At 39.9% G+C, this 144,179-nt stretch overlaps 1 protein-coding gene and 1 long non-coding RNA gene across 6 annotated transcripts; one reads left to right on the top strand and one right to left on the bottom strand.

Annotated features, from left to right (window-relative positions):
* Positions 1 to 28,711: 28,711 nt before the first annotated feature.
* On the bottom strand, positions 28,712 to 32,565 carry LOC129629498 (uncharacterized). 3 transcript variants are annotated; one of them, XR_008703246.1, is made up of 4 exons: positions 32,117 to 32,561; positions 31,196 to 31,293; positions 30,259 to 30,459; positions 28,712 to 29,320 (listed from the first exon to the last, which is right to left on the bottom strand). It is a non-coding gene; the product is annotated as an uncharacterized LOC129629498 (long non-coding RNA). The 3 variants fall into 3 exon arrangements; XR_008703247.1 differs by lacking the exon at positions 28,712 to 29,320 and having other exon boundaries at positions 29,669 to 30,459; positions 32,022 to 32,565; XR_008703245.1 differs by lacking the exon at positions 28,712 to 29,320 and having other exon boundaries at positions 29,670 to 30,459.
* Positions 32,566 to 33,327: 762 nt separating this feature from the next.
* Positions 33,328 to 142,835, top strand: HHIP (hedgehog interacting protein). Of its 3 annotated transcripts, none has more exons than XM_055549425.1 (14): positions 33,328 to 33,610; positions 39,574 to 39,766; positions 46,502 to 46,658; positions 47,326 to 47,527; positions 99,138 to 99,289; positions 99,668 to 99,841; positions 100,410 to 100,553; positions 108,856 to 108,977; positions 111,984 to 112,107; positions 113,286 to 113,416; positions 116,687 to 116,768; positions 136,390 to 136,538; positions 140,394 to 140,522; positions 141,350 to 142,835. In XM_055549425.1, the coding sequence occupies exons 1-14, from the start codon at positions 33,329 to 33,331 to the stop codon at positions 141,358 to 141,360; spliced, it is 2,052 nt and encodes a 683-aa protein (XP_055405400.1). In that variant the 5' UTR covers position 33,328; the 3' UTR covers positions 141,361 to 142,835. The 3 variants fall into 3 exon arrangements, with proteins under 3 accessions (XP_055405400.1, XP_055405401.1, XP_055405399.1); XM_055549426.1 differs by having other exon boundaries at positions 140,394 to 140,518; positions 141,350 to 142,834; XM_055549424.1 differs by lacking the exon at positions 141,350 to 142,835 and having other exon boundaries at positions 140,394 to 141,322.
* Positions 142,836 to 144,179: the final 1,344 nt, after the last annotated feature.

Below are 144,179 nucleotides of genomic sequence, written 5' to 3'. Positions count from 1 at the left end.
TTGGGCCCGCTGGTGCAATAAACTGCACTCCACTATCTGCATTGTCCTTCTGAGTGAGTTTGTTTCCCAGAACGCGTGGCTACAACATTTGGTGCATTGGCCAGGAAACTCCTCACTTTGAGGAGACAAATCCCATTTGGGACTACTCCGAGGCCTTGCGGCTTGAATCTTCTAGAGGGGGAGGGAAGGCGCCTCTCCCTTCTGGAAGGATTCTGCTTTGACCGCCCGGACCTTTCATGTTAGCAGGAAGTGGATGGCAGCAGGAAAACTGAGCGCTCAGGTGAGGAGGAACCCACCCGGTAGGGTGGAAGAGAGGGCCTGATCACCCCCCTGGGAGGGACTAGAAGGAGCACAGACCCACAGAAGCCTGGAATAAGCAGGTGGCAACGATTGCTTGGTACACAAGCAATGTTGTGTGACGAGCATGTTAGGGCTTAGGAAGGAAATTTGTGAAGGTCATTTAGAGGGTGATGTCCATGCCATCTTGGGGAAAATTATTACCAGGCAATTGCCAGGGGATTTTTAGGAGAAGAAACTTGGTTTTTGTGTGCTTATATTCTGCCCTCCCCAAGGAGGTGTCCCATTTGCTATGAACTTCTTGACCCCCTCAGAATTTTCAGGCTAGAAGGAGGGGGATACATAAGTGAGTATGAATTGGCTTTTCTGGAGACGGCCTGGGACGTGGGATTTTTAACCCATCTGTATTTTCTTCTGCACCTGATCAAGCCCACTGAGGCAGAATGGACTTTAAAGGTTAAGGGAGAAACAGTCTTGAATCATATGGTGTTCTGGTTTGGCTGTACTGACTGGCAGGTGAAGACATGCCAATCCCCCTTCTCCCTCTGGGATCTGGCAGGTAAGGCTCTTCTCAAGTGTCATTGAGTGGAAATATCAGAAGTCCATAGGGTACTGAGAATTTTGTAGACAGAAGGAAAAGGAAAAGTAGAAGGTCCGAGAAGGTAAGCAAGATGGGGGGAAGTGAATCTAAGGCAACTGTATTGGAGTGCATGATTAAAAATTTAAAGAAGGGATTTGGGGGAGACTGTGGAGTGAAGATGAAGCCTAACCGCCTCCACATACTCTGTGAGGTCGAATGGCCCCCTGTGGGAGTAGGATGGCCACCAGAGAACACCATGGACTTAAAAATAGTGGAAGCAGTCTGTACAGTAGTCACAGGAGAGCCAGGACACCCGGATCAATATCCATATACTGACTCACGGCTGGGGTTAGCTCAAGATCCTCCTACTTGGACAAGGTTCTGTATCCAGAAGGGAAAGGGGACAATATTAATGGCACAAAAATTGACTGATGATAAAAAGGGAAATTCTACAGGATTTGGATGGGGATGACCTGACCCCTCCCCCATACTGGATAATGATGCGCCTGCCTCCCAGTGCTCCACCAGGACCGGAGGCCGCCTTACTGCCCAATCCAGGGCCAGGTGAAGTTCCTGCAGCAGCCCCTGCTCTTCCACCAGCTCTCCCAGAGTTTGTAGAGCCGCCGTTTTGGCAGGCTCCAATCCCAGCAATGGAGACCTCTGGTCAATGCCCCCAGAATTCCGCCTCAGCTGGACCTCCTAGATTGTATCCACCTCTCCCGGTGAGTACTGATGGGAAGGGGGAAGAAAACACAGCAATTAGACAGAGGCTGTGCTCCGCCAAGGAACAGGGGGAAAGAACCCCACTACAGATGCCCCTCAGAGAGCTACAATAGCCTCCAGTTCAGGACGCATGTGGGCACTACCGTCCACCCCCTGTAGCCTAGTATTACCAGCCATTTTCCTCTACGGATATATTAAACTGGCAGAGACACGCTCCACCGTACTCGGGGAAGCCACAAGCCATCATTAGGCTAATGGAGACTATTTTTCGAACCCACCGCCCTACATAGGATGACATAATCCAACCACTAGGCTCCCTTTTCAGCACTGAGGAAAGACACAGGATCCTGAGGCCAGAAAATGGTTAAGAGAAATGGCACCTGAGGGTACTGCAAACCCGCAGCGGTGGGCAGAACCAGCCACCCCTGATGAGAGGCTCAACTGGGACTGTAACACAGAGAAAGGGAGGGGCCACGTGGAGAGATACCGGGTGACTATTTTACAAGGTCTCAAGACGGGGGCCCGAAAAGCTATGAGTATCGCAAAACCCTCTGAAGTGATTCAAAGGGAAAGAGAATCACCCTGAGTTCTGCGAAAGACTGTGCGAGGCCTATAGACTTTAGATGCCAATAGACCCAGCCAGAGGCTGCTGGGTCTCAGATGGTGAAAAATGCAGCCTTTGTGTCTCTGCTGCTAAAAATGTCAGATGGGGGGACACCAAGTGACTCATGAGTTTTTGTACATCCCTGAATGCCCATTACCTTTATTAGGAAGAGACTTGCTGTCTAAATTGGGGGCACAAGTGACCTTTCCACCCACGAAAGACCCAGTGTTCGAGTGGGTTCAACAACCTATTTACTCTTTCTCTCAGCAACCCCTCAAGATGAATGGAGGTTGCCCGATCTCAGGGCAAGGAAACCGGACAGGCTAAACAGTCAAGAGAGAGAGTTAACTCAACAGTTCCCTGAGGTCTGGGCAGAAGACAACCCCCCACCCAGGCTTTCAAAACAAGTCCCACTGGTAATAGAACTCAAACCCGGCACAATGACGTCAGCACCCGCCTTGGGCCTGCCAGACCTTGCTAAGCCATTTACTCTTCACGTGACTGAAAAGGACAAGGTGGCTATGGGAGTGATGTCCCAGACTATGGGGACATGGGACAGGCCAGTGACTTATCTCTAATCAGCTGGACAATGTTGCCCCTGGGTGGCTGGGATGCTTACGGGCAGTTGCTGCAGTTCCCTTACTGGTCCAGGAGGCAACCAAGCTCACTTTGGGCCAAGATTTGTTTGTACAAGTCCCGCATGAGGTCAACACTCTACTGCGAGGGGACGCCCATAATGGCTGCTGACATCCCGGATTAGTCAATACCAGGGACTGTTATGTGGGAATCCCCATGTTACTACTGAGCCTTGTCAGGCCCTGAATCTGGCCACTCTCCTTCCTGTGGGAGAAGGTGGGCCCTCACATGATTGCAAGGAAATTCGCCAGCAGACCTGACTTGAGAGACCAGCCAATCCTGGACCCAGATTGGGCCCTGTACACCAAGGGCACCAGCCTGGTGAAACAAGGACAATGATGGTTGGGATATGCAGTCGTCATGGAAGAAGCCATCGTCGAGGCTCACTCTCTGCCATCACACTGGTCCGCTCAATGGGCCGAACTATACGCTCTAATCCAGGCTCTCCAGCTGTCCAAAGGTAAGAAGACAAACATTGACACAGACTCCAGGCATGCTTTGCCACACGACAGGGCTCTGTATAAGGAGAGAGGCCTCTGACAGCTAGTGAAAAAGATATTAAAAATAGGGAAGAAATTAAGACCCTATTAGATGCTGCCTGGGAACCAGAAAGCGTTGCAGTCATACACTGCTGAGGACGTCAAAAAGAGGATCCCCCCCCACCCCGGGCTCAGGGAACAGACTGGCAGATAAGACCGCTAAACAAGCAGCCGAGGGCTTGGGGATGACAAGTGAAGCCCCTATTAAAGCTCTCATATTGGCGGAGCGACCTGAGCTAACGCTAGACTCTCCAAAATACACTGAAGCCCAAAACCAACTAGCCAAAGCAGAAGGGGCCATCAAGACTGAAAAGGGATGGTGGGAATTGTCAAGTTGCAAATTATTGGTACTGGAGGAGCTGGCACCCACTCTGGTAAGCCAAACAAACCAAGCAACCCACCTGCTGCTGCTAAGTCACTTCAGTCGTGTCCAACTCTGTGCGACCCCATAGATGGCAGCCCATCAGGCTCCCCCGTCCCTGGGATTCTCCAGGCAAGAACACTGGAGTGGGTTGCCATTTCCTTCTCCAATGCATGAAAGTGAAAAGTGAAAGTGAAGTCACTCAGTCGAGTCCGACTCCTAGTGACCCCATGGACTGCAGCCTACCAGGCTCCTCCACCCATCTAGGCCATGATAAACTGGAAGAGCTAATTTGAAACTATTTCTTAGTGCCCCGCCTCTCTTCCCTAATGCAGGACAGAATCTCAGAACTGCACTGCCTGCTCACAGGTCAATACTGCCTCTTGGCACAGACAGAAACCTCCAGGATTCAGCTAAAAGGCGCTCTGCCCTTTGAACACCTGGAAGTGGACTTCACTGAAATGAAACCTAACCGACACTACCATTACCTGCTGGTTATTGTATGTACGTTCTCGGGATGTGTAGAAGCTTTTCCTACCCGGACTGAAAAAGCATCCAAAGTACCCTGGTGCCTGCTTAGGGAGATAGTTCCCAGATTTGGATTTCCTACCAGCATTGGATCGGACAATGGCCCGGCTTTCGTAGCTGATTTAGTGTAACAAGTAAGCAAAACTTTAAACATTAAGTGGAAATTACATATAGCATATAGGCCCCAGAGTTCTGGGATGGTGGAAGGAACCAACCAGACACTTAAAGAGACAGTCTCCAGGTGGATCTTAGAGACTGACTGTTCCTGGGCAGACTTGTTTCCAACGGCTCTGCTCAGACTCAGGATGACCCCACAGTCCCATGGCTCTTCTCCATACAAAATTGTGTATGGGAGGCCCCCTCCCACAATAAAACAGGTGTCAACAAATTTGCATCAGGTGAGGGGAGATGAGATTTCACAGCAGATGGAACAATTGGGTAAGGTAATAAATCAGGTAACTAAGTTTGTACAAGAAAGGGTGGCATTCCCCCTTGGGGAACAGATTCACGAATTTGTGCCCAAGGATCAGGTGTGGTCAAGGACTGGAAACACGACTCCTTGGCCCTACATTGGAAGGGTCCATATACTGTTGCTATAACCAGCCCCACTGCAGTTAAAGATGCAGGTGTCACTCCCTGGGTCCCCCACATGAGGGTGAAGATCAGATCAGATCAGATTAGTCACTCAGTCGTATCCGACTCTTTGTGACCCCATGAATTGCAGCACACCAGGCCTCCCTGTCCATCACCAACTCCTGGAGTTCACTCAGACTCACGTCCATCGAGTCAGTGATGCCATCCAGCCATCTCATCCTCTGTCGTCCCTTTCTCCTCTTGCCCCCAATCCCTCCCAGCATCAAAGTCTTTTCCAATGAGTCAACTCTTCACATGAGGTGGCCAAAGTACTTGAGTTTCAACTTTAGCATCATTCCTTCCAAAGAAATCCCAGGGCTGATCTCCTTCAGAATGGACTGCCTGGATCTCCTTGCAGTCCAAGGGACTCTCAAGAGTCTTCTCCAATACCACAGTTTAAAAGCGTCAATTCTTCAGCGCTCAGCCTTCCTCACAGTCCAACTCTCACATCCATACATGACCACAGGAAAAACCAGCATACCAAACCATGCAGACCCGGAGGACGCCAAGCGGACTACACAACGGGACCCCACTGATCTCTGTGAAACAAAGGTCATCTTAAAGATGAAACAGAGATGAAGCTCTACAATCAACTGCTGCTACAAGGACATGCTGGTATCATCTTGAGACTAACCATAGTTTCAGTACAAAGAGGGACCTGTGCTATAATTAAAGTTGAATGTTGGGTATGTATTCCTGATTTATCTGGCTGTATATCAGCCACCCTAGGTGATATGAAAGGCCAAGTAAAAGTTATGTCTGATGATAATCTTCCTTTTTGGACTTCAGTCCTATCTTGGGTGAAGGGTGACGGGTGGAAAACTATATTTACCATTCTTATAGTTGCCTTGATAGTTCTGCTTTGTGGACCCTTTATTTCACAATGTATTATGAACTTTGTAACCCAAAGGTTGATGACGTTCTCCCAAATTGGAGGTCGGAGAGTCAGGGTGCAATATGTCCCTATGAATGATGCTCATCCTATGAGTTAAGAGCATGAAGAAGGGGGAATGAAGGAGGAAACAGACAGAACAGGCTCCATCCTGAAAGCAGGACTGCATCTTGGGCCAGACTGTGGACTTTGAGCTATATGCCCAGGATCTATGGAAATGACATACGAGCTGGAAAACCAGCCCCGCACCCCTCCCCGGATGGAAGAGCCCCAGGGCTCGTACCTAGACTCTCTGTTGCCTCAAAGAATACCCTAATTATCTGTGTAACAGAATAGAATCATAAATTCTATTATGCTTATTGGGGTATGACCACAGGCCTATTGATAATTGTCCACTGTTAACTACCTAGGCTTAAGGCATATGAATCATGGGTTAACTTTGATTGTAACTTTCTTTTCCTTTGTTCAGACTAGTTTCAGGGAATTTGGGGAGGTGGGTTTGGCACGTACATTTAGGGTATATAAGATTTTCAGAAAAACTGGTCAGGGTCCTTAGCTAAGAGGAGACTCTGCCTTGGGCCCGCTGGTGTAATAAACTGCACTCCACTATCTGCATTGTCCTTCTGAGTGAGTTTGTTTCCCAGAATGCGTGGCTAAAGAGCCTCTTGATGAAAGTGAAAGAGGAGAGTGAAAAAGTTGGCTTAAATCTCAACATTCAGAAAACTAAGATCATGGCATCCGGTCCCATCACTTCATGGCAAATAGATGGGGAAACAGTGGCTGACTTTATTTTTCTGGGCTCCAAAATCACTGCAGATGGTGATTCTAGCCATGAAACTAAAAGATGCTTACTTCTTGGAAGGAAAGTTATGACCAACCTAGATGCAGTTGCTGCTGCTAAGTTGCTTCAGTCGTGTCCGACTCTGTGCAACCCCATAGACAGCAGCCCACCAGGCTCCCCCGTCCCTGGGATTCTCCAGGCAAGAATATTGGAGTGGGTTGCCATTTCCTTCTCCAATGCATGAAAGTGAAAAGTGAAAGTGAAGTCACTCAGTCATGTCTGACTCTAGCGACCCCATGCACTGCAGCCTACCAGGCTCCTTCGTCCATGGGATTTTCTAGGCAAAAGTACTGGAGTGGGGTGCCATTGCCTTCTCCGACCAACCTAGACAGCATAGTAAAAAGCAGAGACATTATTTTGCCAACAAAGGTCCGTCTAGTCAAGGCTATGGTTTTTCCAGTGGTCATGTATGGATGTGGGGCGAAGGCAATGGCAACCCACTCCAGTACTCTTGCCTGGAAAATCCCAAGGATGGAGGACCCTGATAGGCTGCTGTCCATGGGGTTGCTAAGAGTGGGACATGACTTAGTGACTTCACTTTCACTTTTCACTTTCATGCATTGGAGAAGGAAATGGCAACCCACTCCAGTGTTCTTGCCTGGAGAATCCCAGGGATGGGGGAGCCTGGTGGGCTGCCCTCTGTGGGGTCGCACAGAGTCGGACACGAATGAAGCAACTTAGCAGCAGCAGCAGCATGTATGGATGTGAGAGTTGGACTATAAAGAAAGCTGAGTGCAGGATTGATGCTTTTGAACTGCGGTGTTGGAGAAGACTCTTGAGAGCCCCTTGGGCTGCAAGGAGATCCAACCAGTCCAACCTAAAGGAGATCAGTCCTAGATGTTTATTGGAAGGGCTGATATTGAAGCTGAAACTCCAATACTTTGGCCACCTGATGCAAAGAGCTGACTCATTTGAAAAGACCATGATGCTGGGAAAGATTGAGGGCAGGAGGAGAAGGGGACGACAGACGATGAGATGGTTGGGTGGCATCATCGACTCAATGGACGTGGGTTTGGGTGGACTCTGGGAGTTGGTGATGGACAGGGAGGCCTGGCATGCTGCGGTTCATGGGGTTGCAAAGAGTTGGACACAACTGAGCGACTGAACTGAACTGAATGAACATTGGGTTGCAGGTATTTTGTTAGATTAGTATTTTCTCCAGATATATGTCCAGGAGTGGGGTTGTTGGATCATATGGTAACTGTGCTGTGCTGTGCTGTGCTTAGTCACTCAGTCATGTCCAACTCTTTGCGAGCCCAGGGACTGTAGCTCACCAGGCTCCTCTGTCCATGGGGATTCTCCAGGCAAGAATACTGGAGTGGGTTGCCATGCCCTCCGGGGGAATCTTCCCAACCCAAGGATTAAGCCCAGGTCTGCCACATTGCAGGTAGATTCTTTACCATCTGAGCCACCAGGGAAGGCAACGGTAACTCTACTTTTAGTTTTATAATGAGCCTCCATTGGAGAAGGAAATGGCAACCCACCCCAGTATTCTTGTCCCAGAAATCCAATGGACAGAGGAGCTTGGCGGGCTATAGTTCATGGGGTTGCAAAAGAGTGGGACACAACTTAGCAAGTAAGCAACAACAGTGAACCACATACTGTTCTCCATAGGGGCTGTACCAATTTACATTCCCACTAGCACTATAGGAGGGTTCCCTGGAAAAATAATATTTTAAGAAAAGACGGGTCAACTCTATTGAATGTTGCTAAGGAAAGACCATTGGTGAGATGAGAACTACCAAAAAGCAATGAAGTTGGCAGGCAGAATGAGGGTTGAAAAGCCAGTATAGGTAAGGTCAAAGTGACATCTAGTGTGTTCAGTTCTTTCAAGAAGTCAGGCTGTAAAAAGGAAGAGAAAGATAGGCCTGTGACTACACAGGGGAACATGGGGCTAAAGAATAGCTTAAACACTTGCATACTTAAATATTGATAAGAAGGAGCTGGTAAAGATGAATATGTTGAAACTACAAGTTAAAAGAGGGATGAAATTCAGGTGGAGGATATGACATTTCATAGGAGTCAAATGTTTCATCTGGTGACAGGGGAGGAAAGAAAGGAAAGGATGGACATAGATACAGGAAGATTTGTAAACTGGGTTGAAGTTGATAGAAATCCTGTATGATGGTTTCTCTTTTTATGTGTTTAATACAGGGGTTAAGTTCACATGCTGATAACAAAGAGGCGGAGGAGGAAGGGCTTGAAGATTTAAGGGCAGTGAAGAAAGTTTAGAACAGCTCTTGTGGGAAATAGGGAAGCAAATTGAGTGGGAAAACGTGGCAAGATTGCTGAGCACTGTGGAGAGCCAAGTGGAATGTGTGAGCATGAATTTACAGTTGTACCATTTGAGTTTAGATTCAGGGGAGAAACATCATGGGGCTTATCTAGAGTTGGAGGCTTTACAGGTAAATGCAGTCAATAGGCAAAGGGTCAAGGGATCAGGATATTAGCATGATAGTCATCGAAATATGGAAGCAAGGAATCTAAGCAGGACAGTGGGGGGTGTGAAAATAGCTGGAGACTGATGTATCAGGACAAAGAAAAGAGGTCAATGGCCTGGAGATCCAATGAACTGGAAGAACAGTCACGGCCCAGATAGGAGGTGACAGACATTGGGGCGGTCCCCAAGACGCCCACCTCTTGGCGTGCACATCTTCTAAGTGATTCTCTTCCCTGAGTGTAGGCAGGACTTGTGGCTGGCTCCCAAGCAGTAGAGTACAGCAAAGGTGGTGGGATGTACCTGATTGCATGCACATGATTACAATACACAAGACTGTAACGGTCATCTGGGGAGGACATTCTCTCTCCCTTGCTGGCTTTAAAGAAATGGCTGCCGTGTTGTGAGCTGACCTATGTCAAGGGCCATGTGATAAACAAACGAAAAGGACCTCTGGCCAGCAGTCAACAAGAAACTGAGGCTTTTGCTCCAATTGCCTGTAAGAAACTTAAAGTTGCCAGCAACTATATGTGCCAACCAGTCCATTCTGAAGGAGATCAGCCCTGGGATTTCTTTGGAAGGAATGATGCTAAAGCTGAAACTCCAGTACTTTGGCCATCTCATGCGAAGAGTTGACTCATTGGAAAAGACTCTGATGCTGGAAGGGATTGGGAGCAGGAGGAGAAGGGGATGACAGAGGATGAGATGGCTGGATGGCATCACTGACTCGATGGACATGAGTTTGAGTGAACTCCAGGAGTTGGTGATGGACAGGGAGGCCTGGCGTGCTGCGATTCATGGGGTCGCAAAGAGTTGGACACAACTGAGTGACTGATCTGATCTGATCTGATATGTGCCACAAAGTGGCTCCTTCCCCAGTTTTGCCTTAGTTGGGACTGGAGCCCTGGCCAACACACCTTGATATTGTGTCTCACACCTACCAGGCTCCCCTGTCCCTGGGATTCTCCAGGCAAGAACACTGGAGTGGGTTCCCTTCTCCAATGCATGAAAGTGAAAGTGGAAGTGAAGTTGCTTAGTCGTGTCTGAATCAGCGACCCCATGGACTGCAGCCTACCAGGCTCCTCCATCCATGGGATTTTCCAGGCAAGAGTACTGGAGTGGGGTGCCATTGCCTTCTCCGGGTCCATTCAATACACAGAACCCTGCCATGGCAAGTCAAGCACTCTCACTACCTGAAGCAGCTGGAAGCTGAAGGAATGTTCGGGCTTGCAGGGACAGATACTCTGGAGGCTTACCATGCGTGGGTAAGCTTCAGAGTCTCTCACACCACTGTGCTGAGACACTCTGAAGCTGAGCCTGTATTCCTAACTCATAGAAACCATAAAACACATAAGTGTGTTTTAAGCTGCCCAGTTTGTGATGATACTGTTACAAAGCATGTATAATTAATAGAGAAGATGTGGTGAGAGAACATCAAACCAGAAGTGATGACAAGCACAGGGAGTTATTTTAGGAGGAGGTGACAAGGGTGACCTGAGGAAGGGGTCAGTGGAAATAAGAACAATTTAGAGAAATGGGTTGTGTTTTCTCTTCCACAAGGACACATGTGTTGAACTTCAGACTTTAAAGAAACATGATAATAGTAGATACTGGGAACTCCCTGTTGCTGTTGTGTAGTCGCTAAGTCGTGTCCAACTCTTTTGCAATCCCATGCACTGTAGCCCACCAGACTCCTCTGTCCATGGGATTTTCCAGGCAAGAATACTGGAGTGGGTTGCCATTTCCTTCTCCAGGGGATCTTCCCGATCCTTCCCGTCTTGGGATCGAACCTGAGTCCCCTGCATTGGCAGGAGGGTTCTTTACCACTGAGCCACCAGCAAAACCCATTGAGAACTCTTAGCAGTGTATATACAGAAAGATTCAGTCTCAGAAGATGAGCATAGCACTCAGACATCCGCGTTTAAGATACGACAATCATCACAGCCCAGGTCTTCTGGAATCATCACAGTGAACTGAGCGAGCATCATCTTTGCATACATCTGTGTTTGGACCACAGCTCTGTGGTTGATCTTCTCCAAGGCCATGAGAAATTTTCTTTGCCTCACTGAGTTTTTGGTTTTTCACATGTAAAATGTATTCATTGTAGAGTTGCTAGGATGATGAAATGAGATGATAGATGCAAAACACGGGTCGTTGCCCCTAGCATATAGGGTGGGCTCAAATATAGCTCTTTCCTGTGTTTCACAGAAGAAACTTCCATTTCCCAAAAATAATTGATCAAATGGATTCAAAGACTGGAGAGAAATGTCACATAGGCAATCAAAGAGAGGAAGTTCTTAGAAGAATTTATACAAAAAAATAAAAATAGCCATTCATCTATATAATAAAAGAGCACCAAAGGGACTGAGAAATCCACTATGTTCCAGCAGAGATGAATAAAGAGGAAAATCCTAGTTTTAAAAGAAATGAGAGAAGGCTGAATTACAAACTTTTAGGACGTAACACTGAATTTCAGAAACATGATCTCATCCCTCCCAACTCCCTCCCCCAGGAGACACTGAATCAATGTCCATGCCTCACAAGATCAGTACGTTTTTGAAAGTTTCTTTTCCTAACTGTGAGTGAAGACTTTATTTTAGGACTATCATCCGGTGTCGTGCTGGCCTTTGGGTTGGTCTCACCCGCCGAGCCTCTCACTTTTTCTGGAGGAAAATAAGACATTCTTTCTCAGGTGCTTGCTTATTAATCATGTTAAGTCATTCTTTAAAAGCAATAAACAATGCACATGTGGTAATTAGGACAGAATTACTTTTCAAGGGAAAATAAAGTCTGGCTTAATATGTTTGGGATTCATGGTTCCAAGAATAAACCCACAATTCTCCGCCCCTTTACCAAAAAGGAAAAAAAAAAAAAAATCATCTGTTTTAAAGGATATGGAATCCTGACATTGGAGTTCATTTACACTGGTAACTACCCAGATATATTTCAAGAACTAGCTGATATTTGAGAATATACTTTTCAGATATTTTCAATAGAAAAATCATATTTTATTTAAGGTAAACAAACCAAAACAGCAAAGCTCTTTTGGAAACTAGAATCTTATGAAATACAAATAGATTTTAAAATTAGAAATCTTTGTCTTATATCCAACATTCTAAATTTATACATGTAAAAATATCTGTAATGTCTATAAATGCCCAGGTGTTTACAACTATTAATAAAGGAAAATGTTTGCAGAATTCCATGCCCTTGAGCAGGGCATAAAATTTAGATGTATTTCTAATAAAGAACTGAAGAATTTCCTTACAAGTAAGCCACCCATTTTGAAAATAAAAGGATACATGCAATTCATGGAATTTTGAATGCTGCAGAATTTGTGGTCTCAAACCACACCACACAAATAATTTTTTAACTATTTCACATTCTATCAAATCAGATATATCGTTGCCTTAGATGTAATGATTTCTTTGGCTGGCCCTAAAATTTAAATGCTAAGTTTTTGTTTTAGTCGGTCAGAACATTCTTTCACAAATATCAGTCCCCTTCCAGACCATAGAACTACTGCAAATTCACATTTTAAACTACACGATAAAGGTTTTATAATGTAGTATTTTCTCCAGGACAATTATTTATAAGATAAAGTTTCAAATGTTTATTTGAAAATGTTTAAATAATCATACATTTAGGCTTGATCTAACTAAACTCATATTGTTCTCATCTCTCACATTTTCAAAGAAATGTTTGCCAGATTGTAAAACTGCCAAAATTGTAAACAGCTTCGTATCTTTGAAGACTAATTCTGCATCTTGATTAAGGTAACCTGTTTTGAATAAATAAGTCCTTGTATTTTTACATTACTCAAATTAAGCACATTCAGAAACAGAGCGTGGTTTCATTCAATCATTAGTAAACATCCATTTGCATACGTTGTTTTGGTGGCTTAGTTGCCAAACATTCCGCTAAATGATAAATAGGTACTCACTGAGGAATTAAACTTCCCTACAGGGTGGTCCTGATTTGAGGCAAAGCCAGAAAATTAATTCTTAGTTTCCAAAACACCTAACACACACAAAAGTAATTAATTCTATAGCTGTGTGGGCTTTTCAATTCTGTGAATTTATAATGTCTTCCATATTTTATTAATTGTTTACATAGTTAAGGTATTATACTTTCTCACATCATTTATGTAGGGTTGATATACAAACAAGTTAATTTACTTGCTGTAATCATTAATTACTGCATCATCTCGGTTGTGATCATTCTGTTTATGAGGTAATTTCATGATGCAGACTGTTTTCCATTATTTTATAATTAAGCACCATTTCTGCACACCCTTTGGTCCCATTAGCTCACCCTTCCAATTCCATCGAAAGAAAATATATCTGCAAATTACACCATGGCAGCTGATTCAGGTATTAGAAGAAACTGACATTTACTAATGAAAAAAAACCTAGCATGAACTATAAGAATAACAGTTTAAGTCACCAACACTAAACAAGGCTATTTTTTAAGAATAATCTGAATTGATGAGATTCAATTTAATGGACAGAACCCCCAGCATCATGAGAAATGAACACGAGTGATTCCTGCTGCAGGCACCCTGGGGATATCCACCTCAGTTCAGCCCTCTCACTGACAGAGACTCCGGTCATCATGCAGACTGCAAATCAGTGTTGGGGATGCTCAATGTGCTCCGTGTGAGAGACGGGGCTGGCTAGGTGATGGTAGCTAGTCATAGCCCCTGCAACTGTGGCTGGCACAGTGAATGTTGGAGATAGAATCCATCTGATCCAGACATGATTCCATCACTCCATTTACGATTCAGATATGATTAAGGACCAGTTGCAGATATTTAGTAAAGACCAACTATCTGTATGGAAACTCATGTAAATGCCACCAGCTAAACTGACGCTGCTGCATTTAGGAAATTTCTATCTAGCAATAAAATTTGATTCAGTTGAATTGAATAAGTAAATATAAAAATGTAAAGTATAATGAATATGGTATAATTAAGATTTAGTCTTTAAAAGTTATTTTATAATGAATTACATTTAGCTAAATAATAATGAATTATGAATAAATCAAATATAAATAGAATAGAATTCCAAGTAATTATATTCATAAGAGGAATTGAAACCCCAAAAGGTTGCCTGAAAAGAGGAAATCAGAACAGGAAGTATGGGTGGAAGGGCTTTGTGTTCTTATTAGCCTTTCCATATTGCTTTATTTAAAAAGTTGTATGGATATTTCTTCTCTTTAAAAAATAAAATGTTTCAGTTAAGATGGTAGTAAATTTATTGGTGACTGCAGCCATGAAATTAAAAGATGCTTACTCCTTGAAAGGAAAGTTATGACCAACCTAGATGGCATATTGAAAAGCAGAGACATTACTTTGCCAACAAAGGTCCATCTAGTCAACGCTATGGTTTTTCCTGTGGTCATGTATGGATGTGAAAGTTGGACTGTGAAGAAGGCTGAGCGCCGAAGAATTGATGCTTTTGAAGTGTGGTGTTGGAGAAGACTCTTGAGAGTCCCTTGGACTGCAAGGAGATCCAACCAGTCCATTCTGAAGGAGATCAGCCCTGGGATTTCTTTGGAAGGAATGATGCTAAAGCTGAAACTCCAGTACTTTGGCCACCTCATGGGAAGAGTTGACTCATTGGAAAAGACTCTGATGCTCGGAGGGATTGGGGGAAAGAGGAGAAGAGGACGACAGAGGATGAGATGGCTGGATGGCATCAGTGACTTGATGGACGTGAGTCTGAGTGAACTCTGGGAGTTGGTGATGGACAGGGAGGCCTGGCGTGCTGCGATTCATGGGGTCACAGAGTCGGACACGACTGAGCGACTGATCTGATCTGATCTGAAGCTTATTAAGATGTTATAATATATATTTCTTGGTAGATTTTTATTAAACATGAACCTAAATAAAACATATAGATGAGAATAAAAAATTAATTATAAAATTATAATTCAATTTCATATGAGTTAATGAATTAAATCATAGCTATTTACATATATACAATAATTTGAAGAAAAATATTATGGGAAGGAAATTTGAAATGGCAACACAGCCAAGGCAAACAATATACTTGCTTGGCAAATTTATAAACAATACATTTTAAAATGTAACTTTTTTCACCATACCAAAAAAAAAGGGCCACAAAAAGGTAACTGATGAATGTGTTAACTTTATTGTAGCAATCACTTCACAGTGCATGTATATTAATATATACATGAAACTATCACGTCACACCTTGTACCTACAGAATTTTTGTTTAATTTCTACTTCAATACAGCTGGGGAAAAAAATGTAACTTTTCTGTCTTCCAAAAGTCACTGCCTCTTTATCCTATATTCCTTCCCTGGGTTTCTTGCCCTAAAGTCAGTACTCTTGGACATGGCCTTGAGATGCCACATTGCCATTGTTGATGTGGTCAAAGACACGGGGATTATTCTTTATTTATAAATAGTCTGCCAGTTTTATTGAGATATAATTGACAGAGAACACTGTATAAGTTTAAGGTATACAGTGTAACAATTTGATTTACATATATTGTGAAATGTTAAGATGTTCTGTTTCTTAAAAGCTTAGGTGCTATTACTATGAAAATAATCCTGCCATCTGCCTCTATATCAGCAGCTTGTCCCTCATTTCCCATAAGTGTTAAACCAACATCTTATAACTTTGTCTACCTCAAGATGAATTCTATTTTAGAAAGTTTCAAGCATTTATAAAGTGAAAGTGAAAGTCAGTCGTGTCTGACTCTTTGCAACCCTAAGGACTATACAGTCCATGGAATTCTCTAGGCCAGAATACTGGAGTGGGTAGCCTTTCTCTTCTCCAGGGGATCTTTCCAGTTCAGGGACTGAACCCAGGTCTCCTGCATTCCAAGTGGATTCTTCACCAGCTGAGCCAAAAAGGAAACCCAAGAATACTGGAGTTGGGTAGCCTATCACTTCTCCAGCAGATCTTCCCAACCCAGGAATTGAACCAGGGTCTCCTTCATTGCAGGTGGATTCTTCACCAACTGAGCTAAAATAGTAAATAACAGTCAGGTAAAGCAGGGACCAGATGATAAAGGTTCTTGTATATCTATGCTCTAAAATTTGGATTGTATTCTGAATTCACTAAGAATCCACTAAAGAATTTTAAGCAGAGAAATCACATAAAATGATTTGTGGTACACAAAAATCTATTTAGTGGTAGTGCATACAGAAGGGTCAAGTTAAGGGAAAAAAATTAAAGGTGTGGAAACCTTAAGAAGTTGCTGTAGTAAAGCTGGTAAGAAATATAAGTCCCTAATATTGGACCTAGGCAATGACTGTCAATAGCTCACTGACCATAAAAACCACTAGGTGAGAGGTTACAGGGATTTGTTAATGGATAATTTGTATTAAGACACTAAGCCACTGAAAAATCTTATCATTACAAAAAGAGAAACAATCATATATTGTATGTCCCCCAATATGGTAACATAGGAGCCATGTGGATCATTCTTACAAAGATTCTAATGAAGCTTCTAGATCTAAATGTGAGTTTAGGGAAGTTCTGTTTATCAAGGCAGGAGATACAGGTGGGTGGAAGAGATACAGAAGTGAAGAAGGCAAGTTTGGTTTGGAGTATACTGAGATAAAGGTGAATATCCACATGCAAATGTTCAATAGGTATAGTAAGCAGAGAAGAAGCTCAAGGATATAATCTGGAGTATAAAACCATGTAAAGTGACACAGAAAGTGAAGACTTAGGAGTAATATCCAGATAAATAAGGGAAAAAACAGTTGAGGCTGGAATAACTGAAACAAGAAAAGACACAGTGTCGGAAAAGGGATTGGTCAATAGTGTGAATTAAAGAATTAAATGTGGACTTCTCTGGTGGTCCAGTGGTTAAGAATTCACCTGCCAATGCAGAAGACACAGGCTTGATCCCTGGTCCGGGAAGATTCCACATGCTGCGGGGCAACTAAGCCCGCGTCTGCAACTACTGAAGCCTGCATGCCCTTGAGCCCACGCTCTGGAACAAGAGAAGCCATGGCAATGAGAAGCCCACACACTGACACTTGAGAGTTGCCCCCACTCTCTGCAACGAGAGAAAATCCATATGCAGCAACAAAGACCCAGCACAGCCAACAATAAGTAAATAAATAACATTAAAAAAAAAAATCCTGCAACCAATCCTTTGGTACCCCTGCCAAAAAAAAAAAAAAAAAAAAAAGAGAATTAAATATAAGATTTAGACAAAAAAATAATAATAATAATCTTTTTTTTGGATCCTATTAGAAGAAGAATATACCAATTTAAAGGGGAAGGGTAAACAGAGAGCAGTGAAAAGAACAGGAGGAAGTTTATCAATGAATGAACTCTTTCAACGCAGTTCTAGGGGGTGGAAAGTGAGAGGAGGAGTGGAGCTCAACAAATGAGCTAGGAAAAGACACAGCCCAGAATAAATATGGAGGGCCTGCAGCCAAAGAGGGAACCATTCTGCCTCTCAGTGGAGGGAGGGTTATAGACTCAGGATGACATGTGTGATAGGCAGTAGGGTACAACACAGGGCTGGAAACAGGAGCACTTATTAAAAGCCTGCTGCTGATTTCCCCATCCTTATACTCAGAATACACAGCAGCCAGGTGTTACCCTCTAGGCTAAAAAAAGTAGGAGAAAGGGTTTGCTGTGTGTTTTCTAAATAAATTTAGCACACTGTCTAGTGTAAACAAAAGAAGTAACTGTTGCTGTTGGAGTACAAGGAGAAAAACATTCTGAGAGTCAGGGTTCCCCAGAGTAATAGCAGAGGAGGGAAGAAGGCCTGGGTATGGCTCTCGAAACAGAAGGTGGTGGACAGAGCTGAAAGAGCTTGATATAAGAGGAAACACGAATGTAATTCATTAACATCACTACTCACAACGAAGGGCAAAGATGGAAAAAAACCCTGAAATAAACACCTGCCAGTTACTTTGTAAGGGTATAGATTACACAAAGCAGTGGGTCTAGGGAGGCAGAGCAACATGGTCACTGGCTGACCACAAGAAACTAAAAAGAAATAAAAACAGTCACCAAGTATAAGTTATATTTTAAAGAAATTGAATTGGTTATCAAAAATCTCACCAAAAAAAAAGATAAGACTTCTTCTATATTTTCTAACTAAGATGGAGTAGGAGAGACCATTTAGAACACCCTTCCTGAAACAACTAAACAGTTAATATTATATTACTATAACAATGAGGACCAAAAAAAATAGACAAAAGTTTTTAGGCACTGCATATCAACTTACTAAGCAGAGGACACTGGTCCCTGAGAGAGGGAAAACAAATAATATAAGCCCCATGACAGTTCCAGCTTACTGCCCAGACAGATTTTCCAGGCTGCGGTGCAAAGCAGAATCCAAACAAGCCAGGAGTAACCTTGAACTGAGGAAAGACACAGGGAGTCTGGAGAGGCCAGGAGCTGGAGTTCAAAAAGCAGAGTCCTGGGGAGAAGACAGCTGCACAGAGAAACAGCTATGAAGATCCACAGGGGATACCCCGCGAGTTTTCATATTTAGTAGCATATACCTATGGCGCAATTACCTGAGGAAAAGGAAAGAACCACTTAAAAGGAACTGATACTCAGAACTCAGACAGGTCCAAGAATAGTGCATGTTCCAAGCAGCCAGAGGGAAAACATCATAACTCAAGGAAAATCAGGCAGGGTATTTACAATCGTATTACCTCAGTAGTGGAAGAAATTAGCCTTAGATTAAAGGTGGTTCTAGTTTCACCTAACAAGATTTAACAGGAGGCTTGAAAAGACCAAACTGTTACCAAGTGACTTAACCAAACTTCAGAGCAAAGTTCAAGAATTTTTATAAGGATGTAGTACTAAGCATCTCAGTTCAGTTCAGTTCAGTCGCTCAGTCGTGTCTGACTCTTTGCAATCCCATGAATTGCAGTACGCCAGGCCTCCCTGTCCATCACCAACTCCTGGAGTTCACGCAGACTCACGTCCATTGAGTCAGTGATGCCATCCAGCCATCTCATCCTCTGTCATCCCCTTCTCCTCCTGCCCCCAATCCCTCCCAGCATCAGAGTCTTTTCCAATGAGTCAACACTTCGCATGAGGTGGCCAAACTACTGGAGTTTCAGCTTTAGCATCATTCCTTCCAAAGAAATCCCAGGGCTGATCTCCTTCAGAATGGACTGGTTGGATCTCCTTGCAGTCCAAGGGACTCTCAAGAGTCTTCTCCAACACCACAGTTCAAAAGCATCAATTCTTCGGCACTCAGCCTTCTTCACAGTCCAACTCTCACATCCATACATGACCATAGGAAAAACCATAGCCTTGACTAGACGGACTTTTGTTGGCAAAGTAATGTCTCTGCTTTTCAATGTGCTATCTAGGTTGGTCATAACTTTCCTTTCAAGGAGTAAGCATCTTTTAATTTCATGGCTGCAGTCACCATTTGCAATGATTCTGGAGCCCCCAAAAATAAAGTCTGACACTGTTTCCACTGTTTCCCCATCTATTTCCCATGAAGTGATGGTAAAAATCACAAGGTTTGGTATTTTACAACAACAACAAAAATTATCAGGCTTACAAAGAACTAGGATAATATAAGCCATAAGAAGGAGAAAAAACAATGAATAAACACAGTTCCAGAATTTGCATGGATGACAGAATTGTCAGATTAGGACATTAAAACAGTTACTATAATTATATTCCTTATGTTCAAGAATATAGGGGAAAGATTAAGAAAGTAAAGTGCAGATTTGAAAGATTTTTTTAAAGACCCAAATCAAACTTTTCAAGATGAAAAATGGGGTGATTGAATTAGAAAATTCCCAAGATAAGACAGCAGCAAGTTAGATACTGCAGAATTAAAGATTAGTGAACTTGAGGATGTAGAAACCAAAATGAAATATAGAGAAAGTAGTGACTAAAAAAAAAAAAAAAGAAGAAGAAGAAGAAAAGTTAAAAGAGTGTCAGTGGGCCAAGGGACATTTTCAAGATCCCTGATAAGATATATTTTTAGAGTCCCCAGAGGAGAGGAGATACTAAAGACCTAATGGCCGGCAATGTTTCACATTTGATGAAATCTGTAAACTCACAAATCCAAGAAGCTCAACAAGTCCCAAGAACAAGAAACATGAAGAAAATTATACAAAGGTGTAACAGTATTAAGAGGATTATACTCACTGATAAGGGGAAAATCAGAGAATTAAAATAGATTATAAACAAAAAAAAAAAACACAAAACAAAATAAGAATGATAACAAGTTCTCTTTGGAAAAATATAGTTAAGGCAATAGAACAATATCTTTAAAGGACTTAGGGAAAAAACAACAACCCTGTCAACTTAAAGTTCTATGCCCAGCACAAATGTCTCTGAAAAAAACAAAGGCAAAATAAAGACTTTGTCAGACCAAAGCTGAGTCACCATGTTCAGACTCTATGAGAACTGTCAACACATGTTCTTTGGTCAAAAGGAAAATCATAGCACAGAGAAACATGGATCTGTTCTAAGGGATGAAGAGCATCAGAAATTATAATTATGTGAGTAAACATGAAAGACTTTTATCCCTATTTTTAAATCTGAAAAAAAGAAATCTGTCTAAAAGCAATACGCACCAAGGTTTATAACATACGTGGAGAATATGTACAAAGTCTAGGAGAGGAAAGTACAAGTATACTGCTAAGGCTTTCATACTATCCATGACGTGGCATCATATTAACCAAAGATACGCTATGAGAAACGAAAAATACTCCAAACGCTAAAGTAACCATCGAAAAAAGTAAAAGGTGTAGCTAATAAGCCAATGACAGAGAAAAATGGAATAAATCAAAATATCCAATCCAAAAGAATTTTAAAAGAACCAAAAAATGGGACGAATAAAGAAACAGACGAGTGACAAATCTTAAACCCAACTGGGTGAGTAATCACATCAAATGGAAAGGGTCCAGACACCTCAATGAAAAGTCAAAGGCTATCACAGTGACAGACATAAACAAAACTCAGCTATACACTTCCTACAATAGATGCATTTCAAATATTAAGACAGAAATAAACCAAAAGTAAAAGGGTGGGAGGAAAGTCTGCTAACACTAATCAAAAAAGAGTGGCTATATTAATAACAAAGTAAATTTTGTAGTAAAGATTATCTTTTTTTTTAATTTTAAATTTTATTTTTAAACTTTACATAACTGTATTAGTTTTGCCAAATATCAAAATGAATCCGCCACAGGTATACATGTGTTCCCCATCCTGAACCCTCCTCCCTCCTCCCTCTCCATTCCATCCCTCTGGGTCGTCCCAGTGCACCAGCCCCAAGCATCCAGTATCGTGCATCGAACCTGGACTGGCAACTCGTTTCATACATGATATTTTACATGTTTCAATGCCATTCTCCCAAATCTTCCCACCCTCTCCCTCTCCCACAGAGTCCATAAGACTGTTCTACACATCAGTGTCTCTTTTGCTGTCTCGTACACGGGGTTATTGTTACCATCTTTCTAAATTCCATATATATGTGTTAGTATACTGTATTGGTGTTTTTCTTTCTGGCTTACTTCACTCTGTATAATTGGCTCCAGTTTCATCCACCTCATTAGAACTGATTCAAATGTATTCTTTTTAATGGCCGAATAATACTCCATTGTGTATATGTACCACTGCTTTCTTATCCATTCATCTGCTGATGGACATCTAGGTTGCTTCCATGTCCTGGCTATTATAAACAGTGCTGCGATGAACATTGGGGTACACGTGTCTCTTTCCCTTCTGGTTTCCTCAGTGTGTATGCCCAGCAGTGGGATTGCTGGATCATAAGGCAGGTCTATTTCCAGTTTTTTAAGGAATCTCCACACTGTTCTCCATAGTGGCTGAACTAGTTTGCATTCCCACCAACAGTGTAAGAGGGTTCCCTTTTCTCCACACCCTCTCCAGCATTTATTACTTGTAGACTTTTGGATCACAGCCATTCTGACTGGTGTGAAATGGTACCTCATAGTGGTTTTGATTTGCATTTCTCTGATAATGAGTGATGTTGAGCATCTTTTCATGTGTCTGTTAGCCATCTGTATGTCTTCTTTGGCGAAATGTCTATTTAGTTCTTTGGCCCATTTTTTGATTGGGTCATTTATTTTTCTGGAGTTGAGCTGTAGGAGTTGCTTGTATATTCTCGAGATTAGTTGTTTGTCGGTTGCTTCATTTGCTATTATCTTCTCCCATTCTGAAGGCTGTCTTTTCACCTTGCTAATAGTTTCCTTTGATGTGCAGAAGCTTTTAAGGTTAATTAGGTCCCATTTGTTTATTTTTGCTTTTATTTCCAATATTCTGGGAGGTGGGTCATAGAGGATCCTGCTGTGATGTATGTCGGAGAGTGTTTTGCCTATGTTCTCCTCTAGGAGTTTTATAGTTTCTGGTCTTACGTTGAGATCTTTAATCCATTTTGAGTTTATTTTTGTGTATGGTGTTAGAAAGTGTTCTAGTTTCATTCTTTTACAAGTGGTTGACCAGATTTCCCAGCACCACTTGTTAAAGAGATTGTCTTTAATCCATTGTATATTCTTGCCTCCTTTGTCAAAGATAAGGTGTCTGTATGTGCGTGGATTTATCTCTGGGCTTTCTATTTTGTTCCATTGATCTATATTTCTGTCTTTGTGCCAGTACCATACTGTCTTGATGACTGTGGCTTTGTAGTAGAGCCTGAAGTCAGGTAGGTTGATTCCTCCTGTTCCATTCTTCTTTCTCAAGATCGCTTTGGCTATTCGAGGTTTTTTGTATTTCCATACAAATTGTGAAATTATTTGTTCTAGCTCTGTGAAGAATGCTGTTGGTAGCTTGATAGGGATTGCATTGAATCTATAGATTGCTTTGGGTAGTATACTCATTTTCACTATATTGATTCTTCCAATCCATGAACATGGTATATTTCTCCATCTGTTAGTGTCCTCTTTGATTTCTTTCACCAGTGTTTTATAGTTTTCTATATATAGGTCTTTAGTTTCTTTAGGTCTATATATTCCTAAGTATTTTATTCTTTCCGTTGCAATGGTGAATGGAATTGTTTCCTTAATTTCTTTTTCTGTTTTCTCATTATTAGTGTATAGGAATGCAAGGGATTTCTGGGTGTTGATTTTATATCCTGCAACTTTACTATAGTCATTGATTAGTTCTAGTAATTTTCTGGTGGAGTCTTTAGGGTTTTCTATGTAGAGGATCATGTCATCTGCAAACAGTGAGAGCTTTACTTCTTCTTTTCCAATTTGGATTCCTTTTATTTCTTTTTCTGTTCTGATTGCTGTGGCCAAAACTCCCAAAACTATGTTGAATAGTAATGGTGAAAGTGGGCACCCTTGTCTTATTCCTGACTTTAGAGGAAATGCTTTCAATTTTTCACCATTGAGGATAATGTTTGCTGTGGGTTTGTCATGCATAGCTTTTATTATGTTGAGGTATGTTCCTTCTATTCCTGCTTTCTGGAGAGTTTTTATCATAAATGGATGTTGAATTTTGTCAAAGGCTTTCTCTGCATCTATTGAGATAATCATATGGTTTTTATTTTTCAATTTGTTAATGTGGTGTATTACATTGATTGATTTGCAGATATTGAAGAATCCTTGCATCCCTGGGATAAAGCCCACTTGGTCATGGTGTATGATCTTTTTAATGTGTTGTTGGATTCTGATTGCTAGAATTTTGTTAAGGATTTTTGCATCTATGTTTATCAGTGATATTGGCCTATAGTTTTCTTTTTTTGTGGGATCTTTGTCAGGTTTTGGTATTAGGGTGATGGTGGCCTCATAGAATGAGTTTGGAAGTTTACCATCCTCTGCAATCACCAAGGATAAAAGAAGATATTTCATGATGACAAGAGGAAAAATTCATGAGCAAAACATAACTGTCCTAAATGCATATATGCTCAGTTAACAGAATTTCAAAATGTGTGAAACAAAGACTGATGGAACTCCAGGAAGAAACAGAAAAATACCTGACACATTCAGAGCTATCTCAGTAGCTGGTAGCACAAGCGACAGAAAAATCAACCAAAAACAGAAAACTGAACGACACTAACAAAACAACTTAACACTTACAGAACACTCTGCCCCCAAACAGCAAAATATATATCTTCTTCCATTGTACACACAATGTGTATCAAGTTAGACCATTTTCCCATCCATAAAAAAGTCTCAAAAAGTTGTTAAAAGAATCCATTCATACAGATGATGCTCTCTGACTGCAATGGAACTGAATTCGAATCAATAACATAAAGGCTTAAAAAAAACACCCCACTCCAGTACTCTTGCCTGGAAAATCCCATGGACGGAGGAGCCTGGTAGGCTGCAGTCCATGGGGTCGCTAAGAGTCAGATACAACCGAGTGACTTCACTTTCACTTTTCAATTTCATGCATTGGAGAAGGAAATGGCAACCCACTCTAGTGTTCTTGCCTGGAGAATCCCAGGGATGGTGGAGCCTGATGGGCTGCTGTCTATGGGGTCGCACAGAGTTGGACACGACTGAAGCGACTTAGCAGCAGCAGCAGAAATAAACTACTGGTCAAGAAGAACTCAACAGAAAATCAGAAAGTACTTTGAACTGGATGAAATTAAAAGCATATTTCAAATCTGTGGGATGTGGCTAAAATCAGTACTATGGGGAAATGTATATAACTAATCGCATCCATTAGAAAAAGATGAAGGTCCCAAATTAATGACTTCTGGGTCCATCATAAGAAACTAGCTAAATCAGAGCAAAGTAAACCCAAAGTAAGCAAAAAAGAGTAAACAATAAAGATCAGAAGGGAAACCAACTAAATAATAATAATAAAAGAAAACAGAAAAACAATTGAGAAATTTAATGAAGGCAAGAACTAGTTCTTGGATAAAATTGATAAACCTCCAGCCACAGTGATCAAGAAAAAAGACAGATGACACAAATTGTCAATATTAGGAACGAGAGAAGTGCCACTATTACAGGTTCTATAGAATAAAAAAATAACAAGGCAATATTATGGACAACTGTATGCCAACAGATCAAATGGACAAATTCCTTGAAAAATGTGGGCTACTAGAGTTCACAGCTGCCCCCTCTCCAGAGCATTGTTATGGCAGAACGGCACCTATGTACCTGGGGGCTTATGTCCCAAGAGAAGGCAACCAGAAAATAATAACCAATACAAGGATTAAAAAAAATCATCCCACCTCACCCTTGCCTCAAGTTGAAATCAATTCTGTGGTGCAATTCACGCTTTAGTAGGATCAGAATGAAGCTAGGTTCCAGTTTACATCTTTAGCTTCATACTTACCTAGCTTTGTTCTCTTGCCTTATCCAGCTTCCCTCACTATCCTTTCCTAACAGTTCTCCTTCAGTAAATCACTTGCCATGGATCCGCATCTTGAGCTCTGTTTATTGGCAACCTGACCTAAGACAGGGCATGGGAGGGAGGCTGGAAGGCAAAATGACAAGAGAAGAGACTTGCTCCTTCCTCCTTCCTTGCTGTTCCTGTCTGGATCACCCCAGTGATGACCCCTCATCTTGGGTTAAGAATTAAATTGTGCACCCCCCCAAAGATGTTAAAGACCTAACCTTCAGTACCTCTGAAGTTGGCCTTAATTGAAAAGAAGGTGTTGGCAGGTGCATGAGTTAAGATGAAGTAGACTTTAATCCAACATGACTGGTGTCCTTATAAAAGGGGGAACTATGGACTCAGAGACAGACACGCTTGGAGGGAATATGATGTGAAGAAACAAGAAGAATGCCACCTACAAACCAAGCAAAGGCACGCCTGAGCCTTCCAGAACTAGGAGAGAGCCCCAGAACAGAAGGAACAAACTCTGCCCTCCCTCTGATTTCAGATTGTGAGCAAATACATTTCTGCATTGCTCTAAGCCACACAGATTGTGGTACTTTGCTATGGCAGCCTAGAAAAAGAATGTACCCTGTCAGTGGCAGTTATTTCCAGTCTTGCTTTTTCCAAGAATGCCCACAATCAATTTCATGTCCCCATCCTGGAGGTACCCACCCCGGGGTTCCTTTGTCTGCTTCCAGGTTTTGGTAATTCCAACTTCTCTTGTTCCCCAATCCCTAGGGATGGGAGGGGCTTCCTGCAGTCACTATTTACTTAAATAATCTTTTTTCAGTTTCCCAACATTCACTTAACTACTTCCTTATATTTAATTTGCTCTGTAATAGGAAATAGCTGTTATTTATTTAACAATAAATTAACGTATAGAGTTTATTTCCAAGACCACAGATTGATAACTGTCTCATTCGGAGGAAAAGCCAAAGTCTATAACACAGTTTGTAAAATCCTATGCAATGCAGGGCTCTGGGCTGCCCCATATTGCCTGCCCTCATTTCTTCTCATTTCCTCTGTCACCCACTCTGCTCCAGCTGCACTGGTCTCTCTGCTAATCCTTAAACATACCAAGCATGCTTGCTTTATGGCCTTTGACTTGCTGTTCCCTATACTTACAGACATCCGCATGCATGTAGCCCACTCTGCTCTAATATCTATTCCCCAGTCTCTGCCTGTACCTCAGGAGACACCTTTCCTGACAACATACAGTCACCCATGGTATCCCTAGGGGATTGGTTCTAGCACCTTGGCTATCAGAATCCACATGCTTGAGTCCCTTATACAAAATGGCATAGTATTTGCATATAATGTATATACATCCTCCCATATATATGTTAAATCATCTCTAGATGACTTATTATACAATGTAAACACTATGTAATAGCCATGTAAATAGTCATCAGTGCACGGCTAATTCAAGTTTTGCTTTTTGGAACTTTATGGAATCTTTTTTAGTATTTTCAATGGCAGTTAACTGAACCCCTAGATGCACAACTTGTGGATACAGAGGACTGATTGTAAACAGTAAGTCCCCTACATACGAACCTTCAAGTTGTGAAGTTTCAAAGATGTGAATGTGCATTCCATCAGCATCAGGTGTGAGTGAAACGGCAGCTTGCCCTTGACCACCTACTGCTGATGACCCTTCAGCTCTACCATCTCCCACCTCCTCTCCCTCCTCCAGGAACTCGTCTTGCCTGTTCACTCGATGCCAGCCCCTGTGTGACGGCCATTGTATTGTACTACCATACTTTCCAAGGTATTGTAAGATCAAAATGTTTTCTTAAGATCAAAGACCAAAAATGTTCTCTTATCTTTTGTGTTTTTTTTAATGTATTATTTGTGTGAAAAGTATTACACATCTATTATAGTACAGTACTACAAAGCCAATTGTGTTAGGTGGGTACCTAGGCTCACTTTGTTGGACTTAGATTGGAATTACGAATGCACTCTTGGAAGGGAAATCGTTCATATGTAGAGTCTTACTAAATAAAATTATTATTTTTCTCAGCCCCTGTACTCTTTTCCCATGACCCCCTTCCTCTACAGCACTCAGCATTTTCTGGCACATTCTGTAACTACTTGTTATCTGCCTCCCGCAATGGAACAGAGCACCATGAGAGGAGTTTTGCTCACTGCTTTGTCCCCAGTGTCCAGAGCAGGATCTGGCATGTGGCAGGTGCCAACTTATGAAAACAACTGAAAGACTATAGAAAACCCCCTACCAACAGCCCTGTCGGTGACTGTCATCAGTGTACTTGAACTATAATTGGTCTTTAACGTTTAAAGGATTTGTATTTATTCGCCATCCTTCCTCAGGGGACTCGCATTTTAGTGACAATGTCTCCTGAAATTCCTTGGCAAGGGTGCGCTTTAAGTTGTGTCTTTCCTCCTGTTTTAACAATTCAAAATTTTTATAATGCAAATATTTTCTCTATTTAAAACCTTTAAAAAGCATTGAGTCACACAAGATTGGACAATCAGCAGCATTTATGCAGAGGTCAGCACCCATCGTACTGTGAGCCTGTACAAGACTGTGCTGGAGTGATCAAGAAGGAAATGCAATTTCTGCCTTCATGGAGTTTACAGTCACATGGACATTCAATTCCCATGTATGAAAAACACCTCGGAGAAGTAACAGTGCACAAAAGAAAACAAACAAAGAAAATAAGTGCTGATTAGAGGAGAAGCAATGGCTGAAGTGCCGTTAGAAATAAAATTCCTAGAAAGAAAGTGGAAAGTGAAGTCACTCAGTCATGTCCCACTCTTTGAGACACCAAGTACTGTAACCTACCAGGTTCCTCCATCCATGGGACTTTCCAGGCAAGAATACTGGAGTCGGTTGCCATTTCCTTCTCCAGGAGATCTTCCCAACCCAGGGATTGAGCCTGGGTCTCCCGCATTGTAGGCAGATGCTTTACTCTCCGAGCCACCAGGGAAGTTGAGTGAAAAGCCAGAATTTAAAGCAAGAGCAAAAGTTCAACAAGGATAAGGTACTTGTAAAAGGAAATGACAAATGCATGAGTAACACTCCACTAGTTTTCTGGAGTCTATATGCTTTGAGTTTGGCCTGTAGCCTCTCCTATCTTAGCTGTCTACTTTATTTTGCTATTTATTCTGCTTTCCCTTAAATGTATCATATTCTACACTGAATTCAAAGGTTTTCTTTTTTTTCATTGAAATATAGTTGATTTACAATGTTTGCTGTGCTAGTTTCAGGAAAGTGACATAGCAAAGTGATTTAGTTATAATAAATATACACGTGTATATATATTTTCATATTCTTTTCCAATAGAGGTTATTACAAGATACTGAATATAGCTCAGGGGTGGGGTGCTTCCCAGGTGGCACTAGTGGTCAAGAGTCTGCCTGCAGTGAGGAGACGTAAGTGACACAGGTTCGATCCCTGGGTTGGGAATTTCCCTTGGAGGAGGGCATGGCAACCCATTCCAGTATTCATGCCTGGAGAATCCAATGGACAGAGGAACCAGGCGGGCTACAGTCCATAGGGTCACAAAGAGTCGGACACGACTGAAGCAACTTAGCATGCATGCACCTTGTGCTACACAGTAGGTCTTTGTTGTTTATTTCATATATAGAAGTGTGTATCTGTTAATCCCAAATTCCTAATTTATCCCTGCCCCCTTGTCCTCTTTGGTAACCATAAATTTGTCTTCTATGTTTGTGAGTCTATTTCTGTTTTGTAAACAAGTTCATTTGTATCATTTTTTAGATTCTACATATAAGTGATATGACATTTGTCTTTCTCTCTGACTTACTTCACTTAGTATGATAATCTCTAGATCCATTCAAGCTGCTGCAGATGGCAATGTTTCATTCTTTTTCCTGTACTTTAAATGGCATGGAGGACTCACTTCACACACTCCTTCCAATTCATCCTCGGGTCCCAGCTAAAATGTCGTTTTCACAGAAAGGCTCCTTCCAGCCACTTAATCTGAAATAAATGTGCCTTGTTATTCTCCATTTTAGCATTTCTTTCATAGCCTTTACTGTAATTATTTAATCACAAGTTTATTTGTGACCTTATCATTTCTCTTCCTTACTAGATTATTGGGGCTTCCGAGGTGGCGCGAGTAGAAAGGAACCCATCTGCCAATGCAGGAGACACAAGACATAGGTTCAATCTCTGGATCTAGATTATTAACTACTAGAAGCAGAATGTTTGTATTATTTTTCATTACTGGATACATATTGTTTAGTATAGTGCCTGGCACTTTATATTTGTTAAAATAGAATTAAATAGCACATATTTCTGTGAAGTCCAGAAATCCGTATATAAAACCGATTCAAATACCCCAAATAGTTTTATTTTAAACATTTACCCATTTAAACTGTGCTAACTTCTGATACATAGACAATGGTATCTACTTAACTGTATATACATACATGTATAAATATATACATAATTCCTATATATGGTAATATTTTGAGCTTCACCTATCAAATTAATTTCAATAAGGGTCAAACATTTCATCTTTCGCAAGACACCTAATTTGTTCATGAAAATCTTGAATCCATCTGAGGTAAGGAATAGAATCTCAGATAGGACTGGGGTATGGGATTGGGATGGTCAGACATGTCACTAGACCGTACAGGGTGCACTGGTGCAAATTAGAAAAAGAAGCCACATCATTTGGCCAGGCACCAATAAACTTGGCTTGGTGAATGGAGCAGGATTTCAGCTCCCAATCCCTGCCTCGGCGGGATGCCCTGCACTGGGTACAACCTACACGTAGGTGGCAGTCCTAGAGAGACAGCTCAGTGGTGGTGCAAGCAGATGGTGATCTGGCCACACTGTACAGCTCCATTCCTTGACAAACTGACTGAATTTGTCTGAAGCAGTTTGGTTGGGTAGGGGTCTTTTCTTCTCACCACTTCTGATGATTCAGCTGAAGAAGGAGATCACTCTGATGAAAAACAAGTCCATTTCTCAGGTTCAACTTCGCAGACGGTTGGGCAGCCTCCAGGAGGGCTTTAATGGTTTACTTTCAGAAAATAGCTCAATGTTGATGCTTGATTCTTAAAAAAAAAATATGCTGAAGATCTGGTTATAGATGAGTTTGCTATTTCCCTCTGCAAAAAATGAGTCAGAAGTTAGTTCACTTGTATAACACTGTTTGGTGACTATTTGGAAATTCTATCAGCGGCACTGAAAATAAATGCAACTAACTCATCAGTGACCCAAATTATGGATTGTCGTGACTAACAGCAGATGGGATCAATTCTAGCTCCCATGGATCAAGAAGGAACAACTGTGTCTCGTTTCAGTAATCATTTATAAACTATCTTTAACTTAGGGTCTCAGTTTATAATATCCGCACTATTTTCTTAAAACCTAAATTAATTTAACTTTAAATGTCCTTAGTCTTTAAACACAAACCGTAAGGCCTGTTCCAAAAATTCATCACTTGAGGTGGGAGCTCAAACCACTGAAACAGAATTTTTAAAGGATTTTTTATTTTGGAAAACCAACATAACACTGGTATTTGGGAATAAAACCTTAGATAGTGGAAAGCAACCTAGACTGGGTCTCTGGTTTTTAAACACCTAATTAGACGAGATTGTGCAAATGACTTAATCTCGACAGGATTCCTTTCCAGATTTGTTTATTAAATCAGAGTTTAAAGCCTTAAAGTCTTTATGGCTCTGTGATTTATTTTATATTAAAAAGTCTTCAACGGGGCAGGGAGAGTGTCAGATAAAGTAGTCTGTGGGATCACAAGGAGCATTTGGGATCACACGTATACAGAAGTCTTGTGTATACAACAGCCCCTGGGAGAAATGTTAAGTACGTCATAGGGGCACTTACAGTGAGCTCAGGACTGGATTCCACAACCCCACAGATTCTTCTCAGTTATTCTGTCACCTCTTTCGGGAAAAACCTAGTTCCACTAGCAAATCCAGGCCCTGGAAGAGAAAGGGGCAGAAGCCTTATCTAGCCACTGCGACCACTTTAACAATATTTAATCAGTTATCCACACCCATTGTCACGGAACTTTCACATTAGCTCGACCAAGTCTGTGTTGGAAAAGGGAAGCAAACCCAAATATGGCGAACGTTCCTCCATTGCCAAAATGAGAAAACTGCCTCATCTCCTCCTCAGAACCCCTGTACCAGAAAATGAGCTCCCCTTGTTAAACACTCAAGTGGACAGAAAGCACATTTTGTGATGCAACTTCGTAGAGATTCCTTCCGATGCCGACTTGGGGGGGATCCAGTTAATGTCACATCACCGCGCTCGGATAAGGCACAGATCACTTTAGACTTTGTCTAGCTGGGGGGAGGGAAGAGGCTCCTCTATTTAGGTACACTGGAAAAGTAGCGCATCCAGCCCCTTGATGCGCGCAAACCTACTACTAATTCTTTCTCCAGGGCCTCTGTGTTTACACCCTTGCGGGAATCTCCCCAGGATTTTGCGTTTTCTTTTCCATTTAAAACGAACGCTGATTCCAATGCCCGCTTCTCCTCCGCTCCTCTACCTGGGGTATTCCTCTGTTCTCCAGAAAGCGCCAGCGGGGCCCAGCTACGCTCCAGGGCACAGGTGGGGCCAGGGAAAGGGGCGTCCGGGCCCAGCCCGCCCAGGACCCAGGTGGGAGCAGTTCTCCCAAGAGGCGTCGACACCCCACCCCACGCACAGGCGCTTGTGCCACTTCAGGCGCGCGCAGGACTTAGGCATGGAGAGGTAAATCTTCTCGGCACAGTCTTCATCTGCACATTCTCAGCGACTTACAGCATCTGGGCTGTATCCCCGCCTCTCAATGTGACCCCAGGAAGATTTGTACCGGCGTGAGCTTCACACTGGAAATCGCCAGGGGATGGAGGAGTCGCGCGGGCCAGGGTGGTGGGGAAAGGGGCCGAAACGCTCCCCCACCACAACTCCAGCCCACTCGGCTCACCCTCCCTCCGGGGCAAGGGGCGGGTCGGAGCCGGGGTAGGGGAGGCCCTGGAAGGGTCCCCTCCCTTCTCACTTTCCGCAGCCTGCTCTTCCTCACTTTCTCTCGGCGCCTCCGCGCGGGGTCGTGCGGAGGGGCTGCGTGAGGAGCGAGGAACGGACGCAGAGCCACCGGGCCGCGCGCCCCGGTCCGAAGGGGGACGGGCTGGAGGGACCAGAGCCGTGCACGGCCCCCACCCCGCTCGAGCCGGGCGGCGCGGCCAGGCGGCGGCCGGACACCCGCGCCCTCGAGGCTGGCTCCGAGGGCTCCGCCGGGCCCTCCCCCTCCGCCCGCCGCCGCGGCCCCTCCCTGCCGCACCCTAGAGGCCGCCGGGGCCGGGGGACGCGCTCGCGCCGGGGCCGCCCCCTCCCCTCCCCCAGCCCGGGCGGGGGCGCGCGAGCAGCGGTGACGTCAAGGGGCGCGCGGTGGCAGCACCTCCCCGCGCGCTAGTTAAAAAGAAGAAGAAAAGAGGGAACGAAACATGAGAGGCTGTGTGAGAAGCTGCAGCCGCCGGCAGAGGAGACCTCAGCATCCTCTAGAGCCCAGCGCTGGCCCTGCCTCCGCCTGCCCCGCCGCCGCCGCCGCCGCCGCCGTGTCTGTTCCTGGTACTGTCTCACCTACACAACTCCCGTTACACGGACCAGTGAACATCTGTGGCCGTCTTCTCCTCCTCTTCTTCCTCCTCTTCCACCTCCTTCTCCTCCTCCCACTTCTCAGCCGCATCAGGAAGCCCCCCACCCGACTGACATTGGCACCACTGCAAACGGTGTCAACCTCACAACTTTATCTCGCTCCTCCGGCTCCCCTGAGGCATCGGGCCCATCGCCTTGTCTTTTATTTTTTGCAAAGTTGCATCGCTCTACACCCTCTCTCCCCCGCCACCTCTCTCTGCCTCCCGAGTGTCCTGCTGCCCCGCAGCCCCTTCCCGGAGCTGCGCCCGAGTGCCCCTGCTGGGCAGTGACCTTCCCCCCACTCCACCTCCCGCGCCCAGCCCCTGCCGCGCGGGGCAGATGATGCTGAAGATGCTGTCCTTTAAGCTGCTGCTGTTGGCCGTGGCTCTGGGCTTCTTTGAAGGAGATGCTAAGTTTGGGGAAAGAAGCGAAGGGAGCGGAGTGAGGAGGAGAAGGTGCCTGAATGGGAACCCCCCGAAGCGCCTGAAAAAGAAAGATAGGCGGATGATGTCCCAGCCGGAACTGCTGAGTGGGGGAGAGATGCTGTGTGGTGGCTTCTACCCTCGACTGTCCTGCTGCTTGCGGAGTGACAGCCCCGGGCTGGGGCGCCTGGACAGCAAGGTAGGCATGCACCCGCCTCGCAGCTGCGAGATTGGCATAGTGACTGGGTGGGGTTTCCTGAGGCTCCGGCGATGCTGGTGGCTGAAGAGGGGCCAGACTTGTCTGGGGGAGTCCTTCTTGATAACTTTCTAAAGCGCTAGCGTGATTCGTTTGTGTGTTCCTCTGGGGTGCGCAGGCACCTCTCCCGCCCCCAAGAGTCCGCGGGCGGGATGCTGTGCAAAACTGCTTGTCTCTGAAAAGAGAAGCCTCTGTGGTACCCGCATTCTGGGCTGGGTAAATATTTTAAAAGAATCGCGATGAACAGTGTGTTTTGGATCGAATCGGGCATTGGCTGCGGTGAAACTGTAAATGAAGGTGGCTGTGGTTTCCGGTTTTTCTAGGGTAAAAAGATTTGTGCAGTTTTCTCCACGTGCTCGGTTAGAGAGAGGATTGAATCGTCAAGGATGTTGAAGCATGGTTGGTGTAAGATCCCCAGCCCGGTCAGAAGGCGGGGGAGGTGTCCTGCGTTACAACAGTTAAACAGCTAAAAGGAACTCCTGGTAGTCCAGTTTAGAACCCCAGAATTGGAAAAAGATTTGGCTGGAGCGTGTTTATCGCAGAAAACCGTGGCGATTCTCCTCCTGTCATGTTTTGTAACGTTATAAAATCGGGCTTTCAGAGGTACTTGTGTAGGAACGTCTTCTCTAGGAACTTGTTTTGGGGGCAGTGGCATTTACAGTTTCCCAATGTTTATAAGTTTAAACAAATATGAATATAGTGTTGGCTGGGTGTTAAGACATGCTTATCTGAGTTTTGCCACTTCTTTCTTGCCCTGGGTTGCAGTAATGTGTGTTCTCTACTGTACTCCAAGGAAAGACTGAGGGGTTGGGTCATTAACAATCTCTGCCCGTGAAATAAACAATCAGGTGTCTTTGCTCCCCCTCCCTTTCCCCATTTTAGGTTTAATTAAGAATTCCTCAGTTAGAACACTGCAGTTGTCAAGGTCTGAGAGACTCTTGGAAAACTTGGGCTTCAGTCTTGCTGGCCCAGGCATTAAAAAAAAAAAAGTACCCAGGCTGAATCTAATTTTTATGCTCAGTTCACGGTAGATTTCACTCTATTCTCATGTAAACAGCTCCTACGAATCAACATATGTGTCTGGGTGGTATCTCTCACTTTGTTTTGTAACAAAAAGCCATATTGCATCATTTAATTTGCTCAAGTCATGCAAATGGGAAAAAATCAATAGGACAAAAAGGGGTCGACTTATCCTCCTCCCCACTAAAGTGCTGCCCACACACAGAGTCCTGTCGCTTATGGGGAAAGAATAACAACAACACCATTGTGTTTGTTAGTTGGTTCACTAATGGGTGAAACCAGAGAACATCATTCGCTTTCAGTCCCCAGCTCTGTCCAAATGTTCATGCCTTTTGAGGGAGCATTTGTCCAACTCCCTCTATTCCCAGCTGAGTGAGAACTGTCTTGCTGCAGGTTTTCAGCTCCAACTCTCTCTTTATTCTTACCATATGCAGCAGTAGTCTGAGATGCAGGGAACAGATATTGCAGCATTTTATTCAAAACAATGTCATTAAGCTCCTGGGTTTTAATTGAATTAAAGTACAAAAATCACTCCATTCACAGCCGCTCCAGGGTTTTTACCAGGAGCTGGACAGAACCAGGAGATTCAGATAAAGATTTAGAAATATTTGCCATGAAGCCTCCCCATGTGCGATATATGTATGAGTATACCAATGATCCGCAGACCCCTGCAATACTGAACTCAGCCAGGTACAGGAGGAATGACAACTTTTTCTTGGCTAAGTGTAATGGGGAGCTGGGGGAGGGATGGGGGGCTGGGCGTAGAGTTATAACCCTTAAGAGAAGTTATATAATTTTTTTTTTAAAGAAATCATTCTTTAGGAAGCAATCTGCCACGTTAGCGATCCACATTCCTTCTGTTTTACGTGCTTCCAATCTCCAACAAACCCCTACTCATGTGGAAAACGTGTCTGAATTAAAGTTGGTACACGAGACTTTGGCTGGTTCCATTACAAGTGGCTTATAAATCAACAATACTTAAATTGTTCAAATCAGAGATGTAACATGGTTCTGCATATGCATTCTCAAACCATGTTCGTTCTCAAGTTTTAATAGTTTTTAAAACATGTTATTTTATAATAAACTTCTGTGTTTCCCTTTTTTCCCCTAAGCCTTCCTGGCTTATAATGTATGTTAGGGTCTTATTTCATAATGTGTGTACAGGAGAGATGATGGCTATTTTAAAGGGCCCTTTTTTGTTTATGAAAAAAAAAAAAAAAAATTCCCCAAAAAGATTTCTGCAAATTTTCATGAAACTACAGGAGTAGCATTTTTCTAAAGGAAGAAACTTCATAGACAAATAGTAGCAAATTAGGTAGAGAATATTGATCATGCTTAGCTGGGCAATTAAGTCCAGTTTCCAGGCTAACCCATTTTCTTTAATATGTAAGGAACTATGGAATGTAATTGAGTTCAATTCTTAGCCACAGTATTATTCTCATCAGTTATTTTGTATTTTCCTTTCTTTGTATATTTTAGTAGTTTTGTGAACTGTAACGAGATGGTTAACTACTGTTACAAATAAGTACTGCCAAAATCTAGAAAGTTATGTTGTCTTAGCAATATTTTTGCAGCTTCTAAATACAAGATGCTAAAAAGATCTAATTCCCATTAGCCAAATTGAATCTGCAACCAACTGAAATACCCCCATTTCTAAAACTTAACTTGTAGCCACAGAGGCATAGAAGCTCTCTCTACCTTGGGTGGTTTCACAGCCTAAGCTGTCAAGGAATGGGTGAAAAGTAATTGTTTTCAAGTGTGCCCTTTTACAATCATTTGTTTGCTCTGGCTCTTTCAGGGACAAAGGCTATTGTTGAACACATCCAACTAAACAAATAACTCATCCTGGGGTCCCTTTAACAGCTGCCTTAGTACAATGATCTATTTACATATTAGCCTAAAATTGAAACTGAACTCTTTAATGACATAATCCAGCACTACAGTCCAGAGACGCATGTGTTCTATCCAACAGCTGAACAACCTTGTAGGCATATGATTTTTAGAAATAACTTTTTGTGTTCCAAGTGATCTTCAGGCATCATCTTAATATACTGTCCTGTATTTTCCCCTTTTGTCCCCTCATCGAACCCATGTGCGTGCCTTTTTATCCTCTTTGTTCAGTTACTTGATAAATAAAGAGAAATACAGAAGGTCTCTGTCACCCGCCTTACTATTTGTTGATAAGCTGTAGTTGTAGGCCAGGCTTCACTGTGTATTCCAGGATTTATCTTACCTTCCTTCTATGGATTTTTACTTTCATGTGGCTAAAGATTCAAGGATGACCTGCCAGATGTTATAAATTAGTCAGCAACAGCCACAGTCGTTACTAGGCACACTGTAATAATGTTTCGAAGTTTTACGTGATTTCCAAAGTATATTTAGTTTAAACCACTATAATTTGATGGTTTCATATATGGCTTTTAAAAATTGAAACAGGAAATTAGCTTAAATTTCTTCTTAAGATTGATGACACTGTCAGACATAAAGTTAAGGCCCTGTATAGACACAGACACACAGGCAAAAAAAAAGAAGAAGAAAAAGAAAAAAAGTACCCTACACACACCAGCACTCATCTGTCTAAAACAGCATTGCAGCTTGGGCTGAGTCAGTTTAATTGACTTCAGTAGGACTATTGGTTCATTGAAACCAAAGCCAGAATGATGGCTCTATCTATCTTCAAATAGGTATTTACACTGCAGACCCCACACAGAGCAAAATGTTCCCATCCTGCTGGGCCGGGACAGCGTGAAACTTTACAAAGAATAATATTATACTTGATTTCAGATAATTTATTGAATCCTATTTCTGAAACTTTTGATGAGAGACCTTGTGGCCAGGACACATTCCAAAAATTGTAAAAGACAAAATTCTTTAGGCACTAAAATCAAGCTCTTCCTGGATAGCAGCTGGGAGTGTGTATGGGGATCATTTTGTTTCAACTATGAAAAGTCTAAGCTTGCATATTCTCCATAAAACCAAAGGTAATTACATTCCAGTTTGTCAGCCAGCAAAAGAGGTGGCCTCAGCATCCTGCAGTTGTTTTGTTCTTACTGGACGGCCATGTGATAAACAAACAGAACAAAGTTGAACAGTATTAATATTGAATAGATCTGGTGAGGTCTGACAGAGTATGGACAATAAAAGACATTTAAAACATTCTTGGAATGCAAATTCTAAGTGTCTGTTCTATGTTTCCTTTTAGAAACCTTTAACCATTTAAGCAATTGTCATTTAAATAAAATGATACAAATGTAAGCATAATTGTAATTATTAATAAAGGTTCTGAATATTGTAGATAGTTACAACTCATCATATACATATATGTACACACATTTTTTTTTTTTTTTCTGAAACAGGGTAGCCTCTATTGGACTTTTAATTACTACATGCTAAAATTTCAGCATGCCTTGTGTGCAGCTTTTTTTTTTCCTTCTAGTTGCTTTGCTCTTTCAGATCCAAATTTTGTGATCACCTAGAATATCTTTATCCTAAAAAAACAGAAGCCATATGAGTCACTCAGTTTACCCAAATTAGAACCTCAACTTGAGATGAAATACTTGCTTTAAGCAGTGATCTAGAGTTTAAAATGTTGATTTCAGTTCATAGTTCTAAAGAAATAAGTGTAAACGTAGTTATATAAACTGGGAAAACTTGGGAAGTTTTTGTATGAAATTCTACCTCATTATGGCGTTTTTAATATGAAAAATCAATGCTTAATTTGACAGTACTATATTTCATGAATCAAATATTGTGCTAATATTCTGCTTTTTAGAGGAGGTCCTGAAATCAGTTTTTTAAAGTTAGTTCTAAACACTGAGATCTATTTTACCTACAAATTGCTAACCTCAGTGAATCAGTAGCTGTCAAATTAGTCTTATTGATATAAAAGACATAATAATATGCCCCTTTTTCATTAAAACTCATTAAATACTATACAAAAGCACTTTTACTGAAGTCTTGTGTTTATTCGTACATATACCTGAGGAGCTAGTTAGAAAATTTTTCCTGGCTAAGATATAAAAAATAATAAAAGTTGGTCTTAAACCTGTTTTACTCAGCTTCAGGTATTATTTTTGTAGAACATGAAAAGAAGATATTTCCCACGCTTTAGAAAACTTTCCCTAGGCAATCTGTAGATTGTAAATTAATTCAAATGAGAACAATATTGTTTAAATAACATCTTTGAGAATCTCATTAGGCATTCCAGGAATGAAAGAGATTTTTACCCAAGATACAAAAAAGCCACGTGTTAAAAAGTTGCTTTACATAGAGTTGGATAAAGATATTTGGAGTCTTCAAATTAAATGTCAGTCAGTATATACTTTAAGGCAGGGTGAGAAAAAGAGTTAAGGAGTCTTAAATATAATTGACATTTAACTTTTCACACCTGAAGGACAAACAGACTGATTTACAAGAGTAAGAAGCCCGTCTATGCTTCCTTACCCTTTGCCCTCCCATCCCAACCCAAGAGACTGCCTAAGTCACTTCAGTCGTGTCCAACTCTTTGCAACCCTGTGGACTGTAGCCCGCTGGGCTCCTCTGTCCAGGGGATTTTCCAGACAAGAATACTGGAGTGGGTTGCCATGCCCTCCTTCAGAGAATCTTCCTGACCCAGGAATCAAACCCGTTTCTCTTACCCGCATCTCTTACCTGCATTGGCAAGCAGGTTCTTTGCCACTAGAGCCACCTGGGAAGCCAAGAGACTGTGCTTGCGTCCTTATAAAGGTGTTCTGTATTGTGACTTGGTGATTCTTTGCAGAGCACAGCATTGGCTTAAATGAACTTTTCTCTTTCTATGATGACCCCCCCCCCCCAAAAAAAAAAACATAACTAAACCTAACTTCGTAGAACTAAACAGAAGTCTTTTTCTAATTTCTGGCTTTCAGATATTTTCTGTTACCAACAACACAGAATGCGGGAAGTTACTGGAGGAAATCAAGTGTGCCGTTTGCTCTCCACATTCTCAGAGCCTGTTCTACTCACCTGAGAGAGAAGCCTTGGAAAGAGATCTGGTACTTCCCTTGCTCTGCAAAGACTATTGCAAAGAATTCTTTTATACTTGCCGAGGCCATATTCCAGGTAAAAAAAAAAAATGATGAAGTGAAATCAACTACTGCAGAATAGCTTTCCAAGATAGTTGTTCCTAAACACTTGCTTTGTTGGCGTTGTTTAGTTGCTTAGTCGCATCCGACTCTTTGCGACCCCTGTACTATAGCCTGCCAGGTTTCTCTGTCCATGGGGTTTCCTAGGCAAGAATATTGAAGTGGGTTGCCATTTCCTTCTCCAGGGGATCTTCCTGACCCGGGAATCGAACCCAGCTCTCAAGATATTGGCAGGCAGGTTCTTTACCACTGAGCCACCAGGGAAGCCCAAACGCTTGCTTTACAAGGGTGTAAAATTTATCTTGCCTTTCCTTTCAAAATATCTATTTTTACCTTGTAATTAACTGTTAAAAACTTGTAACCTTGTATTGCTGCTAAAAGGATAACTGTCCTTTCACCCTACAAACAGTACATTGTTTTGTTGAAGTGTTTTATATTTCTTGTTAAACTGATAATACAGTTGGTAATCTTGACACATGCTGGATTATTGATACAGATTTCTCATTGGTGTCTTTACTCATCAGTGTCACTATCAAGACAACCTCTCCTTCCACACAGTTGATATGTAAGCACAGTTTGTCCACTGACTTTTAAGGTATTTCCTTAAATAAAGTATAATTTGAAAGCCCCCCTTAACGTAACACCTTAGAAAGTACTTTTACATATAATGACTGATTGCCTCTCATAAAGCCTGTGAGGGAGATAGGAAAGTTCTAGTCGTGTCCCTTTGACAGATGAGGAAAATTGAGCCTCGTGTGTGTGTGTGTGTGTGTGCTCAGTCATGTCCGATTCTTTGCAACCCCGTGGACTGTGGCCCGCCAGGCTCTTCTGTCCATGGGATTTCTCAGGCAAGAATACTGGAGTGGATTGCCATTTCCTTCTCCAGGGGATCCTCCCGACCCAAAGGTCAAACTCAAGTCTCCTTCATTAATAGGTGGCTTCTTTACCACTGAGCTACCTGGTAGCCTCAGAAGTTAAACGCCTTAATCCGGTTGTATACAATGAGAAACTTATAGACGAGATAAAGTTCAAGTTCTTAAGCTTATCATGTCCCAGATATACATGGTCATATTTTGGACCCTAATAAACGTATAAGTTCTTGGGCACTGATTAATTTTACCATGTGAGGCTTGTAAACCCTGGTGGTTGTTGCTTTAGTTGGAAGAATCAACACAGAGGTAGAAAAGAATTTAATAAGACAGATTCTGTTTAGTTAGTGTAACAAACAAATCTACTGATGCTAACAGTTTCTAAAACTCAATGGCATTGAAGTAAAAGACAAGCTTTTAAGAACTGTAGGATGCACTTGAACAATTTTTTTTAAACTGCTATGCACATTTTACTTTTTTCTCTGACCCAGAAACGTGTAGTTTTTGTATTTTTTTTTTTTTATAGAGTGCTCTTAATAGCCTAAGAAAACATTTTGACTAGGGTTGCTTGCTTCCTTTGGTGTACCATAACATGTATCTAAACCCATTCAATGTGAAAATATTATTATTGACTTTATAAACTACAGACATGTTTCTAAGGTTTGCCTTAAACCAGCTGTTTCTTCCTCTTTATCACATTCCCCAAAGCAAAGTAGAATAGGTCACGGTTGCCTAGATGGCCTGCCGAGAAGTGATAACAGATTAGGTCCCATCAAGGTTTGCTGCAAACTTCCAGTCTGGAAGGCTTGCCTTTACCACTCTAAACTGAAAATGATACTGACACTCAGTGTTTTTATCTCCTCGAGATAAATACCACTAGGCTGAATTGAGAGACTCATCTGTGGGCTGCTTCCTTTATTTGAAGTTATTTTAGCTTCCAAAACAAACAACAAAAAGCAATATCCCCTGAAAGAGAGAGCCCAGCAAACAGCTCAGGAGCCAAACTGTAAGCACCTTGCTCCCCAGATCAACATATGTGGTGACGAACGACAAATTTATTTTTCTCCAAAGTTTGTATATATGTAAAACTGCTGAAGTGCATCAAGATGTCAAGTGCTTTTGGTGGCCACCCAGGCTGCCTTGAAAGATAACCAGATGAAAGCTGCACTCCAGTGGTGGGTGGAGCGGCCAGGGTGATTTTCAGGGCTGGGCCAGCATGCATTAGCAGCGAAACAGAGGGGATTCCTCTGCATCCATCAAATGCTAATAATCGCTCTAAATACGTGTCCCCAAAGTAAGCTGTAACAACACACTGTTTGTGTCGATCAATTTGTTAGCCAGGCTGATCCTTGGCACACAGGTTACCATTTCCTAAAGTATGATAAATCAGATGACAACCTTCCCCTTGGCCCTGGCCCCCAACACAGAAGGCTCTTTAGAATTCTAGAGCACTCCTTTTTCAGAAATTGCTCAAAAAGCGACTTTGTAATATTTTCACCTTCTTAAGTCTATTTAATGTCATGGTTTGCTCTTCTCTGAAATTCAACATTGTGAAAAACAGCTGCTTTGTGATTCTGTTTTTTTTTAACCTGTCCTCATCAGCCTCATCTTTTTGCACATCAAAAACATGTAGAGGAAGGGACCTTAAGGACTGCTGAGAAGGGTTGAAAGAGAGAAAATAATTCCAGAGACATCTTCATTTCTTCTCCCATGGCACAATACATGAAGAATTAAACACATAAATGATCTATCCCTTTGCTTTACCCCCACAGCTTTAAGAAAGTGCCTTTCACTCTGCAATACACTTCTGCCCAAAAGACAGCAACTTTCTAGAAACTTTAATTCAGAAAAATTCATGGTCTGCTTATTTCCACAAAAAATAAAGAAGTTAAAAATCACTGCAGTAAAGATATACTGGAGCTTTATTGATCATATTCTCCAGCTGTGAATTTAGTGAGGGAGATAAATTCTTAAAGCTTCTAAAAAATCCCCAAATTTCATTAAAAAAAAAAAAAACAACCCATAGGAACTCCTTTCTCAATACCATAGGTCTCTTCTTCTGCCTGAATTACGATGAACAGAAGAGATGCTCTGCTGTTCACTAAATGATGACCTAATAAGTACACTCTGTGGAGAGGACATGAAAGGGTACCTCTGGGGTTTTGCTTCTTCCTTTACATTTATACTCATTACCATAATGATTTTTATCACTCTCGGACTATCATCTCTCAGCTGTAGATGAGGGTTGTGTGAACTGTTTGTACACAATTAGTTCAACTGGTTTAATCCCATTGCTAAAGAGGCCAAGGTCATGGATTTGATTCCACTGAGTTTCTCAAGTCCACAGCCACTCCTGACCCCTAGTCAGATATCTTACACTTGTGTCTCATTAGTGCCCCAGAGAGCAAGCCAGAATGGATGGATTAATACACCCAGATCTACCTCCTCTGCTCGAAAATGCTTTCCAGTCCAAGCCTTACAGATGGTGGGGTTTTTCCATTTTTTCCTCATCAATATAAACAGCAGAGAGAATGAGGAAAAGTAGCTTTTCTCTGGTGTACTTGCTTAGGGAAAAGCTAGAGCTTAGAAAACTGCATAGAGAATATTTATTTACACGTCCAGTATTTTACAGGGTGCTTTGTGGTATAGTAAGATGGGAGAAGAGTTATAGTTCCCAACATTTGATAAATTATCAGGAGTTATAAAACCATTACAGCTGCTGGAATCATCAGTGTACTCACATCACTGGTGGACCTGATATATGATGATAATCAGGGTGAGCTGCACGCCTTCAGTAAAATGCTCTTCAGGGTCTCCTTTTAAACAGAAGGGTACCATTTGCTAAGTTGTATCTTCCCAGGAAATAAATGTTAGCCCAGTGTCCCAAAACCAGATCCCCTTTTAGCTCTTCACAGAAAATATATCTTATTCATCACTGTCTATAAAATCAGATCATTTAAGATAAAGTACTAATAAAAGTATTAGATGTTTCCATTCATATTATCATAATGGTCAGAAAATGCCCATATTTTTATGTAAAAGTCCTCTAAGTTGGCTCCCTTCTTCCCACTTAGATTGTTCAGTTTGCCTTTAATACTGTAAAAACCTCAGAATAATTCATTGGTAGCATTCTGGTTTTGTTTAATTTGCTAAGAGAGCATAATATCTCTGGAGTGTCAGAGTTTATGAATCTGCACTCATTGATCTTCAGATGTTTCATTTGAAAACCATTTCTCATTTCCTCATATTTGTCCCCAGCTAATAATTCCTTACAAAATGCAATCAGCCACTGGGATTATTCACTTATTTCCCCTTAAAATGGTATGGGTTTGCAGACTATAATGTTGAAAAACAGATTATTTTTAAAAAATGAACTCAAAATGTTCTCTGAGTCGTACTTTGAAATTTATGTGTGACCCCTACAGGTAAAACAAAATTTTTAAAATTTGTTTTAAATTGTAAATTTCTCCTTCACATATTCAGTTATAAATATATCCATAGTATAGCAGTCTTCCTGCATGCATCATATTGGCATAGAGAACTTCCTGCCTAAAGGTAAATATATATCTCTATCTACAGATCTGTATCTGTATTTATATATAAAACATCTAGCTCCCCAAAACATCTGGGCCAAAACTGGAAAAAGTTTGATTTAGCAACTCAGTTTTCCTTCTCTTCTTTTTACCTCAGACAGAATTATTTAACACCACTGTGCAGTTTTCCTCGGATGCTTAGCCATTAAAGAATGGAAGAGAAAACTTAATTTCTTACAAACAGTAAATTGCTGAAGATAAGTAAATGCTGTTGCAGCCTTCATTGCTCTCCTCAATTTCTAATCCCTGGATTTTTCAAAGAAAGATAACCTCCTTCCAGCTGCCTTACCCCTCCCAGGGAGCACCCTTCCCAGCTGCCATGGCTCCTTATTCTGCCCATCCCCCACCACACACACACACACACACACACACACACACACACTTCCAGGGAGCACCCTTCCCAGCTACCATGGCTCCTTATTCTGCCCATCCCCACAATACACACACACACACACACACACCCCCAATGACATCTCTTACTCACCTGCTTCCCAAAGATAAGATGTCTCCCAATTCTGTGCTTCATTGCTCAGTCATGTCCGACTCTTTGCGACCCCATGGACTACAACCTGCCAGGCTCCTCTGTCCATGGGATTCTCCAGGCAAGAATACTGGAGTGGGTGGCCATGCCCTCCTCCAGGGGATTTTCCCAACCTAGTAATCAAACCCAGGTCTCCCTCATTGCAGGCAGATTCCACTTCACCCACAAGTTAGATCAAAATATATATTATGTTTTAATCCTGTGGGACCCTCAGATTCCAAGGTTAGTTAGTCTTAGGTTGGAGGGGACTTGGGTTAAGCTTACAGAAAATCAACTTTTTAGTGTCTTTCATATTCCATTGATGGGCCTCACTTGGCTGTTCCCAAATTCCAAGTTCTTTTTCTTACAAATACTTGCAAACTTGCATCCATTATACAACTTCTAAACCTCAGCTACATTACCTGATTACCTGGGAGTAAAATAGTTTGATTTGTTAGATAAAAATCAAGGGACTGAGCATAATTGAAGGTATGAAATCAGAAGCAGGAATTTGGGACAGCAGTAGAGTTGACTCATTGGAAAAGACTCTGATGCTGGGAGGGATTGGGAACAGGAAAAGGGGATGACAGAGGATGAGATGGCTGGATGGCATCACCAATTCGATGGGTGTGAGTTTGCGTGAACTCCGGGAGTTGGTGATGGACAGGGAGGCCTGGCATGCTGCAGTTCATGGGGTCGCAAAGAGTCGGACACGACTGAGCGACTGAACTGAACCGAGAGTCAATTCTGATAGCAATATCATATTTTAATAACAAAATTGTCAGATATGGAAGTGAATCTTAGCCATTACACCCTCCCTGCAAAACAAAAAACAAAAAACCTACCTTATTAACTCAAATTGTAAAAGTAATGTCAAAATTCTTTTTTGTGATAAGATCTTCTTTCTTATTCAACTTTTTATTTGGTAAAAATTCTTACTATGTAAGAAATGAAAAAATGAGTCCTTTCATTCAGATCCCTTTAAGTCTGCATTTTTGTTTTGGCTCATATTAATTAATTTTTTTTCAGTGAGTAGTATGTCAGCTCTTCTGTTTGAGAAGATTGAAAGACTATTTTAAAGATTATTTTTGTGTTAAAAAATAATCTTCTGTGAGTGAGCAAGAAAAAGGCACCGACACATTTCAATACAGAGGCTCTGTTTCTGGCATCAATTCCTGCCTTGATCATTGCAGGGAGTCAGTTATTTACTGTGGCATATAATGTATGACCTTGGGATAGTAACTAGATTTATCGTTTAATCATGTATGAGTGACAATAGAGTAAGAATTTTAAAATGACCCAAACTGGCTCTTGATGGTCTGTCTCTTTCTTGACCGCCATTTGTTCTTCTTAGGACGTTATTAATATGGTAGGGGAAAAAGTGCTGAATAGTCATCAGATGAATGTGAAAGTGTGACACTTGGAAACTGGGAAGGTTTGAAAATAGAGTCAGTGCAATTAATGCTGGGTTCATATTAGCTCTATTTCATATGAGCCTTTTAAGACATCTAATACAATATTGTTTCACTTGTACTGCAACTTTAAATGTTTGATTTAAAAAGAAATGGAAATCCCAAACCAAAATACAATGTTCTTTCCTTTTCTTTTTTTTGTCTATATATTTTCCTAGAATATTCCTTAAAATTCTTGACCTATATTTTGTCTTTCAAATGTGGTGTTTTTACCATAACATTAAATATTTCTAAGGCATCTTTTTACATTTTTTAAAGGTTTACTTCAAACTACTGCTGATGAGTTTTGCTTTTACTATGCAAGAAAAGATGGTGGCCTGTGCTTTCCTGATTTTCCAAGAAAACAAATCAGAGGACCAGCCTCTAACTACTTGGACCAGATGGAAGAATATGACAAAGTGGAAGAGATCAGCAGGTTCATAAAGATAAATGTTATTTAATCTTAAAAAACAAAAACCTGACAAGCCTTGTGGTTTTAACAATGAGTCATCTGTCTATGCTCATGTCTAGCAGTTATATCCTCCAGATGTTTTTTTTTTTCTTTTTGGTAGTTTGCTTCTCTAAAATCATATTCGCTTAAATATCTTTAATGCTGAGACTACTAATCTTCTATTATGAGCTTGGCTTCTCTATGATTCATGGGAATTTTATGAGTATAGTTTTAAACTTGAATTGTATGAATGTTGTTAGCTTATGGCACTGTAGAAACATTCAGCACAATTATTATTAGCTAAACAGACTTTTATAAATAGATCTTAGAACTTTCAGTATCTTTCTGTAAGGTTTAATTACTGTGAGTAACACTGATTTTAATTGGAGTCACTGAAAGATGAGATAGTGAGCTTGTGAAAAATTTAAAATACGTATGTGTTTGGATTCTCTTCTTTGCTTTCTGATAGAAAGCTTTTTGAGTTTTGTTTTTTTTTTCCCATTGAAAAGAATTTAAGAGAATCAGATTGGGACCTTGGGTCAGCAGCCCTTCATTGATTCCTAGAGGAAATATATCTTGAAAAGGATGCTACATACATTTCTCACCTCCTTCATCTCAGGAAAAGCTTACTGGTTTTCTTTAATTTGTTTAGAAAGCACAAACACAACTGCTTCTGTATCCAGGAGGTTGTGAGTGGGCTGCGCCAGCCTGTCAGCGCCCTTCAGAGTGGGGATGGCTCCCACCGCCTCTTCATTCTGGAAAAAGAAGGTTACGTGAAGATCCTTACCCCCGAAGGAGAAATTTTCAAGGAGCCTTATTTGGACATTCACAAACTTGTTCAGAGTGGAATAAAGGTTGGCTTTTTAAATTTTATTTATCTTTGCTCTGGCTATGTTAATTTTATTTTAGTGTTATCCTCACTAAAGGTGTTTCTTCGCAATAAAGGAAAGAATATAGGAGAAAATAAGGAGGCAACACAGGGAAACAATAATTATGACCACTAAATCAGGACAATGACATTACATTTTTCATGTTATTTGGTGATGATTAAGCAGTGCAATCAGATTGGTGTTTGGACTTGGTTTCCCTATTAATTGACATACTTAAAATGATTCTTGGTTTTATAAAATATTTGCTTAAATACTGTTTAACAGGCATTAGAATTGTATATCAGCATCTGCCAGCAGAAACAAAGAAGCCTTTGGGTTATTTTGGCAATTGCAAATCATTCTTTCACTACATCTTTGTTTGACTCTGTGTCATAAGATATGCTATTTATACTGTGATTTCCTTGTACAATATTTTTACAGGTAAGTCAAATATTTTTTATATAACTAGCCACCTTTATAACATGTAAGTGCATCTATTGCCTCCTTCCTTGCTCCTTCAATTTGAATTCTCATGTTCAATAATCTAATAGGTGTGTAAACAAATACCGTTACGTTTTCTTCACAAGAGAGTTCAGTTCAGTTCAGTCGCTCAGTCGTGTCTGTCTCTTTGTGACCCCATGGACTGCAGCACGCCAGGCTTCCCTGTCCATCACCAACTCCTGGAACTTATTCAAACTCACATCCATTGAGTCAGTGACACCATCCAACCATCTCATCCTCTCTTCTCCTTCTCCTCCTACCCTCAATCTTTCCCAGCATCAGGGTCTTTTCCAGTGAGTCAATTCTACGCAACAGGTGGCCAAAGTATTGGAATCTCAGCTTCAGTATCAGTCCTTCCAATGAATATTCAGGACTGATTTCCTTTAGGATGGACTGGTTGGAACTCCTTGCAGTCCAAAGGACTCTCAAGAGTCTTCTCCAACACCACAGTCCAAAAGCATCAATTCTTTGGTGCTCAGCTTTCTTTATAGTCCAACTCTCTCATCCATACATGAGTACAGGAAAAACCATAGCTTTGACTAGATGGACCTTGGTTGGCAAGACCTTTGTTCACAAGAAAGTAAAACGATACAATATTAGTAGTACTAAGCTATAAGCAAATTATGGCATTCTAAAATTAAGACATCTAACAGTTCATGGATGTCTTAGAATGAAACAAATTAAGTATGATTTGAGGAGACCCGATTATCTTTCTCATTTTAAACTGGAAAAAAATCGAAGGAGGATATATACTCTTCTACTCATATGATATAAATAAGCTCCTTCTTATTTTCTTGAGCTCTATTCAAAGGTAAGAACATCAAAACCAGAAGAAGCCAATAAGAAAAAATATAAATATATTCCTGATACCTATCTATTCAGTATCTACCATGTGAAATAATTAGGATGACTCAGAGTACAGAGAATGCCTATTGTTGGGACCACTCAGCCTCAAGGTCACACTGTGGCAGCATCAGTTTAGTCGCTCAGTCGTGTCCGACTCTTTCTGACTCTTTGCGACCCCATGGACTGCAGCACGCCAGGCCTCCCTGTCCATCACCAACTCCTGAGTTTACCCAAACTCGTGTCCATTGAGTCAGTGATGCCATCCAACCATCTCATCCTCTGTCATCCCCTTCTCCTCCCATCTTCAGTCTTTCCCAGCATCAGGGTCTTTTCCAATGAGTCAGTTCTTCTCATCAGGTGGCCAAAGTATTGGAGTTTCAGCTTCAACATCAGTCCTTCCAATGAACACTCAGGACTGACCAGGACATAACTGCGCAAAAGAAGTACTTAATGGTACTTCTGGTCCTTTAAGGAAAAGAGCTTTGGCACCAAGACACAGATCATTTGGAAAAGTTGTTTACATCAGTAGTTTCAACTTTCTCCCAGTAAAATTTTTCATCATTTCATAGCACATAATCCAAAGTCTCTTAAAATGAACCATTACTGTTTTGCACATCAGAGTTCAATAAATACATTCTGAAATGTACTCTGATAACTCACTGCCAGTGATACTTCATGAGGAAGGAATAAAGATACTTCAGCAAATGCATTACTCACTACAAGTGAGTTTTTTATTTCCTGACCTTGAAATCTTTTTTCTGACTTTGATAAGTTAAACATTCTGTCTATAAAATAAAGCATTGGGGAAAGTGTTCTAAAAACCATCACCTATAATCCTATCAATTAAAGAATATCACCATTTATATTTTGATATACTTCCAGTTTTTATATTAAATTAATTTTTCCTGATTGCAAAAGTAACACAAGTCCGTTTTAATAAGTGGAAACACAGAAGAATATGTTCTCTAATAGTTTTTTCCTAGGAAACTTTAAAATAAAAATAAGCTTTTATAAAAGCTTTTTAGCCTTCATTTTTTACCTAATTCTATGTCATGAGAATGTTACCAGATTTGGAAACTTTTCTCAAAAACTTAGTTTTTTTAATGTCTTTTGTGTATGGAATTTCCTTATTAAGAGATATTTAAGATTACCCCAGTATTTTCTTTTTATCATTGTAAATAATGTTTATCATTTCTGTATATATTATTTAACCTGATTATGGATAATTTCTTTAAAATTCACTGATAGAACACTACTGAGTTGAGGGACATACACCATGATACACATTGCCAATTAACTCTTAAATATATCTTCAGCTATTTGAGAGAATAGTTTTCAAATACCGTTTTACTTAAAATGTCAGTATTAAAAGTTTATGTATGATAAAATGTAGGTGAAAGAAATGGGCTCAGAATACTGGAAAATTTTGTTGCAGAAAGGAAAACACTGATGTTCTTGTTTCTACTTCAATTTAACTTGAATGCCCTTCTTCTGATTAGAGTCACTTAAGACTCTCTTTTCATTCACACCTATTCATTGGGATATGAATGAAAGTTTATCTTCTGTGATATTGAGACATCTCATCATGCAATAAAATAATACAAGCCAGATTGTGCCAGCGCCGTGATTCTGCAGTACGTATGATCTGTAGGCCTCTAGGAGTTCTGCAGAACCCTGTTGGGCATTCTTTCCTAGGAGAGCTGCAGGGTTTCTCAGGCTTAAAATAAACTTCAAAATCCATTCTTCTACCCATTATGTAGAAATATGTAGAATACATGTGTAGAGTTACATAAAATGACATATTTCAAAGTGCATATTTTGGATTCCTTTAGTATTTGGCGCTACTGATATCAGTACGATAGGAACCTATCACAGGGAAATTTGAATGTATGCTGTATAGTCAGTACTGAGACCACATCCTTGTCCTCAAGTAGACCCTCGAGTAGATCAGGCAACAGCATGCCTTTATCTCAGTCTCACAAGTCACAGATTGGAAGTCTTAGAAGTGACTACTGTTGGTTTAATGGAATAGATGCCAACACATTTATGAGTTGACTAGACTACTGATTTTTGTGGTATGCCCCTCAGAGACTTTTGAAATGAAAACGGTATCACAATCATTTCACTGTAATTTTCAGGCTTCTTGATGTGTGAAAATTAGTGTGTTCATGGCAGTCTTCTGAGTTTGTCAATGATTATTTTGTGTTAATAATGCAAATAGGAATCTTCATAAATTATCATGCATATCACTTCCCTATTCTTTCCGTTTTAAACGTCCTAAGAGAGGGAATAAAGCTGTTTTAACAGACCAAAGTATTGACTGAAATATTCTAATCACAGCATTACTAATAATTCTATATACTAAACCCAATCTTGGTAGGTTTGAAATAAATGCAGGACAAGCCACAGTGGTGATTCCCCCAATGGTATTAATTAATGACCAATATGAGTATATTAAATCAGACGTAAAGAGGAATTCTTGATTATAAGAGTTTCTAAAAGCTAGTGCTGGGTATAAGGGAATTTGGAATTCCTTTTCTGCTAATGGTCAATTCAGAATTGACAGGGATTTTTGTCACCTGGTTAAGGACTGGCCTTTTTGTGGCAAAGAGCTGGACTTGGTTGATGTCCTTAAATATCTACCAGCCCTGATTCTTATACCACCAACAAAGAACCCGTCATTTGGGGAACTTAGAGAACACCTCCCTAAATGGGTCTTGACTAAAGCTAAAAATATGGCGTCTGGTTTTTACTGGTTTGGCCAAAACATTCGTATAAATTTTTTGATAAGCCATTGTGGAAAAACACAAACGAACTTTTTGCCAACCTAGTATCTAACACCCAGATTGTGCTGCCCATATTATAGGAGATTGCAATTTCCTGAGAGCATAACCAAGTTTCACTGAGCAAAATTTATGTGCAAAACTGCAAAGCACCAACTAAAGCATTGACTTCTTTTTGCTCTAGGATATTGTGGAGTTGGATTAATAGAGTAAATTCTATGCCATTTGAATTTAAACTGCTATTTCATTTAGGAAGAGGTGATTCCATTCACAACATCTCAAATCCTAGAAGACTGAGCTTTGTAAAATTACCAAGAATAGGTAAAAAATAGTTTTAAAACTAAATAGCGGTTTGCTAGATTTTTTAGCATTAGTGCATTGTGCAAGCTGACCATTCATGTGGATGCCATGAGAAATGGCTCAAATGACCAATTGATGAGCAGACTTTAAAATCTTCATTTTGTGTGTTGAGTGTGGGAGTGGGAAGGAGCATATACCTTGTTGCTGATGTTGTTTTATCCCAAAGAGGGAAATTCCAAGATCACAGTGATTTGAAATCTTTAATCTTATATCTGAATCCGTAGTCATAACTTCTGGGTGTACTAGACCCAACCTCATCTATTTGAAGTTCTTGGGGGTGATAGACCACTGGTTCTTAAGAATGGCTGCACAGTAGAGATGACTGGGAATGTTAGAACATTCTACTGCCCAAATTACATCAGAATATCTGGAGTGGGGACTCTGTTGGTACCCTTTTAAAGATTTTCCAGGTGATTTCAACATGGGGCCAATTTGAAAAGCACTGGTCTAGACTGAGCCAAATCCCTGGATCAGTTGAGTAAGGAATGAGACACTTTTTCTCTGCCCACCTATGGCCAAGTCATATTTCTGAAGTAACCACTGGGAGCAAATGGTTGTACACTAGTTGTCACTGTTGTGTGTGTGCGTGTACACGCCCAGTCACTTCATTCATGTCCGACTCTTTGTGACCCTGTGGACTGTAGCCTGCCAGGCTGCTCTGTCCATGGGATTCTTCATTCAGAAATACCAGAGTGGGTTGCCAGGCGCTCCTCCAGGGGATCTTCCCTAGCTAGGGATCGAATCCGTGTCTCCTGCTCCTCAGGCGACTCTTTACCGCTGAGCCCCTAGGGAAGCCCCCATTGTCCTGTACCTTCTGTCACTTATTTGAGCTTCACATAGTATTTGTCCACTTTGAGTGAGAAGATTAGTTAACTCTGGCAGCATGTGAGATTCTTGATAGAAAGTCTTAGAAAAGGACATTAATGTTTTTCAACAATTCATTTGAGTTGGACAGTCGCTTCACCTATTACATTTTCCTGTTTTTGTTCCACGGGGAATTTGGTATTCAGCTAGTTGGCAAAAATGTTCTCATTCCTTTTCATAAAATGTAATTTGCTATTTGTATCTGAAAACCCTTGTTAAAATAATGACAAGGACACCAGAAGTTACTCTGCTGCTGCTAAGTCGCTTCAGACGTGTCCAACTCTGCGACCCCATAGAAGGCAGCCCGCTAGGCTCCTCTGTCCCTGGGATTCTCCAGGCAAGAACACTGGAGTGGGTTGCCATTTCCTTCTCCAATGCATGAAAGTGAAAAGTCAAAGTGAAGTTGCTCAGTCGTGTCCAACTCCTAGCGACCTCATGGACTGCAGCCTACCAGGCTCCTCTGTCAATGGGATTTTCAAGGCAAGAGTACTGGAGGGAGGTTACTCTAGTCTAATCTAAACAAACTTGCCCTGACCACCAAGGATCAGCCTTAGCTCTGTGTGTATACGACAGTGAAGGCAAGCCTGCACCTGTTACCTATAGGGTGCCCCCCAACCCAGGGAGACTAACACACACCATTCTCTGCACCGAACCACCCCCTGCAGTTCTCAGGGGTGGTCAGAGTACCAAGAGGCCTCACCCAAACATCATGCAGCAGACAGAGCTAAAGACTTGTTGATCATTGGAACAAGTATGCCTGGGCTCCTGTCCCTCCCTATCTACTGGGATCCTCATTTCAAAAGATGCTTTTCGAAGCAGTCCTTTTACCAGGAGAGGAGAGGACATGCAGTTGAAAGCTGCTGATTGTCTGGGTGACCGAACCCATTGACATTGGGTCTCTTGAGAGACAGTGGCCCAGGTGCCTGGGAGCATTGTGGAAGAAGAGGTAGGGTGCGCCAGGGCAAGGCCCGGCCAGGCAGCCTCTGATCTCACATCCTTGTAAGTCCCACGCATGATCGTGAGCAGCGAAGGTCTAGTGAAATCCGTTGCACATCAGCCCATTGGGATGGATGTCCTACTTCTACAAAGTTGGTCAGAGACCCTTCCTTTCACATTTTCCTCTGTCTTTAACTGGCAGTCTTATAGGAGCACATGCAATGCTAGTGTTTTTTTTCTGAGTGAAATGAGTCAGAGCATCAGTGAGAAGCAGTTTCCTGTTCAAAACTGGTTTCAGAAACAAGGCATGAACACCCATGCACGCTCATGCGACACACACGTATACGGCGCTGGCTGGGTCCCCTATCGAGCACTTCCTCAGTAAAATTGTTAGAGCTCTGCTTTTAAGCATGTTTTAGGTTGAAAGAAAGTGTGTGTTTAGTTGAAATAAAGCAGGAAAATATATTTAATATATTTGATAAATATTGCAATAGAAGAGTTGCTATTCTGGGATTTTTTGTATATGTGATATTTTTTAAGTTTTTGACCTATCAAACTACTGGATTAGGCATTACTGAATTCCATCTAAAAGAGAATTAATGTAGTGGTAGAAATAAATTTATTCTAAAAGTGGTAGAAAGTTCATTGACAAGTCTTCCCTCAGATATAAATTTATAAATACTTTCTTTTGGGGGGTAATTTAAAATTCTGGTTCCAAACCATTAAAATGTAGATCTGCAAGTAAAAATTTTTACTACTATAAATTTTTTATATCAAGATAGTAATGATATGGTATTAAACCCAACTATCTTTATTTTACTGAGTGTTACTGATCCTGCATCAAAATGCCCTGCACTCTGTGATAAATGTTTTCAATTTTTAAATGTCTAATCTCATTTTAAGTCTATTATAAATGTCCAACAGAGAAATCATCTTTTTTTAATTCGCTGGTCATGTGAAATAATCTCAATGTAATTTTCTGTTTGGTTAAGTACATTTCATTTCTGGTATTCTTACTTTTTTATCTTGGCATTCGCAATTCTATTTAAAACATTTGAATAAATATAAATGGATATAGATATTGTGTGTGCCAGTGTTAACGGGTTTAATCTATAAAGTTCTCTCCAGCATGCATCATATTTTTTTACTGAAGTCGAAACTTTAGAGTACAGGGTCCCTCCAGCTAAACAGAGACAGACCTGCCTTCTCCTACATTTTAGATCCCATGATTCACAGCTGAAGTGAGGAAAGCTTTTACATGAATGTCTTCATATTTATCTAAGACTTGAAGGGCAAAGGAAATAGAGCCCATCAATCTCAAAGGTCCTGTGGTAATCATTTAAAACAAGTGAGAAGCCAAGAAATCTGAACCCTTAAGAAGGTCACTGCTATCTTTCAAAAGTTTCTATCTGTATGTGGCAGCCACCAGCTCTCTGTATCTGACTAGAAGAAAAAAGAGGACTGTCGGTAGTTATCAGTTGGCATGACTTTACAGTGGCTGTGTCATCTAATGAAAGCGAAATCACAAGCATCCCAAAACCTTCCCAGTATTATAGTCTTCAAGCTGGCCATGTTTTTAGCAAGGATGTAGGATGTGTGTGCGCTTCAGTTGTGTCTGACTTTTTGCAACCCTATGAACTGGAGTCTGGCAGGCTCCTCTGTCCATGGGATTCTCCAGGCAAGGATACTAGAGTGGGTTGCCATGCATTCCTCCAGGGAATATTCCTGACCCAGGGATCAAACCCGCATCTCTTACATCTCCTGCATTGGCAAGCGGGCTCTCTACCACTAACGCCACCTGGGAAGCCCACTCTAGTCTTACGTTTTACTAATCATAACCACTATTCTTTTAAGCACTTGCTCTGCTAAACCATTATATAGAATACCTCTGTAATCCTGGTAACCCCTTGAGGCAGGGATGATTATTTTATTTCAGAGATGAGGTGATTGAGGCCCAGAAGTTAAACAAACTGCCTGTGAGAACACTGCTAGCCAGTAGCAGAACCGAATTTTCCAGGCAGTTGCTGGCCGCCATGCTCTCAACCATGGTGCTCTGTTCCTCTGTGCTTTTGATCAGCAGCCAACTGCATAGAGGGAAAGATTGGGGAGCACATTTATGCAGAGATGGATTACAGTTGGTGTAGACATGCGTGGTGCTGCTTGTCCTGGCTGCATAACAGCAGGGAGGCTGAGGACCTAGATCTCACAGACTTGGGTGCCAGTCACTGCATTCATACCATATGCTGGTGGTTTGACTCTGGGCAGGTTGTTTAACTTCTAGGCTTGGTTTCTTTATCTGTAGAATAGGGATGCTAAAAGGTTGCACCTACCTCTTTACGTGCTCAATCTCATAGGACTCTGAAGTATCAATACCTTGTAAGTATTCACTGTTATCGGCATCCTCTAATATGAAACTATTATACTATTATATTAACTATTATACTCACATGAAAAGAAGAGTAAGGAAAAGGTGCCTAGCCCTCAGAATGACTCAGAAGCTCCAGTGGCCACAGTTAACTATATTCTGTGGTATTTCACAGTCCCCCTTAGTGTGGGATTGGATGGTACTTCATGGAAATTCTATGATAGTGTTAGTGTTTGCAGTAAAATTATACAGCACTCCTATGGGAAGAGTTATATTGTTATGTGTTTTCTTCCATTCAAAAAGATAAACCCAGAATGTTATTGAAATGTATAACTAGAGAAAGAAAACGTCTTCATTTTTACATCATCACCTTCTGGCATTAGGTATAAGGCCTTGCTACCTACCTCATTATGCAAAAACTCCCAGGTCTGGGGTTCCTCAGAGCACATGCCTAATGATGATTAAGCACAAAGCAGCTGAGCCCTGAGTATGGCAGCAAGCTTTCATCAGCATTTCCCTGCTTTCAGAGTAGTTTTTCTCAACCTGGATATTACAGTAATATAGGTCTTTTTGTGTGTTTATTTTGGAACGTGGTTTGTGTCACTCTGCCATAGAGTTAATAAATTGTAGGATTTGCAAAGGAAATATACTGAGACTGAAAACTAAGAAGGCACATATTTTTGCCCACCAGATTTAGAATCTCAGGATTTGGTAGGGGAGTAGTTGGGCAAAGTTGCTCTGAAATTAACATGTAATGTCATGATACAAAGAGTGTATTACTCAACAAAATATTTTTCTAAGAGAGACAGGTGGGTAAAATATGAGATCAGTGAAGAGGAAAGTTTAAAGGAAGTTTTCAAAATTGAACAATGCAACAAACATCTGTTAATTTATCACAAAATGTGCCGAAGGTCACGTGCAAGAATATATAAATGGAATGACCACAGCTTCCTCCTTGTCACATCCCAGGCTGAGGGAAGCCCTTGTCCTATCTCATCAACTCAGTATTTTATAGAAAGCTTCCTAAATCTGTAAGCATGTTTGCTCTTTGATTTGTGTCTTCCTACCTAAGACCAATTTGGGGAGTTTGTTTATGTAGCACTTGGCTTTTAACAGACTTCTTTCATCTTTACATTTATATACTAAATATATAGAGAGATCTATTTATATAATATGTAATATTTATGTACAGTAAATATTTTAATCAATGACTATAATTCATTTTAATGTATTTGTTTTTATTAATCACCAATTGAGATTTAGTTTAATGGTGTGTTTTTTTTTTAAATCTGAAAATCTGCAATTATATTGAATTATCATAATATCAAAGTGGCCAAAACTGAGGACATTTTGAAAACTGGGTCACTGCCTAGAAATTAAAATCATCTTTGGAGATGCTATTTATTGAGCCCATTGTATAATGTGTTACAATGAGAAAAACTTGAGACAATCTTTTTCTAAATCATGTCATTTTCTACCCCAGCTTGACTTTGTGATACTAGATGACAATACATATGGTCACAGTGGCTTGTGAGAATTATCATCCAAAAGGAGGTAAAATTTGACTCCTTTTTTTTGTGTGTGAATTTTCATTTTACTCTTTCTAGGCATGCTGTATACAACTAAGTTTAAACTCTTCTATTCACTCATTTAAAAATGTTGTGTAATTCCACAGGCCTAAACTGCAAATCACAGAAAATCTGTAAAAGATTGTTATTTGTTTAAGACAAAAAAATATGTGCTAGCTACCCTATCATACATATATGTGGTAGCACAAGAAAAGGAGAACATAAATGAATTTGATCTAATTCCATGATTGCTTGTAGTTGAAATTGTATTTAGCCTGCTTATAAAACAATCCAATAAATTTGAGGCTAATATAAAAAAAAACATGATGACAAAGGATCTTGAAGGTTTACATATGGCCACAGAATTCGTGAGGAAAAATGTTCCTTACAAATAATTCAAATATTGAATATTCTGTCTATCTCTTTAAGAGTAACTAAATTCTCTTCTTTTTAAAAAATTCTAATAAGCTGGTCCTAAACCAGTCTCTTATCCTAAAGTACCTTTGATCCAAATGGATCACATACTTGAATAAAATGACATCTGTCCTCAGGCTATTTCCCTTAGCCAACACTTTGAAACTGTTCTGAAGAATTCCTTAAAGATAAGACTGTGTACGTGGGGTGAAGGGAAGTTGCTTAAGGTTTTAAAAAATGAGAAAAGTGCTAACCCTTAAGAGGATAAAAAGATAGCTGGATTTAATTCCCATTAAATTCTTAGCCTTTCTGTGAAAGATTTGGGAATGAGATTTTCACAGTGCAAACAGCTTTGTGGGTAGATGTGAACACACCTGTTCAGGAAAAGGGAAACAAAACTTGAACCGACTCCTTCCACACACAGGTCACCAAACATCTGTCATAAGTTATCAATTACTAGCCAAGACTGGGCTCAAGCCTGTGACCTGAGGTTGCAAAAGCTCATTCTGTCTCTTACCCAGTCTGTGGTTTTACCCTGTACCACTCTTAAAGCTTCTGTTTAAATCTCCAGGGGTTTGGAAGATCAGGTTGACCCCATGACATTAATAATGTATTTACGCCCAGGGTTTCCACACACACCACCCTGGGGCTGATCTTCGTTAGGATTTTGTGACTTGCAGCAACGTATTAATAGCCAGCTCCAGAAAAGATTTACCCAATAGTTGGCATAGTTCCTTAATTGCTTAAGTTCCTTAATTGCAACCTAAAGACAGTGTCTTCTTGTCCAAGGAAGGTTGTGTGTGTGTGTATGTATTTTACGATTTTGACTTTGATTAAATGTCAGTACATATAAAACTTCTGCATAAAAGGAAAGAAACAGAAGAAAGAGAGAAAAACAACCAAAAAATGTATAATGGGCATAACTAACTAGGTACACTTCTTCTAAGTAATTATTAAAACTTTGGGTGACAGCATCAAATTGTCAGTGTCTTTGTTTCCTGCTTTGTCCTTTCCTGTAATATCCCTCCTCAGCTGGGTACGCGTGAGAACTGATCTCTGAGTGGCTACGGTGCTCTTGTCTACAGAGTTTGCCAGTGGTTGTGTGTGTCTGTGTGCTTAGTCACTGAGTCGTGCCTGACTCTTTTTGACTCCATGGACTGTAGCCTGCCAGGCTCCTCTGTCCATGGGGATTCTCCAGGCAAGAATACTGGAGTGGATTGCCCGTTCCTTCTCCATGGGATCTTCCCAACCCAGGGATCGAACCTGCATCTCTTCCATCTTCTTCATTAGCAGGCGGATTCTTTACCACTGAGTCACCTAGGAAGCCCCAGTGGGTGTATGACTGAGAGCAATCTGCTTAACCTTCTGGCATCTCTACATCCTCATCTTTGAGATAAGAGGACTAGGCTAAATAATACCATAGGTCTTTTCTAGCTCTAAAAGTCAGTGAAATAGAAAGCAGTGCAAGTCTCTAACACTTTCTAAGAAAATGACTGTAAAGAAGTGTTCAGCGTGACTCAGGAATTGGAAACTCCATCCTTGCCCAGGCTCAGAGAGCGTGGGGTTTACTCTACTTTAGTCTGATTTTTCCCTTTGTACTGATACAGAAACACAAGTAGTGTCTCCCAAATTGCAGAGCCCGTTGGATACCCTACCATGCTGACAAATAGGTGCACTCACCTTCATAAGGTCACCATCACTCCAGTTAAATTTTAAAAAGCTGCATAACTCAGCATGAAGTGAGACTTTGGGTTTCAGTTAATGAAAGTATAATGTCTTTAATGTGTAGGGATAACAGGGGCTAAGTTTGCAAACCTGGGTTTGATGGTAAAGATAAACCATGACCTTGAAGTGGGCAGTTGGTGTGCTGGGGAGGACAGAGTGTGGAACTGAGTGATGAGGAGAGTAATCAGATAAGATCGCAGAGCATCTTATCTGATTACTGTGGTGTTGGTGGGGTAGAAGGTGTGCCTCAGATAACAGAGAGTCTTACATGTTCTCCTAAGGTCTTTGACTTTTACTGTGAATGAAAGGGGGGAATCACTGGAGGATTTTGAACAGGAGAGTGACAAAGTCTGACCCAAGCTTTTGTAAACAAGAGTGATAGCAGCCATGTAGAGATAGCCGGCGAGGTGGGGCAGGAGTAGAAGGAGGTCACTCTTCACACAAGGGAAGAAGATTGACTCCTGGTACCAGGGCTGCTCTGAGCACTTTGTGCCCACGGCCAGGTCATTGACCACCTGAGCCTCAGATTTTCCTTTGTAACATGAGAGGATCAATAATCACTGAGGTTCCTTTCATTTCCAACTTTCACTGCATCAATACTGGGAAGAATATTTAGAAATTTACCCTATTAAATGTAAGTATTTTTACACATGGTGTTTACTGAGTGTATACATTCTTTCTCATAGTTTTGAAGTGTAGATTTTTAAAACCTCAGTACATTAACAACATGGGGCATTTAATTGGTTCCAGTGAAAAGTTGTAAAGTACAGGAAACTATCAATTGTAGCAATATGAAGAGGGCTCATTCTATACCAGTTGTAAATGATAATTCACAAAAATGGTAACCACAGCTTGCTGCTGCTGCTGCTAAGTCACTTCAGTCATGTCCGACTCTTTGCAACCCCAGAGACGGCAGCCCACCAGGCTCCTCTGTCCCTGGGATTCTCCAGGCAAGAACACTGGAGTGGGTTGCCATTTCCTTCTCCAATGCATGTAAGTGAAAATGAAGTTGCTCAGTCATGTCTGACTCTTAGCGACCCCATGGACTGCAGCCCCCCAGGCTCTCCATCCATGGGATTTTCTAGGCAATAGTACTGGAGTGGGATGCCATTGCCTTCTCCAAACCACAGCTTAGAGACTGTGTATTCACACACATGTTCCTCCTTGGGTAAGATGCATATTTAAATAGACTAAGGGAGTCAGGCGATTATTTTTTAAAAGGATAATTATAGTTGGATTTTAGAATGTAACAGGCCAAATCAAGGTGTTCTTAAGTCAGAAAGTAAAAGTCGCTCAATCGTGTCTGACTCTTTGAGACCCCATGGACTATACAGTCCATGGAATTCTCTAGGCCAGAATACTGGGGTAGGAAGCCTTTCCCTTCTCCAGGGGATCTTCCCAACCCAGGCATCAAACCCAGGTCTTCTGCATTGCAGATTCTTTACAAGCTGAGCCACAAGGGAAGCCCAAGAATACTGGAGTGGATAGCCTGTCCCTTCTCCAGCAGATCTTCCCTACCCAGGAATCAAACTGGGGTCTCCTGCATTGCAGGTGGATTCTTTACCAACTGAGCTATCAGGGAAACCCATTCTTAAGTCAGAGAAGATTAAAATAATGATGGAATAACTATGTCCTTCTAATAGGGAAGATATGCCAATGTTGTAGGGAATTTCTAACTATTTAAATTGTAAAATAATGACCGAAAGCATAAAATAATGATCACCTTAGTTCTAAATTACCTGCAATTCACCCTCCAAAGTAGAATATTCACAGATATCTTCAGTGAGTTTCTTCTTTCTTTTTGCCAGTGGAACCTCATTTAACTAATCAGTCTTTGTTGCTGTAAATTAAAGTTGCAAAAACAAACAAATGAAACAAAAAACTGTCTCCTTTTCTACCTGCCTGTGAATCAACAAAAGTGAATTTGACAGTGCATAGAGGGCTTTCTCTGGTGGCTCAGAGTCTAAAGAATCTGCCTGCAAGGCAGGAAACCTGAGTTTGATCCCTGGGTTGGGAAGATCCCCTTGAGAAGGGAATGGCTACCCACTCCAGTATTCTTGCCTGGAGAATCCGGACAGAGGAGCCTGGCAGGCTATAGTCCACGGGGTCACAAAGAGTCTGAGCAGCTAGCACTTACTTAGTTCCTTAGAGTAGACTAGATGTGAAAAATTGAAAAGGGGAAGAGAGTAGGCTTGATCATTTTACTTGCTCATATCAGGATTTCAGTGCTCTGTGTTTCTTTGAGAGAAATCCCACTGCGCCAATTAACCTAACATATTCCAAAACAATTCTCTGTTTGGAAAGAATAATTTTCATTGTGGGTGTTCCTTGAAATTGTATGCCTCATCCCCTGTTATTACTGAGATGTGTGCTGGGTGATTCAAAGTACCAGCTTCAATTCCACGCACTGTATAGATTAGAACTGTATCCCACACACAGAGTCAGATAATCTGTTTTAATTTTGTGCAAAGCACACATATTTTACCCTTTCGTAATTTTTTTTTTAATGTGGAAAAGCCTTCTCTACTAATATTAAACCAAATATTTCATGTCAAAATTATCAAAAGCACTCAAAGCAGGAGATTTGTTTTAATCAGGAAATAGCTCTTTCTTGCAAAAATTTTCAAATAAGTCAACTTTCCTGGCTTGGTTTCCACAGCATCTTCATTTTTCTTTGAAACGATGTGAATTCATTTTTCCTCCAGTGTGAGACAAAACTGGACTAGAGGACATTGAAAAAGAGTTTAACTAAACCTGGTAAATGCATTCTCCATTTTATTAGGCTGTGTTGTCTATTTGGATTTCTGGAGTATTTGTTTTAAACCTCATAAATCAATTAACCATATTCATTCTAAGATTTAATTTGGTGAATAGAATATATGTGCTTTTCGTCAGGGCACACATCTTTTTTAAGTCTGAAACCACCACACACAAAGGATTTAATTCTGACAGACATTTGTTCTCAGCATAAATACTTTAGGGCCAATAGTTGTCCCCACTTAATCATGCTTCTTAAAAGTGAATTCCAGAAGACTCGAGGCCCCAGATGACCCCTGGTAAGGTGAGTTGTCAGTAAATTACTTTTATGATGTGCCCTAGGGAAGCAAGTCTGCTAGGAACTTGGTAGGGAGCTGGCCCCCTCTTGACTGTAGGGGGATGACCTTTAACTTTATCTAACCTTTGCATTTCTAATTCAAAATTTCTGGGAGGCATTTAGTCATGTTGTTGAGTATCATAGTAAAAGAGAGACCTCTCCTGTACCCATAAGATAGTGTTAACCACACATTTGTTGCTTAACTCCCCAATGAAGCATGCCAGTAAGCTTTTTTATGTCTGTAATTTACTTTTAAATACCAAACATTTAATGAGTTGAGATATATATGCGTTCAAAATGGTTTCATAGTTAAATTATGACTGTCCTGGGTGACATTGGGGGAACTCTGTAAAAAAGTTAATCCCTATAATTTTGCTAATTTGAATGTATTACGGCACTTGAAAATTTATACAAGCCATTAAAGATGAATGAACATATTGCATCAGAATACATTTTTTTTTCACAAAATATTTAGTTATTGCAAACAAGTCTTGTCAGTTTCTGTGTTGTTTTCATTATGAAAACGCTTTTATTGAGCTTTGAGGGGATAATTATATCAAAAATTATTGAATGAAGAAATTTAGACTCAGTTTTGGATTTTATATATATATATATCCTTATTTGGCTTTGTTAAACTGAAAACGTTGGAAAATAGTGCTGTTTTATAGGATATAAAATATAAAGTGATTATTAATTTCTTTTAATGATCAGGGCATAAGTTAGGTAGATGCAGATGTCTAGGTTATAGTTCTATGAATGTCTAATTTTTCTTTTCCCATTAGTTTTAGATGACCTTGAAGGGGCCAGTATTTTTAACTCTTTCCTAAAGAAAAATAATTTTATTGCTCAATTTTATTGTTTATAAGTGTATTATATATACATATAAGTGTGTATGTCTATATTAATATATACACCCATATATAATAGAATCCTGTGTGGCTGAATGAAATATTGCTAAAGATAAGCTTTCCCTCCAAAATTACACACCTAATTTTTAATCAGACAATGTTTAGGTATGTAAATTCATAGACTAAATGTAGAATATTTCTATAATCTCTCTGATTTATATGTCCGATTGTAACATAAGCAAAGCCAAGTGGTCTAAGCTTTGCCTGTGGTATCAGCCCTTTGAGGAGTCCAGCAGTATGCAGTTGTAGAAGCAATTAGAGTAACTTCAGTAGTTTTTTAGTGGGGAAGGAAGAGATCAGCAAATTCTTTCCTGTAAACCAAAGGTTCTGGCTCAAGAGCATATATAAACAAGATGTAAGTTTTAAATATAGTTTAATGCCACCCAGGAGAAAAACTCAGTGGTAAAGAAGTTGTCAACAGACAGAGAGCAGTCTTTAAATGCTGAAGGAAATACTAAATGGCTGACAATACGTTAGAAACACAGAGGCAATAGCTTCCAAAAACTTCAGTAGCGAAAGTCATCTTCCTCCCACCCCACCCGAGTGGTTTCTCTTTACAGGTGGGAGGCGTAGCCACAGCAAAGTAGCAATCAAGCAGGATGTGGATGTAACTTGTTGATAACCCTAAGAAGAGTTTATCAGAGAAAATGGCCATCAAACTTACGAATTTGGAAGCAATAGTTAGAATACAGTAAATGACACATTACCACACTGACTCGCACGATCTGAGACTGTTTTAATCCTACCAAAAGCATTTGTTTGTCATGATGTATGCTCCTACTGAGCTATGTCTAGGTGTTTTTTTCTTTGTGTGTGTGTGTTTGTTTTTTCCTTCTGTCAAAAATTCTGCATGCAAGTATCTGGATGGTTTCAACCATAACAGCCTGCTCTGCTTTATTATTGCTATTCAGTTACCATTGAACATAGACCAGGAGACACATTCATATGTGTTAGGTACTCAGCAGAGATGCCCATCTTGGGAGTCGTTTCTGGATCCCAACCCAAAACACAGGACCGAGAGCGTGGCAGGTAGTTCCCCAAAGGAAAATCAGAGTGTTCTGATCAACCCATCAGCGTGTTCTGATGGTGGGCAGGAAAAACAACAGAGATCTGAGAAACTCAAGGAGGGAGAGGAAACAGAATAAATAAGATAGTACATGCTACAACCTGAAATAGGAAGTGACAACCCACTCCCGTATTCTTGCCTGGAAAATTCCATGGACCAAGGAGGCACACACGTGTATAACCAAAGTCTGGGCCAAGTCTGGGAGATCCCAGGGGAAGGAACAGGGAACTCCATCCCTCTGAGGATGATGGCACCTCACATGGGGAATGACTCTTAGAGGGAATGGGAAGAAAAGAGGGATGCTCCTTTCATATAGGAAACATCATGAAAGGATTGAGATGGGGCTGGACATGTAAACTGAAGCCAGAGACAATCTCCGGACGCAGTTAGCGATTCTGAGTTTCTTCCTAGAGTAGACAGCAAAGACAGTTCCGGCCACTCCCCGGTGATAAAGCAGCCTCCCGTGTAGCCAGCTGCCTTCTCCCTGCTGTGACTGCCATCTTTCCTCTTGTAGGGCATCTTGGAGCTTCTCCTTAGCTAGGGGGCAAGGCAGCTTAAGATCTGAATCGAGGAAGAATTGAAAAATGAATCCAAAGGGAGAAAGAAGACCCTAGGGGAAACAAACTCAGTTCAAAGGGGCTGCATCAAATGGGCTTAATCAAAGCATAGCCACACCCTGACCCCTCACCTCACCCCACCCCATCCGCCCCTGGCTTTACTTTCCTCCATGCTGGGTTCATTCTTCGCCAGGTTTCTGCAGCAGTTACAGGCTCCCATCCTACCAGTTTAGCAAATCCAGGGGAACAAGAGCTGCTTGCCCATGAGTTCCAACAGAAGCGCCCTAAATGATGCTCCTGTCTCAGGCCCCCCATCCACCAGGGCCAGTCATGTGCTACCATGATTGGCCTGCCTTGGGTCATGTCCCTTTCCCTGGACCAGGGGCAGAGGTCAGCAAAGGCCAAAGCACTACCCTCTAAGCGTGGAAGAGGTGATACTCCAAAGGGAAATCAGAGTGTTGTTAGTAGAGGAAGCAGGAGTGGATTCCGGGCAGCCAGAACAACAGACCTATACTTCTCTTTGGGTGAAAAAGGCTACTCTTTTTTTTTTTTAACTTTATTTTATTTTTAAACTTTACATAATTGTAAAAGGCTACTCTTAAATCAGAGAGTCCAGGCTCTGAATATTCAATCCTGACTGCCTTCCTTCCCATGCTTCTGATTACTGGGTTTTCCTCTGGGTCATGTGGCAGGGTCGTTCAAAGGTTGTAAAGCAGCCCAACTGGAGCTTTCCATGGGTACAATGTGCCTAATTGGGGGGTATTTTCTTATTGCACACATAGTTCTAGTTTCTTACATATGCCTATATTTATTTTTAAGACATGGAAATCAAGATACCTTGATTTGATGTTTGATATACCAATAAATGATGCATCAGGAATCATTACTAAATCACTAGAAATAAAGGGGTCAAAAAGACTGACTTATTAGCTTAAATTGCAGATAATGTCCTGTCTCCAAAACAAGGTAGCTGAGGCCCCATAAGAAATACATCTACACAAGCCACAGTCCTGTCCTTATTTTGAAAGGCTTTCAAGAAATTTCTATTTCAGTCTCATCTGTTAATCATATTTATTAGTGAGTCACTATAGAGTTTGCCTCCAAGAATTCCAGAAATGTGTAGAAAACTGTCTTCAAAATGCTTGAATACCGAATATGAAACATGAGATGATAACATTTTGTATTTTTGCACTGTGTAATTTTGGAATATTTTTGCACCACGTGTCTCTAAAGTTCACATTTTCCCTCTAATGATGTTCAGCTCATTTTGTGCAATTGAATTAATTTTGGTAAACAAAGATGACATGTTTTAATTCGTTTTTTTAGTCATAATGATATGACTAATGTGCCAAATTCACTGCAGATGGTGATTGCAGCCATGAAATTAAAAGACGCTTACTCCTTGAAAGGAAAGTTATGACCAACCTAGATAGCATATTGAAAAGCAGAGACATTACTTTGCCAACAAAGGTCCATCTAGTCAAGCCTATGGTTTTTCCAGTGGTCATGTATGGATGTGAGAGTTGGACTGTGAAGAAAGCTGAGCGCTGAAGAACTGATGCTTTTGAACTGTGGTGTTGGAGAAGACTCTTGAGAGTCCCTTGGACTGCAGGGAGATCCAACCAGTCCATTCTAAAGGAGATCAGTCCTGGGATTTCTTTGGAAGGAATGATGCTAAAGCTGAAAGTCCAGTACTTTGGCCACCTCATGCAAAGAGTTGACTCATTGGAAAAGACTCTGATGCTGGGAGGGATTGGGGGCAGGAGGAGAAGGGGACGCCAGAGGATGAGATGGCTGGATGGCATCACTGACTCGATGGACGTGAGTCTGGGTGAACTCCTGGAGTTGGTGATGGACAGGGAGGCCTGGCGTGCTGCGATTCATGGGGTCGCAAAGAGTTGGACACGAATGAGCGACTGAACTGAACTGAATGTGCTGTAGACTACTAAATGAATAATATTGCCATTTTTTCATACTTTTTTGAATATTCTCATGACTCTGTTAGTATGCCTTTGCTAGGTATTTAATAAGCATATTAAAATCTGTTCTTGTTTACTCACTTAAATGAAAGCAAGAGAAAGTTTGAAAAGCACAAATTCTGACTACCTAAGAATGTGTGTACTTTTATCTCTAACATTAGGAAAACCTTTAGTTATTTGTGTTTTTATTGAAAGCCTTTATCACGTTTACACACGTTCTTCAAATTGATGCAAACTACATGCAATAAGCATTCAAAAATTAAAAGTTCATTTGTTTTTAATGAAAAAAAATAGTTCATGTCATGTATCTGAGTTTTAAATAGGAATAGTACAATATTACATATGTATATGACAGACTTTCTTTTTCATTCTTTCTGTCTAAAACCATGCCTGTGTGCTATCTCTCACCAAAATAGTTAACTTGTTTTCCTTAGTGTCTATTATACCATTGCCCGCAGTATCCATTTTTTCCAAAAGCAGGGTTTCACTTGCTCCTGGAGAAAGTTGCAATGACTCGACCCTCTGCTTTATTTCATCACCCTGACCCCCTGTCAGACTTTTTGTTCCGCCACTTGATAATGTCAAATGATGAGAAGGTGTTTTTCTTTGAAACTGACTTTTCATCCATGGAAGCTTCAAGTAGGATCCAGCTAGAGGACTCTTAACCAAAGGTGATAATAAAGCTACTTACTGTTTGATCCAGAAGGTGACCAGGTTGTGGAACTCCTCTGACCAGCTCAGAGGAATAATCTGTTTTCTGAAGTTCTCTGTGTGGGGACTTCCTGAATGTCTTCCCTGTGCTTTATGGAACTGCAAAAATAACAGGTCTCTGCTCCGCACAGGGGAGATGGCTGTGTGCCGTCCGCCCGTTCATTGGCCGACTCATTCATCAAGCTAATGGGTGCTGGGCTTTTTCTATTTGAGCCAGAGGACCCGGGGAAAGTTCAGAAGTTTCATCTCTGTATGTTGATAGCATATAATGAATTGACTGTAAACATGCAGATAGAGATTTATAATGTTAGAAGTAAGATGGAGTAAATGACGGTCTTTGGATTTGCATTTCAGGATGACTTTGAAGCAGGTTCAAATATCTCCCCATTTATTTGTTCACTTATTTCATATGAGAATGTCTCATTATTCCCAATATTGACCTGAAAAATACCAAAATGCATAAAATTTTTATCTGTAACACGAAATGAGGACTTATTATTTTATTGACGTATAGTTAATTTACAGTGTTATGTTAGTTTCTTAACTGAATATTTTGATTAATAATTTAAAGATACATGTTGAAAATTACCATGTTCAAAGAATGTACATAAACATAGCACAAAAAACATGTAAATACTGCCAAGCACCATTTATTCTTAGATGCAAAATTTGAAATATTACAGATTTCAGGTCATCATTAGAAATATATCAGGCTCATCATCCCTCATCACCCTCTACATAAAACCCTTGAAACTAGATAAGTTTCATAATTCAGAAATTTCCAGATTTATACTGTCAGTATTAGTCACATACTCAGTTCAGTCATTCAGTCGTGTCCGACTCTTTGCGACCCCATGGACTGCAGCATGCCAGGCCTCCCTGTCCATCACCAACTCCCGGAGTCCACGCAAACCCATGTCCATTGTGTCAGTGATGCCATCCAACCCTCGCATACTCTCTCGTCCCCTTCTCCTCCTGCCCTCGATCTTTCCCAGCATCTGGGTCTTTTCCAATGAGTCAGCTCTTCACATTAGGTGGCCAAAGTATTGGAGTTTCAGCTTCAACATCAGTCCTTCCAATGAATACCCAGGACTGATTTCCTTTAGGCTGGACTGGTTGGATCTCCTTGCAGGTCAAGGCACTCTCAAGAGTTTTCTCCAGCACCGCAGTTCAAAAGCATCCATTCTTCAGCGCTCAGCTTTCTTCACAGTCCAACTCTCACATCCATACATGACCACTGGAAAAACCATAGCCTTGACTAGATGGACGTTCGTTGACAAAGTGATGTCTCTGCTTTTCAATATGCCATCTAGGTTGGTTATAACTTTTCTTCCAAGGAGTTAGCGTCTTTTAATTTCCTGGCTGTAATCACCATCTGCACTGATTTTGGAGTCCCAAAAAATAAAATCTGACACTGTTTCCCCATCTATTTGCCATGAAGTGATGGGACCAGATGCCATGATCTTAGTTTTCCTAATGTTGAGCTTTAAGCCAACTTTTTCACTCTCCTCTTGCACTTTCATCAAGAAACTTTTTAGTTCCTCTTCACTTTCTGCCATAAGGGTGGTGTCATCTGCATATCTGAGGTTATTGATATTTCTCCCGGCAATCTTGATTCCAGCTTGTGCTTCCTCCAGCCCAGCATTTCTCTTGATATACTCTGCATATAAGTTAAATAAGCAGGGTGACAATATACAGTGTTGACGTACTCCTTTTCCTATTTGGAACCAGTTTGTTGTAGCATGTCCAGTTCTATGTTGCTTCCTTACCTTCATACAGGTTTCTCAAGATGCAGGTTTTTTCCAGTTTATTGTGATCCATACAGTAAAAGGCATTGGCATAGTCAATAAAGCAGATATAGATGTTTTTCTGGAACTCGCTTGCTTTTTCAATGATCCAGTGGGTATTGGCAATTTGATATCTGGTTCCTCTGCCTTTTCTAAAACCTATCTAACATCCCTGGTGGGATGTGAGATAGCGCTGGTAAAAAATGCATTAACGTATATGCAGAAAAAATCTGAATATTCAAATGAGTGGAATAAAGAGAGAGTATAAATTTCTTCCCAGTAGTTCAGATCTAGTTTTGCTGGCAAATAAATTTTACACTAAACTTATAAATAAGCTCTTGCTTATCAAAGCTTTTTGGATTTCAGAATTGCCTAGGAGAGAAGAAATCCTGGACCCCTTAGATCACACCACTGTGTTTAGCATCTCGTTTGTCTGGTAGTGAGTTCAACAGAGCTGGGAAAGCAAAAATAAGCAGAACTGTCTTCTAAGGTTCCGAGAAAATAGCTGTCACTGAGTGCCATGTGCTGCAGTCATAAAATTATAAAACTTTTAGCAGTCGAAGAAGCTTTGGATTAATTCAATCCAGTTCTTCCGTTCCATGGTTGAGTAAACAAGAGACTGGAGAAACCAAATCATTTGTTTGAAATTGGTTAGCTACCCTGACATTGAATTATATATAAAGTTAATTTTCATTAGTTAATAGGGCTGATGTGTTGCTGTTAGTTCCCAGAATGTTCAAGTTTCTGAGTGACAGTGAACAGTGGATTAGAAATACAGAGGGCACACAGGGCATCCTAGAGGCTGCTTTACCAAGAAGTGGAGACTGAGAGCAGGCTAGGAGAGCAGCACATTTGCAGGGCAGAAAAGACTTTTGTTGCTGTTTAGCTGCTAAGTCACGTCAGACTCTTGCAACCCCATGGACTAGCCCACCAGGCTTCTCTGTGCATGGGATTTTCCAGGCAAGAATGCTGGAGTGGGTTGCCATTTCCTTTCCCAGAAATGACTTCATACACTCCATGAAGGCTGGACTTCTTGTCAGGGTGACGATACCTGTGTCTTGTTCCGGGGTTCTCTTACTGGAAACACCGTGTTCCTCTGTGAACACAAAGTGACATTCTACGTGGCACTCCTTGTTGTCAACCTATTCACCTGGGATTAGGTTTATCACTTTTGAGACATCCCTCAATATCAAAGTATAAAAAGAGAATTGTATTCTCTTCTCAGTGATATTGGCTTCATTGGTAGTCCTGTGGTTAAAACTCCATGCTTCCACTGCATGAGGTGCAGGTTCGATCCCTGGTCAGGGAAGTTCTGCATGCAGTGGAATTGTGGGGTGAAAAAAGAAAAAAGTCAATGATATTTGAGTTAAATGGAATTTCGTAAGGGAAGAGAGACATGGAAAGGCAACATTAGTGTTGTTGATAATTAGAGTTATCTTGAGGAAAACAATCTCAATATGCAAAACAAAATATAGAGATCCTTTTTTTAAAAGATAATACTAAGATAATATTACAATTTTATTTCTGAAAGTAAGCATGTGTGAAATATTTTTTAAAGGTTATCAGTCAAATTTTTACCAGCTTGATTTTTGTTAAAATTCTGATATCTCTGAGAAAGCTGACTCTTATCTTTACCATTCTTTTAGATTTAGTGGGAACAAATTTAAGCTCTTTAACTGCACATTTTGGTAGTGAGAAAACTTGAGAATATTTGGGTTCAGAGAAGAAGGGATAGATAGTTTTAGAGAGAGAAAACGAAAGGCAGAACCTGAGCGAGTTTAGACACTGAAAACAAATCTCTGGTCTTATAATATGGCCCACATTAGAGAAGTAACTTCCAGAATCCAGTGCCATTGTCAGATTGTAGGATTTTATGTTCCTGTCCAAGAATTTTGAAATTACTTGGACTATTGATATGCAATCCAATATTTCTCACTAACTTTTTAAAATAAAGAACCTCAGATCAGATGGGACAGAAATAAAGTATTTTCTCAATCTTGATCCTCACTGTAAGTGAGGAGAGCAAGTGTTATTTACCTTATTCTTCATTTTTGTAGAAGAAATAAATAAGGAATAAGAAGAAGAAGAAATAAATAAGGATAATAATGAGAAGAAATAAATAAGAGAATAAATAAGGATGATATAGTTACAAGACATTTGAGTACAAAAGTTGATCCATGATTCAAAAACAGGAGCTAATTACATCATTTTTTGGGCTCCAAAATCACTGCAGATGGTGACTGCAGCCATGAAATTAAAAGATGCTTACTCCTTGGAAGGAAAGTTATGTCCAACCTAGATGGCATATTCAAAAGCAGAGACATTACTTTGCCGACAAAGGTCCGTCTAGTCAAGGCTATGGTTTTTCCAGTGGTCATGTATGGATGTGAGAGTTGGACTGTGAAGAAAGCTGAGCGCCGAAGAATTGATGCTTTTGAACTGTGGTATTGGAGAAAACTCTCGACAGTCCCTTGAACTGCAAGAAGATGCAACCAGTCCATCCTAAAGGAGATCAGTCCTGGGTGTTCATTGGAAGGACTAATGCTGAAGCTGAAACTCTAATACTTTGGCCACCTCATGTGAGGAGTTGACTCATTGGAAAAGACCCTGATGCTGGGAGGGATTTGGGGGCAGGAGGAGAAGGGGAAGACAGAGGATGAGATGGCTGGATGGCATCACCGACTCGATGGACATGAGTTTGAGTGAACTCCGGGAGTTGGTGATGGACAGGGAGGCCTGGCGTGCTGTGATTCATGGGGTCGCAAAGAGTCGGGCACAACTGAGTGACTGAACTGAACTGAATTACATCATTTTCTTTTTGTTTTATTAATGTAAAAGAACTAACAAAAGACCACTGTGGTTATAATGATTTGTTCTTAGAAATTGAATTTTAAGCTTTAAGGGGATTTCTCTGGCAGCCCAGATGTTAAGACTCCACCTTCCAGTACAGGGGGCATAGGTTCAGTCCCTGATGGGGAAGGTCGCACATGCCTCTGGATGCAGCCAAAAATTAAAAAAAAAAAAAAAAAAAAGGATTATACTTAAATAATTGAATTTAAAGTATGTAAAAAAATTATACCAACTACTTCTGCATATTTGGATGTTATATAGGTGGTGAGCCAGAGTAAAGTATTCGTAAGACACACTGTGTGGTAATAACTTAAATTAGAGGTTGGCAAACTACAGACCAAATCTGGCCCTCTGCCTGTTTTTATAAATAAAGTTTTATGGGACCATAGCCAAACCATTTCTTTACATATTATCCATGGCTACCTTTGTGCTACAACAACAGATGAATAATTGCCATAAAGAGACTATATAGCCCCCAGAGGTTTAAATATTTACTATCTGACCATTAAGAAAATGTTGGCTGACCCCAGATTTAGGTGGTCCATTAATTATTTTCAATATACTCCTCTGTTAGAACTCTAGTTGCTTTTAATCTTTGAAGGCACTAAACTCATTTACACAATGATGTTTTAACAAAACAAGGGATATCTTGAAAAAGTTAGCATGTTTCTCTAAATGCACTGTTTTTTTTTTTTTAATTTCACCATGCCTGTGGGAGTTCCCCAACCAGGGATCAAACTTGTGGCCCCTGTATTGGAAGCATAGAGTCGTGACCACTGGGCCACCAAGGAAGTCCCTCTAAATGCACATTTTAGTCTTATCTCAAATTTTAATTTTTGAGACTTTTTTCTGATTTTAATTTAAAATTAATTTATAGTCAAATTTTATATACTATATGTGCAAATTTACGTAACTGGCACCAGAGTCATGATACAGAACAGTTCCATCAACCCCCAAAAAACCCTCCTCATTCTATCTCCCTGAATGCACAGCCTGCCCCCCTGCCCACCACCGCCCCTAGATCCTGTCACTCCCTGATCTGTTCCCAACAGTGTGACTTTGCTTTTTTGAAATGTTATAACATCCAATACATAACTTTTTGAGATTTCTTTCTTGAATCATCCAAGTTGTTGCAAAATTCAATACTCATAGAATCCTAATTTTTTTTTTTGTAGTTTATATTTCCAGGGTTTTCACTTTTTTTTTTTAAGACATCATTACAACAAGCTACTTTTGACAGTTCTGTAGTTTAGAACTACTGGGAAAAAAAAGTAGCATAGGTGCTTTTGACTGCATTCTGTAACTTTTCTACTCTAAATGACTTAGGTAGGATTTGCATTAGTCTTTGGCACACCTCGGTCTGGTGTATATACCTCAAATCCCAACCCATGGTCTTGACTCCCTGGATATACTGCTTTCTACCGTTAACACTGTAACCTTGCCTATGCAGGCACACCTCATTTTATGCACTTCACTTTATTGTTTCACAGACACTGTGTGTTTTACATACTGAAGGTTTGTGGCACCCCTGCTTGGAACAGGTCTCTCAGCCCTATTTTCCCGACAGATTTGCTCACTTCCTCTTCTGTCACATTTGGTAATTCTCAAAATGTTTCCCACTTTTTCATTGTGATTATATCTGTTATAGTGATCTGTGATCGGTGATCTTTGATGTGACTACTACTGCTCGCTGAAGGTTCAGATGATGGTTAGAATTCTTTAGCAATAAAATATTTTAACATTAAGGTATGTACCTTTTTTTTTTAGACAGAATGCTATTTCATATTTATTAGACTCCAGTGGTTTAGATGGTAAAGAATCTGCCTGCAGTGTGGGAGACCCGGGTTCAGTCCCTGGGTCAGGAAGATCTCCTGGAGAAGGGAATGGCTACCCATTCCAGTATCCATGCCTGGAGAATTTCATGGATAGAGGAGCCTGGTGGGTTACAGTCCACAGGGTCACAAAGAGTCAGACACAACTGAGTGACTAACACTTTCACTTTTTTCATAGTGTAAACATACGTTTTATATGCACCGGGAAACCAAAAAATTTGTGTAACTGGCTTTCTTGCAATTTTTGCTTTATTGTGGTGGTCTGGAATCAAACCCGCAATTGCTCCAAGGTGTGCCTGGATATAACTGTGGCCTTCTGCGCTGTGCAGAATAGACCCAGAACACTTTTCATGAGTTACACCCTTTACTGCAGCGGTAACCATGTTACACTGACATGGTCTCTCCTGAGGGACAGGGACTATACTAACATCATTTTCCCACATGCCAGACGTTAGCACCATTTGTGGTAAAAAGCTGGTATTTCCTCTAAAAGTATACTTTGAAAATTTTCCTCCTTTGCACATGCTCCGTATTTGAAGTATGTATTAAATTAAGCATGACTATTTAATGTATCATTCAAGCTGGGATACCTTTGTGAGTGAAAGGAGAATTTTATTAGAACATAGACCAGAACTATGTCCAGGCTATATGGTTGCCCTACGTTTTATACATTTTAAAATTACCAAATCTCCTTAATTATACTGTGTCTGATCATTAGCCGACTCATTATCATAAAATAGACATTAAAATGACCTTGATGATAACAAAATAACTAAAAAAAATTTTTTTTAATTGAGGGAATTTCAGTTAACTTGAACTTGATACTTTGTACCTGATATAAGCAACACAACAACCAAGCCTTCTTCCTTTTCACTCCTGCTTTCATAGTAGCTTCTCTTCCTTTCAATCTTCAAGAAAAGCAGATAACTGTCTCTCATGGCACCCCACTCCAGTACTGTTGCCTGGAAAATCCCATGGACGGAGGAGCCTGGTAGGCTGCAGTCCATGGGGTCGCAAGAGTCGGACACGACTGAGCGACTTCACTTTCCCTTTTCACTTTCATGCATTGGAGGAGGAAATGGCGGCCCACTCCAGTGTTCTTGCCTGGAGAATCCCAGGGACGGCAGGGCCTGGTGGGCTGCCGTCTATGGGGTCGCACAGAGTCGGACACGACTGAAGCGACCTAGCAGCAGCAGCAGTCACTCTAGACAATGGCCAACAAAAGAAGGGGAAAAAAGAAGTAATCCATGGAGAAACAGACATAGAGAATAAACTTATGGACATGGGGAGAGGGGAGGAGAGGGTGAGCTGTATGGAGAGAGTAACATGGAAACTTACATTACCATATGTAAAATCGATAGCCAATGGGAATTTGCCGTATGTCTCAGGAAACTCAAACAGGGGCTCTGTATCAACCTAGAGGGGTGGGATGGGGATGGAGATGGGAGGGAGGTTCAAAAGGGAGGGGATGTATTTATACCTATGAATGACTCATGTTGAGGTTTGACAGAAAACAAAAAAATTCTGTAAAGCAATTATCCTTTAATTAAAACATAAAAATATTAAAAACAAATCCAGGAGTAAGAAGGGGGCTGATGAAGGATTGTGTCCAGGATTTGGAAGCAATATCTTGCACAAGCCATTCTGATTCATTTTTATTCCTTTTTAATCACTTTTTTTTAAAAGTGTAACGGAGCATGCATTGATCTTACAATAAGCTTTACTTATACAGTAACATTTGAGCACATGGTAAATTATGCAGTTCACTATATTAAGCCAGGACTTTCCAGTCCACCCAAGTTTCCAGTAAAGTTCTGTCTGACCTCTGTATAAAAGACCACCTTTACTAGGTAACTTATTTTTGCTGCCCTCTTGGGTGGTCGAATGAGGCAGATTTCCCTGTCGAACAACATACAACCTTCTTTTTTGCCAACTGAACATTACACTGGGATGTGGCTTGGAGGAGCAGTTTCTCAATACCATAAACAACGGTTTTCTTGGAACAGCTTGTTGCTGAAGCATAAAGAGAGGTTGCTCTTGGTTTCGCCTTCGGTAGCATATGAATTGGTTAAGGAATAAGTGTGGCTAAGCCACCAAATTACAGCGGCCATAATATAATTAAGTTCGGTATCCTCCCTGGAGGCTCTGAGAAGTACTATTATGACACTGAGCTTAAAGAAAAGGAATGTTTCCAGAGCCAGGAAATGAGTCTTTGGGGAAATGCTGTGAAGTCAAAAAGAAAAGAATCAGTAGAAACACCATAAAACTTATTCCAGGAAAAGGGCTGATTAAGATACAATATTTTCTTATCTTGTGAATCTGAGTATATTAGGTCATTATCTTTCAAAAGAGAGGTGTTTGGGGGGATTAAAGAGGCTATCGGAATTAGGAGGGGGGAAGAAATGGAGGGTTAAAGGTGTGTTGGAAATGTTGAAAACAGAAAATAGAAAATGTTCCTAAAAGTAATTATCGGGAAGACTTTTGCTCTCTGCTTATCCATCTTAAATTGTATTTGGAAATAAATTTTTTAATAATAACTTGAACTGTTAAGGTAATGACTTTGTATAGACTATTAAAAGGTTATTAAAGACATGAATGACTTTCTGAGTGGAAAGAAGGGGACAAAGAAATGAGAGTTGAAGCTATTTGGCTATTTACTGGCTCACCCTAAGGCCATGGCACTCAGCAAAGCGGCATGCATTAGTTGTCAGAACTTCCCAGGAAGACCTTAGTCCGGCCTCAACGCAAGGCACAAGGACAAAAAGTTTCTCAGAAAATGTATGAAAGCATAAACACTGAAGAGAAAGATACTTAGCCTGGATTTCTTTCCAAATCATTCCTGTTCATAGCATCACTCTGTATCTCTTAGACTGCATGACCGATTGACTTAAGAGAAGCGACCACATCTTCAGGACAAGGGTGACTTATTCTTTGGTGATATACCACAGCTTTGTCACTCTAGGGATTGTTATATCCAGCCAGTCCTCTTCATTCATTGGTTTTGACTGAATAATGTAGCAGGCAATCCTGCTTGGGCCTGTCTTGTCTAGCATCAGCCATTCATTCAGTAAGTCCTTGGATATCCTAATAATACTCTCTTCATGTATCCTACCCAGGAAAGCTATGTTGCAATAAAGATAGCTTTTATCCAAGTAGAGAGCTTTGGGATGGAGGAGAAGGGCTGCCACTCACCTTAAAGTATGACCCGCCAAGTCCCCACTTCAGTCATGTCTGACTCTGTGAAACCCTATGGATGGACTATAGTGTGCCAGACTCCTGTCCATGGAATTCTCCAAGGGATCTTTCCAACCCAGGGATTGAACCCATGTCTCTTACATCTCCTGTATCGGCAGACGGGTTCTTTACCACTAGCGCCACCTGGAAAGCACTGGTCAAACAAACCAAGGGACTGAGTATGTTATCTGGCAAATCTATTTCTTATGCAACCCGTTTTCTACCTTGCTTTGGTTTAGAGTGAATTTCCTTTGTGGCTCAGCTGGTAAAGAATCTGCCTGCAATGCAGAAGACCTGGGTTCAATCCCTGGGTTGGGAAGATCCCCTGAAGAAGGGAAAGGCTACCCACTCCAGTATTCTGGCCATGGGATTGCAAAGAGTCAGACACAACTGAACAACTTTCACTTTCACTTGGTTTAGACATTAATGCATTGACTATAAACTTAATGCTTAATTTCTACCAACCTCAAGGAGGATATTTCAGTCTCCTACAAGTAGGAAATGTATTAAATATGCTTAAGAATCAGTGAGCTATACATGGGTAAGGGGAAGCCACCATCCTCCAATTCTTTGGTTCCAGATGTGCAACAGCCCTAGATTAAACTGATGCTTTGAAGTCTTCCCTCTTCACACAATGCATTACTGCCCCTCCATAGTACTATAAAAATCATTTGATCTAGTGAGTGCTTTTGGTGTTCCAAAAGTGCCTAATAACTTTTTGGAGTCTTTTTGCTAATGGCCTATAATCCACTTCAGCATTATAAGTTAAATTTGATACCTTACACTCTATTGACATACACCTTTTAATTAACAGAGAAAGGGATGTACCATTTTGAAGTTTCATTCTATTTCAGAGACTTTTTAAGATATACCCACTTTAATTCTGGCATTATTAATATTCCTACAATTTGGATATTTTTATTCCTATTTTATTGATAAGATTATTTTATGGATAAAAAACTCATGTTCAGAAAAGTTAAGTAATATTAAGTAATGATATACAGTTATTTATATTAACTGGAAGAACTGAGATTTAAATTCCTATCTGTCTGACTCTAGTAATTGTACATTGAAAGTGAAAGTGAAGTCGTTTAGTCGTGTCCAACTCTTTGCGACCCCATGGACAGTAGCCTGCCAGGCTCCTCCATCCATGGGATTTTCCAGGCAAGTGTACTGGAGTGGACTGCCATTTCCTTCTCCAGGGGGTCTTCCCAACCCAGGGAACTGAACAATAACCATCCAAAAACCAACCAGTGAATATTTGAAGACATTTTGCTCCAGAATCAGCACTGATTTCCAACTCTGCTCTCTCTAATGAGCATTCCATAATAAACTAACCCAAAGCTAAACTCAGATCATATTCCTGCTTCCCCCAGCCTCTGTTCCCAAGTATGGGTCGACCCTGGAACAGCTTGTTGAAGCAGAAAAAGAAGCTAAGCTTGATTATGAAGGAAGTTAAATGTGGCTTGCTAAAAGAGCCCCAGTTTGATATTGGTTGACAGAATGTCCTTCTGTAGAATTCATTGGAGGTTTTCTTTTTTTTTTGAAGTCCCATGCAGCCAGCAGATGAAAATGCATTATTCATGCAAATCTTGGGGAAAAGGCACACCTGTGGTGAGATAAGGCTTTCCTTATCTTAGATGAATAGGAAGTTTGATTTTTCTGCCAAAACAAATTGGGAAGTCTAAATACTCCAACTTGTGGAACAGGCTTATTCCCCTCTGACATATTTCAAGAAACCTCAGGATCCTTTGTTCTTTTGTTTCTCCCAAGTCCATTTCACACTCTGAAGGATGCGTGTCATGGAGAGTATGTTCAATGTCAGAGAGACTGTGTCAGGCCCAGAGATATGAATTGACTCTGCCAAATGAAACAGTTTGCAGAGTGGGAGAAATGAGGAAATGCATCATCTAAGAAGTTATATGCACAAGTGGAAGAATTGAGAATTCTTTCTTGTATACCCAAAACTTCTCAATTCTCCAGTGTCTCCTATTCTGTGTAAGTCATCCTGACTTGAAAATTGGATGTGGTTAAAGGCCATAAACATTTATGGGTTTAAAGTAAAGAAACTACAAATGTCACTGGTGTACTTATTTCTCCAAGTTTGGTGGGTTACACATGTCATCTAGGGCCCATGCCATACCAGTAGGCAGATATCATTTGGGAGCTGCTTTTAGATATTTAAACCATTTCCATGACAGATAAATATCTTCCAAAGAGTTAGGGTCACAAACATTTCTTTTTAAAAATGTTTATATAACTTGGGCTAGATCATACAGTTGGCTCAGTCCCTAACATTTAAGCTATTCCTGCACACGTGCAATTCACAAAGATAGTTTGACTTCAAAGGGCTTTTATTAATGTATTTTATTTCATCTAGAAGGTGTTCTTTATAACAAACAGGAAACCTCACTAAATATAACTCAAAGTTTAAGCAATGGAAAGGCACATAGATGATGTCGTACATTATAAATATTTTTTGTACTTTCTGGTTTATTTCTAAGGAAATTATGAGAATGACATCATAATGATGACTGACTTTTATTAGTGTTTTTGCTCTTAAGTTCTACAGCTCTAGACCAGTAGTTATAAAGAAAAACAAATTGTCTAGTGTTATCCCTTAATACTTTACCTGATGTTTTCTAGTGACATTAATCCTAGGAAGTAATTCTAGGACCACTATATTATCATCAGTTCTCTTTTACACATTCATCATTAAAAACAACATGATAATAAAACACAATTTCTTAAACTCTTAATGGGAAAGAATTACCTTGTATTTTTGTCTGAACTAGTGCTTTGATGAGTCTACAAGTCAAAGAACAATTTTAGAGTAATATTTTATAGACCATTACTTGTTGCGATCAGAAAAAGGTTTTTCATAACCATCCAATGTAAATTTTAGCAATATGCTCCTTTCTTTTACTAATACCAAGTGGAAGTTGTTAACTTTCTATTTTTCCTGAGGCTTTAGTACTTTTTCTACATAAATCCTTTTAAATGACTTATTTGATAAATTGAGCCTTAGAAGAACATGGGGCAAAGATACATATAATATGTGAGATCGAGCTAAAAGTCTGTTACTCATGCAACCAACTATGTGAGTGCCTGTTAGGTGAGAGCCCATTGGACTTTTTGGAGAAGGCAATGGCACCCCACTCCAGTACTGTTGCCTGGAAAATCCCATGGACGGAGGAGCCTGGTAGGCTGCAGTCCATGGGGTCGCTAAGAGTCAGACACGACTGAGCAACTTCACTTTCACTTTTCACTTTCATGCACTGGAGAAGGAAACAGCAACCCACTCCAGTGTTCTTGCCTGGAGAATCCCAGGGACAGGGGAACCCGGTGGGCTGCCGTCTATGGGGTCGCACAGAGTCGGACACGACTGAAGCGATGCAGCAGCATTGGACTTTGTGCTGGGATACAGTCAAAAATAATCAGACTTGATTTCTATTCAAGATTCTTCTTGATGGGTAGGGAAAGTGGTGAAAAGAGAAAGTGTTAGTCACTCGGTTGTGTCTGACTCTTTGTGACTCCATGGACTGTAGCCCACCAGGCTCCTCTGTCCATGGGATTCTCCAGGCAAGAATACTGGAGTGGGTTGCCATTCCCTTCTCCAGGGATCTTCCCAACCCAGGGATCAAACTTGGGTTTCACACACTGCAGGAAGATTCTTAAACATCTGAGCCAGGTAGAGCTGTAGGTACAATCAATACAACATAATAGCATAGTGATATGGTGTCCTAGCAATTTGTAGAAAGTGCTAGGAAAAAAAGAGACAGGCATTCTTTGGAATCAGAGAAGACCGCAGAAGAGCTGGAGCTGGGTCTTAAAAGATCAGTAAGTTCTTTCCCAGCAACTAGATGGGGATGGTCTTACAAGGAGAGGAAATAGCCAAGTGCAGAGTCATGAGGATGTGAAAACATAGGGAGCATCCAGATACATGGCAGAAGCTGAAGCTGGAAAAAAGAGGCTAGGGCTATCTGTTGAAGGGTCTTGTATTCGCTGTCAAATCCCTTGAACTTACTTTTTAGGTAATGACAGAAAGTTTTGTTTTGTTATTGTCGTAAGGAAGCAAAGTTAAATGATCAGATGAACTTTTGACAAGATTGTGTGTAGGAAGCAGAGTTGCTGTTTAGTCAACACCACTTAAGTGGTGGTATCTAACTCTCTTGCAACCCCATGGACTGTAGCCTGCCAGGCTTCTCTGTCCATGGAATTTCCCGGGCAAGATTGGGTTGCCATTTCCTTCTCCAGGGTATCATCCTGACCCAGGAATCGAACCCAAGTCTCCTGCATTGGCAGGCAGGCTCTTTACCACTGTGCTACCCGGGAAGCCCAGGAAGTGGAGGAAGACTCTTCTTATGAATTAGACACAGTCAACAGAGAGGGAAAACAAGGTGTCCTTTATGCTGTCCATGGTTTTCTAACGCTTGTTTAGATTTATATGGGGAAATTAATTGATTCAAAGGAAATTTAGCTTGATCTGTGTTTTCACCAGCTCAACAGCAAGGGGTGGATGCCAAAGTCACTCTAGCATCAGTAAGGGCAGTTCTGTCTTAGGCTGGTCCCATCTTCTACACTTCTAGGATCATGTGTGCATTATACAAAATAATGGTCCTTGTATATTTGAGAGTTCTCCAGACAGTCTCACGTGTATCTGCGATAGTTTTCTGTTTATCACACAACGAAAAAATTACCAGCTTGAAAAAGAGAAATGACTTCCCTTATCATTTTTACAGTGTTAAGATGTGGGTTTTGGATACCTGGATTTCTGATATTCACATCAGCATGGCCTTACATCTTGGCTATACGTGTCAGGGGAAAACAACCTTAGAAGTTTTTATATTATGCATATTAATTTTGATTGTTATTTTCACATTTCCTGATTCCCACCACCTAGACTTACAGGTGTAACATAAAAGGCAGTATGTTTTGTGTCTGGAAGTATTTAAGAAAGAGTAGAACAAGGCAGTTTGTGGATGTTGCTGATATTTATGTCCATAATTCGTCTGATAAACTGCTGCTTCTAGAAATTTGTTTTTTTTAACATATGATTCTTGCAGTGTCTGTGTAGTTTTTGCTAATGTGTTTGTGTTTATATTTTTATACTCACACTTTATATATAAATACAAAAATAAGTATGTATATTTAGATTTCCCATTTAAGATGATCTTTTAAAATTGATTCCTTTATTTGATTTCACATAATTACAAGCATACAGTAAAACAAGCAGAGTTACTGCAAATGCCACACACAAGAAAAACAAATGCCATCAGCATTGCCCTTTCTGGGTCCTCACCCTGAAAGTCACTTTGTCACGCATGCCATCAAAGGAGAAATGAACATTTTATCCAACTACAGTTTTTCACTTGAAAACATCAAGACAGAAAAGGTATATCAAAATGAAAAAAAATTATAAGTGCTTAGGAAGAGTAATTGAATTATCATTTAAGATAATCTGAACCATTTCAGAGTGGCATTTTGGTTTGAGGTTATAGTTCTGTCAGAATAATTGATGAATGAATAAATGATGATTCATCCCAGGATATAATCCTGAATGCTCAATCCTTTCTTACCCTTAAGTAGACATCCTCGTTGTCTACGGTCAGGTGCATGAACTACTACAGCCCATCCCTCTGCCCTCCACCATGAGGAAGAAAAGAAAGCTGATTAGTGAGCAGCTAATATGGATCAGTTGTGTGTTAGTAACTTAAAATTTTTTACTGTGTGTATTTTTCATTAAAAAAGAAACCTAATGAAGTAAAGGTTATAAGTCATTTTTTAAAAAACCTTGATGTTCAAGTGTGTTAAATTACTTCTTCAAAGTCAAATAGCCTGTAAGTCACTAAGCCAGGATTCAAACCCAGCTCTCATATTAAAGACCCACATTTATTTCTCTCTATTCATCTATGTCCTCAAATCCCTCAAACTCTCTGTAATCAGAGAGCAAGAATGGGAGAGTGTGTGTACTTTTGTGCTTTTCCCTTACATTTCTCTTTTCCCAAAGAATTCCCAATATTAATAAAGTGTCTCTCTGGAAGATGCAATTCTTTCTTTGGAATTTTCTTCCCCTTCATTGTTTGGCTCCTGGAGTCTCAGCTTGAATGTTTGTCTTCTGGGAGGCCTTCCCTGATCCCCTAGTCTAAATTGGATTCCCCATGATATGCATTCCCATAACACCCTATTCTTTTCTTTTTAGTCCCCTCTAGTATTTAATTATGTATTTGTTTGTATGCTTGCTTGTCTAAGCCTCTTTCCCCAACTAGAATACAATAGCCCAGCCATGGTGCAGAGTAACAGTGACTGACTTCTGTTGAGCATCAGCCCTGGGTCAGGGTCCACTCTTTGCTCTTTTCATTATCTACCTCCCAACAACCTTTGAGATAGGAAAGGTTCCTGTTTGAAAGGTGATTCAACAAAGACACAAGAAGCTAAGTCACTTTCTCCTGTCAAAAAGCCAACAAGTTGCAAATCTAGACGGTCTAAAGCTCTGAGCCCATCCTCTTGACCCGAATGACCAGGAATCTGATGCCTAATGACCTGAGAGCAACTGGCTCACCATACTTGCCCCCACAATAACTGAATGGAGTGCTGGAATCAGAGCAGAGCTGTGCAGTAAGTAAGGATAAATGGGGACCGCGTTATAAATGATGAGGAGGTGGGGGCTGGTCGGGAAATGCGGCCTTTATAAACGCTTCCTTTGCCCTATGATTGGGAATCGGGAACTTGTCTCTGCATGGTGAGTCTGTGAATGAAAATGGGTTGGTGAATGTGCCATCGGTTCTGCCCCCCTTGCTACAAATGTTGAATTATAAACATATTAGAAAACCCTGTTCCTGACCTTCCCTCAGTTCACTAAAAAACACAATCTCGGGCAGTATGAATGTCAGAAGTTTCCTCAAATTCTGCCTTTTGGTCCAAAAGGAATAGTTTCTTTTACACTGAAAACTGTCCTACTGGTGAAACTTAATGGAAAAGGTGAGGAGCCAAACGCCGTCCTCCTTGAAATAAATTTTCATGTATTTGAAGCAAGTTATGTGCACTCAGATTGTTTTCTTTTTTGAACTTAAGAAATCCAAGCCCTTCTTTTAGTCTTTCTTCATAAATCCTATTCTGATTTTATAATTACTTACATATCTTTAATCTGGACTTCATATTTTCAGATACCTGTAATACACAGTCCCCACATTTATTCTGTCTTAATGCCATAGTATCATACTTTCCTAATTATAGAAAAGATGGAGTGGCAAATTTTGCATTTTAAATTGTTATATAATTTAATATTCAAGATGGATTTTTCCAGAAATAATGTATGTTAATTACTATCATTCATAATTAGTATAGGCATGTAATATATTAAATTTCAAAAATTGTTGCTTAATTTGCATATCTGAGGCATAGATAATGTTTGTTTACTAAATGCTGATTTGTAACTGACGGTATTTTGGAGTAAGAATGATTTTTTTGATGTAAAAATGAAGATTTTGATTGATCGCTTTTTAGTGTTGCTGTATTGTTAGAATTCTACATTTGATCATTTTGTAAAATTGTGATTAATGAAAATAGAATTTAATTTTGCTATCTTGGTAAATTTCAAGTTTAATTGACATCTAACTCTTGTAAAGACAAACTCTTCTCAGAAAATAATTTCAAAAGTACCATAACTTTTATATGACCTTGAAGTTGAAGCAATCTGTTGCACAACTTTTCAAGAGAAGTCACATAGAGAAAACGTCATATTTTCTTAAATTTATTAGTGTTCCTTGGTGGTCTAAACTGTTGGGGTTTTTTTCAAGATTTCTTTTCAAAGCAGTAATCTTACTTAATTGTTTAATGTTTGTTCTCATATAAGTCAACTTGAGTTCTTCTTTAGAGTACCAATAGGAAATATATAATGGCAAAGAGCAGTGGAACATGCCTAGGAAACTCAAGTATCCTGGTGTTGTATTTCTGTATAATGATGTGAAGATAATGCTTTTAGCTGCATGACCACCATATTAGCCACACATCATAAAAAACAAACTTTATAAAAGCAAGAGGTCAAATTCACTTAATATTTTGTACCCGTAGCTGGAGTGAAGCATTAATACTTAATATTGTGATTTTTCCTTTTCTATTTTCATTGAAAAGACCCTGAATATTCCATTTTCTGACAGGAAGAAAAAGATTTTTCAGATAAAAAGGTATAAAGCAGAGGAAAATATTATATCCTTGGATTTAATGTCTAAAATAAAATGGTCAGATTTTATGCCACAAAAATATTAGCTTTAAAGATGGTAAATGAAATCATATGAGTCTATTTTATTTCTTTAGCTTTCAATATAAAAATTTAATATTTCTAATAATTTCATCAAAATTTTTACTTTTATTATAAAAGTTAATAATCCTTAATTCTGTTAGACCTTTATTAATAAATTGTGAAAAATTACTTTTCTTTATGACAGACTAAGACATTCTAAGAAAGAGATTTCCAAGCTAGCAAACAATAGAACAACACTTCTTGCCCATTAAATAAAATACAGTCTTGTGGTTTGAAAACATTAAGGTATTTTCTAAATCATCTTTCAAAGGAATTATTTGCTCTTCTAACAAGGTTTGCCGAATATTTATCAATTTAATAATTTTTTAAAAATATTTACATTTTAAGAATGATCCTAAAAAAAAAAAAGAATGACCCTGAAAAGGAAATATTTGAGAGAGTAAGGAAAGTAAAAGTTGAAACTCCCCATCATAAACAAATATTTCCTTTATTCCATAGCATCATCTAATCTTTGGGGAGATGTATATTTTAATGTACATACTTTCACACACTGAATAATTTAAAATTTTTTCTTAGTTCATAACCAGATATTCAAATTTGAATCTAAATTTAAGTGTCTTTTAAAAATTTATTTAAATATCTGTTATGTCAGTCAATACTGCTCTGAGGTAATTTTCCCAGCTGTTTGCCAATACCAAGAATGCAGATTTTTCTGTCATAAATCTTGGAAGTGCATTTTTACATAGAGTTTGTTTTTAGAGGGGAGAAAATATTGTGACTTGCCATGTGTATTATTAGTAAACACAAATGTTGGGGTTAATTTGTTTCTTCCATTCTTCTTCGTTTACTACAGAAATCTCTTTAACTTTAGAGAATACTATAAAGAATATATATATAGTGTTTATATATATATATATTTAACTGAGTATATGTGTGGGTATATATATATATATTTAACTGAAAAAAAATATAAAATTCCTGCAGTAGCAGTAGCTAGGTATATATGTTTCAATGCTAGGATAAAAATTCAGATTACCTCGAGTTTTGCAAATCATTCATTAATAAGCCACTGTTAACACATGCCGTCTACATCTTCTGAAGAAATATAGACAGATCTTTATCAAAAGTGTGTGGTAAGCCTGGTGCTAAATATAAATATCAACGTGCCTTTCCATGCCTGCAATTTTCTGAAGTCCAAAAGTTCTTCAGATGGTAGCCGGCAAGATAATACTTCCGCTACACAATTTAAATGCATTCCTCATCTGACTCAAATATAGGGCTACACATTCTCTGCTTCAAAATCATATTCCCTTCCAAAATCTTAGTATTTAGTGGATTGATTGAGTTTGAGGATGGCTTTTACCTCACTGTCCATTGTAATAGCTATATCTTCCATTCAAATTGCACTTTGGAATTTATAAAAATGATTTTTCATTCATTGTCTTCTTTGATTATCTGAGCAACTTTATGAGAAGGAGGAGAGATCTTTGCCAAGGAATTTTAATTTGCCTTTCTTGCCCATTAAATAACCAAATAAACTCCTTGAAAGGATTGTTGAGCTCTCTACTCTATTTTTTCACTGTAGACCAGTTTTTTGGTTTTACTTTGTTTTTGGCTGCACCAAGCCACGTGTTGAATCTTAGTTCCTCAAGCAAGGATTAAACCCTCGGTCCCTGCATTGGAAGCAAGGAGTCCTAGCCACTGGACCAGACTAGTTGTTATGTATTGTTTCATCTAAAAATATCATCTTTAATTAATGTTTCACTTAGTATTTTGAACCCCTGTTCAATTTACAAAATGATTTGGGTACTTCTCTTTGAAAGGAACAAGTTTGATAAAACTGTAAAGCAGGGGATGAAAGATAAGAGCACAATACTAGTGGAGAGAAAGAGTGTTATTAACTGAGTCTTGAAGAATAGAAAGACTCTACAGTGGTGGTCCTGGGTTTGCCAGAGCTAACTGTGCTCAGCTCTTCATACACCACAGTCAGAGACATCAAGTTACCAGTTTAAAATGGGCCATGGTGAGGGTATTTACACCACAGAAATATACACAAATTCGGGATTTTTTTTTCCCCAGATAGTCCGTTTATCAGTGCATTGCCCTAAAGCCTAAGTTAACCTTTGTTTTCAAATAACTGATGTATAAGCTTCATTTCATTCTCCTGCCAAGCTTTGTAAACTTAATTAAGACTATTTCAATACTGCCTCAGTCCGTAAACAGTAGATGCTGATGAGAGAATACAGTCTATTTTGTGTTTGTTCCTGTCTTCATTTAGGGAATATTTGGTGAGGTGGTGGAACATAACAGTTTACATTCGTTCTCCTCCAGCCAGGTAATCTCTCTTTTGCCTCTTGTAGTTGTACATTTGGGCCAAGTTATTCAAATCCTTTACGTCTCTGTGTCTCTATCCATAAAGTAAAGATAATAATAAAATAGTATTAAACTTTAGAGTTTTTATAAAGTTTTAACAAGATAATGCTTACAAATTACTTAGCATGGTCTCTGGCGCACAGTAAGTGCTCAGTGCATGCTACCATTTATGACAAGGCTTCTGCTTGTAAGACACTAGAAATACCAAGATCAGGCCCCTCCCTTTAATAACATTACAGTCTAATGGAGAATTGGTCTAGGTCCTAATTTACATATCTGATATGCTATGTCCCAAAATGTAGCTGCCCAATATTTTACTCGTTTTCAATTCAATCTAGAAATGTGTCTTTTTAATTTTTATTTATTTATTTGAAGTATAGTTGATTCACAGTATTATGTTAGTTTCATGTATACAGCAAAGTGATTCAGTTATATATTAATGTATGTATTATATATTTGAATATCCTATGTTATACAGGAAATGTGTACTTTTAAAAATCTGAGGCCCAACAAGTATTAAACCTGTAGGTTATAATAGAAGAGTTTAATGTAGCTACAGTCTTTTCTGATTATCATTTTTATTCATTTTGTTTGTTTTTGGTTTTGTTCTGGCCACACCTCTCTGCTTGTAGGATCTTAGTTCTCTACCAGTTATGAACTTGAGGCCCCGGCAGTGAAGGTGCAGAGTTCTAACCACTGGACAATTAGGGAATTCCCTATTCATTTTTAATTCCGTGAATGTCCTTGTAGTTTTTATCAAAGCTTTTGTTAATTTATTTTCCGGTACCCTAAACATAACATAAGAGCTTTCTTTAAAAGTGTTGCCAACATCGCTATACATTTTCTTCTTCAGAAAAGTGTTTAATGCTAGGATTCTGTTTTTAAAAAGGGTTTATACATTTTGTAGCTTTAGTATTTTGTCATTATTTCAAATAGATGTTCCACACAATTTAGTTTTATTGAAGCATTCTTTTTTTCTTTTAGAGAAGATATTTTGGAGAACTGAACTCTGGAGTATGACAGATATTATTATTAATAATACTTGACCCATATTGAGCCAAATAGTCCTTAGTATCCAAGCCATTCCCTGATACTATATTGGATTCCCTGGGCAGCATATATTAAAGGTTCTACAGCAACTAACTGCTGCCTGGATAGTATAAAAGGAATAAGTCAATCCACTCTCTAATGTGCCATCCTGTATCAGATATCACAGTTCAGATGGAAAGTTGGTTCCATTCACAATTTAAAGTTTAAAATAAACTTATAAAGTTTAAAATAAAGTATAAAATAAATCATGTACACCCAGATGTAAGTTATTGTGATCATAACAGTTTTTACCTATATAACTGAATATGTGTATACTTTCTTCCCCATCAGCATAAGATGTCAAGAGAATATTAGTACATGGAATAAGAAGCAGCTGGAAAGCTTTAAATTCTAGAAAATAACCACTTCTGGTATCTTGCCTCCATGCAGGTCATTACTTAAACCCAGTGTGACTGATTTATTTTGTTTATGCTTGAAAAGAGTGGGGAAGAGAATCGTTGAAGAGGGTACTGTGACTTTGAGGTAGCTAGTCTCCATCTCGAATATCTTTTATCCCCTCATTTGTGCTTTTCTCGTCTGTTTTTGCATTTGCTACCATCAGAAGATAAAATGTACAGCCCTAAATGTACATTTGACGTGGCCCAATTGCTACATACCAGAAATTATATACCCCATAAAACACTTCCTAAAAGCTCTGACTTACTGGGGTATCTCCTAGCAGTTCTCCAACTTCATGTGAAGCAGGACGGACCTCTTTGTCAGAGTGTGGTCCAGGCGAGCATGGGTCCCGCCAGCATTTGAAAACTGTAAATACTTTTTTAAAGCACTGGAACAGAGGGTAAATACAATTAAGCATAACAGAGGCCTTAAGGAGACAAGACAGTGCCGCGAAGTGCATTCATTATCAGGAAACTCAGAGGGAGTAAGTTACAGACAGACTTATTTAAAAGAAAAGCCGAATCTGGAAAAATAGAGGCAGTTTTAAAGGAAAGGGGAGAGTTAGTACTGTAAGTGATAGAGCCTCAGTATATTGTGGTTTCATGCTCAGAGAACAGTGAAAGTAAGAAAAGCCAGCAGAGTGAGTAATAAAATGGCACAAGATATTTTATAAAAAGGTCCACTTCCAAAATAAAATTTGTACAACAGGAAGACTACCAAATCATTCCAAGTATAACTTAGACTTCTTCGATAGAGTTGACCATGAACTCCTTCCTAGAAAGAGGATGAGTGGTATAGAGCCACGGTCCCCAGCCTTCTGAGCGCCAGGGACTGGTGTCCTGGAAGAGAGTTTTTCCATGGGCAGGGTGGGTGGATGCTTTCTGGATAATTCAAGTTCATTACATTTATTGTGCACTTTATTTCTATTTTTATTACATCAGCTCCACCTCAGATCATCAGGCATTAGATCCCAGAGCTAAAGAAACTCTCAGGTTTTTTCTGGAATGTTTTCTGACACCAAATGACAGAGGTTTTTTTGTTGTTTTTTTTTGTTTGTTTTTTGGTTTGGGGGGTGGTTTTTCTCACATGAAGCAATTCTCCAGCACTCACTGGGTGTTCAACAGTTCAGTTCATTTCTGACACTAACTATCCAGAGTGCACCCAGACCCCACAGATTAAGGGTTCAATCCTACAAGACTGCCTCCCCTACAGACACCAGCTACAAATGGGTCCCCACACTACCCACATTTCTGCCTAGCTGACTACATATTTGGTGGTTCTCTCCCCAGGCTCAGTAACTCATAGAGCAACTGACAGAGCTCAGGAAATTGCTTTACTTACTATTACAGGTTTGTTGGACTTCCCCTGTGGCTCAGATGGTAAAGAATCTGCCTGCAGTGTGGGAGGCCTGAGTTTGATCCCTGGGTTGGGAAGATCCCCTGGAGAAGGAAATGGCTACCCACTCTAGTATTCTAGCCTGGAGAATTCCATGAACAGAAGAGCCTGGCAGGCTATAAGACCCCCGGAGTTGAAAATAGTCAGACACGACTGAGTGACTAATACTTTCACTTTTCACCACAGGTTTGTTATAAAAGCTATAACTCAGGAGCAGTTAGTTACAAGGGAGCGTAGGACAAGGTATAGAAGTTAGGGGGACATAGAGCTCCCATGCCTTCTCCAGGGGCGCCACCCTCCAGTACTTCAATATGTTGACCCACCTGGGAGCTCTCCAGACTCCACCACTTAAGGGTTTATGGAGGCTTCATTGATTGATGAAATCATGACCATTGGTGATTGAACTCAACCTCCAGTCCCTCTCTCCCGGGAGGTTGGCAGGTGGGACTGAAAGTTCTAATCCCCCAGTTACACCTTTTGGCTCCTCTGGCTACCAATCTCCATCCTGAAGCTATCTATTGTGATTGTTGTTCAGTTGTTCAGTTGTGTCTGACTCTTTGCAACCCTGTGGACTGTAGCCTGCCCGGCTCCTCTGTCCATGAGATTTCCCAGGCAAGAATACTGGAGTGGGTTGCCATTTCCTTCTCCAGGGGATTTTCCTGACCCAGGGATCGAACCCACATCTCCTGCGTTACAAGTGAATTCTTTACTCCTGAGCCACCAGGGAAGCCCTGAACCTATGGGGACTAGGGGAAATACCAAGTCACTTTGTTAGCACAAACTCAGGTAGGGCTAATGAAGAACAAAAGATGCTCCTATCACTCAGGAAATTCCAGTGGTTTTAAGAGTTCTGTGCCAAGAAACAGGGCCAAAAAATCAAGTATATTTTTCATTGTATTATACAACAGCCCACATCATGCTGTGCTGTAACATCAAGCAGCCCCTGCCATAAACCCTCTGGGTTCTTCAGGAGATTGACTCCTGTTCTGAGACCAAATTAGACTTTGGGAACTATTGAAAAGCAGTGCTTCTCATCTTTTCCAGGAGTTGTGGAGAAATGAATACAGTGCTTTTCAAAACTTACCAACAAGCCAAAATAAAGTTTTAGTGAGATTGAGGTCGTCTAGTGCTTGGAAATGGTTTGCCTCCATTGATTTTACCTTCTTTGCATCCTGTGGTTAATACAGGAGTTCTGCTCTTGACTGAGTTCATCTGTGCCCACATAGAGATGGTCTCCACTTTCTCCTCCTCCGTTCTGAAAAGTGCTTTCACCTCACTTTGAAGGGTGTTGGTTGTTCTTGTGATACTGACAGCTGAGAGACAGTGCTTGCTGTGAAAGGGCGTTGCTGTTGTTCTTGTTCAGTCCCTAAGTCAGGTCTTAACTTTTGCGAACCTGTGAACTGCAGCATGCCAGGCTTCCCTGTCTCTTGCTATCTACCGGAGATGGCCCAAGTTCATGTCCATTGAATCGGTATGCTATCTAGCCATCTCATCCTCTGTCATCCCTTTGTCCTCCTGCCTTCAATATTTTTCTGCATCAGGGTCTTTCCCAGTGAGCTGGGTCTTCACATCAGGTGGCTAAAGTATTGGAGTTTCAGTTTCAGCATCAGTCCTTCCAATGAGTATTCAGGGTTGATTTCCTTGATGATCCACTGGTTTGATCTCCTCGTTGTCCAAGGGACTCTCAAGAGTCTTCTCCAGCACCAGGAATCTCCTTAGATATCTCCTTATGAATGTATTGGTGAGCTTCATTAGTCCTATCTTTCAGGACACGGCCAAGATGGCTCAAGTCATCAGTGCTTAGGATCCTTTTTAAAAAACAGATTAAAATAGCCACGTAGTAGGCAGAAAATGCCCCTCCCCAACAGATGTTAGTGAGTGAAAGTCGCTCAGTTATGTCTGACTCTTTGCGACCCCATGGACTATAGCCCGCCAGGTTCCTCTGTCCATGGAATCCTCCAGGCAAGAATACTGGAGTGGGTATTCCCTTCTCCAGGAGATCTTCCCAAACCATGGATCAAACCTGGGGCTCCTGCGTTGCAGGCCATTTCTTTATCATCTGAGCCACCAGGAAAGCTCCCCCCAAAGATTTCCTCATCCTAATTGGCAAAGGGGAATGGAGGTTGCAATGGGATTGAGATTATACTGAATTATCTGGGTGGGTTCAATGTCATTACAATTCCTAAAAGTAGAGAGGACAGCAGAGGAGGTCAGAGTGTGAGATACGAGAATTCAACCCTGCTATTATTGACTTTGAAGATGGAAGGAAGGCAGCAGCATCCAAGGAATGCCAGGGGGCTTGAAGTTGAAACAGGAAATGACTTCTCCTCTAAGAGCTTCTAGAAAGGACCATGGTTCTGAAAACACAATTCTTTAGCCCGGTGAGACCTGTGTTGGATTCTAACTTACTAATTTTAAGATAATACATTTGTATTGTTTTGAGCCACTAAGTTTATGATGACTTTTTACAGCAGTAATAGAAACCTGGTATTGTATTTGAATGAACAGTTCTCAAATAAACCTGTTTGTCATTTCTGAATAGCAAAAGGTTCCAATCTAAGAAGCACAGGCTTGCACGGGGAGGGGCTCACATTGGTCTCCAAGTTCTCTTGTTCCTTTCCTGATAATGTGCCATTAAAACATAGACATTAATGACAATTAATAAAGGAAATGTGTGACTTGTCTTTTAATAAAAGTATATATTTTATAGAGAATTCTAAGTGCCACCAGTCTGTTCTTATGTTAATTCCTAGAAACTCCTTCATTACTAAGAGAACAAAAGTTCTATCAGAGGTCTTCATTCATATGTGTTTTTCTGGGTAACAGATGTAAGATAAATTTAGAAGATGGTTTTACTATTTGCAGACACTCTGCCTAATCTTCATGTAATTTATCTGTCATAAAATCAAGGTTTTTTCTTTTTTTTTTTTTACCATGTTTTAGAGTGGAGAAACCTCAGTGAAAATATGCTAATTAAACTTTGTGTCAGAAGTTACCCAGAATAGCTATTTACTCTCTTTAATGCTTGGTTTGGGGCCATGCATATTTCTAATAGTGTAGCATTAACTGCCCTGCATCTCAAATTAGCATCATAAAGAATTTATAGGGGAAATAACAACTGAAAACTTTGTTACCTGCTTCCTTGGATAAGCACCTGGAAGACAGAAATTGGTTCTTGTTGATTATCTTACCCCTGGTGCCAAGTATAATGCCTAACACGCAGTAGATATTCACTAAATATTTGCTGGGTGAGTGTTAAATCCTAACATGCAGTAGATATTCAATAAATATTTGCTGGGTGAGTGTTCAATGCGCTTTTGTCTGACAAGACAGTAACAGGGAGTGCCTTATTTACTTTACATTTCCTTGCTTTGTCTATACCATAGGGCTGTTCTATGGATCACTGACCTTGAAGCCAGTCACTTGCCAAAGGCTCACTAAGCAAACTATGGAAAAATGAGAAGTGATGCTTCCAACTCAGTGCAGCCCAACCCTGTTTCCTAAAATACACAAGTCAATTGCCAAATAGAAAATATTAAGGCCAGTTTTAAAGTAGGCAGAAATCAGAAAAAAATTAACTTTAGCCACATTGAAATATGAAAACATTGGAATGTTTTCTTTAAAATATCATAATGAAAGGCCATACCCAACAATTTCTATTAAAAACGTAAAACATACTTCCTGTTAGAATCATCTCATCATTCCCTGTCTTTTTCAACAGCTGCTTCATTTTCTTCAAAGAGGAATATTTGTGTTCATTTGGTTAGAACTTTGATGTGTTCACCAGGGAAGAGTTTATCTCAAAACTGTAGGACTAGATCTCATCTTGTACTTACATGAAAGTCATCAATACCCTTTGCTTATGGGCTTTGTCTCTTTTCTGCTGACCTGTGAAATTGTTCCTGAGAGCTGGACGATGATTATAATGGTAGTTAACTACTTAACAAAAGTTCCTAAGGAGGGTTTTATGATGCACCCTGAAACATGGGTTGATCTCAGGGTTTCAAAGTGTATAGGGACATTATTTTCAAATCATGCAAGTACCTGATTTTGAGGGGCCCTTGGTGCTTGGTGAGAGGCTGTCCAGAAGTTGATGTGGTATTGAGAGGCCTGGGCACAGGGAAGAAAGGGGCTCATGGGAGCCTATAATGATATTCTGTTGAAGCTTCAGTCAGTGAACTTGGAGAAAAAAAAAAAAAACAGCATTATCCAAATAGAGGAAACTCTTAAGTGTTGTTGTAAACTAGTTTTTGCCCGTTTGGTCCAGGCAGTGATGGTCACTCCCAGCAGCAGACACACACACAGAGCATTTGGTATTAGTAATAAAGTACAAAGTATAATGTGAATATTTGGACACATTACTCTTTCTCACATCACTCAGGGTAAACATTTGGGACATCAGGTTAACAGTTTTCACAAGTACGATGTTAGAAGTCAGCGTCGTTTGGAAAGATGTGGCTCCCTGCACCGCGGAGCTTCCATGTGCCATCTAGGACTGTTTGTCTCCCTTTTAAGGCAACTTTGTTGAACTAATTAATCACTAGAGGTTCATTCCCCCCAGATGCTCAGCAGAAACAGTGCAATAATTTGATATTTCTGGGAGGAGTGCTTGGTTTTCATTCCATAAAACTACACATAATGAAGGCAAAGAATGGGAAAGAGTAAAAAGACGGGAACATTAACATAAGGGCTTTTTGATGAGCCTGCGAGAGCTGGGCCATTTTTTCAATCCTGGCGCCAGGGGCCAACACTTAGGCTCTCAGGCGGCAATGCGCTGATGAAGACTGGTGGAAGCAACCACAGAAGGTCTGGGAGCCTCAAAAATCTGATGGTGGTTCTGGCATTATAGCCTCTGACCCTGGCCCAAAGTTAAAACTTCAGTGTCCAATTGACATACTTCTCCATTCTTATGATTTGTAACATGCTTTAAATGGACAGCATACCTCTGCAGGCTAATTCAAGCTAAATGTGAGCCTACCAATACTTTAAAATCCCAACAGGAGTCAAATATCCTTCCTTCCCAATCTCTGAATTGTGTTGTTATATGATAAAATTTAAAAAGCTAGTTTGGAGAGACACCCTAGGATGTTTACATAGTATATTAAATTTTTTCATCACTATAATTATGAAAGTGAGTATTTCCCTGAAATGATTGAGTCATTAGTCCTGTTTCTAAACTACCCAGAACACTACTTTGCACCTGGAAATTGACTTTAGAAAAGTGAAATCATGTGTAATTATTGTGTGTGTGCTAAGTCGCTTCAGTCTTGTCCGACTCTGTGCGACCCTATGGACTGTAGCCCACCAGGCTCTTCTGCCCATGGCATTCTCCAGGCAAGAATACTGGAATGGGTTGCCATGCCCTCGTCCAGGGATCTTCCTGACCCAGGGATCAAACCTGCGTCTCTTGTGTTTCCTGCATTGGCGGGAGAGTTCTTTACCACTAGTACCACCTAAACAAATGTAAATCCTATAACCTGAAAAATTCAGGACATTTTCGAAATGACTTTCTTGATTTATTTACTTGTCATTCAGATGTCTCATTCTGTCTCCATATTTGGCCCTTTAGTAAAAGTCAGCGATGCCCCCCCAACTCCAAATTCATTCGTGATTTACATCCATCTCTAAGGTAAACAACTGTCTTCTATCACTTGTGGATTTATTTAAATCTCTTTTTCTGTCTGTCTCTCTACAGTGCATGAATTCTACACCTAATTCCCAAAAAGCAACCAGCACCGTTTTAAACCATGTTGCTAGCCAGTTCAAATTGTCTTTCAGATGATTTGATTAAAGACTACAAAAGAACTACTTTCAACAAAACCTTCTTCTAGTGGAACACAAACATTTGTGAAGTGGGCAGCAGTACTTAACCTGCATTCACAGCTTTAGAGGGGGATGTATCGGAAGAGGAATTAATTACAAACAAAACTATGTATGACCACCCCTAAACCTCCTTCTTCAGCCATCAGGGTGGTTTAGATGTGCAGTGGTTTTTCTATAATCAAATACTAGTTACACATCCCTGTTTTCAATGTCTCACAAGAAAGGCAAGAGCTATCTATTTAATTAAGATGTAGGAAGAAAGATGAGTCAATATTAAAATCATCATAATGAGATAATCCAAAAAAACAGGCTCATTCATAAAGTCATAAAGACTTACCCTTCAGTGAGATAGTTCTCATTGTTAAAATTAAAATTAATCATATTGTGATATGCAGATGAAGAGGCTGGCTTTTTGGACATTTGAATAATAACTTGGTAGTTCTGGGATAGTTGCACCCACTTTATTACTTACACACACTTAAAGTTTGGACGTTTCGGCTTTGGATGGCATACATATGAAAGCAGTTTTTCTCTAATCCAGGAAATAAACAATGTTTATTAAAAGTAATCTTTTATGCCTAGAACTTGAAATTCACAAATCCATGTAGCATACAAACAGTATCATACATTTCTAGTAACACAAGCTATTCTGGGGAACAAAGGCAGGAGAATGATGGAGTATAACCCAGTGAAAAAATTGCAGTATTAGAGGCTGGTTTTGATTCTCTGACACATCTAAGGAGTAACTTACAGCTTTTCATCCTAAGAGATGTGCTGTTTAATGAAATAGCATGGATAAGGTGATGTCCTAAGGGCAGGTTCGGTCACATTTTTCACCATTGTACATAACTTGGCAGACTACAGATGAATTGCTCACTGGCTTACCAGGATGTGAACTTGAAGTATCTGATCTCGATAATTTTAGATGCTTTGATTTCATTATAGAAATTCCTAGACTACTTGTGGGATAAAACAAATGCTAAGACCATATTGAGTTTCATCAAGCTGAATTAGCAGAAAATAAAGATAAAATGCCTTTCTATTTAAGCACATGATGATGTTTTAATTGTTACAGCATTTGGCATGCCTAATGTATACAATTCTTGACATACATATAATAACAAAAGAAAGTTGTTTGGGATTTTTCTTTTATTTCCTAGTGTCCCCTTTCCTCTCTAGGATTTTTCCCACCCCCACCCCAGCTCTGGCTTTTAGCTCTCCTCTCATTTCTCCATCTTTCTATAAAGAAAAAACTCAAGGCAGCGAAAGGATCTATGTAAAAATAGCTCATTTCTAGGCCAAGGCTGCTTATTACCTAGCTATGACGAACAGACCACCATGGTTGTGACAACTGATGTAGATGCCTCCAGGGTAAAACAAAGGTTTACATATTACACAAGCAATTTAACTGTTTTCTAAATAGATTGCCAAGACAGTGGGAGTTGGCAGCCCGCACTGTGTTTTAGGTTTGGGAGACTTGGATTAGAAGTGACTGCTGATTATGAACCTTTTTATTTGTCTTCTGTGAACTACAAGCAACCTAGTAACCCAGCAAAGAATTCTTCACAGCGCTTAAACTTGTCTTCCTAGCTTCCCCAGATTACATACACAAATCACTTGACAAAAGTGGTGTGAGGGTCTTATGCGTAGAGAACCACACAAGACAACTGTCTTCTTTCTAGCCCTTAAAGAGTTCTGCAAAGTGAAATGTTTTATCATCTTTTTGTGTGTGCAGTAGGCAAGGAAGGAAAGAAAAGAGTTTGGACAAAGATTATCCAGGAAGAAGAAAGGGACTCTTTTGGGGGTTCCAGTTTAAACACAATAAAGAACATAATTAACTTCACAATTCTTTGTGTTTTTCATTTGACTGCAGGGAGGAGATGAAAGAGGACTGCTAAGCCTTGCATTCCATCCCAATTACAAGAAAAATGGAAAGCTATACGTCTCTTATACCACCAACCAAGAACGGTGGGCTATGGGGCCTCATGATCATATTCTTAGAGTTGTGGAATACACAGTATCCAGGTATCATTAAAAGATGGTTGATATTATTTTTCTCACTGTGTCTTTGTAATTTTTTGTTTAGGAGTTACAAATAATTTACCATCAGGTGGCAATAGTTAAACCTCAGTCTCCATCTGGCTGACCATCCCGATTGTGTCTTTAAGGAAAATTGCGGAAAATGGTAGTTTTGGCATTTTCTACAATTCTCTTTCCTCTTAAATGCCACTTGGGAAACCTAGAAACTAACGTAATTTTTCTGTAATTTTTATTAGCTTCACCTTCAGTATGTTTGCTTATTTACATGCCATGTGTGTGCTTCCCTATGTGTATCCTATTTACTTTCTGTGGGTTCACCTGACAAATTTCACAGTCATGATTTGTTTCGTCCCCACCACATAGGAAAAACCCCCATCAAGTTGATCTACGAACAGCCAGAGTATTTCTTGAAGTCGCTGAACTCCACAGAAAGCACCTGGGGGGACAGCTGCTCTTCGGTCCTGACGGCTTTCTGTACATCATCCTCGGTGACGGGATGATCACACTGGATGATATGGAAGAAATGGATGGATTAAGGTAAAAAACAAAACAGAGAAACAGGTGCCCCTTGATGCTAAACTGCTTTAAGTGAATTAAAACCTGAATTAGATCACCTTGGTTAAATTCTTTAACTGTTATTATCAGTATCTGCATTTGTAGCATGAAGAGGAATTCAATAAATCTGCTGATGCAGTATTTCTGAAAGTCGCTCTCCTGAGCTGTCCTCACACCAGTTCCTCCCATGGGGGTGGTGCTGCAGCCACCTTCCACACTGCCTAATGGACTGATGTCACTCAGTGGAACTTCTCAGGGGATGTTAAACACGTGGATTGGAAAAAAACATTTTAGAGGATGTACCCCACCGATGCCACAGCCTTCCGTCACTGTCAGGCTGTGTGTGTCTCAGTGCTGGTCCGAAACAAAACAGTCTCTGGTTTCATTTCCCACAACGTGGAATTTGGAATGTTAATAGTTTTTTCTCAAATGAGGGGAGGTGGTTTTTATTTTTTTATTTTTTTAGCCATAGAGCAACCTCACTGCCTTTAGTGTACTTGAAATATGTAACAAGAACAGAAAGCCCTTACGCGGTCCTCTGATCCCTCAGCGACTTCACAGGTTCCGTGCTCCGGCTGGACGTGGATACTGACATGTGCCACGCGCCGTACTCCATACCTAGGAGCAACCCGCACTTCAACAGCACCAACCAGCCCCCAGAAGTGTTTGCCCACGGCCTCCATGATCCAGGCAGGTGAGAATACAAGCCTCTTCTCTCTCCTGCCTTACCGCAGAGCAGGGATTCACAAAGTGGGGAAAAGAGAGTTTCCAGGCACGGAGCAGAGTCTCAGCCAACACTATGCCACTAAAATCACACTGGTTCGTTGTCACCCAGGATTTTGTTCTCTTTCTTCTATTCATGTGTGAAGCACATTGAGAAGGCAGATTAGATAAGACAAAGGACAAATTCACAGAGAAAAATCACCTTAACATTTTGGAGGGTTCTTATTAGATAAAGACTGGTGGGCTAGGATCATGATTAAGACTTCAAACTGAACACTTCAGACAAATAATAAACCTTTGTCTCTGCTGTTGTTCAGTCACTTAGTTGTATCTGACTCTTTGCAACCCCATAGACGGTAGCATGCCAGGCTCCCCTGTCCTTCAGTATCTCCCAGAGTTTGCTCACATTCGAGTCAGTAATGCTATCTGACCATCTCACCCTCTGCTGTCCTTGTGTGCATGCTGAGTTGTTCATTCGTGTTCGACTCTTTGCAACCCCATGGACTGCAGCCCGCCAGGCTCCTCTGTCCATGGGATTCTCCCTGCAAGAGTACTGGAGTGGGCTGCCATGCCCTCCTCCAGGGGATCTTCGCAACCCAGGGATTGAACCCAGGTCTTACACACTTCTAAATGTTAATTTCCTCATACAGTAAATAAGGATGGTACTATCCACCTTGTAAGAATGCTGTACTTATTAAATATAAATCTTGTAAGTGAAGCACTAGAGTGTCTGACACACCTGATAGATTTTAAATAAATTATGGTTCTTATTATCGTAGCTTCACTTAGTATAAGATGACTCGGTGGCATTTGGAAGGAGTTGAGCTAAATGTTAACTTTTTACTTGAAAAAGATTATAAATGTTAAAGGAATTCAGATTGATTGTTTGTTACACACACACACACACACACACACACACACACACACACACACAGGTCGCTCAGTCGTGTCCGACTCTTTGCAACCCCATGGATTGTAGCCCACCAGGCTCCTCGGTCCATGGGATTTTCCAGGCATGAATACTACAGTGAATCATAAAGAAATGACCACTAACTAGAGGGACTTCCCTGTCACTCCAGTGGTTAGGACTCCATACTTCCACTGCGGGGGATGTGGGTTCAATCCCTGCTTGGGGAACTAAGATCCCATATGCCACTCGGTGCCAGCCAAAAAAAATAAGTATGTAGAATGAGAAATTTGGGATACACTTGAAAAATGCAAGGAAGTATGATACTGTATAGCATTTCTTTGATGAAGGCTTCATTCAGTCTGTGGTCTGTGACTCATACTAAGGGATATCTGGCCACATTTATTCATTTACTCGTTAAGTTATTATTGCTATTTAATGTTTATTGAGTGTTCATTATGTGCAAGGTGAGTATTTCTCAAACTTTCTCTTTTCATAATCCCTCCTGCCCTTCATCTCCCCTCCATCAAAGTGCAAGTCTACAGTTCATTTCCTTTTTGGCATCTCAGCAGATCTTAAAATCTGGGCGACAGGGAATACTTAAGGTGGGTTCAGGATGTGGAGGAAACTGTCACATTCCATTCCTGGAGCTCAGAATGCACAGATACCACCACAAAGCAGCACTTTGAAGTCAGAGCAGCCTGAGTCACCACAATCCCACCGGACCCTTCACGCACCCCTCCCGGGGAGTCCCGACCCTCAGTGTAAAAACACAGGGCGGAGTGCCTTACAGACCTTACATGTGGCAGAGTGCCTGTGCTGTGGAGGCTTACATCCTCCGGCAGTAGAGGGCTGAACAATATGCCTCCCTCCAAAAGTATTTCAAGCAGAGGAGGATTTAATAAAGCAGAAAGGAAACTAAAATCCAAAATTATTGCCTACAGAGCAAAGCTGACTCTTATTAAGCACCTTGGTGCAGAGCAGCAGGCCAAGAATCTTGTGCTTATCCTCTTACTGATAACGGTCAGCCAGCACTTTCAGGTAGCTGGCATCAGGTGCCTCCTCTCCTCTTTTTAAAAGACATTTTAATTTTTAGGTTAGTTTGAAGTTCACAGAAAAATTCAACAAAAAGCACAGAGATTTTCCCATACAACCCCTGCACAAGCATTGCCTCCCCCACTATCAACATGCCCCACCCAAATGCTCATTTTTTACAATTGAGAAACCTACACTGGCACATCATTACCACCCAAGGACCCTGGTTTACATTAGGGTAAAGAATCAGAATTAAAGAAAGTAGGGAAAACCACTAGACCGTTCAGGTATGACCTAAATCAAATCCCTTATGACTACACAGTGGAAGTGAGAAATAAATTTAAGGGACTAGATCTGATAGACAGAGTGCCTGATGAACTATGGATGGAGGTTCGTGACATTGTACAGGAGACAGGGATCAAGACCATCCCCATGGAAAAGAAATGCAAAAAAACAAAATGGCTGTCTGCGAGGCCTTACAAATAGCTGTGAAAAGAAGAGAAGCAAAAAGCAAAGGAGAAAAGGAAAGATATAAGCATCTGAATGCAGAGTTCCGAAGAATAGCAAGGAGAGATAAAGCCTTCTTCAGCAATCAATGCAAAGAAATAGAAGAAAACAACAGAATGGGAAAGACTAGAGAGCTCTTCAAGAAAATTAGAGATACCAAGGGAACGTTTCATGCAAAGATGGGTTCGATAAAGGACAGAAATGGTATGGACCTAACAGAAGCAGAAGATATTAAGAAGAGATGGCAAGAATCCACAGAAGAACTGTACAAAAAAGATCGTCATGACCCAGATGTGTGACCCAGATCACAACCACAATGGTGTGATCACTGACCTAGAGCCAGACATCGTGGAATGTGAAGTCAAGTGGGCCTTAGAAAGCATCACTATGAACAAAGCTAGTGGAGGTGATGGAATTCCAGTTGAGCTATTTCAAATCCTGAAAGATGATGCTGTGAAAGCGCTGCACTCAATATGCCAGCAAATTTGGAAAACTCAGCAGTGGCCACAGGACTGGAAAAGGTCAGTTTTCATTCCAATCCCAAAGAAAAGCAATGCCAAAGAATGTTCAAACTACCCCACAATTGCACTCATCTCACACGCTAGTAAAATAATGCTCAAAATTCTCCAAGCCAGGCTTCAGCAATACATGAACCATGAACTTCCAGATGTCCAAGCTGGTTTTAGAAAAGGCAGAGGAACTGGAGATCAAATTGCCAACATCCACTGGATCATCGAAAAAGCAAGAGAATTTCAGAAAAACATCTAGTTCTGCTTTATTGACTATGCCAAAGCCTTTGACTGTGTGGATCACAATAAACTGTGGAAAATTCTGAAAGAGATGGGAATACCAGACCACCTGACCTGCCTCTTGAGAAACCTATATGCAGATCAGGAAGCAACAGTTAGAACTGGACATGGAACAACAGACTGGTTCCAAATAGGAAAAGGAGTTCGTCAAGGCTGTATATTGTCACCCTGTTTATTTAACTTCTATGCAGAGTACATCATGAGAAACGCTGGGCTGGAAGAAACACAAGCTGGAATCAAGATTGCCTGGAGAAATATCAATAACCTCAGATATGCAGATGATACCACCCTTATGGCAGAAAGTGAAGAGGAACTAAAAAGCCTCTTGATGAAAGTGAAAGTGGAGAGTAAAAAGTTGGCTTAAAGCTCAACATTCAGAAAACAAAGATCATGGCATCTGGTCCCATCACTTCATGGCAAATAGATGGGGAAACAGTGAAAACAGTGTCAGGCTTTATTTTTGGGGGCTCCAAAATCACTGCAAATGGTGATTGCAGCCATGAAATTAAAAGACACTTACTCCTTGGAAGGAAAGTTATGACCAACCTGGATAGCATATTCAAAAACAGAGATATTACTTTGCCAACAAAGGTCCATCTAATCAAGGCAATGGTTTTTCCTGTGGTCATGTATGGATGTGAGAGTTGGATGGTTAGTGCTGAGTGCCGAAGAAGTGATGCTTTTGAACTGTGGTGTTGGAGAAGACTCTTGAAAGTCCCTTGGGCTGCAAGGAGATCCAACCAGTCCATTCTGAAGGAGATCAGCCCTGGGTATTCTTTGGAAGGACTGATGCTAAATGTGAAACTCCAATACTTTGGCCACCTGATGCAAAGAGTTGACTCATTGGAAAAGACCCTGATGCTGGGAGGGATTGGGGGCAGGAGGAGAAGGGGACAACAGAGGATGAGATGGCTGGATGGCATCACCGACTCGATGGACATGAGTTTGAGTGAACTCCGGGAGTTGGTGATGGACAGGGATGCCTGGCGTGCTGTGATTCATGGGGTCGCAAAGAGTCGGACACGACTGAGCAACTTAACTGAACTGAAAGAATCTGTCTACAGTGCAGGAGACCCAGATTCAATCCCTGAGTCAGGAAGATCCCCTGGAGATGGGAATGGCAACCCACTCCATTATTCTTGCCTCAAGAATTCCATGGACAGAGGAGCCTGGTGGGCTAGAGTCCATGGGGTTGCAAAGAGTCAGACATGACTAAGTGAGTAGCACTTTGACTTCACTTAGTGTTGTGTGCATCCTATGGGTTGGATACATGTTTAATGACACGAGCATAGTATTATATGGGCTTCTCAGGTGGCTCAGTGGTAAAGATCCACCTACAATGCAGGAAAGGTGGGTTCAGTCCCTGGGTCGGAAAGATCCCCTGGAGAAGGAAATGGCAACCCACTCCAGTATTCTTGCCTGGAGAATTCCATGGACACAGGAGCCTGGCAGGGTACAGTCCATGGAATCACAAAGAATTGGACATGACTTAGCAACTAAACAACAACAATAGTATCATATAGAGAAGTTTCACTGTCTGGGCTCTTTTTATATAAGAAACTAAAAAAGGCTGGAGAAGATTCTTGAGAGTCCCTTGGACTGCAAGGAGATCCAACTAGTCCATCCTAAAGGTAATCAGTCCTGAATATTTATTGAAAGGACTGATGTTGAAGCTGAAACTCCAATACTTTGGCCACCTGATGTGAAGAACTGACCCATTTGAAAAGACTCTGATGCTGCGAAAGATTGAGGGCAAGAGGAGAAGGGGACAACAGAGAATGAGATGGTTGAATGGCATCACTGACATGATGGAGTTTGAGTAGGCTCCCGGAGTTGGTGATGGACAGGGAGGCCTGGCATGCTGCAGTCCATGGAGTCGCAAAGAGTGGGATACGACTGAGAGACTGAACTGAAAAAAGGTTAAAAGGGCCAAGTGGACCTTAGTGAATTTGGTGCTCAGCCAGAGCTAGATCTCATGGCCTCCAGAGACTCCACCTTTGGGAGACCTCACCTTTTCCTCCCGATTTCCTCTTTCTTGTTAGAAACAGGTCAAACTATTTTCTTGGTCAGAGTTTCTCCATCTTCAAGAAAAACCAATACAGGAAAAATTTGTCACCCTATATGGACTTAGTTCCACCTTAAGTCACAGCAGGTCTGCGTCATGATCCCTGCCAAAAACTGTATTCTGGGAATCACTGAATTAATGAGGACAATAAAGGGACTATGGCTACAGAACAGCTACCCTCCTTTGGCAGATCAAGCTTCAGTTCAATTCAGTCGCTCAGTCTTGTCCGACTCTTTGTGACCCCACGAACCGCAGCACACCAGGCCTCCCTGTCCATCACCAACTTCCAGAGTCCACCCAAACCCATGTCCATTGAATCGGTGATGTCATCCAACCATCTCATCCTTTGTTGTCCCCTTCTACTCCCGCCTTCAATCTTTCCCAGCATCAGGGTCTTTTCTAATGAGTCGGCTCTTTGCATCAGGTGGCCAAAATATTGGAGTTTCAGCTTCAACATCAGTCCTTCAGTGAACACCCAGAGCTGATCTCCTTTAGGATGGACTGGTTGGATCTCCTTGCAGTCCAACCTAGACAGCATATTACAAAGTAGAGACATTACTTTGCCAACAAAGGTCCATCTAGTCAAGGCTATGGTTTTTCCAGTGGTCATGTATGGATGTGAGAGTTGGATTGTGAAGAAAGCTGAGCGCTGAAGAAATGATGCTTTTGAACTGTGGTGTTGGAGAAGACTCTTGAGAGGCCCTTGGTCATAACTTTCCTTCCAAGGAGTAAGCATCTTTTAATTTCATGGCTGTAATCACCATCTGCAGTGATTTTGGAGCCCAAAAAATAAAGTCAGCCACTGTTTTCACTGTCAGGCTTATAGTTTCTCTAATGTGAATGAGATCATCTGGCACCACCAGGTTTTATCTCATTGTTGTTTAAATAATTGCTGCGTATGAATCTTATGTCACTCATGTCCCAGACCCTACTCTTGGATTTTTTTTTAAACAATTTTAATTTACTTTAAAATTCCCAGTGATTTTGTTTCTGTCACGAATGTATTTTGTTGGCCTAAAGCAGTGATCCCCAATGGGATGGTTTTGCCATCAGTGGGCATTTGGCAGTGTCTAGAAGCATTTTTTGTTTCCACAAATTAGAAGGAGTAGTTCATGCTACTGACACCTAGTGGGTGGAGGCCAGAGATGCTGCTAAATATCCTAAAATGCTCAGAACAGCCCCCTTTTCCTCTCAGAAAAAGAGACATATCTGGCACCAAATGTCAGTAATGCCAAGCTTAAGAAATCTGAAAACAGTGCAGGACTGTTTTCCAAATTTTTGAAAATTTCAAAAATATTATTCAATTTCATTCTTCCCTCAACCCACACTCCCCATACCTGGTCACTCGTTTGCTGAAACATTCAACAAATATTGAGCCCTCCTTATATTCCTGGATTTGAACTAAGGAACAGAAATAACAGTGATGAAGAGGGTAAAAATAGTTCCTTTCCTTATAGAGTTTACAGTCAGTGGCTTAAGTCACAGAAATATTCTGGCCACAGATTGGGGGTGAACATGAACTCAGAGTCCACGTGAAGGACTTTAGTGGTTGTGGAGGCCAACTTTATTTTATTCCTTAAACTGGAGTGCATGCTCCCCTTTGTTAGGGCAGCCCACACTTTAGAATGTACTGATTCTATCTAAGAAACACAAGGGATTTCTCTTGTGGTCCAGTGGTTAAGACTGCCTTTCAATGCAATGGGTGCAAGTTCAGTCCCTGGTCAGGGAACTAAGATTCCCAAATGCCTCATAGCTTAAAAACAAGAAAATAAAACAGAAGCAGTATTACAACAAATTCAATAAAGACATTTTAAAAATGGTCCACATTTTTTAAAAAAATCTTTAAAAAAAGAAACACAAAATTAATACTATAACTAATACATACCTTCCTTGTCTTACAGTGGGGTTAAGTCCCAGTGAAAACATTGTAAGTTGAAAATACCATAAGTGGAAAAGGCACTTAATGGTCGTCACCTACCGAACATCATAGCTTAGCCTAGTCCACTCTAAACATGCTCACAATACTTACATTAGTGTACAATTAGGCAAAATCTATTAACACAGAGCCTATTTGATTGAATGTGTGTCTGTAGTAGTATCTGACTCTTTGCGACCCTACGGACTGTAGCCTGCCAGGCTCCTCTGTCCATGGGATTTCTCAGGCAAGAATACTGGAGTGGGTAGCCATTCCCTTCTCCAGGGGATCTTCCTGACCCAGGGATCGAACCTGGGTCTCCTTCATTGGAGGCCAATCCTTTACCATCTGAGCCACCAGGGACACCATTTAATTGAATGTCTCATGTTTTCATGAGATATTTATCAAATATCAAATATTTCAATATTTATCAAATGTTATGCCGAAAGTGGAAAGCAGAATGGTTGTAGGGATACAGAGTGGTTGTCTATGCATCGTCGATTCCTCTAGTGATGGTGGGTTGCTGGGAACTGTAGTTGCCTCTGCCCAGCATCACAAGAGAGTATTGTACCACATGTCATTAGTTTGGGAGAAGGTCAAAACTCAAAGTATAGTTTCTACTGACCGTGAAATACTTCCACAGCATCATAATGCTGGGTCATCACAACTCAGGGACCACATATCTTGTAGCATGTGTTGCAGGTGTGAGTTGATGGTACCACTGTCCTTACTCTTGTATGTTACCCAGGTATCATATCCTTGCTTTCCCTTAACAACAGACTAACACATGTTTTAAGTCAGCATGCACGTTCATAATGGAGGGGGGTACCACAAGAAATTAAGAAATACACTCCAGAGCTCATTAAACTTCAACAGAGTAAACAAACAGGATGTTTCCTTCGGCGGTTTCTGGAGATTCCAAATTAAATCCTCCCTAGGATCCTTGCCAGCCCACAGAGGGTTCCTGTGTCAGGAATCTCTGAGTTTGGAACATACCCTGGTAGGAATTCATGAGTGTCCCCACTTTTCTCACAGATGCGCTGTGGATCGACACCCCACTGATATAAACATCAATTTAACAATACTTTGTTCAGACTCCAATGGAAAGAACAGCTCATCGGCCAGAATCCTACAGATCATAAAGGGGAAAGATTATGGTAAGTAGAGCATAATTTGTTGATTTGGGCTTTCATTCGGGCTTTGTTTTATTTTAGTGTATTAATTGAAGAGAAAAGGATTTCTGCAAAATGAGCATTTAGGAAAGCATCGGAACACTGGCCTAACAGTGGTAATAGAATCAGTTGCTGGCTTCTTAAAGGTCCAATGATTCTTACAAGCCCTAGGGGCTCCATTTGGGTAATTACCCTCCCCGTGGATTGAATGCTGCTCTGTAGGTCCAAAAAATTTAATGGGCCTTCAAAAGTTAGCAGTTTATATTTTGCTCATCTGAGAATCAAGATGAATACCTTCTATTTATTTAATATATAAGAGAGAACTTGTCTTAACATCTTATATACAGAGGAAAAAAATAAGTGTTAAGGGTAAGAAATTTCTCAATACCCAACATACTAGCCTCAGCAATTAGGAAAATTATGTGTTTCAAATAAGAATGTATTTTTTAAAGGTGTTTATTTTAGAGAAAACAAAGTAATAGACTTATAAAAACCTGTTATTTACCCAAGTCATGAAGATGGAATGTTTAGATCTTATTTTTAATGACATGATTATTAGAGTGTTTGAGATACATATTAAAATATAAAGTTAATATTTTCCCACATTTTTGTATTTACTCATTTTGGAGGAAATGGTACATCAAATATGATTATGATTCAGGGAACATAATAGATGAAGATTATTGAATTGATTGCTTCTTCTATTCATTCAATACAGATATTTATTTAGTACCAGGAATGAAGCAGCTGTGCTGGTTCATGTAGTAGTCAGTTATTTTACTTTATTTTTTTTTTCAGGTATTCATGTATGTGTGTGCATCTTATAAAAGCCAAACCAAAGAATAATGTGGTTAGAAAAAAAAAAAATCTAATGAGTCACTAGTTTGTGGGAATTTTAGCTATATTTGTAGATTAAACTAAATTCTACAATCACATTAATTTGGGTTCAGCTGAAACTGATTACAATATGGATGGCCCTACATTTATATATTAAAAACACAGCTGCAGAATTCTTTTACTATTTATATATATCAAATTTTATTTGTCAATTATACCTCAATAAATCAGAAAAAAAAAAAAACAGAAAACAAATAACCACATCCACAGCCTTTACTACATGCCGGGGCCTGTAATAAGTACTTTAAAAACTTCACTCATTTCATTTACAGAGAAATCCTAGAAGTACTCTTACTGTTCACATTGTACAGATGAGAAAACTGAGACATACAAAGGTTACTTGTCACACCACATGAAGTAACAGGATCTGGATTTGAACCCAGGTAGCTTGGAGAAGGCAATGGCACCCCACTCCAGTACTCTTGCCTGGAAAATCCCATGGACGGGGGAGCCTGGTGCTACAGTCCCTGGGGTTGCTGCAAGTTGGACATGACTGAGCAGCTTCGCTTTCACTTTTCACTTTCATCATTGGAGAAGGAAATGGCAACCCACTCCAGTGTTCTTGCCTGGAGAATCCCAGGGACTGGGGAGCCTGGTGGGCTGCTGTCTATGGGGTCGCACAAAGTCGGACACGACTGAAGTGACTTAGCAGCAGTAGCAGCAGCAGCCTGATTCCAGAGTTCATGACCTTAGACATTCACTTATGCTGCCTCTCAGTATGCTGGGAGAGGATTAAATTAAATTCATTTAAATCTTGATTGTTCTATTTTTTATAATATCATATTCGCCATCATCAGGCACCCTCGGTGGCTCAGCGGTCAAGAATCAGCCTGCAGTGCAGGAGATGCAAGAGACTTGGGATCAATCCCTGGGTCAGGAAGATCCCCTAAGAAGGAAATGGCAACCCACTCCAGTATTCTTGCCAGGAAAATCCCATGGACAGAAGAGCCTGGAGGGCTACAGTCTATGGAGTTGCAAAGAGTTGGACATGACTTGAGTGTGCACACATTCACCTATTCACCATAATCACGTGGCAAGCGGGAAGAACTTTAGAATTTTTGTCTTTCCACAAAAGCTTTTGCCTAAAAGACTTCCTGTTGTTAGTGACTTATTTAAGTATGTAATAAGTAATTTTCAGATTAATTTCCAGCTGGCTTTGTATCTTTTTCATCATAATTGACATCTTTATATTTGAGAACATAATGACATGCATGAAAAGATTGAGATACATGACTATTCACATGTAATTCTCAAGGAATGACTGACATAGACTTTGTTAACTACATGATCCTATAAACAATACTCTTAAAACATTTTAAATGAAGATATTACTTGACCAATGACAGTGTTTTAAAATATGCAACAAATGTGGTTTTGATGTACCATGCCTTTATTTTCATTAAAGTGTAAACTTTTAAACATTTTATAGAATTTGACAGAGGTTTGACTCAGTTTAGGAGGTATATGCAGAAGTATTTCTACAAAAAATTCAATATTAAAAAATTAAGTATTATTTGTTTAAGTATTTTAGTTCTAAAGTCCATGATTTCCAAAATGTTCAGAGATATTGTCATTGAAAATTTGATATGTCTTGGAAGTTATAACAATAAGCGTTTGCAGAGCATTTTTGTTTTATTCTGCTGTGCATGGAAGCCCTGTACATTTTATAATGTTTAAGCAAAAGGGTTAATTATTTTCACTAAAGATCTATAGCAAGAATCCATCTTATGCATCACGGAACACATTTCAGAGTTCGAGTGAATTACCATAGTAATTGTGGCACGGCCTACATTGTGTGTGCATGCGTGCAAAGTGGCTTCAGTCGTGTCTGACTCTTTGTGACCCCATGAACTGTATGTAGCCTGCCAGGCTCCTCTGTCCATGGGATTCTCCAGGCAGGAATACTGGAGTGGGTTGCCATGCTCTCCACCAAGGGCTCTTCCTGACGCAGGGATTGAACCCGCATCTCTTACATCCCCTGCATTGGCAGGGTTGTTACCACTAGCGCCACCTGGGAAGCCCCCTGGCCTACATTAGTGTTCCTTTATAAAAATATGTTTCATTTGATCTAATGTTATGTCCATTTATTTCCAGAAAGTGAGCCATCACTTTTAGAATTCAAGCCATTCAGTAATGGTCCTTTGGTTGGTGGATTTGTTTACCGAGGCTGCCAGTCAGAAAGACTCTACGGAAGCTACGTGTTTGCAGATCGTAATGGGTAGGCTTCCTGACACCACAGTTTGATAGATCGAATGACATATCCATTGATTATTGGGCAGATCATCAGAAAATATTCAAATGCATGTCACCCTTTGGAGGTCAGGTGTGGGACACATAAAAACTATTGTTTATTAATTTTTTTTTCAATTCTACCAGTTAGTCTTCCTTTTCTTTTTTCTTTTGGCTGTGTTAGGTCTTCCTTGCTGCACAAGGGCTTTCTCTAGTTTGCAGCTCACAGACTTTGTTGCTCTGCAGCGTGTGGAATCTCCCTGGACCAGGGATTGAACCCATGTCCTCTGCATTGGCAGGCAGATTCTTAACCACTGGACCACGAAGGAAGTCCTATTATTTACTTTTAGTTCTACTATGTATGGTGGGGAATTAAAGAATTTCCTAAAAGATGCTTTTGAAACAGACTTGATCAAATTCATAAAATAATTTTTAAGAGCAGAAAAATCTTCAGATGGACATTTCATATTATTTAGGCTCTTCCCTTCATCCTTAACATAAATTTACCATGATCATGAGTAAATTGAAGAAATGTAGTTTTACATGAGTTACATAAATATTTTAAAAATTATTGGAAGGCTAAGAATTTTTTTTTTTTTGCCAGACTTTGAGGACTTTTGGCAACAGACCTTAATTTCTCTCTATTGATAGAAATACTGCAAAATTACATATTAGCCTAAAGCTTAGATGTCACATTGTCAATAATTATAAGAAACTCTGTAATGAAGCCCAAAATAAGGATCTTGTTTCCCAAGTGACTGTCATTCAGGCATATGGCAGAGCTGATATGCTTGGTCACTAAAAGGAAATAGAAAAGTGAACTGACCCTGCACTCTTCCCCTGTCCCTCTCTCTGATTAATAGCACAGCATGATCTCTAGTCCTGGATAGGAAGTATCATTCTCCAGATGAAAGGGAGGGTATTTCTCATACTCGGGTACTTTTAATACCCACCCGCTCCAAACAAAATGTCATCTTTTAAATACTTTTTCCTCACATGGGACTTTCAGAGTATTCACACGCATTTTGGGCTGTATTATTTTTCCCTTTAGAAGCCAGGTCCATGGCACAGGAATTATTTATTACAAGCTTTATTTTAAGCATGTCATTGTGTCTTTTAGGCAAAAGCACATTTTCATCATAGGTTCCTGGTATGTTTTTCTTGTAGGAATTTCTTAACCCTCCAGCAAAGTCCTGTGAGCAAGCAATGGCAAGAAAAACCACTCTGTCTTGGCAACGGTGGTTCCTGTAGAGGTTACTTTTCAGGTCACATTTTGGGATTTGGAGAAGACGAATTAGGTACTGTACAAACTTTCTGTTAAGTTCCATTCTCGATCTTTGCCCAAGAGGCTCTGTTCTACTCTGAAAAACAAGTAAAATAATCTCAACCTCCATTTGTTGGAAATATAACCTCCCGCAAAGATGACCAGTTCAGTATTCACTTTCCAATAATCTTTCTCTGGGGGTCTTTAAATCTTATTTCTACTCCAGAAACATGAAAGAAACAAAGCAGGAAGATGGGAGTTGGAAACAAAAGAGAATTTTTGAATCTTAAAGAGAGAGAAAATTTCAAATGGCTACTGATATCTTTGAAGCACTTAAGTCATTTGTCTATATTCTCTATCTGAAAACCTTTACACTTATCCATGTCTCTTGAAATAAATTTAAAATATGTTGCAATCTGAATCTCACTTCATTTCCTAATTTTTTATTTTTTTTTTTGCCCATCAGGGCATGAAATTTGTTGGAAATAATCTGAGTTTATAGAGCTGCTTTCCAACAGAATGAAAATTATCTTCTCCTTGATAATCTCCAGTATAACATGCAATTTATTTGTTGATATATTATCAAAATGTATGCAGTTTAAAAAGCAAAAAGAGGTTGATAATTGGAATGCTACCAAAGAGTGAAATGCTACCAGTTTTAAACTTCAGAGATAAATGTAGCTATCATAATGATTCCCTTTAAAAAGCGATATCCAAATAAACAATGGCTACCATGCTCCTTTAGCCTTGGACATGAATTTCTAGGTATTAAAAAAGAAAAGTTGTGTTTTCATCTAAATCATAATTATTTACTCTAAATGTTCAGATTTGGTTTAACTCCACCAAATAGAGAATTCATCAGAAATAGCTCCATGCCATTCACTTAGGTTGCCAAGGAACTCAAACTAGATTACTGCAACACAAAACACAGATTTCAGAGCTGCTGGAATATAGGGATTCAAAGAAGAGTAGTCCAATCTGTCTTTTTCTTGTTTTAGCATTGCAAGCATCTTGCATTTAAGTTTGCTTTGAAATTCTACTACCCCATTCAAATGAACCAGAAATATAGCCTTTCTCACTTCAATCTTCTGTAATGTAATTTAAACATCATTGGCAAACTCTGATTTTAAAGTATAAATTAGGATCAAATTGTTTGTGACAGAGTTAGAGACAAGTTTTTAGAATCATTTTGATGAATCATTTTGGTTGCCCCAGACCTTACTGCCAATAACTCACCATCATTTATCCTTCTACCATCACCCCACCATGGTTAAAATGTTCAAATATCTGTCCATACTTAATACAGTGTTGGGAGGAGAACCAGAAATTAAGCACACACAGTTCTTACTGTCCAAAACCAAAAATATCATGTATATTTCATAATTTAGAGTAAATATACTTTCACTCTTGAATGTAAATTCTTTGGTTTTTAATTAAGAGCCATATAATAAATTGAGTTAGATTTTTTTAATGAGTTTTTTCTGGATGTGTGTGTGTGTGTGTATGTTTTTAACCATAAAATCAGAATGGGTTTGTTTTAAGGATTAAATGTGGTAAACTACATAAAGTAGTTGATGAAACAAATATGATTTTTTTTTTACTTACATTCCTTAGTTTTTTAATGCCATTTTTTCTGTTGTGTTTGTTTTTATTATAAGTCCCATAATATCCTTTCCAGAAGTGAGAAAGCAGTAGGGTGTGCTTAATACATAATAACAGAGTAAAATAGAGAAATATAAACTAAATCAAAGACTATTTCATGAATGAGAACCAAACATAAATTTAAAGCCTCATAAACATATAATCATAAAAACAATTTCTAATTCCCTATTCATATGATCAGTTCTATGTATTGAATTATATGGAAGGAATGGTCATAAATGAGAGGGGCTCTCTCCTAAGAGGAGAGAGTTGGCACAAAGTGTACTAGGAGCTGGGACAAGTGTACTTTTAAATAACACAGTAAGGGGACTTCCTGAGTGGTCCAGTGGTTGAGACTTCTCCTTCCAGCACAGGGGGTCCCATCCCCGGTCAGGGAGCCAAGATCCCACGTGCCTCAAAGCCAAAAAAGCCAAAACATAAAACAGAAGCAATATTGTAACAAATTTAATAAAGACTTAAACAATGGTCCAAATCAAAACAATTTGTTAAAATAAATAAGCAGTACAGTCAAGAATGATGACATAAGCACAGACGAAAGGGGGGAATGCACCTAGTGGTGATTACTGACAGATAGGACCTGGGACAGATGCTAAGACAGGAGCAGCCTAGGACAGCGGGGGCCCGAAACAGGATGCTGGGCCAGGAACTTGCCTCCTGTTTCCAAAGTCAGGAGGCCAGTGAGGCTAGAAACATTGCAGATGGCATCAGAGCAATGAGGGGGCGCATTGTCATAGAGGTCTGTCAGGACTCAGCCTTGGCTTGGAGAGCAGAAGCTATTGGAGGGAAATTAGAAGTCATTGGAGGGTGTTGATACAGAGGAGTGTAGTCCAATTTATATAGTCTCGCCTGCCTTGTAAGGAATCTCTGTAGCTGATATACTGAGAGTAAGCCTAGAAGAGTAAGAGCAAGAGCAGGGAGATCAGCTAGGAGGCTATGGCCATCACCAAGGTGAGAGATTATGCTCTGCTAATACAGAGCAATGGGGAGACGTGGGAAGAAGTGACCAGAGTCCCTGAGGGTGGACTTAGAAAGCTCCCATAATCTTCAGGCCAGTGATCTTCTGAGGATGTATGACTATATAATATATGTATGTACTGTGTGTGCTTACGTACTTTAGTCGTGTCTGACTCTTTTGCCACCCCATGGACTGTAGCCTTCCAGGCTCCTCTGTCTGTGGGATTCTCCAGGCAAGAATGCTGGAGTGGGTTGCCATGCCGTCCTCCAGGGGATCTTTTCAACCCGGGGACTGAACCCACATCTCCTGTGTCTCCTGCATTGGCAGGTGTATTCTTTACCACTGGCACTACCTGGGAAGCCCAGTATACATATAGACATACACATGGGGCTTCCCAGGTGGTAAAGAATCAGTGATTTAAAAAAAAAAATCCACCTGCCAATGCAGAAGACATAGGAGACTTGAGTTTGATCCCTGGGTCAGGAAGATCCCCTGGAGGAGGAAATCGCAACCTGCTCTAGTATTCTTGCTGAGATAATCCCATTGTCAGAGGAGTCTAGTGGGTTACAGTCCATGGGGTCGCAAAGAGTCAGACACGATTTTAGCAACTGAGCACACACACGCAGTCAATAGAAGGTAAAGCCTTACAATGCTGTGAACTAACTTACTGTATTTCTCTCTCCATAGGTGAAGTTTACATTCTATCAAGTAGTAAAAGTATGACCCAGACTCACAATGGAAAACTCTACAAAATTATCGATCCCAAAAGGTGAGTTTTTTTTAATATTCTATTAAGTCAAGTAATATTCTCTAAGTTATTCCAGTGTATTCAAATTAGTGAGGGAATTGCAATTAGCACTCAAAAATGAACATTTCTGCCCTGTCCATCTGCTGAGTGCTCTCCTGAGAGACCCTCAGCTCCAGTCTCTTAAAACTTAGACTTCAGTACCCTGACCTTCAAAAGTGTTATTTTGGTCATGTACATAGCCATAGCATCCTAGTAGTCAGCAGAGAGCTGCTGACTACAGGGTCGGCTGGCTACAGTCCATGGGGTAGCAAAGAGTTGGACACAACTGAGCAACTGAGCATGCTCACACACAAGGAAAGTTTTTTTGGCAGTTCAGCATTGAAGCCTTGTTTCACACTATCTGGAAGCTCACAGCTTCTGTGACCAAACAAATGAAAACTACGGAAGTATTTTGTTATTGCTTCAGCAAAAGGAACATGTGAATGTTTTCATCCTTTAGAGAATATAATTATCCCTCCCCTGCTACCCTCTATCCACCTAACCCAACTTCAGCACACACTCAACTTTCAAATTATCTTGGGTCATCACGAATCAGTTAATTTCATGGATAAAATCAGAACTCTCAGAAGCCACTAAAATTACATACTGTCAAATAGATTTTAGGTGTAAGTTTAGAAATAATTATTGCAGGACTTCAGTATACTCATGTATATGACCACTGTGGAACCAGTTGTGGTCAGACTCTAGCGTCACAGTGCTATGAATTTTTAATCCTTTTTTTTTTCAAACTTTTTACTGAAGCATGTATTCAGAAAAGGCCCCAAATCATAAGCATACAGTATGACAGCTTTTCATAAGTGACACGCACTGTAACCAGCACCCAGAAGAAGGGATGGAAGGACACAGGTGGCCTGAAGACCCCTCATTTCTATTTCCAGTTACCTCCCCTGCCAAGAGCAATCATCCTGTGACCTCTAACAGCATAGATTAGCCTTTCCCGTTTTTGAACTTCCCAGGTGGCACAATGGTAAGGAATCCACCTGCCAACACAGGTGACTCAGGTTCGCTCTCATGTGGGTGGGCATGATCCCCAGGAGGAGGAAATGGCCACCCACTCCAGTAATCTTGCCTAGGAAATCCTACGGACCCAGGAGCCCGGTAGGCTGTAACCCATGGCGGCTCACAGAGTTGGTATACGACTAACTGACCTAGCACATTTTTGAACTTTGTATAAGTGGAATCGTATAAGATGTACTCAATTGTTTCTGGTTTCTTTTGCCCAACATTATCTGTATTTATATGAGATTTATGTGTATTATTCTCAAGGATGCTTAAAATGCCACTATGTGAGTGAATTTCTAATTCTTTCTATGCTAAGTTAACCTCATGAGCCCATGTGCAAATTGAAATCCCCAAATTTCAAGTCTCTTTTAGGAGAAAAACATTCCAATAATCCAAAAAGTTTACTAAAAGCATTCATTTAATTCCCCTTTAAAAATATTTGTAGGTTATAAATTGGGTATGTTTTACTGAAAAAAATCAATGACTAACAAATGGAGGTTCTTGTCCTTTTTCCATCCCAGAAAGCATTCATTGCCTTTCCTGAGAAAAATACAGGTTGACGTTGGTGTTGCAGAACAAAAAGGAATAATCAATGCTAAATGGTCTGTGATAAAGGACATCATACATACCCATCTGTCACACAGCGATGATGATAGCTTTCCTTCTCCATTTAACAGTATGCATTTTCTTTCACGATAAGAGAAGTACCCATCTACACGCTGTAAGGGTTCTCTTCCTCCTTGAGTGTCCTTCATGCGAAGCAAACTAACGAATGAAAAAAAAAAAATCAGAAATCAGACACCTTGGTGATTATTGCAGTTGGCGATATTAAGAACAAACATCAAACCAATGTTAATTCATGAACTAGCAGCCTTCTAATGATTCAGAATGCAGTCTAGGGCTTCACTCAGATTAATGCCATTCGTTTTGAAATAGCCATTGTTATTCCATTATGATTGTCAAAGTTGATACGCCTTTGCAAGCTTTCTGCTGTATTACTCATTCTTGATCCTTACAGAAAGGTTTCTCTCCTCCTATGGATTGTTTAGTCTGCTGGTGGTGAGTTGAGGTGAATGTTACACCTTCGGTCCATTATTAGTGTCTAATTACCAGGGTTGCCGTGAGGGGCCTTGGCTCTGCGATCTCGGGGCCTCCTCTCGTAGGGTGGTCTCGGAGTGACATACCTCAAAAGCCTGACTTTTCACCGTGGTGCCTGTTTCTGGTGAGTCCTGTCACGTGTGGGGCCAGGGTTAAGAGGTGTGTTTGGTTTTGAGGAGGTGGGGGGGATTAACAGAGTCCCAGAGACACCGTCCTTGTACACGGGCCTAGGCATACATTTCAAAATTAAACGGACTGTAAGAAAACAAATGTTTTCATAAACATTTGTTGGGAGCCGCATGCTGTTTCGATTTGGATGCCAGCGTTTATTATGATAGTAGTTCTCCCGACACGAGTGGAAGTTCTGTATAAGCAGACACTTTAGTATATGTGAATGGGGCTATTTTGGAAACACGAGCAAATTACTACCTTCACAGCGTTAATAGGATGTCTGCTTCAGGGCACAACTGCTTTTCTAAAACACTTAAGGGAGAATTTGAAGAAAGAGCCTCATCAACCAAAAAAAAGAATAATAATAATAATCCACAGACATTTCTTGTTACAACAAATAACTCATTCCAATTAAAATCTTAGATTAACTGTATTCTTGTGGAGGAACCCCAGACTTGTTCGAATAATGTTTTCAGAATAAATTTCAAATATCAGTTGACTCATGGCCTTAAAAGAGGAGAACAATAAATCATAGAAATCTTATATTCTGTATCGTGTCATAGAAGTTCCATTCTCATACACCATAAGATTTATGTTTTCTCTCTTTTTTCGTGCACACACACACACCAAAATGAAGCTTGTAGACACAGCAGTGGAAGGAGAGGAGAAGGTGGGATGAATTGAGACAGTAGCATCGACATATATACAGTACCGTGTCTGAAACAGAGAGCTCGTGGAAAGCTGCTGTACAGCACAGGGAGCTCAGCTCAGTGCTCTGACATGATCTAGAAGGGTGGGAGGGGAAGGAGGCTCACCAGGGAGGGGATATGTGAACACATATAGCTATTCACGTTTGTTGTACTGCAGAAGCCAATACAACATTGTAAAGCAATTTTCCTCCAATTAAAAATAATTTTTAAAAAAGAAGATGCTGGAATTTATAAATCATATGCCATATTCTTGGGTCATTTTGACAAGATCAGATGAGGTCTCTGCATTACCACTTCCATCTGTAAGGACAGTCTGGTCTCAGGCTATCTGTTGTTTGAGCACTCAGTCGCTCAGCAGTGTCCGACTCTCTGTGACCCCATGTACTGTAGGCCACCAGGCTCCTCTGTCCGTGGAATTCTCCAGGCAAGAATACTGGAGTGGGTTGCCATTTTCTCCTCCAGGGGATCTTCTCAACCCAGGGATCAAACCCACGTCTTCCACGTCTCCTGAATTGCAGGCAGATTCTTTACCCACTGAGCGACCTGGGAAGCCCTCAGCCTATATGTTACTTAACTACTGACATAAATGTAAAATCCTTTACAGTGGGCATCCTTCTCAGAAAGGATGGTTTGATACCTTATTATAAAAAAACACAAATGCCATTGTAATCAAAGGAAACTTCCATGAGAATACAACCAGCTTTCTCTACAGCTTAACTAGGACATAAGAGATTTTAAGGGAAAAGCAGAAAAGAGATGAACGTTGCCTCCATCTTAGCATGGGAATACCTTCAGAGGTAGAAAAATTAAGTCCCATGGCAGAGTGGAGTTAGGATTGAATCAATGCCAATCTCCCAGTTTACTGGCCCACCTCACTAGGTCCCCTGAAGCCTCGAGTATTGGGTTCTGCATGCCCTGGTCTGGGACTCCTTCAGCCAGCATGTCAATGCATAGAGTACAGGAACTGGGACATCATTTTAGTTTCATTTAGTAGCGCCCCCCGAGGCTGGTTAAGATGAGGAAGTTGATCCTGGCAGGCCCAATAGTCAGATGGTCTTGTCTCTGAATCTTGGAATGTGGATGCGACCGCACCATGCTCCTCTGCCTGGCTATCAAGGTGAGCATTCTGCTTCTGCCTCGCAGAGCACTGTGAAGATAATGTAATGGATTTAAAGCCTATGCTGTTCTTTAGTACCATTGGTGTTCATTCCATGCACTCAAGAATTATTTCAGGTGATTGATCTCACAGCTTTTTGAGGTTGTTTTAGTGCCAAAATTGGGGTCAAAATGTCCATGGAGTTTTAAAGAACTCTTTGCAACCCCATGGACCTTAGCCCACCAGGATCCTCTGTCCATGGAATTCTCCAGGCAAGCATACTGGAGTGGGTTGCCATTCCCTTCTCCAGGGGATTTTCCTGACACAGGTATCGAACCCAGGTCTCCTGCATTTTAGGCGTGTTCTTTACTGTCTGAGTCAGCAGGGAAAGAACTCTGAGTCTAGTTTTCAATTGTTCAAGTAATGTCTTAGAGGCTTGTTCTTTGTTAGATCTTTTCAGAATCACACAAGTGCTCCTGAAGAGTGGAAATGGAAGAATTCTAACAGAGTTATGAATTTACCAAGCTTCATTTTTATAGAATGCAAATCTTTTCACACTATTGAAAAAGATTCTATAATTTTTGTTTCAGATGAACTAAAACTAAAGGCCCTTTTTTGACCTGGAAATATTTCCAGGGTTATTTCTCCAGGAATTTGTAAAACAAAATCATTCTTAAACATACTGAGTTAATTACCATGTACCCAGTCTTTCTCTATTTTAACACCTTGCTTATCTATTATACCCACTCAAATCACACAGCCCATTCCCTTAAGAGGTCTATAAATTAACTGTAACTTCCCAGCTTCAGAGGTTATTTTACAGAAACATCCTATCTCCAGACTCCTGTATGACCAATATAAAAAAACTGCCCTCATGCCTAAACCAGGGTATGTATTTATGGTTTTACTGTTCATATACCAGCTGCTAAAAGAAAAACTATGACTTTTATCTTGAAATCACTCCGAATTCACCTAAACCCTTTCTGTTTAAGGACTGTTGCCGCTAGTAACAACAGTCTGCAATGTTCTTCTGTTTAGGTATGGGTTATTTGGAAGTCTGGAAACTAATAAATATGATGGTATTAATATTAAAAAAAAAAACAAAACCTGCTCTTCTGTCTCCTCCCCACTATGCCCCCACTCACTGTTCTTTGTTTACTTTTTTCTTAATATCTTCATCCTACTCCTTAGTATGCTGGATGCTGAAGAGTGCTTTTTTTTTCCCCACACACAAAAAATCACTTCATGAGAGGAAATTGGTTCTGTTTATCCTTCGCATATGTCTCAGGGAGCTGGCAGGCAGCTCTGCCATCCTAAAGAAAGCCGTGCATAATGGAGAGGGTTTAGCCCAATAAGCCAGTCTAGTCCCAATTCATCAGTCAGAGTTTTATGCAAGTGGCCTCCCTAGGTTGATAAATCCCCACAGTGCCTGTTGACCCAGCTGCCAAGTCCTCTTGCTGCGGGCGGTGTTTTCATGGCCACCCTGACAGTAATACAAACTGTTTAGCAGCTCCATTGACCTCTCAGCTATTAACAGGGACACAGGCTCGATGAGGGACTCGTTTTCAAACATGACAGAATTTCTTAACACTAGAGGTCATGAACAAGTATATGCCTTATAAAAATCCATTCAGCTTGGTGGATTTGAAGTCAAAAAGACAAGGGAAGCATGGTCCACCTTTTTGCTATGGTTTTTCTACATTCCCAATCACCCAAAATGGCATACACTTATGTGTCTGCTTACATTTTATGCTTAATATACTATAGCTTAGGTTGTGGTGCACAATATTTTTAGCTACAAATCCTTCCTAAATTGCCAGAAGCATCTGAAAATTTAAAGATATATTACAAAAGAATGGGATGAGATAAACTTTTAATGAATGGATGAGAATGCATACATAATATATTGTCTAAGGATAACTGGAATTTTATTCATTCTTTACCAAGACTTGTTGTATGTGTATATGAAAGACACTCAAATAGTCCATACAAGTCTATGTAGCACCATCATCTATTTCAAGATACATACAAAATATTATATCATAATTTATTAAATTTTTTATTGAAATAATCCTGTTATTTTAAAAGCCTATACTATAAGACTTCTTATATTTAGATCCTATTTCCTGAAGATGTCACATGTGACCACAGTATTCAAGGGAATTTTCTGCTTTATATTAATTATATAGTCTTCCTTAAACTATCAATTTTGAATGTTGGTATATCAGTTCCTAGAGTAATTGTACAGATTGCTTTGAAAACGTGATTGAATTGCCACTTACAAGTGGCATTTGTTAAAAAGGCAGAAAATGGAGAATATGAGTAGCTAAAAATATAGTCTTCAAAAAGAGACTCATTTGTTGAGTCAAAAACTTTTAAAAGCATTTCTTTTTTTGTTTATTTTGTTAATAATTTATTTTTTATTGAAGGATAATTAAAAGCATTTCTTTTCAATATCCATGTTTCTTCCCTGCCTGGGACAATGGTGGAAATCTGTTATTACCAGACCTTCTGAATATCATACTTTTATTGTAAGACAGTATATCATCAGATATTGCAGTTCTTGAGATAAAGACAGATTTAATCTTGCATGGAACAGCCACATAAATTTGTAAAAAATGCTTTCTAGAGGAAGATGCACTTTCTAAAGACACATATTGTACCCTAGCATCATTTTTTTTAACTAATTCACTTTACTTGATTAAAAAAACTGTTGCTCAAATGCCTCATTTTTATCAACATTGACAAGTGAATTGAAAGGTGTAACATCAAAATTTGAAAATTTGTCATCCTGATAGTCTTCAAGGAGAATTTAAGCTGACATTTTTGTGCTATTTTAAAGGATAGAAACTTGTTCCAAATCTTACTTCCCACTTAAAACATTGGTCACCAGTGTTTCTTATTTAGTGTCTAATATTTTTATCACTTATGGCTTATAAGTTACGTTTTTAAATTAAAAAATTTTATTTTGGACATAAAATTCTGAACAGAATTTGATTCCTTCTTTATATTAGGATGCAATTGCATTGACATTTTATTGAACCCTAATTTTTCAGTTTTTATTTTCTATGCTATCAGAGTAAGTCTAGTTATACAAGATTAAATCATGAGATTTAATGAGTCTGCAGGTATCTTTGGCTTGTCTCCTGTGTGCAAGGTATTGTATTATGTATTATGAAAGTGAAGTGAAAGTAAAAGTTTCTCAGTTGTTCGACTTTTTGTGACCCCATGATCTATACAGTCCATGGAATTCTCCAGGCCAGATTACTGGAGTGTGTAGCCTTTCCCTTCTCCAGGGGATCTTCCCAACCCAGGAATCAAACCCAGGACTCCTGCATTGCAGGCAGATTCTTTACCAGCTGAGCCACCAGGGAAGCCCAAGAATATACTGGAGTGGGTAGCCTCCATTATGCGTTATGAAGGGAGAATATACATGAGAATTTAGTCCTTTTCTCTATGGAGCTTATTTTTGTCTTAAATCGAGAGATTGCACACATTGTCTAAAACATTAGCAATGTTCTCAGAGATAAATATTGCCACTCTGAAACAATAAAATTATGTCAAAACATGGTAAATTATAAATTGCCAAATTAATGGTCCAGAAGGCAATAGGTACCAAGGTGGGTAAAACTCACCATAATTTGGCTTTCTGGTCCAGTCTGTTCTGCTATGCTGTGATTTACTTTCAGACTAATTAACTCACCTGTAAAAGAAAAGGATGGTTGCATAACATGGAAATTATGTAGCTTTCCAAACAACTAAAGCCAGAATGACAAGAGGAACAAGGCCTCAGCCTGACTTGTCCAGGCAGAAGGAGCCTCCCCAGTTGAGTTAAAACAAGAAAGAAGCATGGCGCTGAGTTCCCCCACCCAAACCCAGGGCCATTGCATGGCTCTTTGCAGGTTTCACTTCCTCCTGAGATCAAAGTCTCACTTCTGTGGTTTTTGGTTTTGTGTGTATGTGTGTGTTTTAATTAATTTTTATTGGAGTATACTGCTGCTTCAGTCATGTCCGATTGTGTGACCCTAAGGACTGCAGCCTGTCAAGCTCCTCTGTCCATGGGATTCTCTAGGCAAGAGTACTAGAGTGGATTGCCATGCCCTCCTCCAGCTCTTCCCAACCCAGGGATCAAACCCGGGTCTCCTGCATTGCAGACAGATTCTTCACCACTGAGCCACCAGGGAAGCAGTTGCTTTATAATGTTGTGTTAGCTTCTGCCGTGCATCAAAGTGAGTCAGCTGGACATATGTATGTATGCCTCCCCTTTGGACTTCCTTCCCACACAGGTCACCTCAGTGCATTAAGTAGAGTTCCCTGTGGTGTTCACCAGGTTCTCATTAGTTACCTATTTTATACTTGCATGCTTAGTCACTCAGTCGTATCTGACTCTGCGTGACCCCATGGACAGTGGCCCAGGCTCCTCTGTCCATGGGATTTTTCAGGCAAGAATAATGAACAGTGTGGGTTGCCATTTCCTCCTCCGGGGGATCTTCCCAGCCCAGCAATTGAACCCATGTCGCCTGACTCCTGCCTTGGCAGGTGGATTCTTTACCACTGAGCCACCTGGGAAACCTACTATTTTATACATAGTATCAATAGCGTATGTGTATGTCAGTCCCAGTCTCCCAATTCCTCCCACCCCTCTCCTTTCCCTTTTGGTATCCATATATTTGTTCTCTACATCTGTGTCTCTATTTATGCTTTGCATATAATATCATGTACACCATTTTCTAGATTCCACATTTATGCATTAATATACGATATTTTCTGTGCTTCTCATCTCCCCTGAGTGACTCTCTCTTCCACCTGCAGGTGATCTCTGGTATCGCTGGGATACCCTCTCCATGGCACCACATTTTACTTTTGTTAGTGCTTTAGGTACAGAGTTGCATAGATCTTGAGGAGTCTGCCCCAGCTCTATTTTTCCTATAAACCTTATTTTTATTATACAAGATTTTTCAGGAACAAGTCCACTGAGTTAAAGTGAAATGCCTGTTTTTCTAATAATTATAGTAGACCAGTTTCTGAATTAAAGACATAACAAAAATAGTACAAGAAACACCTAAGGCAATTTAATAAAATTGGACTTTGTTTCTCCCTAAAAGCAAACAACCTTATCTAGTTTCATTAGTCATTTCTCCTAGGTTTTCCTTTCAAGGAAATATATACCTTTTCATTTCCTAATTTTCCCCTGGAAATACATGCAGTTGAGTTAAGCTGATAAAGTTGAATGAAGGCAATTCACATACCCTTTTAGATACTTGTGTATCTTGGTGGTGGTGTTTGGATAGGAGGTTAATAAAGGGCCTGAAATACAGTGCCTAGCTCCCTTTGTTCCTGAAGAGGACCAGTTGAGTAAAAATCTACGCTAGAAAAGAATTCCAGATTATCTTCAATTAGGCTGTATGAGAGTTATTTCATGTTTTCATCCATGTTCTAATCTTTTAAACTTGGGAGTAACAAGGTCAGCTCTATCTCATGAGGATAAAGTTGAATATGAAATTACTGGAAGGTGTAAGTGGCTTCAGTATCTGCTTTTATTCGGGTTGTATCTTTAACCATTGAACAAAACTGAGGAGGTATTTGTGAACTTTCTAATAATTTCATTAACACTACCGCACAACCGCAGTCTTTTCACATGCTAGCAAAGTAATGCTCAAAATCCTTCAAGCTAGGCTTCCACAGTGTGTGAACTTGAGAACTTTCAGATGTACAAGCTGGATTTAGAAGAGGCAGAGGAACTAGAGATTAAATTGCCAACATCTGTTGGATCATAGAAAAAGCTAGAGAATTCCAGAAAAACATCTGCTTCAGTGACTATGCTAAAGCCTTTGACAGTGTAAATCACAACAAACTGTGGAAAATTCTTAAAGAGATGGGAATATCAGACCACCTCACCTGCCTCCTGCAAAACCTGCATGCAGGTCAAGAAGCCACAGTTAGAACTGGACATGGAACAACAGACTGGTTCAGAATTGGGAAAGGAGTACATCAAGGCTGTATATTGTCACTCTGCTTATTTAACTCATGTGCAGAGTACATCATGTGAAATGCCAGGCTGGATGAAGCACAAGCCGGAATCAAGTTTGCTGGGAGAAATATCAATAACCTCAGATATGCAAATGACACCACACTTATGGCAGAAAGTGAAGAAGAACTAAAGAGCCTCTTGATGAAAGTGAAAGAGAAGAGTGAAAAAGTTGGCTTAAAACTCAACATTCAGAAAACTAAGACCATGGCCTCTGGTCCCATCACTTCATGGCAAATAGATGGAGAAACAATGGAAACAGTGAGAGATTTTATTTTGGGAGGCTCCAAAATCACTGCAGCCATGAAATTAAAAGATGCCTGCTCCTTGGAAGAAAAGCTATGACCAACCTAGACAGCATATTAAAAAGCAGAGACATTACTTCGCCATCTAGTCAAACATATGATTTTTCCAGTAGTCATGTATGGATGTGAGAGTTGGACTATAAAGAAAACTGAAGAATTGCTGCTTTTGAACTGTGATCCAACCAGTCTATCCTAGAGGAAATCAGTCCTGAATATTCATTGGAAGGACTGATGCTAAAGCTAAAACTCCAATACTTGAGCCACCTGATGGGAAGAACTGACTCATTGGGAAAGCCCTTGATGCTGGGGAAGATTGAAGGCAAGAGGAGAAAGGGACGACAGAAGATGAGATGGTTGTATGGCATCACCAACTCTATGGACATGAGTTTGAGTAAGCTCCGGGAGTTGGTGATGGACAGGATAGCCATAGGGCCGCAAAGAGGCAGAGACATTGAGCAACTGTACTGATGTATGAATGTGAGAGCTGGACAATAAAAAAGGCTGAGCACTGAAGAATTGATGCCTTTGAACTGTGGTGCTGGAGAAGACTATTGAGAGTCCCTTGGACAGCAAGGAAATCAAACCAATCAATCCTAAAGGGAATCAACCCTGAATATTCATCAGAAGGACTGAAGCTGAAGCTCCAATACTTTGGCCATCTGATGCGAAGATCCAACTCATTAGAAAAGACCCTGATGCTGGGAAAGACTGAAGGCAGGAGGAGAAGGGGATGACAGAAGATGAGATGGTTGAATGGCATCACTGATTCAATAGACATGAGTTTGAGCAAAGGTGAAGACAGGGAGATGATGAAGGACAGGGAAGACTGGGGTGCTGCAGTCCATGGGGTTGCAAAGAGTCAGACACAACTGAGTAACTGAACAACAATAGCACTAGGCAGTCCAACAAATATTGTTATATTAATGCATATATGTAGAATCTAGAAAAATGGTATAGATGATCTTATCTGCCAAGCAGAAATAGCGACACAGACATAGATAACAAAGGAGTGGGCACTATGGGGGAACAAATGTATGGACAGACTATGGACATTTCTATGTCTAAGTGATCATGTGCTCAGCAGTTAAGTCACAGACCTTAGAATAAAGTGAACCTTCCCTGGTGGCTCAGAGGGTAAAGTGTCTGCCCGCAATGCGGGAGACCTGGGTTCAATCCCTGGGTTGGGAAGATCCCCTGGAGAAGGAAAAGGCAACCCACTCTGGTACTGGAAAATCCCGTGGACAGAGAAGCCTGGTAGGCTACAGTCCATGGGGTCTCAAAGAGTTGGACACGACTGAGCGACTTCACTTTCGCTTGGCCCCAGAGCAAAGAGCCCAAGCCTAGCCCTGCTCTTCAGTGCCTTTCAGAACAGAAAAATGCAGTGGTTTGAGAAATAAGGTAGAGCACTGGTTTTCCCATTCTAAATTTGAATTATAGAAATATATAGTACAAATTAATAATGTTTAATATGATCAACAATGTATATAACTTCTAGGGTATTCTTAAATTTGTTTTCTTTTCCTTCATTCCAATATCAGGGTTTACGGAGGACATACATAAAAAGATTTTTCTAAGTGGCCTACATGTGATATAATATCAAAGAAGGCATTCCTTAAGAAGGAAATGAAAGCAAGTAGCTCTTAAAACATCCAATTTTTTGATAGATCTCAAATGGTACTTGAAAAATATTGTTAGGAAATGTGTATTGCCCTCTATATAGCCATGAAGTCCTGTGAAACCAGTTTTGCATGATTACACAGAAACAGATTCCATAGTCTCTGTTCTTTGACCTGGAATAGGATTGTATTATGAATATATAAGATTCCTCACAGCCAAATTGAATTTGTATGGTGTATTATCATTTTAACAGGTGCTACAAAATGGTTATATGTAGTCGGAATCCAAACTTCTGCTCCTCATGGGTAAACTGACACCTTGAAAAGAGAAATGTCAACATGAATAAGAAGAATTTAGTGACCACCCAAACCAAAAAAAATTATCCAGACTGAAAATAAACAAAAATTCCTTTGTATGTTGACCTTGGAGAAAGATCCTAAAATGAGTATTTAAAAGATGACACAGTACTAATATACGAGTGCTCATTCCTATGCCTCAAGCTATACAAATGGGAAAATAGTAAAAATCTCACTAATCATGAGAAGTTTTCCATTTTCTTAATTTTTTTTTTGAGGCAAAAGTGCTGAGTCATGATTTTAGAACCAATGCGTGTTTATGGATTATCACCTACGTATCCAAATGCTTGCAGAGTGAGGAGATCCATGAAGCCATCAAATCTGGTGGTGCAGGAGGCTGCCTCCTTGGGCAGAGGTCATATTCCATCTAGTAAAGATTCCAGAATGTTCGGTCCTGGAAGCTCCTGACCACATTAATTTATGGCCCCCCATTAATCACCATGGGCTGGGAATGGCCCTAAATTAGAAAAGTCCCTCTGTAACTTGACTATACATGTGAATCTCTTGATAAATTGAGTGAAGTGCAGGCTCTGATTCTATATGTCTGGGAGGGGCCTGAGATTCTCCATTTCTGACAAACTCCTAGGTGGTGCTAAGGCTGCTGTTCTGTGTCACACTGAGTAATGAGGATTTTGACTTAACAGTTTTTCCTACCTCATGAGAATTGGAAGAAAACATGAAAATAGTTTTACAAAAAAAAAAAAAAAGGGAGCTGCCATTAACTGAAATAGAGAAGCTCCTCCCTCCTTGTAGGAGGATCAGGATTGTGTGCATGCCAAGTCACTTCAGTCATGTCCGACTCTTTGCAAACCTATCATCTGTAGCCTTCTAGGCTCCTCTGTCCATGGGATTCTCCAGGCAAGAATACTGGAGTGGATTGCCATGCCCTCTTCCAGGGGATCTTTCTGACCTAGGAATTGAACCTGAATCTCTTATGTCACCTGCATTAGCAGGTGGGTTCTTTACCACCAGCACCACCTGGGAAGTCTGAGAGTCAAGATTGAGGTGTGGATATCAGAAGCTCAGTTTGAACTATGTAAATAATGCTGAAGTCACACATACTACAATTCTCCAATTGCAAATACTAGACTAGAAATATTTTCTCTATTCCTCCTTAGAATTTCCATTAGGATCCTTTTATTATTCCCCATTTTATAATTTTTGGGGTTCAGTGGTAAAGAACCCTCCTCCCAATTCAGAAGATACAGGTTTGATCCCTAGATCAGGAAGAGCCCTGGAGAAGGAATGGCAACCTACTCCTATATTCTTGCCTGGGAAATCCCGTGGACAGAGGAGCCTGGCAGGCTACAGTCCATGGAGTCACAAAGAGTCAGACACAACTGAGTGACTAAACAACAACAATTGTATAATTTAATTTTCTACTTTCTATTATAAAGATGACTAGTTGTCCAAAAAAAAAAAAGGAAAATAGTTTTGCAAAGGTTTTAGTTGTAAGGGATTGCTTTTCCATGTGTCCCAACATGACTGTGGATAAAGGAATAAGGGAATTCCCTGGTGGTCTAGTGGTTAGGACTCTGCTCTCTCACTGTTGAGGGCCTGAGTTTGATCCCCGGTCAGGGAAATAAGATTCCACAAGGAAAAAAAAAAAACAGTAAGACGGTTCTTACATCACCTCCTAAATCACCTCAAGCAGAACACTGTCTAAGAGAAGCTGAAGAGTGACCACATCTTCTGAAACTTTCAATGATTCAGAATCTTATAAAAGAGTATTACTCGTGATCAGTGTACCTTGTTTTACAATAACATGAATTTAAAATCTGAACCCCTTAAAAAAATTTCAGAATGAACACTTTACTTTTTGTAAAAGACCCAATAGATCGGTCTCTGCAGCACTCACTCTGAAGATCAGGCCTGCTAAGACAGATCTTATCCCTGTGCGTCCATACAGATGGATAGAGACTTCCCATTGATTGAGCCAGTCACTTCTTAAATTAAAGATCCTAAAATTAAAATCATTCTTTAGCCCACTACACAGAAACAGTCACCATTGGCCTTAGCTATTCACAAAAAATCAGCATGGTATGATGTGTGTTATAAATTACTCGGGTTTCTCAATTTTCTCCTTTATTTCAAGAAAGTTTCTAAAGCTTTGTACTACTACACAAAATGAATCAAAGTAGATTTCTAAGAAAATGTCTTACATTTCTGAAAACAATGCTTTTATAGATTAGGAAATGTTGGGTAGTTTTCTGTTCTAACCCTTTAGTGTTTTATTACTTGTCATGTATAAAGGGATTAGGAAATGTGTTTTTCTAATTAGGAAATTTAAATTAAATTTCTAAGAATTATGGAGAATAACTGTCAACAAATGGACACCATATATTCTTTATTAAAAACCTAAATATCTTCTTAGGTAAGTTTCTGTTTTGAAAGCTATCTCAGACTTCATTCAGTAGATGTAAGGGTCTAAAAGTTTAAAAAATAATTGTTTAAAAGGAGAATACTATTTAATCAATTCATATTAAGCCTATATTAAAATGCCCAAATTCCCGGTTCAATAAAAATTAAGAATGAAAAATGAGTTTATCTATCACAGGTATATACTCTAGATTTGTGTTTAGATCCCATGTAGGTGTGTATATGTAATAATTTTGAAATATGAGATGGTCTATTTAAAGGTGACAATAAAGTACACATTTACTTATTCTATTCCCTTTTCTTAATTCTTATTTATTCCATGTAAAGGAAACGTCCTTCTTTCAATGGAAGGAAGAAATGTCCCTAGAACAAAGAGTATGTGTGGAGAAAAGAAATGGTTGAGCTCTCCAACAATCTTTGTCAGGCTTTGTCAAATATATTACTAGAAAAATGAATTTTGATGTGTTGACTTAATTCCCAATTGTAGGAGAAAATGATCTTATCTCTTTATGTCTTGCTTACTTCTTAGCCTGTTGTTTATTTGTTATAATTATAATTAGTGTAAAAATGCTTTATTTAAAGTGAATTTAATTGTGTCTTAGAAGAATTTTTTAAGACTTGAGTTAATTTAGGCAACAGAAAGAAATACAATGAATTTAGTTTTATGCTTATGATATAAAAGTGTAGTGATACAGTTTTAATCATATGCCTCCCCTAAATTGTCTGTTCCTAATATCATCACTCAACAGAATTTTAAGGAACCAAACACCCTTTTAAAATTACACTCATTTCATTCATTCAGCAGATTTTTAATAAGCATCCTGCATGTGCTATGCACTCTTATGGGTCCTGAAAGGACACAAGAGAAGAGAGGGAATTATTGGTCTTCATGGAATTTATATTCTAGATTTGAAAAAGTTTCTACTGTATGCATTTAGTTCAATAAACATATTGAAATTCCATGGTATTTTCCTACCTCCTAGGACTGTAAGTAGTTGGGGAGATAAAATACTTTGGTAGCTTAAATATCATCTTTCTATCGTATCCCTCAACCCTAAATTAATTGCGCCCTCGTCTGTATTCCTGATGACTTCCTATGCCCTCTTGCATAGCAAAGATCCTACTGCCTCACACTTTTGTGTTTGCCTGTCTGCCCCACAGTGGTCTCCATGAGGACCAGGATTCTGTTTTGTTTTTGTCTTCTCCCCATGAAGAGTATAGTGCCTGGCAAGTCAATGGCTAGACTTGAAGAGGACTGCATATACAGATTTTGCCCTCAGAAAGCTTTTATTTCAATGGGGAAGGGAAAGAAGAACTAGGACTCCTCATTTCTTAAGGAAAGTGAGGTCCAATACGTGATGGGCTATGTTTGATGTACATTTTCATGTTCAAGGGTTCCCAATAGAATAATAGTTTAAAGGGAAGGGAGAGGTGGATTTTAACATGCTAAGTGAGGAATGTTAGTTGTCAACTTCATAAAAGAATAAAGTTATTTTTGTAGGTAATTAAATAAAAATTTAAGGGAATCATGTTTATATATGACAGCCACACAGTCTTATATAAACTAAACAAGCCCAAGCATGAAGCAATCGCATCTGCAGATAGATAAGCATTTGCTCTATCTTAAGCAAAATTAAAAAAAAAAAATCAGAATTCCCTCCATAATCTGAGTTTACACACATTTGAATGTTTGGTGAAAATCAATCAAACTGTCTAATTGGAGGATCAGCCGGGAAACAAGGATCAGATATCCTGCCCTGAAAAACCATGCTTGTGAATCCCTGTGCATCAGGCTGCCGTATCTGTTCCCAGTGCACGTGGCTCAATGACCCTATACTTTGCTTCAAACAGGCAACATCTTCTGGTTGTAGCTGTTTGATCGAAGTCATTCTTGATCACATGGTGTCTTGTCTTTAGATTCATCTGCTCAGGTGTAAACCATATAATCAAGTAGCATGTGAGCTATGTTGACTGCACATTTTCCATCGCATGTAACATATTCCTGACACACTCTACTTCTGGGTCTCTTTTCTTGAATAAATTGGAAAGGGCATGAACAAATGAAGTGAAATGAAAATCATTAGTTCACACGTAACATTTGTTCATTAGTAACGAAGTGAAAACGAAAATCACTCATTTGTGTTTGACTCTTTGCAACCCTATGGACTATACAATCCATGGAATTCTCTAGGCCAGAATAGTGGAGTGGGTAGCCTTTCCCTTCTCCAGGGCATCTTTCCAACCCAGGGATCAAACCCGTCTCCCACATTACAGGTGGGTTCTTTACCAGCTGAGCCACAAGGGAAACCCAAGAATACTGGAGTGGGTAGCCTAAATAGAACTGGATAAATAGAATCTCAGTTACCAGGAAAATGTGAACAATACCTGTTTACCAAATATCACTCAGTAAATGTGATCTGTAATTCAGAAGAACATCATGACTTCTGAGAAACTGCTCTTCTGATGGTCAAAATGCCACCATAGTATCTCAAACAAAATAAGAATTTTATGTGAGGGAAAAATTGAGCAGACTTGGGCTATTCAAAATAGGAAGGCAAAGATTTTTCCCTCCCTTTCCTTGGCCATTTAATGTTTTCTCCACCATATCACCCTCTGCCCTTACTCCCAGAAAGACTTCTTTGGGGCAGGGGGTGGTGGGGAGAGACAAGGAAAATATTAGTGTGTTCAGAGTGAAAATGTAGAATGTCTTAAGTACCTTCACATAAACTGGACCATTTCTAGATTTAAATAAAAGGGTGAGTCAATTTAAGGGAGTTTTCTGAATTGTCACAATAGTTGCAAAAATCAGTAATTTATTTAAAAAAATTTTTATTTTATATTGGAGTATGGTTGATCATGCGAAGAGTTGACTCATTGGAAAAGACTGATGCTGGGAGGGATTGGGGGCAGGAGAAGGGGACAACAGAGGATGACATGGCTGGATGGCATCACTGACTCGATGAACGTGAGTCTGAGTGAACTCTGGGAGTTGGTGATGGACAGGGAGGCCTGGCGTGCTGCGATTCATGGGGTTGCAAAGAGTCGGATACGACTGAGCGACTGAACTGAACTGAACTGAACTGATGGTTGATCAACAATGTTGTGTTCATTTCAGGTGTACAGCAAAGGGATTCAGTTCTACATATATATGTATCTATTCTCTTTCAAATTCTTTTCTCATTTAGAATATTGCAGAATATTGAGCAGAATTCCCTGTGCTATCCATTAGGTTCATATTAGATATCTGTTTTATATATAGCAGTGCATACATGTTCATCCCAAACAACACTTTCAACAGAGAGTGGGTTTTAATTGGAGAGAAGAGCTAAAGAAGTCACTGGATATTTTAAATATGGTTTTGAGTCATTGTAGAAACAGTCTCAGATCAGACCTCAAATTATTATCACAGTTCACATTGCCATGGGGCATGACAAGATAACCTGTCTCAAAAAAACTAAGGCTGCGGGGCCTAATTATTTGCTTCTCTCTGAAAGCTCTGTCATTTAGCTCTGTGGTGGTCCTGACCCATAATTATCACCTTCTTTGTTATGGTACTTAAGGACTCCAACTGACTTGGCCTTCTTCATGGTGCTGATTTGACTGGTGATGAAGCGTTTGTTTACATTCCTTCCCTGAAAAGAGCTTTCCCACCACACTGAGGCGCAGGTAGAGGAGACTGATAGCAAAGGGCCATTGCAAATGTTTTCTCAAAGATGAGGTCATGAGCAGTTGGATCATGCTTCCAGCCTGAACCACCTTGAAAGATAACCTCTCACTGAAAAACATGAAGACTTATGACAGTTTTCTGGAGGCAGCTTGGTCCTTCTTTAAATGATGGCAGTTGCCGAGCAGTTAAAACAGTCTGTGACTTTTTAAGTGACAGATAAGATACTTTTGTTTGCTACTATTAGCATTCTTTTTCTTTATAGCAGGATAAAGTAAAATTATAAAAATATGTATGTACACATATACACATATGTATATAAAAATCTCTCTATTTAGATCATTTATTGCATAGAGAGTTTAAACTTTGAGTCCAGAAACACACATGTATTATTTATGTCCTTTCAAGACCAGTCATTCTGGGAAAAAGTATCTCAAAAGAAACATGAAAATAAAAAGCAATTTCAAAGCTTTTTAGGCTACAAGCACTCATTTTAATGACTGCCTTCAGCCCCCTAATATTGCCAAATGTGCCTATTTTTTCTATTCCTAAAAACTTTTGGAGTCCTGGAGGAAAAAAAAAGCTTTAAAATATCCATACATCTTCATTTTTTAAATTATAATTGCTAGGAATTCTTAGATGCCAAAAAATTGTGTGTGTGCTCAGTCGCTCAGTCATGTCCCGCTCTTTGTGACCCATGCACTGCAGCCCACCAGGCTCCTCTTTCCATAGAATTCTCCAGGCAAGAATACTGGCGTGGGTTGTTATTTCCTTCTCCAGGGGATCTTCCCCACCCAGGGATCAATCCCGCGTCTCTCACTGCATTCCTCCACTGCAGGCGGATTCTCTACCGCCGAGCCACCAGGGAAGCCCCACCAAAATATTGGTGTAATGTCATTACATTTTTAATCAATGAATCTTGATCATGATAAAGTTTCTTAACCATTTTAATGTGTTCCCTTTGGTTCAAAACTGGTTATTTTGTTTTCTCAGGGGTGTATGTTTTCTTAGCAAGTCGACGACCTTTCTGAGTGACTTAAAAGAAGAATTTCCATAGAAAGGAAGAGACATGCTTTGTCAGCTACAAAATCACTTGATTTTATCCCAGTGCTGATTTTCAACCACAATGCGCTTTTGATTTTGTCTTCTGATGCAGACCTCTGCTGCCTGAGGAATGCAGGGCCATGGTCCGGCCCGCCCAGGCCCTGACGTCCGAGTGCTCCCGGCTCTGTCGGAACGGCTACTGCACCCCTACGGGAGCGTGCTGCTGCAGTCCCGGCTGGGAAGGGGACTTCTGCAGAGTCGGTGAGTATTTCTGTTGTCCCCGGGAAAGAGACAGCATGGGACAGCCTCTAGGAACTCAAGACCTTAACGTTAGTTATTTTTTCTAGAATGATCTAATGTTCAGAGCTGTAGCCATTTACTGAAAAATAGAGCGACCATATGATCCAACATGCCACTTCTAAGTATTTATCCAAAGTAACTGAAAAAAGGACTTCAAAGAGATATTTCTACTTGCACAGCCATGTTTATAGCAACATTATTCACAGTAGCCAAAATACGGAAACAATGTAAGTGACTGTCAGTGGATAAAGAAGATGTTATACACACACACACACACACACACACACGTGACTATTATTCAGCCGTGTAGGAAATCTTGCCATTCTTGACAACATGGAGATAGACTTTGAGTACAGTATCTTAAGTGAAAAAGCCAGACAGTAGATAAATTCTACATGATATCACGTATATGTGGAATTTGTTTTTTTAAAACGTCAAACTCATAAAAACAGACAAGTGGTTGCCAGGGGCTAGGGGCGGGGGAAATAGGGAGAGACTGATAAAAGGGCATGAACTTTTCAGCTATAACATGAAAAGGGGAAATGCCCCAGAGGTCCAGTGCTTAGGACTCCAAGCTTCCTGGGTGCTCAGGTTCGATCCCTGCTCCAGGAACTAAGATCCCACAAACCGAGAGGTACAGTTCCCCCACAGAACAAGGCGAATAAGATAAAACTAGCCATTTACAGTAACAGTAATGCTCAGCTTGTTTCTGAATTTATACATGAAGACTTTGCCATTTTCCTGATGTAAATAATTCATTTATATAAGTTAGTTATAAAGATAATTGACTTCTTTCACAAAATCAAAAGTGAAAACAGCCCAACTAGATCATCCTTGTGGGCTTTCAGTCCCGGATTTGAGATTTCAAACCTGTGGACTCACTGGAAAAGACCCTGATGCTGGGAAAGATTGAAGACAGGAGGATAAGAGGGTGACAGAGGATGAGATGGCTGGATGGCAACATCGACTCCATGGACGTGAGTCTGAGCGAACTCCTGGAGATTAGTGAAGGACCAGGAAGCCTTGTGTGCTGCAGTCCATGGGGTCGCAAAGAGTCAGACACAACTGAGCGACCAAACAACAGCAGCAATGCCCTGTGTGTCCAGAGTCCCTTTCTGAGTGCCAGAATTTTCCAGACACTCCATATAGGCCCTCCCTCTACTTGTTGCTTGCTTTCTTGCTGCAGTGCACGAAAATAGGGGTTTTCAGTTGGTGCTTTTATAGGAAAGGGGAAAATGCAGTTATCTAGAGTCATTTTATGAGATTTTCTTCATTCTTTTTGCCACTCCTTTGTCGGCCATCAGCTAGGTGTGCAGCCGCTCAGAGAGCAAAGGAGTTTCATTCCAGGGTTATTCTATCCTTTAACTTGTGACTTCCACAAATACACGCAGTTGTGTTTAAATTCTACCTGTTGTAAAGACAGTTAGATTAATTTAGAGACCTAGAGCTTAAGGTGGGTATATTGAAAGAACGTTTTCAATAACCAGCATATACGTGTTATTTACAAAAGATTTCAAACAGTATAGTCTCTCTTGTTGATAAAATTCTAAGTCCCATGTTAATATTTAAAAGTATCAATCATTCATAAAGGCCATCTCTCTTTATTCTAACATGTATTTGTTTCAAAATACTATAGCTATACATTGCTTACTTTATATATTGTCAAAATAAAGTAGACAGTATTTAAAGTCACATAGACAATATCCATTTTAAGTTTAAATTACTTCAGCACTAATAATATTATGTGACTGATTGATACCATGGTTACATATCTAGGAAAAAGGTATCATAATTGAAACAACAGAAATAAAATAATTATATTATTTAAAACAAATATTCATATTCTATATTTTTTCATTAGTTGGCAAAAAAATGAGGATCAGTGTTTAAATGCAATAATATTCTAATTCCTGATGATATCTCTTCCCCCTGCTTCCTCTGATGCTTGATAATATCTTTTCTCTCAACTTCTTTTACCTGGTGTCCATTCTGTCTTATCCCTTACTTACATTTTGCTTATATTTGACTCTTAGGTCACCTCAAGTCATTGGATAAGAAAAATTTTTTGAGTGCCTGCTAGTAGCAATATGTTAGGCTGAGGGTAAACATAATTTTGAATATAGGTGGCTTCATATATACCATATATGATAATAATATATAATATAAATGAAATAGTAATATATGATATATGATAAAATATGATATAAATGAACATTTATATTTTCATAAAGTATTTTTCATCTTTTCATTAAATCAATTTAAATACTTTGAATATATAAGATTAAACCAGAATCATTTTATTAAAGTAATATATTTTCTTTGGTTTTGACTCAACCAAGAACTTTATTCATATACTCACATAATTTGCTCATCTCCCACAAATTTAAAAGACTATTGTAGTCTATTTTCTCCGTGTCATTTCTTTCCCATATACCAGCCACAGACCCCTGGATTTTTATTAATGCATTGGAAAAGGTTAAAAGAACTATCCCAGAGAAGTATAAGAATATGTATTTAAGGAATTTGATTCTATCTACAGTGGAGAAGGCAACAGCACCCCACTCCAGTACTTTCGCCTGGAAAATCCCATGGACAGAGGAGCCTGGTAGGCTACAGTCCATGGGGTCGCTAAGAGTCGGGCATGACTGAGCGATTTCACTTTCACTTTTTACTTTCATGCATTGGAGAAGGAAATGGCAACCCACTCCAGTGTTCTTGCCTGGAGAATCCCAGGGACAGAGGAGCCTAGTGGGCTGCCGTCTATGGGGTCGCACAGAGTCAGACACGACTGAAGCGACTTAGCAGCAGCAGCAGCACAGTGGCTGCACACCCCAGATTCATCCTATCAGTAAGAGACTAAGTTATAGGCTCAATTTTATGTCTCTGCCTCATTTTAACAGTAAATCTTTACCTTCCCTACCTATATTGTAGTGGTAAACATTCTTTTCTGAGGCAGTCTTGTGCTGTAGAGTACCCTGAAAAGGATTGCTCAAAACTTCTTTCACTGGGCAACCTTACTACCCCCAAGAAAGGGCTTCAAGGTGTAATCAGAAATGAGACATATACCGTGCACCCCTTGGGAACAAGGAAAGGGAAGAATCCAAGGGAATCCACATAATAGATCCTCCCTCCAACCAAAATAAAAAACTAACCATTTCTTGCTGTTACACTGTTGATGTTCCAGCCTCTGGATCTTTCTCTCTGGCCATGCCCTTCCCACCGTGAGGTCCTAGCCAGGAAGAATGGAAACCAGAGGTACTTGGAAGACATTCTGTTGGAGATGCCCTAGGGAAACAGAAGTTGTAAAGAACTGAAATTCTTGTTTCGATGTTGTTGTTCAGTCACTAAGTTATGTCCAACTCTTTGTGACCTGCATGGACTGCTTCGCGCCAGGCTTCCCTGTCCTTCACTATCTCCCAGAGCTTGCTCAAATTCATATCCACTGAGTCGGGTGATGCCATCCAACCATCTCGTCCTCTGTTGTTCCCTTCTCCTCCTGCCTTCAATCTTTTCCAGCATCAGGGTCCTTGGTTTACATAAAGTCAATTCTATAATGGATTGAAATTGTTTCCCATGATCTGGGTGATCCGCTTCTCTAGAAATATCTCCCACTGTCTGCTGCATTCTGGCCCCCAAATAATTGGAAGTCTAAAATCTTCTTTCTTTGTATTTATTAGCTTTGGGGTCATTTTGGGACTGCTCTTCTCCTCTTTCCCTCCCTTCCCTTACTCATCAAATATTTATTGGCCTCATATTCAGCGCCGTTTCTGACCTACAGAATGGAACGTGATTGTATTGCTCTATTTTTTCTTCCAGCGAAATGTGAGCCAGCGTGTTGCCACGGTGGTGTCTGTGTTAGACCCAACAAGTGCCTCTGTAAAAAAGGATATCTTGGTGCTCAGTGTGAACAAGTGGACAGAAACCTCCGCAGAGTGACCAGGGCAGGTATTCTTGATCAGATCATTGACATGACGTCTTATTTGCTGGATCTAACCAGTTACATTGTATAGTTTCTGGGACTGTTTGACTGTTCCTTTCCAGTGGGCATTTATTTTTTTATCCTGTCATTAAAAAGAACAACTGTTATCTTGCTACACACTCCTGTGATTTCATTTTCTTTGATTAATTTAAAAGTCATTTCCAGAAATGTGCAGGTCTTGTGTGTGTATATTGGCATGTTTGTTCACATATGCACGTATACACACACACTCAAAACCCCTATGCGTGTGGTTGCATAACAGATGGGTTTTAAAAATATGTATTTCCTTGCGTGGAGTAATTTCCCCGGAAGTTCCATTGTAAATTGGTAACGGCATTTTTATGTCACCAGAAGAGATTATTTGATTTCCCAGGAATTTTCTGTCTGTAATCACTGAAGTCTACTTCAATGGAGTTTTAAAACATTACTGTGCAATCTGATGGATTGAATTTTAAAAGGCCATATTTTTATATTAATATTAAAGGATTATAATATGAGAGAATGTTTCAGCCCTGATTAATTTCTAAGTGGGCAATGGTATAAAATTGCAATCTGCATTTTTATCAATGTATCCAATTATAGAATGTTAACGCACTTACCTTTTTATTGGCAGAGAAATCTGGTTACTCTAGCTTAATTTCAAGATAGTTTTCAAGTGTTTTCAATTAAATCATAACAGCATATTCTAAAACCAATCTTCCTAAAAGGTCTGCTTTTATTGTATAGTTTATTTAACAATAGCACTGGGTTTGTGTTACATATTTATATTTTTTATTTTATTTTTATAATATAGACATCACCTAGATGAAACACCTTTACCCTGTCCTGTAAAATACTAAAGTTACATTTTTCACCAACTTAATTGGAAAGAAGGGGAGTGAGAAAGCAAACAGCCTTTAATGTGCTGTGGATCTAATCTAGCAATGTATCTTTGTGCCAACATGTAACCATTAACGACGGATGAAAAAGCAAGAAAACAGCCACTCATTATAAAATTCCAGCACTAAACATTCGTAAAATGCTTTTCACCATAGCAAGCCTGTCAGAGAGTATATGTGATTAGAATGTTGTGGGTTTCACACTGAATCGAACCTCACTGGAAAAAGAGTTCACTCGTTTTGAACAAATCTTGCCTATGTAAGCTGTCACTTGTACGAATTTTTAATATGCTCATTCTTGCCAAATATGACTTTTAATGTGTACATTCCTTCAGAACTCAATGAAAATCCTCTCTGGTTCATGTATGAATAAATATCCTGTAAATGTTCTTTTGGGTTTTTCAAGAAATATCATGTTCTAACTTAAACTGCAGAAACTCAGGTAGACGCTTCTCTTCGTGGTTTTTGAAGTCAGCGTGCCATGTTTGGATTATAAAGAATTATCAGGACATTTTGCACCTCTGAAGAAACATCGACTCATGACATGTGGGCCCCCACTTTCGGTTGCCCTTCTTTAACATCTGTCCCTCCAGAGTCTAAACTGTAGAGCAGGGCAGATTATACAACACAGATTGACTTCCCAAACCTACTCCTTACCTTTAAGAACAGAAGCGTCAATTTAAAAAATAAACAAAACCTTGCAACTCGTATTTGTTTATTGTTGGAAAGCGAGAGATTTGCAATGAAAGCACAGGGAGAAACCACCAAGTAGAAAGTTTGGTTAAGTACCCTGTTCTTGTCTGCCATATATGATTGCTTAAGTTTCAAGTGACCTCATGCCCAATGGAAATGGGTTGACAAGTCTTGGTTCAGTGCTTAGTGAACAATAGCCTGCATTAAAAAGTGCATGCATAATTTTGCACAATTTAGATTTCAATGGACAGTCTATTCAAAGAAATCTCAGGATTAAATGAGCATGGAGACCAAATTGCCCTCTTACCCCAGAAAAGGGGTGGTCCCTTCTAGTCACACGAACACTTCATTGGCCCAACAGTGTGGCAAATCTTGCAGTGAACCCTGCCGTAGCCCGCATCTGTAGGTTAATAGCAGTCTTTTGTCCCGTGGCTTTCTCTTCATGGCCCTTTTACTGAATTCCATCACAGAAAGTTTTACAATTAAAAAAAAAAAATGTCCTGACAACCATTTTTGTAAATGGACCCTACCATCTCCTCATCTCTTATTCAACGTGGGTGACATTCACAAAATGTGAGCTTCTTGTGAGGGAGCCAGCTGTCTAAATCTGTCAAATCGTGCAGTTTTATTACACATTCTCCTGTTCATAGTTTCACTGAAAACAATAAGGATACTGCCATATATTCAGCCAAATTAAAAAAAAAAAACAAAAAGAGCATTTTTTCTGACATCTTGAATCTTTCCATCTTTTCCAAAAGAATCTTTATAAAAGAAAAGATGTTCTATTGCCATTAGTTCTCCTATTTAAAAATATCTAGATTAAATTGACCAGACCCAGCTTTTTTTTAGATAGTCCTTTCCCAAGTGAAGACTTTCAAATGACTTAGAAAAACATATGTACTCCAGGTATCATTGCCTTTTCTATGGGGAGTCATTAGAATAAAAGATCAAAATTTTCTAAAAAGAAAACAGATCCACTGACATTAAACCCCAGCAAATACAGTCATTGGAATCATTTCTTTCTGTTCCTAGGAAAGAAGTAAATAGCAAAGGCGGATTAATACCTACATATTTTAAACTAAGTGATCATTTCAAAAAAAACTTTTGACCTTTCCTTTCAAGTAGATTTTAAATATATATGTGACTGAGAATGATCTTAAATAATTCATGATGAGAGGCAAGTAGGAATTGGTTAAAAAGTATGAGCTAGGGAAAAATAATTGTTTCATCACATGAATGGCAATATCTACTCAGTAAAAAAGCACATAATCAAAATGAAAGAAAATGTCCTCTGTATGAATATAGATGTGGGAGATAAAGATACAATAAACATAAAAATGTTAATTATTATTCCTTTTTTCCATTCTAGAGCTTAAGCTTTGGGGATCAATTTAATGTAAAATGCTATGATGGTAGTTATAAAGAGTTGAGGCAAAATATTTTCTGCCACTGCTTCTAACAAACTCTTGTTCTGGTTGATAGAACTTCATTTTCTTGCTAGTTATTTGAAGTAATAAGAAGACAAATGAGTTGACACATCATTAAAGTGCAAAGAAGGGAAGATTTAAGAAACTTGAATAATGATAAAAAGGGCTTCCATCTCTAGCTTTCTTTTTGGAATTTCCCTTCAATATGGCTATTGTAAACTATACCTTTTATTTTATCACAAAGAATACTCAGAAGTTTTCTCAGATTAATGGACTATCTCATAAAGAAGAGCAAAGAAACCTACACATACAACTTAAATAGAAAGCCATTCTCCTTTTCATTTATATATTTAAGAGTAAGCACTTCTCTATTTATTTATTTGAAAATAATTACATTATAATGTACTAATAATTTTTAACAATTTTGTAATATTGTTTTTATCTCCAAATCATAAACTAAAAAGAAATCTACTAGGTTTAGGATCTTAGGTTAGATGCTGCATCTGGGGTCTTTCAAAGTGCACATTAATTTAAACTGTATTAGTTTCTTTTAGTTTTGAAACATAAAAACTAAGACTAAATTTTTAAGAGGGAAAATAAGGTATATTATAGGCATTTATATTTG

Source organism: Bubalus kerabau, chromosome 16 (assembly GCF_029407905.1).
Source record: "Bubalus kerabau isolate K-KA32 ecotype Philippines breed swamp buffalo chromosome 16, PCC_UOA_SB_1v2, whole genome shotgun sequence".
NCBI lineage: Eukaryota > Metazoa > Chordata > Mammalia > Artiodactyla > Bovidae > Bubalus > Bubalus kerabau.
The sequence above is the reverse complement of the archived record's forward strand: the minus strand, read 5'-3'. Positions and strand labels throughout refer to the sequence as shown.

Coding starts and splice junctions, on each gene's coding strand:
- HHIP (XM_055549424.1), top strand. CDS start 33,329: ATGATGCTGAAGATGCTGTCCTTTAAGCTGCTGCTGTTGGCCGTGGCT. Junction 46,659..47,325: donor AAAGTGGAAGAGATCAGCAG/GTTCATAAAGAT, acceptor TAATTTGTTTAG/AAAGCACAAACACAACTGCT. Junction 113,417..116,686: donor ATTTGGAGAAGACGAATTAG/GTACTGTACAAA, acceptor CTCTCTCCATAG/GTGAAGTTTACATTCTATCA.